General features: G+C 37.9%; 1 protein-coding gene and 2 pseudogenes across 4 annotated transcripts; all 3 read left to right on the forward strand.

Moving 5' to 3' along the window:
- Positions 1-21,028: 21,028 nt before the first annotated feature.
- On the forward strand, positions 21,029-112,507 carry ARMC3 (armadillo repeat containing 3). Of its 4 annotated transcripts, none has more exons than XM_088789181.1 (19): positions 21,029-21,110; positions 24,283-24,331; positions 38,280-38,397; positions 43,060-43,185; positions 48,144-48,212; positions 48,450-48,625; positions 51,570-51,764; positions 59,013-59,196; positions 70,130-70,282; positions 70,384-70,489; positions 84,131-84,380; positions 88,777-88,913; positions 89,760-89,928; positions 95,995-96,095; positions 96,781-96,882; positions 97,355-97,471; positions 103,310-103,510; positions 105,623-105,785; positions 111,432-112,507. In XM_088789181.1, exons 2-19 carry the CDS (start codon positions 24,284-24,286, stop codon positions 111,639-111,641), a joined length of 2,625 nt encoding a protein of 874 aa, XP_088645307.1. In that variant the 5' UTR covers positions 21,029-21,110; position 24,283; the 3' UTR covers positions 111,642-112,507. The 4 variants fall into 4 exon arrangements, with proteins under 4 accessions (XP_088645307.1, XP_088645311.1, XP_088645313.1 ...); XM_088789185.1 differs by having other exon boundaries at positions 97,364-97,471; XM_088789187.1 differs by having other exon boundaries at positions 97,376-97,471.
- LOC141568544 (large ribosomal subunit protein eL28 pseudogene) lies at positions 33,616-34,069 on the forward strand (annotated as a pseudogene).
- Positions 112,508-141,261: 28,754 nt separating the features above from the next.
- Positions 141,262-142,738, forward strand: LOC109452214 (E3 ubiquitin-protein ligase Mdm2 pseudogene; annotated as a pseudogene).
- The last annotated feature ends 1,441 nt before the right edge of the window (positions 142,739-144,179 follow it).

The following is a 144,179-nucleotide window of genomic DNA, read 5'->3' on the forward strand; positions in this document are numbered from 1 at the left end:
ATACAGTGGAATATGAAAAAATACTCAATCCAAAAAAGGTAAGAATGGGAAAAAACAAAACAGAACATGCGGGACAAGTAGAAACCAAAGCAAGATGGCAGATTTAAATTCAACTATAGGAGACCCAAGATAGCAGAGTAGATAAACACCATTTCTGCTTCCTTCTGTGAACACATTAAAATTATAACTAAATTATAGACTAATGAACCTGGAGAACCTTCTGAAGTCTAGCTGAACAGAAGTTTTATAACTAAAGGTATAAAGAAGAAGGTATGTTGAGACTGGTAGGAGGGATGGAGAAGAAAAACAGGCTGGTCCCAAACCCCTGTGTAGCGAATGGATGAAAATTGGGAGGGATACCTCAGCCACTAAGGTTCCTCTTGGAGGAGTGAAGGACCACAGCCCCACACCACGCTCCCCAGCCCAGAGTACTGGTTCCAGGCAAAGGAGCCCCCACAACATCTGGCTGTGAAAAACAGTGGGGATTCATACAATTTGGGTGGGATGGAAGGGTGCAGAAAACCCAAACATCCTCTTAAAAGGCCCATACACAAAATTCACTCACTCACAGGCACTCACCTTCAGCTCCAGGAGAGGGATGGTGACGCAGGAGGTGGGGCATCAAAGACAAATGGGGAGCAGACTAAGGTATATGGCTTTGCAGCCAGGGCTGGAGGACAGTCCCATTTTCCCTGTGAGCCATTCTCCTCCCAAGCAGACAACAGGTGACCACTATCTTTAATGTGTTGAACCCTCGCCTTATGCTTATGGCCAAATCTGAATCTGATTGGTCTGGTGAGCTCTGGGGCTCAACCTGTTGATTCACTGGGACCCAGCCCCACCCAACTTCCCCATGGACTCTCTCCATAAGCAGCCAGCACCCCCTTCCTAGCATTGCACTTTTTCTTGGAAAACTATCAGAGTCCATGGGCCCCAGAAGAGCAGCGATTAGCCTAGGTGTGCTCTGAGACTTTTGCTGAGTAGCACCAGGCTCACCAGTGGAATCAAACCATAGTCTACATTAACCTGGTGACAACAATGCTTCCCACTCTAGAGACTCCCTGAGATACTGCCTCATACAACTTGCATACTACAGGAGGCTTTATGAGCCACCAAACTTTAAGGGAGCCAGCAGGTGTCAGCAGGACTTGGAGTGTCCTAGCTTTTTGCAGAGCTACTCCAGTCTCGGTACTAGAGGCAGACATGCTGTTCATAGCGTGGCCTCTCCCACATGACTCCAGGTTTAGCACAAGCAGCAAAAAATCACGGGTTGCTTTGTAACTACTACCAGGTAGTCCCCAGCTGGTCACAGGCAGTGGGTAACCTGGGCCTGCACCAGAGCTGCTCCCAAGAGGCCCCAGAAGCAACATACTTGGAGGTTGGCTTCAGACCACAGCAGAGCACCGCCCAATTAGCCCCACAAGGGGCAGTCTCAACAAGCACCAGAGTCTACAGGGGCAAATCCCATGCAGTGGGGTAAGCCCCACACACAGCAGCCCATAAGCTGTGAATGGGGCCAAAACCTACAACCAGTCAGCCTAAGGGTCAATTCCACCCACTGATGTGCCAATAGCAATCAAGGCTCAACTATAACAGGAAGGCACACACAACCCACACAGGGGACACTCCTGGAACACCAGGTGCAGGTGACCAGGGAGAATATGCCACTGGGCCCCACTGGGCACCTACTACATAAGGCTACCTGGCCAAGACTAGGAGATGTAGCAGATCTACCTCATACATAGAAACAAACACAGAGAGGCAGCTAAAATGAAGAAACAAAGAAATGTGCCCCAAATGGGAGAACAGGAGAAAGCTCCAGAAACAGAACTAAATAAAATGGAGGCAAGCAAGCAACCAGAGACAGAGTTCAAAACAACAGTTATAAGGATGCTCAAGGAAGTTAGTAAGAATTTCAACAAAGAGATAGCAAGCATTAAAAAAAGACCTAGAAACCATTTTTTAAAAAAGTCAGAAATGAAGAATACAATAATTGAAATGAAGAATGCAATAGAAGGAATCACTAGATGAAGCAGAGGATCAAATCATTGATTTGGAAGACAAGGTAGCATAGTACACCCAATCAGAACAGCAAAAAGAAAAAAGAATCCAAAAAATGAGGATAGTTTAAGAATCCTCTGGGACAACATCAATTGTAACAACATTCTCATCATTGGGGTTCCAGAAGGAGAAGAGAGAAAGCAAGGGATTGAGAACCTATTTGAAGAAACAATGGCTGAAAGCTTTTCTAACCTGGCAAAGAAAATAGACATATAAGTCTAGGAAGTGCAGAGAGTCCCAAACAAGAACACCCAAACAGGACCACACCAACACACATTATAATTAGAATGGCATAGGTTAATAACAAAGAGAGAATCTTAAAAGCAGCAAGTGACAGGCAACTAGCAACTTATAAAGGAGCTCCCATAAGATTGCCAGCTGATTTCTCAACAGAAACTTTGCTGGCGGGAAGGGATTAGCACAAAATATTTAATGGGATGAAAAGCAAGGACCTACAACCAAGACTACTCTACTCAGCAAGGCTGTCATTTAGAATCAAAGGACAGATAAAGAGCTTCCCAGACAAGAAAAAGCTAAAGGAGTTTGTCACCACCAAACCAGTATTACAATGAATGTTAAACGGACTTCTTTAAGACGGGGGGCGGGGGAGGGAATCAAAATTATGAATAATAAAATGGTAATAACCACATATCTATCAACAATTACTTTAAATGTAAATGGATTAAATGCTCCATTCAAAAAATATAGAAGGGATGAATGGATAAGGAAACAAAACCCTTACATATGCTGCCTACAAGAGAATCACTTCAGATGTGAAGGCACACACACAGACGGAAAGTAAAGAGATGGAATATGGAATAAGATATTTCATGAAAATAGAAACAAACAAAGCTGGAATTACACCAGACAAAATAGGCTTTAAGAGAAAGGCTATAACAAGAGACAAAGAAGGACCCAGTATTCCCACTTCAGGGTATTTATCTGAAGAAACCCAAAATGCTACTTTGAGGGGATGTATGCATCCATATGTTCATTGCAGCCTTGGGGTTTTGGTGGTTTTTATTTTTAATTATTATTTAAATAATTTTTTTTAATTGGAGAATGTTGGGGAACAGTGTGTTTTTCCAGGGCCCATCAGCTCCAAGTCTAGTCATTGTCCTTAACCTAGTTGTGGAGGGTGCAGCTCAAATCCAAGTCCAGTCACCATTTTCAATCTTTAGTTGCAGGGGTCGCAGCCCACCATCCCATGTGGGAATCGAACCAGCAAGCTTGTCGTTAAGAGCTCACGCTCCAACCAACTGAGCCATCCGGCCGCCCTCATTGCAGCATCGTTTACAATGGCCAAGATGTGGAGGCAACCTGGGTGTCTTTCAATGGAAGAATGGGTAAAGATGAAGTGGTACATATACAGTGGAATGTTTCTTGGCCGTGGAAGGGAATGAGTTCTTAACATATGTGGTAACATGGATGGACCTGGAGGGTATTGTGGTGAGTGGAGAATGCAGACAGAGAAAGACAGATGTCATGTGATTTCACTTATATGTAGAATCTAAAGAACAAAATAAACAAACAAACAAATCAGAAACTAATTCATAGATACAGAAAACATTTTGATGGTTGTCAGATGGGAGGGGGTTAGAAGTATGGGTGAAAAAAAGGGGAAGGCATTAAGAAGTACAAATTTGTGGCTACACAGTAGTCATGAGGATATAGAGTATAGCACAAGGATTATGGTCAATAATTATGTATGGTGTCAGATGCATACTAGATTTGCTGAGATGATAGATGGGAGAGGGTTGGGGGGGCAAGGTGAAAAAGATGAAGGGATTAAGAAGTACAAATTGCTAGTTACAAACTAGTCATGGGATGTAAAGTAAAGCATAAGGAATATAGTTAATGATATGGCAATAACTATGTATAGCACCAGGTGAGTATTAGACCAGTCAGGGGGAATCACATCTTAAATTATATAAATGTCTAAACATTATGCTGTACCCCTGGCATTAATATAAAATATTGAATGTCAACTGTAATTGAAAAACTAAAAAGGTGGGGGAAAGGTGAACGGCAGTAAGTGACCCAAATTTCCAGGTATAAAACAAATAAGTCAGTGGGATATAATGTATAGCATAGGGAATATGTCAATAATATTATGATAGCATAGTACAGTGTCAAATGGTTGCTGGAATTATTATGGTAATCGCTTCTTTAGGTATATAAATGTTGAACAACTATGTTGTACCCCTGAAACTCATATAATATTGTATGTTAGATATATTTTTAATAAAAGTATTTTTAAAAATGAAAAAAATAAATCCAACTATATAAAAAGTTACATTAAATGTTAATAGTCTAAACACTCTAATTAAAAAACAAAGATGACCAGACAGAATATAAAGACAAAGCCAACCACATGCTTATTAAAAGATACATTTTAAATCTAAAGACATTGAAATGCTGAATGTTAATGAATAGAAATAGACAAACATACCATATCAAAAGAAAACTGGCACGGCTATATTAATATTGTCCTCTGGCTTGCATAGTTTCATACAAGAGGACTTGTCTATTGCCTTTTTAGATTTGTTTCTCTATACATGATATGCCTTTTTTATTTTTCTGGATACTTTTAGAGTTTTCTCTGTATCATAAGTTTTTGGCAATTTGATTATGATCTGCATTGGTGTATTTTTTCTTTGTTTTTATCCTGATTGGGATTTGTTAAGATTCTTGGATCTGTGGATTTACACCCGCCATCAAATTTTTTTTTAAATGGTGACCATTATTTCGTCAAATATTTTTCTGTTCTCTGTCTCCTTCTAGGACTCGAATTACACATATACAATCATGTCATATAGGTAATTAAAACTCATTATTTTCCCAGCCATTTTTCCCTCCATATTTCATATTAGAGACTTTCTATTTGCTATTTTCAAGTTCACTGATCTTTCTTCTGCAGAGTCTAATCAGCTGTTAAGTCTATCTGGTAAATTTTTATTTCAGCTTTTGTATTTTTCAGCAACAGATGTTGTTATTTTTATATAGTTTCATTTCTCTCCACATTATATTCAGGTATTACTTTCATTCCTTGGTATATTTTTAATACCAATTTCATAGTATTTTATTACTAACTTCATTATCACTATGATTCTGGGTCTATTTTATTAGATATTTTTTTCCTCTTGGACATGAATCACAGCCTTTTTCTTTTTATCATATCTAGTAATTTCTTATTGGATGCTGGACATTATGAATATTATGTTGTTGAGCATCTGAATTTTTTTTTAATTCCTTTAAAGAATGTTGAATTTTCTTATATGTAAATCAGCTTGATGCTTATTTATAAGCTTTGTTAAAGTGAGTCTACAGTAGCCTTTACTCTTGGCTACTTTAGCACTATTACTAAGTTGCAATGCTTCTGTGGTCTCTACTGAATGTTCCAGGTTTTTAATATTATCTCTCTATTCTAGTTAGTTAGAAAATCAAACATCTTCCAGCCTCTTGTTAGCTCTGATAATTTTTCAGGTTATAGCACCTTTGCAGGGCTTCATGGAGTTCTGCACTGCACTTAATTTTTAGCTAAAACCTCAACAGAACTTGGAGGAGATTTGCAGGTTTCTGGCTCTAGCTCTGCACAGTTTTGTTTTCCTCAGTATTCTGCCTTGCAAAATTCCATTCACCTCAGCATTCCCAAACTCCAATCCTTGTCTCTTCAGCTCAGTGAGACCACTGTGGTCTGCTTGGTTCCCCCTCTCTGTGTTACAATTTTAAAATTACCTCAAAGCAGAAATCAATAGTGATCATTAGTTTCACCTTATTTGCTTAATTTCTCTAAAGTATTACTGTCCTGACTATTTATAGTGTCTAAAAATTCTTGATTCAGATATTTTGTCCAATTTTCTAGTTGTTTATGGCTAGTTCAGGACCAGTTATTCTTTCATGGTGGAAAGAGGAAATCTTCTATATTTTCTCTTGCTTGATCATTGAGCCAAAAGATCACATGAAAAATGACCTACCTCTGTTTTTTTAGATACATGAGACAATTAATTTTCTTTTTAATTTAAGACAGCATGAGTTGGAATTTTCTGCTGCCTACAACCAAAATTTGTATCCTAAGTGATACACTATATACAGATTTGGATTCACAGCTAAAAACTGAAATATTTATATAGTAATCTATTATTTCTCTTAAGTTTTTCTCAAGTCAATCTTTTAGCAATGCAAGCATTCTAATTCAGTTCAGTTGCTTTCTGTATATATTTACTGAGTACCTAAATATAACTCAGATGCTATGCTAGACTCTAAGAGTGTAAAGATAAAGTTCTTGCTCTAAAGAACCTAATAGTTTACTAAGAGAAACTTACATAGAAGTAAATAGGGGCAACACAGTTTGTTGTGGATTGAATTGTGTCCCCCCAGTACTATGTGGAAGTCCTAATCTATGAATGTGATTTTATTTGGAATAGAATCTTTGAAGAGGTAATTAAGTTAAAATGAGGTCATACTGAATTGGGACACACTGAGTGGAACATAATCCAATGGTTGGTATCCTTATAAAACGATGGAGATTTGGACACATATGCACCATAAAGAGAATTCTATGTGAAGACAGAAACAGAGACACATAGGGGAGAAGGCCACTAAAAGATCAAAAGTAAAAAATAAATAAATAAAAGGTTGAAGTAAGATATACCATGCAATGATAAAAAAAACAATATTATGTATTAATAAAAGAAGTGAATTTGAGGAGGGATATTTCATAACAATAAAAGGATAAATGAGGCAGGAAAACATAAAAATCCTGTTTCTATGTACCTAATATCATAGTTTGAAAATACATAAAACAAAATTTGGAAATACTAATAGAATAAACAAAGCACCATCATAGTCAGAGATTTCACAGACCTTTCCCTCACTGAGAGGGAAAGTAGGCAAAACATCAGGAAGGATAAAGGACGTGAATAGTACAATTAACCAATTTTTCCTAGTTGATATATATAGAATAATGTATTCAAGAACTGCAGAATACACATTCGCTTTAAGGGTATTTAAGTGTATCTATTTACCAAAATAGAACATAACCTAGACCATAAAACAAGTATAATCAAATTTCAAAAGACTGAAATTATAAAGAGTATATTCTTTGATCAAAGTAAAAATAAACTAGAAATCAAAAATAATAATATACCTAAAAATGTTTGAAATGTTTGGAAACTAAGCAAGATGCTTTTAAGTAACCCATAGGTTAAAGAAGAAATTACAATGAAAATTGCAAAATATTTTTAATTAAATGATATATCAAAACTTGTAGGATACAGTTAGGAAAGTGTTCTCAATATGCATATATTACATATGTTAATTCATAATGGCCTCAAACTAGAAACTACCAAAATATTCATAACAGTAGAAGAAATACATAAAATGGAATAATCATATCAATGAAACAGATTGAGCTACTGCTATCAGCAACAACATAGATGAATCTCACAGACATAATGCTGAGTGAAAGTTACACATAAAACAGTATAGTGTATGATTCCATTTATATGAAGTTCAAAACCAGCCAAAATTATTCACGACATTATAGGCCAAAATAAGGGTTACCTTTGGAATGTGTTAATTGGGAGCCTTGTGCAGCACTGGAAATGTTCCATGTCTTGATCTGGGTAGTTGTTATACAGGCATATACATGTAAAAAAATCATCAAATTATACTTTGCTGTATGTAATTTGTGCTTCAAGAAATAAGTAAAGAAAATGTCTCTTAAGGTTAATCCCCCCTTCACTATTCTTTTTGGAATTCTCTGGGGTATTCTTGCTTCTTTGTTTTGTCATAGTTAGAAATTTAGAATCATTGTGGTGGCTGTGGAGATATACTGCTCAGATTTCCTTTCAAGAGAACATGCTGTGAGAAGGTAAGTGGCTGCTGCTCTCATGCTGTCCTTGGCTCCTCTTGGCCTATGACGAGGCATGATGGGGCTACTGAGCTAGGCCATCACTGCCCACATGGGGCTCTTCTGTCAGGCAATCTTTGCTTTGGGCATCCCCATCACCCTGCTGGAGACTTTCTCAGAGCTGCATTCCAGTCTGAGGCTCTTCCTACCCAATCCTCCTCTTCCATCTCTCCTTTTACAGGTTCAGTCTTGCATCATGGCCTGAGGGTTCTGTCCACCTATTCCTGTCTCCTCTCCACTTTATCACTCATAGGCATTTCCCCAATAGATCTCTTGCACATCTAATTCTGTTTTGACATCAACAAGATTCGAAGTTTGAAGGTTGTAGTCTTTTCTCCTAAATCACCAATACAGCCATCTTGTCTGGTTCTTACAGCTTCCTGTGGCACTGACAGAGAGGACAGCATGGGTCTTTGCACTTCTGAGATCCACAGACATCTCACCTTCCACTAGTCTGAAGGAGAGCCCTTCTCCCCTGGGAGAAGGCATGTGTTGCCTCAGAAATCTGTTACCATCTTTTTCTTTAAATTGAGGCATACTGTTTTCTCTTAAACCTCAAACTCTAGTAAACAAGTAGCTATCTCTATAGCACAATTACAGAAGCTGAGTGTAGAGTCAAAAGAATGTAAAAAACTAGACTGAGAATTAAATGACTGCTACTTATGGACCCACTCCACCAAGTTAAGCGGATTTTAAAGGCCTGGAGGCAAGTACACAATGAGCATCATTTACTTTGAAACTATCTTTCAGGCTTGTAAATGATCTTTTATATAGTGTGACTGCCTTTCATGTGAGGGGATCTTATTTTTCGCAGTGGGTGCTAAGTAGTATTACCCTCTTGAATAGTCTACAGGGCTCCCCACTGTTTCATGACCATTTGTAGAACAGTGTCAGTCTCTGGGGCCTTTAACTTTTTTCTTCCCCTGGTACAAGACAAATGCACTGAAATTATGCCAAGATTTCACTTCAACCATAGCATAAGATAAAGAGGATTTACAGGCAAAGAACTCTCTTGAACAGCAGCCAAAAAGCAGATAACTGTTAAATAACACAATGTGGTGCAAGAAAGTTCATTGTGGCAATCAACTGTTGAGAAAAAGAGCAACTATTTATAGTACATGTTAGCAAACTACCTATGCTTAAGCTCTAGAAAAGGTGAAAGGTTACCATGTGAATGTCACAAACAGAAGTCTTACATTTTTATTATTTATTTTCAACCAATTGCAATTGATTTATGACAATTCAACAACATGACTAATTCAATTTGAACAAAAATGAATTCAAAGAATATATTATAAAAAGGAACATATTATAAATTACCTAACATTATACAGATGCACCCCCTAACTTTAAGCAAATTTAGATTTATAAAGTAAATAAATAATAGATGTGTTTTCTTTTACTGAAGGGCTCTTTTGTTTTTCCATATAAAGTTATTTGTCCTCAGATTTCTACAGTGAATGCTCAATATTCTTAAAGGGTAATTAGATTTCAAAAATTCTTTTCAGAAACATATTTTCTGGAATACATCTACTGAATCAAATGAAGTTTGTTATGCTAAGACTCTCAGGTTGTTAACATGGGAGAGTAGATAATTTTATGAGGTTTAATTAGCTTCCAAAACCACAGTACTTCTGGGTCGTGCATGAGAATAACAGTACCACAGAGTCTGGGTGGTGCATTAGGGTGACAATACCACAGGCACATAATATGAGGAGATAACACATCTCCCAGCCATGGAAATAACTACATAGACTGTAACAGAGTCCAGGGGAGAAAGATTCTGAGTCTGAAGGTCAGTAATAATCCAGATGCTAAAGACGTATTGTCTGAGGTGGGGTAGAAAAATCCACCAGATTTCTTATCTCCCCTAGTCCTAGTTCATATTCACCCACAATTTTCTGACAGCTAATTTGCTGCTCAAGTACCTTAATACTAGGAAAGGAAGTGCAGTTATTTAGGGGAAGTGGGAATAACTCCCATTATAAATTTTATAATAGACACATTTGATGATCTCTCCATGTACAGATAATATCAAGTTATTGGACCAGGGTTGTTGGATCAAGTTGTTGGACAATGTCCTGTAGACCCAACACAGAACTTCTAGTGGTCAGCATGACTTTAGGTCAGCAGTTCTCAAACTTTTCCACAACATGGCATATTAGAAAATGATAATATTGGTAAGTCACACTGAGATGAACTGGAGATTTGGGGAACTCAATATGAGGCTTGGTGAGAAAAATTATTACATTTTATTTATTAAATATTTATGATAAAGAAGAAAAATTAGTAGATATTAAATATTGAGTTTGTAAAAAAAAATTACAAATCAAATAGCCTCACATTTTTAAATGAAAAGCTTGTGTTAGCTTCTGCGAATATTTTACACATGCACTCATGCATGCACACACGTGATTTACAGCTCAAAACAGCCACACGCAATTCCTAATCAAAACCTTTCATATTCTTCACAGTCACTTTGGTCAGAAATTATGTTTACACAAGTAGAGGTGACAAATAGCAAAGTATCACTTTTTCTTTAATGAATGAAAACTGTTTTCTTGCCTTTTATCAAATAATTTGATCTTTGATCGTTTAAAGTCTTACTTATTAGTAGTATGGCTGCCTTTGATATATATTTACTTAACCCCAAAATAAATGTATGGCTATTTCGGAATTGTCAAACTTTGCAAACTCCTGTGAGACACAAATTTACCAAGTAGAATACACTATTTATATACAGTTCTTTCATTTTCTGTCATATATTGATATGTCATTATCAGTCAATTTTCAAAGTAGTACCATCAGGAATGACAGAGGGAATATCAGTATAGATACTAAAGATATTAAAAAGATAATAAGAAATTATGAAAAAGTTACATTAATAAGTTTAGTAAGTTATTTATAGTGGACAAATTCCTTTCTTTATATATACCACCAAAGGTCACCTGAATAGCTATCTATCTGTTTTAAAAAGAGTTCATAATTAAAAATGTTTCCACAGAAAATATTCCTGGCTTGGATAGCTTCAGTGACAAATTCTAAGGGAGAAATCTTACCAATTTTATATAAACACTTTCAGAAAATTGAAAAAGAGGAAACATTTCCCAATTTATTTTAATGAAGCCAGCATTATCTAGATACCAAGACCAGACAAAGACATTACAAGCAAAGAAAACTACAGACCAATATCCCTCACAAATACAGACGCAAAATCCTTCAGGGAATATTACCAAATCAAATCCAGTTTTACATAAAATGACAATGCATAATGACCAAATAGAGCGTATACCAGGAATGCAAGGTTGATTTAACATTTGAAAATAATATCATGTAATGCCACAATATTAACTGACAAAAAACATATAAGATCATCTAAAAAGATGCTGACAAAAACATGACAGAATTAAACTTTTTTCAGAGAGAAAAACCCAGTGATAAACTAGGAGTAAAAGGAAACTTAGTCAGCCTAATAAAGGGCATTTATCAAAAACCCTACAGTTGATGATAAAGACTGAATGCTTTCCCCCTAAGATTTAGCACAAGGCAAGAATGTCAGCTTTTACCACTTCTAGTCAACATTGTACAGGAGATTTTACCTAGTGAAATGGAATTTAAAAAAAAAAGATACTCAGATTGGAAAGGATGAAATAAAAATGCCTTTATTTACAGAGCACACAAACATCTATATCGAAAGTCCTAAGGAATCTACAAAAAAAAAGAAAAAAACCTTACTAGAACTAATAAGTGAGCTAAACACGGTCACAGTATACAAGCTCAATATATATATAAAAGTATTTATAAATATAAATATATATAGTTGGAATTTAAAAATTATTTTTTATAATAACATCAAAACCCACAAAATACTGACACAGATTTTTTAAAAATACAGTGTAAGACCTATACATGCAGAGATAAAATTTTACATATCCAAAGAAATGGATACACCATATTCACAAATGGGAAGACTCAGTATTATTAAGTTGCCAATTATCCCCAAATTTATCTATAGATTCAATAAAATCCCAATTAAAATCACAGCAGATTTTTTTTAGTAGAAATTGACAAGCTAATTTAAAATCTATAGGAAAATGCAAAAGACTTAGAGTGGTCAAAACAATTTGGAAAAGAACAAAGTTAGAGGACTCATGTTACCTGATTTCAAGACTTACTATAAAGTTACAATAATCGAGAGAGAGGTATTAGTATAAGGAAAGATATATTAATCAAGGAAACACAATAGAGTCCAGAAATAGACCTTCATATACAGGGTATATTTATTTTTGACAAAGATTCCAAAATAATTCAATAGACAAAGAGCACAAAGAGCAATGTTTTCTTCAAGTGGTACTGGAACATTTGGACACCCATAGGCAAAATTGTTATCCTCAACCCCCATCTCATACCATATACAAAAATTAACTTGAAATAATAGATTGTAGATCTAAATTTAAGAGTAAAATTATAAGACTTATAAAACAAGACATAAGAGAAGCTCTTTATTTATTTATTATTTTTGGCAGGGAGATGGTAGGCAAAGATTTCTTAGCACAAAAATAAAACAAACAAACAAAAAACTCTTAGCTTTAAAAAAAAATGAATGAATTGGATTTTTAAAACTCGAAAGCTTCTGGTCTTTGAAAGACATTTTTAAGAAATGAAATGATAAGGCATGTACTGGCAGAAAATATTTCCAAATTATATATATGATAAATGACCTGTATCAAGAATATATAGAGAATTCTTACAACTCTATAGTAGTAAGACAACCAAATAAAAGTAGAAAAAATACTCAAACAGATACTTCACAAAAGAAGATGTAGAAATGGTTAACGTGTACAAAGAATAAGCTCATCATCATTAGCATGAAGGAAATGCAAATTTAAATAGATGAAGATAACCACTACAAACCCACTAGAATGGCTAAAATTAAAAGGACTGACAATATCAAGTGCTGTAGAGCATAGGAAGCAATTGCACCTCTCACTTATTGCTGGTGGGAACATAAATATACTACAGTTCTTTTGGAAAATAGATTGGCAAGTTCTCATAACATTAAATATACACATGGCATAAAACCCAGAATTCCACTCTTGGGTATTTTCCCAAGGAGGGAGAAACATATGTTAACACAAAAACCTGTGTATAAATGTTTACAGCAGATTTATTTACAACAGTCCAAAACTGGAAAGAACCCAAAAGTCCATCAACTATTGAATGGATGTTGTACATCCATTCAGTGCAGTACTACTCAACAGTTGAGAGAGACAAGTTACTTATACATGCAACACCATGGATAAATCTCACAAGCATTATGATAAATTAAAGAAACAGACACAAAAGGCAACATATTGTGTGGTTCCATATATAAGACATTCTGGAAAAGGCAAAATTAGGGGTAAAAATTAAATCAGTTGTTCCTAGGGAAGTGGGTGGAAGAAAAGGTTTGACTTCCAAGGGATGTGAAGGAAATTTGGGATGATGGAAATGTTCTATATCTCCATTGTGGTAGGAGATCCAAGGCAGTGGTATAACACTGTGCCTGCTTCCTTCCGTGAACAAATTAAAATTACAACTAAATTATAAAACAATCAACCTGGAGAACCATCTGAAGCTAGGCTGAACAGAAATTTTATAACTAAGGATATAAAGAAGCTACATCGAGACTGGTCGGAGGGGTAGGGACGCGGAACTGGCTAACCCAAACCTTCGTATGGCAGTTGAAAACTGGGAGGGATATCTCAGCCACAGAGGTTCCCCCAAGAGAAGTGAGAAATCCCAGCCCCACACCGGCCTTCCCAGCCCAGAGTACTGGTGCCAGAAAGAGGAGTCGCCATAACATCTGGCTGTGAAAACCAGTGGGGATTCCGACCATCCGGGTTAGACGGAAGGCTGCAGGAAACCCAGGCATCTTCTTAAAGGGCCTACGCATAGACTCACTTGTTCACAGGCACTCACCTTGGGCTCCAGCGGAGGGACAGTAACTCAGAGGGTGACGGAAACATACAGGTGGCAGACTGAATTGTGTTGCTTCTGGAGGACAGTCGCCATTTCCTTGTGAGGAGGTCCATCTCCCATGCAGCCGGCAAGCAGACGCCATCTTTCTTGTGTTGAGCCCGCCCCCACAGGCCAAATCTGAATCTGATTGGTCTGGTGAGCTCTGCTGTTCCAAACTGCTGACTCACTAGGATCCTGACCCACACAACTCCTCCAATGCCGGAAGCACTTTCTCAAAGAGCAGCCAGCCCCGCTCACATTGGAAAATTATCAAGAGTCTTTCTTGGAAAACTATCAGAGTCCAACAGACCCCAGGTGGTGGCAACTGGCATCTGTGTGCTCTGTGACTTTTGCTGAGTACCTTCATGTGCAGTACTAGCACCAAACCAGAGTATACATTAACCCGGTGACCACAACTCTTCCCACTCTGGTGATTCCCTCAGACCCTGCCTCACCCAACTTGCATACTGAATGAGGCTTTATCAGTGGCTGAACATTAAGGGAGCCAACAGGTGGCAGCAGGCTTCAGGGTGTCCCGGCACTGCAGAGCTACCCAAGACATGGTATTGGTGGCATACATCCTCAGTTCGCAGTGTGACCTCTCCCATGCACCTTCAGGGTTAGCAGAGGCAGTGAACCGCGGATCACTTTGTTGTAGCTCTTACCATGTAGTCCCCAGCCTGTCACAGAGGTGACCAGAGCCCCTCCCAAGAGACGCCAGAATCAACACACTTGGAGGGTGGCTTCAGACCACAGCAGAGCAATGCCCAATTAGTCCCACAAGTGGCACATAAAAAGGGTGATCTCAACAGGCACCACAGTTCACTGGGGTGAATCCCCCTCAGTGGGCTAAGCCCCCCACACAGTAGTCCGTAAGCTGTGAATGTGGCCAAACCCCACAGTCAGTCAGCCTAAAGGTCAATCCCACTGATGTGCCAATAGCAACCAAGGCTCAACTATAACAGGAGGGCATACACAAACCACACAAGGGACACTCCTGGAACACCAGGTGAGAGTATGCCACTGGGCCCCACTGGGCACCTACTACATAAGGCTACCTGGCCAAGACTGGGAGATGTAGCAGATCTACCTCATACATAGACACAAACACAGAGAGGCAGCCAAAATGAACAAACAAAGAAATGCATCCCAAATGGAAGAACAGGAGAAAGCTCCAGAAACAGAACTAAATAAAGTGGAGGCAAGCAACCAACCAGAGACAGAGTTCAAAACAATAGTTATAAGGATGCTCAAGGAAGTTAGTAAGAATTTCAACAAAGGGATAGCAAGCATAAAAAAGGACATAGAAGCCATAAAAAAGAACCAGTCAGAAGTGAAGCATACAATACCTGAAGTGAAGAATACACTAGTAGGAATCACCAGCACACTAGATGAAGCAGAGGATCAAATCAGAGACTTGGAAGACAAAGTAGCAGAAAATACTCAATTGGATCAGCAAAAAAAAGAAAAAAAGAAAAAAAAAAGGATAAAAAGGATAGTTTAAGAGACCTCTGGGACAACATGAAGCATAACAACACAGGGCTATGTAGAAGAGGGAAAGCAAGGGATTGAGAACCTATTTGAAGAAATAATGACTGAAAACTTTCCTAACCTGGTGAAGGAAACAGACATACAAGTCCAGGAAGTGCAGAGAGTGCCAAACAAGATGAACCCAAACGTGCCCACACCAACACATAATTAGAATGGCAACGATAAAGACAAAGAATCCTAAAAGCAGCAAGAGACAGGCAACTAGTAACTTATAAGAGAGTTCCCATAAGACTGTCAGCTGATTTCTCAATAGAAACTTTGCAGGCCAGAAGGGATTGGCACAAGATATTCAACATGATGAAAAGCAAGGACCTACAACCAAGGTTACTCTACCCAGCAAAGCTATCATTTAGAATCGAAGGACAGATAAAGAGCTTCCCAGACAAGAAAAAGTAAAGGAGTTCATCATCACCAAACCAGTATTACAAAGAATGTTAGGGGAACTTCTTTAAGATGGAAAAAAGAAGAAAAAGCAAAATTATGAAGAACAAATGGCAATAAAAATAATAGAATATATATTTATCAATAATTACTTTAAATGTAAATGGATTAAATGCTCCAGTCAAAAGATACAGGAGAACTGAATGGATAAGAAAACAAGACCCTTACATATGTTGCCTACAATAGACGCACAAATGCAAAGTAAAGGGATAGAATAAAATATTTCCTTAAAATGGAAACCAAAAAAAAAAAAAAAACAACCAAACAAACAAAAAGCTGGGGTAATCGTACTTATACCAGACAAAATAGACTTAAAAAAAAAGCTATAACAAGAAACAAAGAAGGACCCAGTAATCCCACTTCAGGGTGTTTATTTTAGGAAACCCAAACACTACTTCAAGAGGATGTGGGAATCCATATGTTCATTGCAGCAGTGTTTACAATGGCCAAGATGTGGAGGCAGTTTTGGTGTACGTTGATGGATGGATAGATAAAGAGGAGGCAGTACATACACATACAATGAAATATTGCTTGACTGTGGAAGGGAATGGGTTCTTGCCATCTACAGCAGATGTACCTGGGGAGTATTGTGCTGAATGGAATATCAGACAGAGAAAGACAGAAGCAATGAAATTTTGTTTATATGTGGAATCTAAAGAACAAAATAAACAAAACAGAAACAAACTCATAGATATAGAAAACATATTGATGGTTGCCAGATGGGAGCGGGGTTGGTCATGAGTGAAAAGGGAACGGATGAAGAAGCACAAATTGTTTTTTGCACAGTAATGATGGGGATGTAGGGTATAGCACAGGAATATAGTCAACAATATTGTAATAACTATGTATGGTGTCAGATGGGTACTCGATTTGTTGGGGTGATAGATGGGAGGAGGCTGGGGGGGCAGGGTGAAAAAGGTGAAGGGATTAAGAAGTATAAACTGATAGTTACAAACTAGTCATGGGGATGTAAAGTACAGCATAGGAATATAGTCAATAACATGGTAATGACTATGTATAGTGCCAGGCGGGTACTAGACTAGTCGGGGGTAATTTCTTAAATTACACAAATGTCTAACCACTATGCTGTACACCTAAAATTAATATAAAATAATACTGAATGTCAACTGTAATTGAAATTTTTTTAAATAGGGGAAAGGTGAAGGTGAATAAGTGGTCCAAATATTCAGGTATAAACAAGTAAGTCGTGGGGATATAACATACAGCATGGAAAATATAGTGAATAATATTGTGGTAGTGGGGTATGGTGACAGATTGTTGCTGGACTTATCATGGTGATCACGTCCTTAGGTATATAAATGTTGAATAACTATGGTGTACATCTGAAACTAATATAATATTGTATGTTAACAATATTTTAATAAAAATATTTTTAAAAATAAAATAAATTTTTAAAAAATGTGAAAAAAGTCATCCAACGGTGTGTCATAAAATAAATAGGACCAAAAAAGAAATTGACATTTGTAGTAAAGACTAAGTCTGTGAAAAAAAGATTATAATCATTAAAACAGCAATTTTAATGATTTTATTAAAACTTTAAAATTTGTTATAACACTACATTTTCAGGATGGGCTGGGATGGTGTATTGGTTCAGAACATGGCCCTAAGAGTCAAGCTGATCTCGGTTCAAGTCTTGTCTCTGCCATTTATTAGTAAAGTGACCTTATGCCGTGTATTTCACTTATCCCTTATACAGTTCTGGTGGGAATTTAATGATACACTTTAACCACTTCATAGTTGCCTGGCTCATAATGAACATTCAACAAATGCTAGTTATTTAAAGAATACTTAGAAACAGCTTAGCTGGGGAGATACACATATAAATAAATAAACTACAATATCATTTGAAAACAGCAGAAATAGAGCAAGTGTAAGGTACAGTGATGGCACAAAATGAGAAATATTTCACTATGTCTGGAGAAGACAAAGACTTTCTGGAGGAAATCGTGACTAAAATAAATTTTGAAAGACCAATAGATGGATTTCAGGCTGATTAGCAGCATGAAGGGCATAAAATGTCATGGCATATTTGGAGAATTATGAGCAGTTTGTTATTTCTTTTAGTGATTAGAGAAGCTATTGCAGTACAGAGGAGTCAGCCAGAACAAAGCTTCGAATGCCAATTTCAGAATCTTGTTGCATCTCATCATGTATGTGGTGGAATAATTGGGAGCCAGCACAGAGAGAGACGTATTATAAAGATAACTTTGATCATCACGGAGAAGATAGATTGAAGCATGGATGAAGCTAGAGGACATGAGACCTGTCAGAGGCTTGTTAAATGAATCCAGGTAAAGAATGGTGAAATTCTGTACATGGGCTATGGGAATAACAAGGTCAGAATAAATTCAAGAGCCATTTAGGGGAGTCCAATCACTGAAAATGAAGAATAATGATTGTAGGATGACTGTCAGACTTCATGTTTGGGTATCTAGGTGAATGGTGGTACCCCTTGATAAACAGAAAATTATGTTACATTGGGGAAATGATGAGTTTAGGTGGGTAGTGTTAATGTTTGAGATGCCTGTGGACCTCCAGGTGGAGGTGTCCAGTAAGCCTAGAGTTGAGTAATGGAGTCCGATTTGGAGCTATACAAGGTCAAACAATTAAGTTTGCGAACTCATCCTCGAAAAAGTGCTACATATCTCATTGCTGAGTTATTACTACAGTCACCTTCCAAGTATTCCCCTTGGGAAGCTATGCACCAATGCCAGTGCCTACTCCATTCTTCAAAGCAATTTTGGAACTCTTTTTCTGGAATGGCCATCAGAGAGGGCTGTCATTGTATTACCATTGATGTCCTGAATTTCATCAAAATGTCTTCCTTTCGATATTTCCTTTATCTTCGGGTAAAGAAAGAAGTCACTGGGGGCCAGATCAGGTGAGTAGGGAGGGGGTTCCAATACAGCTATTTGTTTACTGACTAAAAACTCCCTCACAGACAGTGCCTTGTGAGCTGGTGCATTGTCGTGATGCCAGAACCATGAATTGTTGGCGAAAAGTTCAGGTCATCTAACGTTTTCATGCAGCCTTTTCAGCACTTCCAAATAGTAAACTTGGACTGCCTGTCCAGTTGGTACAAATTCATAATGAGTAATCCCTCTGATATCAAACAAGGTTAGCAACATCATTGCAACAGGTTCGTGAGCTTAATTGTCAGACCTCATATATATGGCAGTGGAAGTCACAAATATACAAAAAGATCACCCTGGAAAAGCATATGGTGTGAGAAGACAGCCAGGGAGAGATTCCTGGGAAATATCAACATTTAAGGCTCTGTAGAAAAAGCATTAGAAAAATAATAGTCATGAAAGTAGCAGGAGGATGAAGAGCAAGTAGTATCAAGGAAGCTAAGGATAGTGTTTCAAAAATGAGGTATCATCCAGAGTGTTCCATGCAGCAGGGATGTCAAGGAAGATGAAGTCTAAGAAACAGCTAATGGATTTGTGTAGTTTTATGGGTGGGACCAAATCAGATCACTATAGTTTGAAGAGTGAATGAGGTTAAAAATGTGGAAATACAAAAACAGGCTACTTTAATTGAAAGTCATGGTCAAGAAGAGAAAGAGAAAAATAGAATGATAGCTAGAAGGAGATACAAGTCAACGGAGGGTTTGTTGTTTTTTTTGCATGAGGCCTAGGAAAGACCACATATACTGAAGGGAAAAAAGGCTGGAAGTGAGGGAGAAGCTAAAACTCCAGGAGTGTAATATTCCAGGTCCAATCAGGAGACAGAAATCACATGTTATTTGACAATAGAAAAAATAATACAAAAAACTGTTAAATGTGTATAAAGCTGTTTATCAGTAACTTAAAAGGTGAGAAGAGACATAAAGGGATACGAAAGAAGCAATAGTTAAGAAGCATCAAACACTCTTAGAGCTTGGGGACCAAGGGAAGCAGGTAGGAGATAGAGTTTGAAAAGTGTAAGGGGAATTCAGGAGAGGGAGACATTTTTTGCCAAAGTCAACCAAAGAGTATTTTATGAAGATGGCCATTGAGCTGGGCTTAATTAAGTAGAAATAAAAGAATATTCCAAGAGTTGCATATGACCTGGCAAATATAATCGCTTAATAAATATTTGTTGAATAGATAGTGAAGGAACAGAGTGAGCAAAAATCTAGAGGAGAAAAGTATGGAAAAATTGGGGGCAACAGTAAGTTTGGCTGGGGCTTGCATGGTGAGAGAGTGGTGGGAAATAGTCTGCACAGAGAGAACAGGGATAAGCAGACAGCTCTGAATATCAGGCTAGTGAATTTAGATTTTACTTAGGAAGCCAATGAAGTTTGAGCAGAGTCATCATTTCTGGAAGGTTAATCTGTCAGTGGCATGTAGAAAGAACTGGGAGGAGGGAGAAACGGAAGTGGTCAGTTAGAAGGCCAAAAATGATGCCCTGAATTGGGGTGACAGTAAGGATGTGAGAGAGAGGATGGAGGGAGGCGGGGCGGGAATGTAGAGGGCTAATTGACTAAACTGCTGATTGGAGTTGTGTGTTTATGGGGAGGAGGTGGAAGAGAAAAAGGGGAAACAGGTTCTAGACCATTGTGAGGAATGGCAGAAAGAGGAAAGGCGGTTTCGAAGGTATAAGTTCTGTGGGGAAAGACTGGACTCTATAGTGCGTGGAAAGTTGGCAATGCAGGCCTGCAGATTAGGGGAGTCCCAGCAGGAAGTGGCGATGTGATAGTCATCTGCACAGAGAATCTGACTGAGGCCTGTCGCTGAGAGGATACAGTAGCATCTCAGTGTATGTAAATCCATCGCTAGTCCTGTGGCCAGAATCTGAGGCGACGCTGCCTCCAAATTTCCCGTTTTCACCAGGACTGGACCTCAACAACTAGGAAGAGGAGGCATCCAGTGTCTGTCCTGTCTCAAAGCACCGGACTCAGGGAACTGAGGACTCACATGGTTCTTCAGGTACTGACCACTATGCAGGGGAGACTAGGAGGGTCTGGGACAGCCGAGCGCGAGCTTCCCCGGCTGAGGCACGCGTTCCCGCGGCGCGCGCAGGCGCGGCCTGGCGTCGCCTAGCAACCAGATCAACAGACGACTAGTCTCACTTACGCAGCGGCGGACGGAGTTCGCTAGGTCCGAGGTGCCTCTGCTCTGCGGGAATCTCCTGACAGGTAAAGGCAGGCGGGCTGCTGCACGGCTACCCGCGCGGTTTGGACAGGCCCAGGGCAGAGATCCCAGCAAAAGTTGGGGACTAAGAAAGTGTCGCGTGGGTGGGAACACCTGGGGCAAATGAGGGAACACTTTGTGAGGGGTTGTCGGTCCCTGTCCTACAGCCAGTGTTAGACCAGGGTCGGCGTGGGTTTCATGAGCATCCCCGCCACCTCCCGTTTAACAGGTGAGGCCCCAAGAAGGGATCTGAGGGATTCAGATTCCGTCACTTGACTCAAGAAGTGAGTCCCGACTTGCTCTAGCCTTTCTCCTCTCCTTTAGTCTTCTCAAAACAGATGTCCCCATTATAAAATAGTTAAGATCGCCCAGGCTGTAAGTTCACAAAGGAGAAATATAAATGATCAATAAATCCGTGAAACAAAAATGTGGCTCCTCTTCAACAATCAAGAAGATGCAAATATAAAGCTGACTTGTTTTCATACCCAATTCGGTTAGGGTCTTACCTTTCACCCAGTTGTTTGCTGCTAGGGATTTCTCCTAAAAAAACAGTTGAGAGTGTGGATGAAAATCTTATGCCTAAGGATTCACTCAATTATGTCTAGAACTCATTGCTACCGTCTCCATTTTCTGCCACAGAAAATTGGAAACAAGTGCTCAACAATAGGAGACTGGCTAGATACACAGTGGATTTAAAAATATTATTTTAAATGACATGATATGCTGATCCATTGGAGATGATTGGAGCAGTAAAAGAAGACTGAGATTTCAAAACTTGTTCATTCATTCAAGAATTTAGTAAGAAGATGGTCCCAGAAAGGGAAGTTGAGAATGAAGAATAGAAATCCAAGTAGGATGATAAAAATCACTATAGAAGCACATAAAAAGGAACTATATCAAATAGTGTTATCTCCCGGAGTTTATTTCTGAGTGATTTTTATTTTATGTGATTTTTATTTTTATTTTATTTTATTTTTTATTTTATGCCCTCTTGGTTTTACAAATTCTCTATAATGAAATGTATTACCTTTATAAGTGGACAGTGGACACAGAACTGTATACTTCAAAATGGTTAAAATGGTAAATTTTATGTATATGTTAGCACAATAAAAGAAATCAATGGACAGGTAAAATAGTCAAGGAGAACAGGTTTAGTTTGCTTCAAAAAGTCAAAGCGATTTATTTCCTTAATTCAACATCTCTGTAGCTTTAAAGGAAAATCTTTAAAGAATAAAATAATGTAAGGTAACTTGGTTGTATCATGTTGATTTTAAGTGAAATATTGAATTTACAGGGTTTAAAAAAAAAAAATACCTTAGGGTCATCTCTGAGGCTCATTGTCCCTGGCTTATGTCAGCTGTATATTTTCTCCCCCATTAACAATTATACTTAATATGATAACAAAAATATAAACTAAACATTTCCTACTTCACAGTAGTGCTAGAACCAGCTTCATCACTGCAATACTGTATGTTTAGGCTCTTCCAGCATCTGTACTCTTCAATACACAATTATTCAAAATCACTATCCTGAAATAGGAAAAATAAATTCCTGAGTGAAAATCAGATGACTTAAAGCAACTTTATGGAGGTGTAACTTAATCGCTTCTCAAATATTCATAAGGAATTCTTTTGTAAATCTAAGACTGCTATATTTCAGAATTGTTTTTTTTTTTAGATTAATCATAAGATAGATTTTCATTTGTTCATAATAGTTTCTGTCTGCTTGAAACATTATAGGCACAAAGTCTAGGGCCTATATGCTCTTCAGGCACCTATAAAAAATGTTTGAGATTTGAAAAAAATATATATTGGCTCTACAATATGAAAAGACAATGGGAAATTAATGTTAAATGTTTTTCATTACATTTGAAAATAACTTTCTCATTTTGCAAGAATTTCCAGGGGCACAAAATGCTAAGTGATTTCAAATGCAAAATTTTAAAACATTTTAAGATGAAAATTATATATAATGGGGGATGTGGGTACATTCTAACATTTTAACATATTGGATAATGTGTGAGGGAGTGCATCACAGAGGAAGCTTAACCAGCCCATCAAAGATCTTGAAATTTATGTAACCTGAAGTTAGGGACCTGGAGTAGATGTCTTTCGAAAGTCCCTATGAGTTTCTATGAACAAGTGGCTTTTTAACATATGTGATGAATTCTAGTCAGTTGTCTCTAATGCTAGGAGCTGCATTTCTCCCTTGACAAGCCATCTAAATTAACCCTGACATTGTAGATTCTCTCCAAGGATTTTCTACTTCCCAGTATGTCTCATGAGACTGTAGTAATTTCCTTGAGACTAGAATATACCATCTGAGACTGCCCAATGCCAAACATAACCCCACAAACTTTTGTTAGAGAAAACTTGAAAGATTTCTAGGGTTATTCTAATAGTCACTAACATCTTGGTAAGTTCTCTATGCCTAGGTGGAGTTACTCCTCTGTGGTATATTAACTATGTATACTATTATTTCAACTTTTTTTCAACGTAGGCATGGACATATGAGGGCAGGTAGAAAAGGATCTTGCAAGGATGCATTTCTTCAGATTGTCAGAATGCATTTTCCCCCAGAATGCATTTCTTCAGATTGCCAATTACGTTTTATTGAACTATGGATTATATTAGAGAAAACTTTGTTATCTGGGAAAAATGACATAAATGTTCATTTGGGATTGGTAGATCTTGGATACAATTCACAAAATCATTAGTCCCAGGAGAAACAGAGTTAATTATTTTTATAAATATTGAAAGCCTACTATGTACCAGACACTCTTCAATGCAAGAAAGCAGACAAAAATCTTTCTCTTTGTGGCAAAACATTCTTGCAGATCTTAAAGTTAATTTGAACTGAGTCTCCCAAATCCTACATAAGTGAGCTATCAAAATGGTAAACTATTTCCTGTTATGTAAGCAAAAGTTAGGTCATCCTCTTTTCCAAGCTGGAAGCCAGGACTATGACAAACAATCTTATCCATAAGTTCCTTGAAAATGATGGAGTTTGAAATAGACATGTAGGCAACATATTTGTACATGTGCAATAATTTCTACATGTCTCTTTTTAGGCAAAATTTAAAGGAGGAAATAAACCTTGTACGGACATAAGTAACTGAGAAATTTGTACATACATAATGCACAAAACACTTTAATCATTTATTACATCTTTTTCCAGAATGGGTAAAAAGATAAAGAAGGAAACAGAACCTCCTCCTAAGGATGTGGTAAGTTTCTGATTTGAAAAATTAGTAGCACGTTAACAACCAGTTTTAAAAATCAATTGTTGAAACAATTTGGCATGTACCAGTATATACATGAGTACATGGTGGCAGAAGTCCAAAGTCTAACTAATGATAAGATTAGTCAGAGAAATCTAATATTGTATAAACAAACATTTACAACATTCTCATTACATAATTAGCACAATTAGAGAGTCATTATTAGCTTTTCCAGTATGTGAATGACATGTTTGTAAGTCTAGTTAATGAATAGTTTTGGTTTGTTCTTTTAAATACTTTACATTTGCCAGTCTCTCATTAATGTTAGCTACCAAGTGAATTTTCAAAATTAACTGGAAGTTATGCTATAGCTATTAGAGATGTATATAAGATTGTCTGAAGATGACCCTTGGGACAGAAGTCCTGTATTTTCCAGTGCTGTGGAGAAAGAAGTCTGGGTTCATCATCATTTTCTTTTCCAAAAGCTTAAGTATTAAGTAAGTAATGCATTCCTTACAACACAAAGTCCTGTCTCTCTCTCTTTTCATCTTCTCTTTAAAATTTTTGAATTACTGAAAGATTGTATTTAAAATAGAAAATGACCTTGGACAATATTTAGTTTAGAAACTTATTTTGAAAGACACTGTGTGTGATTTTCTTCAAATAAAATATGAACGGAAAAAAATGAGTACAGTCGACTCACAGGATTTTATAGTTTGAAGGAAGTTGAGCTTCGTGCAGAATCACCCCGCCAGCACCGGAGCATTGTGGTTACAAATGTGAGCTTCATCCCAGCTCTGCCTGTCATGAACTGTGTTTTTTTTACCAAGTTGCCAAATTTGGCCAAGTTATTTCAGTTTCTCTTTATTTCTTCAATGGGAATTGTAATGTGCAATTCATTTTGGTTATTGTATGAATTAAAGTGAAATAAAACATATAAAGTTCTCAGTGCCTGACACAGTTAACACTCAGTAAGCAAGATTTAAATCATGGGAACCCTTTAGACTCTGTTACACACACACACATGCGCACACACACACACGTGTGCGTGCACACACACACACACACACACACACACACACCACTATGTAACTACTTATGTATGATCCTTCAATACAGTGAGAACAAAGGCTACGGAAGCACATATCTGCCCAGGTCTAGGAAAGCTTTGCAGAGATGGTCATTGTGGTCTCCTGACGTATTTTTATCAGTCTGGCTTCTCTCCTTTGGACATATTCTTAAAACATCCTAAATTCTCTTATTTTTTCATTGCATTCTAGGTTTTCATTACCGCTGTTTTTGCTGCAAAAGAGCGTTATTGACATCTTAATACTAGAAAGTGGATTCATGAACATAGTACTCGATGACAAACACTTTCTGATTAAAATTAGAATTAAGGGACTATTAAACAATAGATATACTTGTCTAATACACTTTCTGTAATTTTATAATGTCTTGTTGGTATTATCCTCTATACCCTAATCCTCGGTGGAATAATCAAGACTTGAGAAACAATTCCAATCCTAGCTTTAACAAAAATCAAGCTCTTGCTTCCTCAGTGCAGCAACAATCTTGGAGGCAGCCAAAGGCGGGTGTAACAATTACCAATGGTCCCTGCCATTCCATATTTCCCCTACTTTGACTTTATGTTTAAACAAACTGATAGAGTAGTACTAAAATATCTAACCTCTTTTCTGTCTTGTAAATTCTAATACTTCAAAACAGTACACTGCGATTTAAAGTATCTGAACTTGAAATTTGTTCCAATGTATACTTCAGAGTCTATGAAAGTTTTGATGTACAAAATTATAAATGAAAACCAGATTTAAAAGAGGAAGCATAACTGCTTGAGAAAATAAACTTTTCTGTGTCAACTAATGTCAACTTGCTTCTTATATATTTCCTAAAAAACATTGTTTCCAAAGATTTCTGTTTTTATTAATCTTTCATCTAGTGGTTTCAGTGGGTAATAGGGACAGAGAGAAGAGTGTTTGGTGATAGGGTTAAAACAAAAAGATCCCTTTGCTTTTCTTAATATTCTTCTTGTCAAAACATACATTAGTATGTGCGTGTATGGATTACCAATCTCCATTCCTTCACATAAAAGGGAACACTAGCTAAGAAGATACCTAAATGTGTAAAGATACGGCTTGAATAACCAATACAACTACTTTCTGCCTCCCCAAATTATTTCCATGTCTGCTGAAAGGTTGTTTGTGATGCTTTAATAAAAGGCAAACTTCCTGTGGAATGATTACATAAAAGAATTACTAACAGAAATTATCTTGGTAGGCAATATTTAAGATAAGGCAAGATATTCAACTAAGGATCTGGAGTAATACTGCCCGAGTCCTCACTCCATCAGCCACCACCCATGATCTGGGGCAAATTTCCTCACCTCTGTACACCCTAATGAGGCTGTAATGATATCCCCTTCACAGGATGTCCACTTTATATCCACTCGTAGACATGAGGAAGGGTTAGATAAATACAAGAGTCTTAAAACAACCTAAGAACTTAGTAAATGTTGTCATTGTTAATGACGCAGTTGAAGATGCTGTTCAGCATTCTGCAAAACTGTAGCAGTTAATGTGAACGTCACAGGAGGCAGGTGACCAGCTGTGGAGGACCAGCCGGCCACTAAATTTGCTGGAGGCCTGGCATGTGACCGCCATGATTCATGGTTAGATTTTTGAGTTTACGAGCATGGCCATTTGTTTCTCTTAATATTTCAGAGGCAAGTGAGCTTCAGCGGATAAATCCATGGTATCTAAGCTCACAACAAACTATGACCTGGCTCCAGAATCTCAACGATTAAGCATCAAGTTAACCGAACATTTTTGTTAATGTGTCAGCACCTTCTCTCCCTAGTTAAGTGCATCTGGGGAGCTAAGCGTGGTGAGTATTGAGTTAGAGCAGCGGACAATAGTAGAACCTGCTCCCTCAGCTGGGCAACCAAACCCAGTTCTTTGGAAGACAGGGATACCTCCTGGATTTGTTTTTCCTGAACCCTCTTGGTCAACCTCAGAACTCAATCTTTAACTCTTTGTCAGAGAATGCCAAAACTGCCATAGACTTTCTTCTAGAAATGAAGCACCATAGGGATTTATTGTCCCATTTTTCTCATTCATCACAGATAAATCACCATGAATTAATAAAATAATATAGCATAAATCAGTAAATAATACACACATACAAAACTGTATAAATAATTTTCAGCTTGCTCACCTTGTTGTGCTTGTTACCTTGTTTCAATTATAAAGCCAACTGGAGGCTAAACAAACCAGCTGTTTTCATTTTAACCTTCACAAATTTTAGCAGATTTTAACTGATATCTACATATTCTCTACTAAAAGTTCATATTAGAGTGGTGCAGTCTACTTCCTTCTGTTTATCTGTCTTCCTTTTCCTATGTAATCTGAGACCAGTGATGTAGTCAACACCTTCCAATAGATATCAAAAAGCCTTTAGTTGCACTTACCGGCACCATAAAAAATCACTTACCTGTCATGATTTATCTGTTTTCACTGAGTTCAACTTTGTAATTTTGTGTTCTTTTAGGCTTATGCTAATCCAGTAGCCACTAGCCACATGTGGTGATTTAAACTTAAATTCATCATACTAATTAAAATTAACAATAAAAAATTAAAAATTCAATTCCTCGCTTTCATTAGTTACACTTCAAGTACTCAAGCGTCACATGTGCCTGTGACTGCCATCTTAGAGAATGCAGAATAGCATTTCCAGCATTGAAGTTCTATTCGACAGAGTTACCCTAGACAGTCTTATTTCTTTCACAGAGATATAAAAGTATACCTATAAATAGATGGCTTCTCTAATTGACTGAACTTAAAATTCAAAGCTTTGCCAAAATGCTTCCCCTTTTTTTCATTCTTTTTGTAAATAACTTTGGTTCATCATTTATTTTGTGCAGAGCATGAAATTATAATTTCACAACCAGCTAGTTGATGAATAACTGTGAGTTCCTCATGGGAAAGCAGATGGGATATGTAATTACAGCACAGTATTATTTATTTAGTTGTATGGCGTTCTGTTATAGCCATCATTTTATTCTCAGCACCTTATTGAATAAAGAACTACCATAATGCTGTAGGCTCTGTAGGAGAAATAAATGTCATGCCAAGTTTCCCCACTCTCTGCCAAACATTGGTATTTCTCCTCCTTCAACAGCTCTTTATTGTAACTCTCACAGTCTCAATCTTCCCTTTAAGCTTCTTAGATTCCACATTACCTTTTTCTTTAGGATGACCGGAAGATATGGCAAAATACTGAAGTGTTTTCTAAACCATTGAAGAAGGATTAAAAGATACATACTATAGTCTTTGTTTAAATGTATTTTCATGTACTCTCCTGCTTTGAGAATTATAGCCATTCTGTGAAGATCATGACATATCTATGTTTCAACATAGTATATTCATCCATACGCTTATAAAATCAGCTTTAGAAATATTGAAACAGCAGAGGGCTCTGAAGTGAAAGTTCTAAAATGGAAGGGAAATCTATTCTGAGTGAGGGTTGGTGGAGAAGGCAAACAGCCAGAATGCTGGAGGAAATGTCTGAAGTGGTTAAGATGATCCAAGGCTGTGATTCTCAAGGGTTCGGTGTGGGGGGTCAGGGGCCTTATGAGGGTAGGGTGGTAACTGTGGATTCTCCCCCACAAAAATGCACACCAAAAGTTCTGCACACAAGTTCAGTGGGAGGACATGTCTCTGGAGCCCACTGATGGCACCATGAACCTCTGGTTTAGAACCTTCTCTCCTGATATCAACAGACAGTACATAGTTAAGGCACTTCAGGCCACAAGCATAAAAAAGTTTCCAGAGGCACGTTAGTACATTCCTTTATAGACATTTATTGAGTTGTCTTACCCCAGGTTTCTTCTAGGTAATGGAGCTAGAGAAATAACATAGTCCTTTGTCTGAACAAATTTATTCATTTATTGGACAAATATTGAGTGCAGAACATATGCAAGTATTCTTCTATATCCTGGGTATATATATGAGACTAAAACAAAGTCCAGGCCTCAAGGCAGCTTCCATTCTAGTGGGGGAAACAGTCAATTAAAAATAATAATGTAATTCAGGTAATGATAAGATCAATAAAGAAAAAAACAAAGTAGGATACGAGGATAGAGAGTGACGGGGTGCTTTAAATAGGCTCTAAATCAGGGCAACCCATCCCCGTGTGGTCACATTTAAGAAAGGCTTAAAGGGAATGAAGAAGTATGCCATGTAAATATCTGGGTGAAAGCACCCCAGGCAGGGAAAATAACTAAGGCCTTATCTAGTATATCTGAGGAATGCCAAGGTTGGTCTGACAAGATTAGTCATCAAGGAACAGGAGTTGGGTCACAAAGGTGGTGGGATGGTGGCTACGTTAAGGAGGGTAGATTGTTTTTCTTATGTACAGAAAGGGGAACCCATGAGAAGGTTAAAAGCAGAGGAATAGCAACATGTGATTTACATTTAAAACAAGCAAAGAAAAAAATGAGATCATTTAGCTATGATGTGAAAGAAGAGTGAAAACTGGAAGACGAATTTGAAGGCTAGGAGCAGGTGGTAACTATAGAGAAGGTGAGAAGTGGGCAGAGTGAGGACACATGTTGAAGGGAGAGTTGACAGGACTTGCTGATGGATTGTATGGAGGGTGTGAGAAGGAGAGGAGTTGAGAGGCTTTTGGCCTGATCAACTGAGTAAAGGATGGTATAACATGTTGAAGTAGACACGTGAAACAAAGAAACAGTGCAATGTGTGAAGTGATGTTATAGAGAAATTCAGAGGAATATAGTTGTGGGAAAGAAAAGAAAGCCCAAGGATATTTAACACCCAGACTCCCATGAACAAAAACAATAGAAAATGTATCCAGAAAGATGAAGACCTGACTATTAAATAAGACATAAGCTTCTATAGTTTCAAGTATTATTATTTTAATTCTCTAGAAATAAAACTATCAAGAGGTGGTAGGCAATATGGTGATCACCGATGATGGCCATAGTGAGAATTATTTTGGCGAGTTGATAGGGTGAAAGTCAGATTGGAGATGGACAACAGGAGGTAAGAGGGAGAAAATCAAGAAAAGTAAGTAGTCCATAAAAATTTTGACTGTGAATGGGAAGGAGAGAGAGTGTGGCACCTGGAAGATGATTAATATCTAGGGAAAGTTTGTTTTTGTTTTAAAATAAGAGAGTTTTGAGAAATCAGAGTTCAGGTTGGCTAAGATGGCTGGAATTTGAAGGAGAGAGTGCCAAAGATGAGGGAACTACACAGAGAAATAGTTCCAGAAATCTGGTTAATGGTCCCCTTGATTCTTTGAATTTAAGCACCAAAGGGTAAAACTCCACATGAAAAAGAAGAAGCATGAATAACTATCAGGGAGCTGTCAGCTGAATAATTTTTGAGCTTGCAGAGGTCTGGGAGACATTGTAATTTTGATCAGAAGAGTAGCAAGACCACATTGAATACCTCAGACATTAAGTAGAGTCTCCAGAAGGGTCATGCCTTGGTAGCAGGATGGCTAACCTAGTCCTAGAGTAAAGGCCTTCTTAAACCTGCCCTAATAAAGCTTTAAAACTGGCCTTAAAGAAATCAAGCTGATCCATAAGTAAGGCAACTGCCTAGCAGAACAAAATTCAACATCCTTTAAAAGCAGACCCCTCCCCCACAAGAATTCAGACACTCAACAACATAATTTTCAGTTTCCAGTATCCTATCAAAATTATTATATATACAAAGGAAAATGTGGCCTATAACTAGGAGAAAAATCAGTTGATAAGCCAATGGAATAGATAAAATTAGATACTAAAAAAAAAAATTCAGGGGCAGCTGGTTAGCTCAGTTGGTTAGAGCGCATTGCTCTTAATATCAAAGTTGTAGTTTCAATCCCCACATGGGCCACTGTGAGCTGTGGCCTCCACAACTAGATTGAAACAACTACTTGACTTGGATCTGCTGGGTTCTGAAAAAGCACACTTAAAAAAATTTCAATTATCCAAAATGAGACAGGAAAAAGGAAACGGAATAAATGGGGCAATGTAAAAACAAACAACAAGATGGTCAATTAAAATCCAACCATATCAACTACATAATTTAGTGTCAAATTGAATTTAAAAAGCAAGACCCAACTATAAGCTGTCTACAACAAATCTCCTTTAAATATAAAGATACAGATAGGTTAAAAGTAAAAATATGGAAGATATACCATGCAAACACTAATCATAAGAAAGTTGGAGTGCCTATTAATACTAGACAAAGTATCTTACAGGACAAAGAATGTTATCAGAGAAAAATATGTATGTATCATCATAATAAAAAAGTTTATTTTTAAGAGGAAAAAATGGTTCTGAATGGGTTTAAAATACATTAAGAAAAACAAGATATCATTTGCCATTGCATCAAACCCAAGGAAAAATTCATATTTAAGTTTAACAAAATAAATGTCTGCTAAAAACTATAAAACATTGCTGAAACAAATAAAGAAGATCTAAATAAGTAATGAGATATGTATGTTGGATACAGGTAACTTGCTAGTGGAACTGTAAAAATGGTTAAACTGCTTTGGAAAAAAATTGTATTTTCTTGTAAAGCTAAACATACACTTGCCAGACAAGCCAAAAATTCTACTCCCAGGTATTTACTCAAGAGAAATGAAAACATATATCTACATGAAGACTTATATAAAAATGTTCATTGTAGGTTTATTCATAATGATCCCAAACTGAAAAAAAATTAAAGGCCCACAATAATTGATTGTATAGATTCATACAATGCATCACAATTGGAACAAATTGTGATATATTCATACAATGAGATACAACTCAGCAGTGAAGAGGAATGAACTACTGGTACATTGAACAATATGGATGAATCTCTTAAACTTTCTACCAAATGAAAGAAACCATATATAAAGGGTACTTATGTAATAATTTCATTAATATGAAATTCTTAAACAATTGAACCCATCTGTAGTGAAAAAAAAGCAGATTAGTGGTTGCCTGGGACTGGACATGGGAAGAAGAATCACCTGCAAAGAGACAGGAGAGAATGTTTGGGGACAATAAAAAGTTACACACATTGTTTAGAGTAGTTGATTATACGGACGTATACATTTCTCAAAACTCATCAAACTTAGTACATTGTATTGAATCTAAATTGGCCCCCTGTAAAGTGGATTTAAAAGTAATAATGTGAATAATTCAATTGATAGGGAGGAGTTGATCAATCATGAGAGGGAAGGGATGATGGATTGTATCAGGTAATGGAGAATGTGTAAGTTCTATGAGAACAGGGGACTTCATTATCTTGTGTAGCTTGCGCTGAGGGTCTGGCACTCATTAGGGGTTGAATAAATGTTTATTGAATGAATGAGTGGATTACGTGAATAGGTTAAAAATCCAAAGCACATATTAGATACTGGGCTTAGATAGTAGGCAAAACATTTTCTGTAATGTAATAGAAGAAAATATGCAGATATAGATAGATTTGAACTTGGAAGTTAAAAGTTGATGGAGTTTCCATCTGATAACTTTATTTTCTTGGAGAATTTTGCTGGGGTGAGGAAGAGAAAAGTGAAAAGGAGAGGTGTTGAAAGTTCAAGAATAGTAGAAAGGTTTGAAATACTTTTTCAGGAGAGAGGGAAATCAAATTTACAAAAGAAATGTAGTAGGTTTGACAGGCAGTGAGGCCCTTCTGAAATTGCTGATCATGAATTTACAGTTATGCTGATTTTCCCTGTCATTTAATATTCTCTAAGAATGCTTTGTATACTTGGGTGCAAACGCAAAGAAAGCAAATGCTAATGTTCGTTCATGATCTGGGTTTTCTAAAGTTGATTTGATGAAAAGACAGAGGGACAAGGAGGTTTAGGGTTTGGCAAGAGTGTTGTTAAAATAACAGCTCATACAATCTAAGCAGGACGACAAGTGAAGAAATGAAAGAGCTGATGAAGTGAACGTAGAGGGAGTAAATAGACTGGGGATCCCCAGGAAATTGAAGAACAGCTGTAGTGGGAGTAGCTGCATAATGAAGCAGTATCTTTCACCACTAGCTGGTTGGCTACCAAGGAACCCTTAAAGTCTGAGCATTGTGGATGTTCAAGAAGCAAAGTGAGTAGGCAAAGAAAAATTGGTGGGATAGCAAGCATAATAGCAGAAGACAAAGCTGAGTGACAGATGGATGCTATTGACTCAGATTTGTAGAAGAAACAGAAGAGAACTTTAAAAAGTAATGAGAACTCTGTCTCTGGCCACCGCCTAAGCAAGAGGAGATGTCTCCATGTCCGCGCATCGGCAATGGATGGTCCTACACAACTACTCCAGCTTCCTGATCAAAAAGAACAGCATACATCCAGCACCCAACCCAATAATCTGAAGGCCTGTAACTCCTTCTGCTACAATGGGCTGATTCGCCGCAAGATGGTGGGCAGGGAGCCAGCGGCCCATGGCAAAGGCATGGTGGTTGTCATGAAGTGGAGATCCAGCCAGCGAAAGCCGGCCACCTTCTACATACGGGCTGCCACCAACAAGAACGCCAGGGCCACCCTCCACAGCACCAGGAAATGATCCGCAAGAACAAGTACTACCTGGACCTGCTCATGACCGCCATCTGCAGAGCCAGTGCCATCCTGCGCTGCCAGAAGCTGGTCAGGCTGAAGAGGAAGCAGTGGCCCCACCAAGAGCCCCGGAGCATCACCCCCAAAGCAATAAAAGTGTCAGCCAACTTTCTTTAAAAAAATAAATAAATAAAAAATAAGAGAGTAATGAGAACACTACTGTAGTAGTAGGTAGCAGTAGGGCATTTATCCCACTATAATAACTATAAAAAAAGCAGATGGATTTAAAAATATAAAATTTAATTTGCCTGTGGAAAGGCAAATTTAAAAGACTGATAATACCAAGTGTTGGTGAGGATGCGGAGCAACTGGAACTCTCACTCATCATTGGTGGGAATGTAAACTGGGAAAACAACTTTAGAAAAATGTTCAACATACCAGGGGTGCCAAAAAAATGTATGCAAGTGAACACTTTGGTCAACGTTGCTCAAGCAGTAGTTTGTCATAATCAGAAGTGTCTGGACACTGATGTTAACCATTCTGAGCACCTCTTGTAATTGCAGAAGTCAAATGTGACTTATATTCATCTTTTGTTATCAGTATATATTGAGTATTACAATTTTAATACAGTTTTCATTTCTTAAAATGTGTATACATTTTTTTGGTACCCTCTGTATATGTCTACCCTATGACTCATCAATTCCACCGCAAGAGAAATGAAGGCATGCATCCACAAAAAAGACATTAACAAGAATATCATTGCAATTTTATTCATGATAGCCTCAAACTGAAAAAAAACCCAAAATGGTATACGAGGTGTGACAATTAAGTTTGTGAACTGATTGCAACAATGTTGCTAACCTTTTTTTTTAATATCAGCGGGATTATTCATTATGAATTTGTACTGACTGGACAAACAGTTAACCAAGTTTACTACTTGAAAGTGCTGAAAAAGCTGCGTGAAAAAGTTAGACCACCTGAACTTTTCATGAACAATTCGTGACTCTTGCATCATGATAATGCACCAGCTCACACAGCACTGTCTGTGAAGTAGTTTTAGGCAGTAAACAAAAAACTGTATTGGAACACCCTCCCTACTCACCTGATCTGGCCCCCAATGAGTTCTTTCTTTACCCGAAGATAAAGGAAATATTGAAAGGAAGATATTTTGATAACATTCAGGACATCAAGGGTAATACGACAACAGCTATGATGGCCATTCCAGAAAAACAGTTCCAAAATTGCTTTGAAGGGTGGACTAGGCACTGGTGTGGGTGCATAACTTCCCAAGTGGAGCACTTCGAAGGTGACCGTAGTGATATTCAGCGATGAGGTATGTAGCACTTTTTCTAGGATGAGTTCCCGATTAATTGTCTGATCTTGTATCCATACAATGGAATACTACATAAAAAGCATGATTTAGTAATACAAAAATGTGAATGAATCTCAAAGACATTGTGCTGCAGTAAAGAAAATGGATATGAAAGAATGCATGTTGTATGGTTCTTCCATTTATGTGAAGTTCAAGAGCAGGAAAAGCTAAGTGATGCTTTTAAAAGTCAGAGTAATGGTTATCTTTCTGGGAGGGTTTTTCTGGAAGAAGTGTGAGGAAATAATCAGGGGTGATAAAAACGTTCTATATCTTAGTCAGAGAGGTCTGGGTTCATATTCTGGATGATCAAATGGAAGAAATATCTATCAATATACAAAAAACAGAGTAGATTTTGCTTTTTAATTCAATCTGACAATCGTATGAAATGAGGCTTACTTACCTTATTGATGATTGTTTATTTTGATCATTGATAATTTGATTTTATTCCTATCATTTTAAGCTTTTGTATTTTCTTTGCTATGTTTTCATGTATTTTTGTTTTGGTTTGGTTTTATTTGTTTGTTTGTTTTTTCTTTTTCCTGAATTGAGCAGCATTCCTTTGTTTACCTTTCTTTTTGGTTATTTGGAACTTCTACTACTTACTTGTGGCCTATTAAATACACGTTTGAACCTGTATTTTTCTATTAATGTAAAAAATAAGTAATAATAAGGCAACAATCTTGTTCTCTTTACCAAAAATTTTCTTTACCTGAGCTTAGTTGAAAAAAAAAAAAAAATCTAAACTCCAGCTTCTATTCTTATAATATGTCATCAATACTTCAGGAATCCTTTCTTAAGAACTGCATTATGAATCACAACACCATTGTTATTCAGTTTAACTATATATCTTACTGTATCAATCCACCGCTATTGTTCTTATATTTTGTCCTCCCCATTTTGGTTGGAGTATTTGCCAAGTAATTTGTTTGAGTATATAGTTGATACACTCGTTGAGTCTGTAAATGCCTGAATGTGTCTTTTTCACATATGAATGATCACTTAGCCAGATATAAATTTCTAGAGTCACAATTCTTTTCCCCCAAAACTTAGTTGATTATCCTCAATAAAGAGTTGGGTGAAGGGAGGGTCTAAGTCATTTGCTGAGGCCTCATCTTTTCTTATTATTCAATACTATTTCTGCTTCCTGTAATATATTTTCTATGTAGTCAAACTCCTATTTTATTATCATAAATACAACATTCATTCCTATTTTAAACCTTCCTCGTGTTGTTTTCCCCATTTTAATATCCTTCTTCCTTTTCTCAACCTACTCTATTTTATCCATTCTTCAAATCATATCTGAAATTTTACCACCTCCATGGACCTTTCTCCATTTAACCCAGTTCAAATTAATTTCCCCTTCCTCATCATCTTATCTCTGCCATATTTTTTTGTACTTCATAGAATTCTAGAATTTTATATCTGGAAGAGATCTAAGAGATATAATCCAACTCCTTAATTTTTCAGATTAAAAAAGAGGTGATCAGTAAGCCACATTTGCAACCCAGATGACCCTAAATCTTCTGGCATTCTGAGACTACCCTTTAATACTTAAATAAAATAGTTCTCAAGCTTCAATCCCCATATACTTTCAGAAGTGCTCCCTTAAACTTTTTGTGGATTTCCAGGTCCTCATGCTCTCCTGACCAGTGTTGTAGCCAGCGTCCTAGACATTGTTCTGGGCTCTGCTAGAGGTCATTTTTTCTTACTGTCATGTCACTAGAAATCCACAAGTGTCACAAGCCTGGAGCATATGGCAACATTTACAGAAGATTTATCTCTCCAAAAAGAGTCTAAGAGGCTTGAGAACAAACAACATCACTTTAAAAAAAAAAGAAAAACAAAACTCCTACAGCTTCTAGTATAGAGTTAGACATACACAAACAACAGCTTTAATTTGGATGTTTAAATTATGCTGTCCTGAAATCCAACATTCATTTCCCCTACAAGGGGAATGTTTATCCCAGCCATGTCCTTCAAGTGATTGCTCACTGTCTTCTCTGTTTTCTAGACTCTTCTAACCTCACACAATTATGTTTCCTTATTTAGAGTAATCTACCTCTCCACCCTCTACCTAGAACTGAACATCATTTTTTGTTATATCTCAAAACACAATAAGATGTCCATTTAGGAAGAGCCAACAGAGAGAATCAGTTAAACCTTTGAAATTCATTTTTTCTGTAACATAAGCAGAATTCCCTCCTCTACCAGTCTCTGGAAATGGAAGAAAAATAGTGTAATAATTTATTTTCTCCGGGACCAAAGAAAAGTCCATAGGGGTCATGAGTTCATTTCAGCTACACATAAATTCAGAAAAACTCATAGCAGGACACGTGTCTTAAGAGTCCTATACTTTTTCTTTATACCATACTACCATTTCCCTGTTCCAAATTTTATCCAATTGTACATTTTGTTATATGCTGTTTTATATTGCTTTTCAGTTGTTTCATACATGAACTTCTTGCTTTCCCAGAAAGAGTATAGTGATCCAAAAGTAGGTACTGGTTATTGAGACTATCAGGGCATTTAATAAATAGAGGTACGCAAGGATTCTTGTGTTTTGACTAAGAATTATACTAATATACGTTATTTAATGAGCATCTATTATGTGCCAGACAATATGCTAAGTGCTTTACATAGATGATCTCTAATTATCTCCTTAATCCTTTGAGAAATGTATTCTTATACCCATTACACAGAAAAAGAAACTGAAACCCTAGCAGCTTAAGTAACTTGCTTGATTCCATATGGCTAAATGTAGAGACTAAATCTGCCAGATTCCAAAAACACTTTGTTCTTTCCGCCACACCTCAGGAATTCCAAAGCCGCCAATGTTGAGAGCTGTCTCTGTGTCAGTAATGGTTTTTAAATAAAAACCTTACAATACACTTACTGGGCAGCAGCCACATCCTTTTTGTAAGATTGTGTTCTTTTTAAGTCTCAAGACACCATTCATTTTTTATGTGCTTTTTAAAACTCAAATGTGAACCTGCTATTTTTCTCTCTGCATTTCAGTTTGATCCATTAACAATTGAAAGCAAAAAAGCAGCAACCGTGGTGTTAATGCTTAATTCTCCAGAAGAAGAAATTTTAGCCAAAGCATGTGAAGCCATTTATAGATTTGCTTTAAAAGGTTTGGATTTTTTCCATTTACCTTTCTATTTTATTAGTTACTTAAAATATTTACTACATAAGGGGCACTTTTCTCCCTAGTCTTTAACTTACTTCCCATCAGATGAATTCTTTCAGACAATCAGAATATTATTTAATGCATTACCTGAAAGTAATGTATCTCCCTAAGTGCCCAACTTAATATTAAAAGTAACTTTGTCATTGGGTAGAAGAGTCGTTTTGAAATTTTTATTGTAGATTAAAAAATTGTAAATGTCACAGGAGCTGAAAGAGCTCCCAGTGGTCAAAGCTAGAACAATTTGAGCAACAAAATAAATAAAGTAGTATTGGATTATAACCCAAAATAGAAAATAAATATCCATGAGTCTATACGGAAATAAATGATTGAGTAAGTAAATAAATGGGAGTGAAAAGACATATCACCCATGCCAAAGAATTCCAAATAAGAGTGCAATATGGAAACAGGGGAAAAGAATAAGTTTATAATGGAGAAACCAACCAACAGAACTACTGCAGCCGGGTGATCAAAATCAATATCAACAGTGATAAGTCATGTTGATAATATGTGCCCTTGATATGATATACTGAAAATGGCACTTTACTTCTATGTTATTTTCCCCCAAAACCCATAACTTCAGTCTAATCATGATTTTTAAAAAGTCAAATTCCAATTCAGGGACATCCCACAAATACTTAGCCAGTACTCAGAACTGTCACAGCTACCAAGAACAAGGAAAGTATGGGAAACTCTCCCAGCCAAGAGGAGCTAAGGATACATGATGACTAAATGTCATGGGGGTCTTGGGTAGGATCCTGAAACAGAAAAAGAAAATAGGTGAAACTAAGGCAACCTGAATAAACTATTGATTTTCATTAATGATAATGTATTGACATTGGCTTATTAACTGCAACAAATGTACCTACTAATATAAAATATTAATAATGGGAAACTTGGTGCAGGATATGTGGGAACTTCCTGTACTATCTTTGCAAATTTTCTGTGAAAGTAAAAGTGTTATAATTTAATAAAACATTGTAAATGTTACAAATTAGATTCTATTGAAAGATTTATTCATAGAGGATGTACAAACATAAAGATGGTTATATTTTAGTTCATTCCAAATGGTGATAAAATTAGATTTTTATTATACTGTATAACATTTTAATTGGGACTATTTGAAGAGTTTAGTGTAACTTGGTATTTTTAACAAAGCCTTTTAAACTAAAGAGCAATTTTATTTTAAAGAAATTATTCTTCAGATATTGCTTTGGGACTTGCATGAGAGACAACAAATCACTCAATTAGCAAATGGTAATATACTCATCTTGCTATGTTACTCTAGTCATCATTGGGAATCCAGATAAAAGCCAGAGTGGCTCTAGCAGGTATGGTTCATTAGTAGATTATGTAAAATTCTAGATCAACTTTCAGGGAGACATTGGGTCATACATCTGTGGTAGCTAAGTCTCATTCAGCCTTATGGAGTCATCATATATCATCTGTCTGTCATGTGTACCTAATTACATATCATCTTTTAATATGACATGAGGTAAATAAATAGGTAGGCATGTATTATGTGAAATCAATACAGAAATTATCGTAAGTCTGGTATTTTATACTAGCAGTATTTCCTGAAATACTTTTTTAAGATGAATGATGGGACTTTGCCTTCTGGCCAAGATAGAGTAAGGGGCCATATTTAATCCCCTGACTAAAGCAACCAATAAAATAGACAAAATACATAAAGTAGCAATTGGCAAAACACTGACTATTAGACAGTGAAGGACAGTGATGATTGAGAGGCAGGAAACAAAGGAAACAAGCCCTATGACTGTCCCAGCTTATGGATTTCAGAGAGTTTCCAGGCCACAACACAGGGAGGCATATCCTGTGCAGAGCCTGGTAGATTCTCTGAGCTGAGAAGACACACCTGAGGGTCCAGGGGGACAAAGGCAGCAAGAGTTTTCAGGACAATGTAAAAGAGAGGAAAGAGTTGCATTGAGAATGAACTCAGGAGACCTGTGTAGGGTCCCATTCAAGTATTTGGCTGCGTATAGATCAGCATGTACATATAAAAGAACTATTTGAAGTCAGAGAAAGTACCAAATAGGATTAGCAGCAACAGGGTCTGATGCTCACAGAGGGCCAGAAGTAGTGCTTGGTGTCATCAGCCAAATTGAAAAAACCTCAAGACTCACGGACCATTGTGCAGAATACACAGAAGGGTCTTGCTTCAGTATTTAGAAATAATTGGCCCTAGATTGAGCACTGTTCTGGTACTACCTAACAAATATTAAAAGCAAGATCTGGAAGTATCAAACCATTTCCAGAAACTTAACTGTATCCCAGAACAAATTTCTAGAATACAGAAATATCCATTGCCCAAGTAGATAAAATTCACAATGTCTGATATCCAATAAAAAAAATATTACCAGGCATGAAAGAAGCAGAAAATACAATGCATAATCAGGATATAAATCAAAAGTAACCCAATATATGTGTGACTGAAGTCTCTGAAAAGGGAGGGAGGGACAGGAAAAGTTCTTCTAGAAATCATGGCCAAAAATTCCCCCAATTTGATGAAAACTCCAAGCCACAGATCCAAGAAGCTCATTAAAACCCAAGCACAATGAATGTGAAGAAAACTACACCCAGGAACATCATAATCAAATTGCCTGAAACCAGTGACAAAAACAAAATCTTAAAAATAGCCAGAAAAAAAAAGTTACCTTTAGTAGAACAATGATAAGAATGACAACAGATTTATCATAACAAATGATGCAGGCAAGAAGTCAGTGGAGTAACATCTTCAAAGCACTAAAAGAAAAAGAAAAACTTTCAACCTAGAAAAATGGAAACCTAGCAAAAATATTTTTCAAAAATATGTCTTTTTCAGACATTCGAAAACTGAAGCAGTTCATTGCAAGCAGACACACACCGCTAATTATGGTACAGTAGGTAGTTCAGGCAAAAGAAACATGATGCCAGACGGAAATAGGGATCTACACAAAAGAATAAAGATAGAATACTAGAAATGGTAACATATAAGATTCCTTCTTACTATTTAAATCACTTAAAAAGCAAATTGGTCATTTTCAAATAAAAATAATAATCATGTATTTGCAGTCTGAAACATATGTATAAGTAAGATATATGACAGCAACAGCACCAAGACAGAAAGGGGGAAATGGAAGCATACTATAAGAAGGTTCTTATGCTACAAGTGAAATGGTATACTACCACTTGAAAGTAGACCATGCTCAGTTAAGGATGTATATACTACAGACCTTAATACAACCAATAAAATAACAAAATAAATAATATCAAATAATCCAACAAAGGAAAAATATCCAGTTTATACAAAGGAGGCAAAAATAAAGAAAAAGGAAACAAAGAATAATGGGACATATAAAAACAAATGACAGGATGGTAGATTTAAACCTAATCACATCGATAATCAAATTAAATGTAAATGGTCTAAGTACCCCAATTAGTAGTGATAGAGTGTTATATTAGATAAAAAGCTAGACCAAACTACATGCCACCATCAAGTAGCACACTTAGAATAGAATGACACAAATTACTTGAAAGTAGAAATATGAAAAAAAAAATCCTATGATAGCACTAATCAAAAGAAAGATGGATTGGCTATATTAATATCAGAAAAGTGGAGAAAATAATAGTACCAGAGATAAAGAAAGTCAGTTTATAATGATAAAAGGATCAACTAACCAAGACACTATGAAAAATCCTAAACAGTTATATACTAAATGTCAGACCTTCAAAATACATAAAGTTAAAAATGCAAGGAAAAATAGATATCCACAATTACAGCTGAGGATTTTGATACCCTCCCCCTCAATAAATGAAAGACCAAGTAAATAGTAAATCTGTAAGGGTCAAAAAGATTTGAACAGCAATGTAAATTAATTTAACCTAATTGATATTTATAGAACACTCAAAAAACAGAAGAATATACATTCTTTTCAAGGGCATAGACAACATTTTTCAAAATAGATCATATTCCTGGGCCATAAAACAAGCCTTAATAAATTTAGAAGAATTCCAGTTACACAAAATACATGTCATACCACAATAGGAGTAAATTAAAAATCAATAACAGAGAACTCTGGACCATTATTAAATAGAAAGGAAATAACACACTCCTATCTATGCATGTTAATTAATTTCATGATTAATTATGTTGATTATGTCATTACATGCCTGGCACTGTGCTAGGCACTGAGGATATGAGAGAATAGAACAAAAAGATTGCCTGTCCTCTTGGTAAATTAAGTTACAGCAGAGTAGGCAAACAATGCACAGAGGTGGGTAAGCAGTATGAAAAAAATAACGGAGGATAAAGAAAGCTAAGGAAGATTTGGATGTGGTGACCACATTAGACAGAGTGGTCAGGACAACCCTCAGGAAGTGCAAGAAGAGCAAAGTGAATGACAAGAGGAAGCCAGCTTTGTAAACATGGGGGGGTGGGGAGCAGCAAACGTCCAGGATGCTATGCTCTGAAGTTTATTCTGGAAGAAATACGCGTGGAAGCAAAGAGAAATGTGAAAGGCAGATGGCAAATAAGATTGGAATGACACAGAAAAGTTTAAGTGAAATTGATTGTATCCATGCATGCTTTTATTTCATCTGTGATGTCAGGTGAGGAAAATAAAGCAACCCTCCTTGAACTTGGAGCTGTGGAACCTTTAACTAAACTGCTCACCCACGAAGACAAAACTGTAAGAAGAAATGCTACTATGATAGTTGGAATCCTGTCTTCTAATAGTAAGTATCAACTTTTAAAACTAATCAAATAATCTCATGTAATGCCTTATCTTTCTTTTACATTTAATGTTAATGGATTTGTTTTAATGTTATTTAAACCGACTTTAATGTTAATGAAAAAGTTAAGTCATACAACCCGTGCATGATTTCATATTTTAAGGGATTTTTTAAAACATAAAAATATGTACAAAAACTCTCAAAGTTGGTGATGTAGTATGTTCCAATCTTAAGAGTTAGGAGAGCAATCATTGTCTCAACATCAAAATAGTTTTTCTCTTGAGTTAGTATAATGTAATTTTCCTGCCTATATGTAAGTAACACTTCATATGTATTTCATCATAAAGGAAGCCAGGGTAGAGAGTTTAGATACATTTATTTTTTGAAGCTGCAAGCTATATTTTGCCAAAAATCAATTTAGACACATATTTACTCCTTAAATCAGACCTATTACTTGTTTGAATATTTTCATATATCGAATAGGGTGGAATAATAGTATTAGTTAAAATTGGCTGTTATGTCTATTAAAATATCAGTTTGAACAAAACTATGCCAATAAAGGATGTGTTTTCCATTTGTAAGTCACTTTCATGCTATAATGGTAGGATTTTGAGTTAGCCGACAAAAACTTTGTAATTTATAATAAAAAATTATATTCTTGGTGGATACTGAATTCTAAGATGAAACTCCAGCTGCTAGAAATAAACATGTCTGTATCATGGTACGTGGCTAAAATCATCATACTTTCTCCCTTTACCACAGTCTCAGCAAAAAGACAAGCACAGATTCCTCCCCCAGTGTTGCCTCCCCTTCACCTCACTTTCCCTGGACCCTGTGTGAAGTAGTCTCCTTACTCCGTGGTTTCCAGCAGGGACCGGGACTTGAGTGTCTTCGGAAACAGTTATGAGTGGAGGACGTGAAAGGGAGGGGCTGGGGCACTTCCAGCATCTGTGCCAGTACAAGCTCAGCTGCAGAGACGGCTCGGACAGCACTTGCAGTGTCAGGGAAGATGGGACTCTCTCAGGGTTGTTCGTGGAAAGGGTTCTGGTGGCAACTGCAGGAGCCCTAATGGTGGCTGTGCTGTAATACAGGGGCCCTGGGACTATTTCTGTGGATGACAGCGAGATGAGGACAGTTGTGACGGAGTGGTGGTTCCACAGTCTGCATTGTGGTAACATTAGTGAACACCTACATAACACTCAGGGTGTGCCAGGCACTGTTCTACACGCTGTTCATGTATGAAATCATTTAATGTGGTTGGTGCTGTTATTATTTCCTTTACATATGAGGCAGCTGAAGCACAGAGACATTACATAAGGTAGTAATCACTTGTGTTGTGGGGCCTTCATAAATGTATCTCAGGGGTTGCCTGTATACGAACTCTGATGTATTACTGAATGTGCTGTATTGAATGTATTTATAACCAAAAAAGGGAAAATTAAACATTTTCTTATGTTTTATTCTGTTTACACACTACAGAATTTGAGAACCAAAGGTGTTTTATAACACCTCTTTCACAACTTCTCATTTTAAAAATAGGAAAGATCCCTAAAGGATTAGGCTTCTTGCCCAAAATCATGCAAGGGATTCAGACCAGAACTGAGATTAGAGCTAGAATTGGAACTTCACCGTCCGACTTACAGTTTAGTAGACTTTCTATTCACCGAATCTTTTAGGATTCTGAACATTAGAGTGTATCTAAGTCAGGTTCTTCTAAATGATTTTGGGGGAGAATGCATCTCATTTGGAAAGGAGAGTTATAATTTCCCATTTACACTTACATTTTCTAATTTAATGTCTAGGTCTCTATGACTTTTTTTCTGTTTATTTTTGTTCTTAATTTCTATTATTCATTTTATTTCATATTCTCATCTAGCAGTATGTGTGGAGTTTCTAATCTGTGACCTGTATAACCTCCAAATAGTTTGCAAAATTCTTCTGAGTGGGTTTATAAATTGAATTTTATGAGTTTCTAAAAGAGTCTGTGGCCCCAAAATATTAAGAATCACTGTTCCATTTGGATGCTAAATGAGGTGGCTCTCTTAGGCCTGTCACACCACACTCTGTAAGCTGGCCAGCTGGGCTGGGCTGTGACTAGTGCTAGGACCTGTGCAGTCTGCAACTGCAAAGCTTAGCAATGGAAAGCATATGGCTGCCTTTGAGGTCTCCACTGAGTGCTTGAGTCTCAGGCATGCTGAGTGAACTTCTGAGAGCTTTCTTTTGATTCCATGAAGTGGGTGGGGGAAAAAACAAACCATTACTGGAATTAACTGAACTTATTTTCTGTTTGAATTATCTGATGACATGGGATAAAACACATGGCATCCTCCAATGCTTGTGAAGTTCTTTTTTTGTTAAAAGAACCAACCCATTAATAGCTATTGCTTCACTTTTCACACATGTCCATGGAAACTTGGAATAAAAAATGAGCAACTAGTCATTTGATCTAAATGAAAAATCATGTTTCCAAAATAATCTATAAATAAATGCATCTGTGAAGCTGCACAGTTAAATTGTCATCTTTGGGCAATCTCAAAATAACTGCTGCTTCTTCAGAAATTTGTATCTTCATATGGTTTTCATGCACTTGATAATACCATTACATTCATAGTGGATGAACCAACAGGATGTTCCAAGAGAATGCCGGGTGTTGAAAAATTGCTCTGGGAGCCATCTTTCCCTTTTGCAGTTGCAAGCAAATTATTACTGCTGCTTCTTCCTTTTGTTCTGGAGTAGTTGAACTATGGGCCTGTGCTAAGCCTACATCATTCAAGACAGGCACTTAAATTACTTTGTTAAACCTTTTTATCAAAATGAAGCTACTGTCTTCTTTGACCTGCCAGTTTGTATTTAGTTCAACGAGGCCATATAACAGAGACTTATTTAATGACATCAGTTAAAGAGAGAGTTCATCACGATACTTGTGAGAAGTAAGTAGCCTTCGAAGCCCAGACTTCACGTTACTTAAGGCAATCTGAATTGCATACCATCGTAGGAAAAGGTTGATGTAAAAACTATGCAAGGTCAAGAATAAATTAGATGGTCAAAAGTATACAACCAAAAATTGTGAATAAGTATGCAATAAAAACAGGTTTCAAGAAAGTACTCCAGGAAGTTAGGTGCTGGCAGTTCTGAAACAACCGAACATTGTAGGTGTCACACTATTTCACTAGAACACGTTCATGTGGCCCAACCATAGGTTGGCATTTCTATTCATTTGCCATGTCTGAGACTGTTCTCTGTTGAGAAAGGAGACAGAGATCAATATTGTGTTTAAAGTGGTGGAAGTAGCAGCTTATCCATCATTTCTGCTGATTTAACCTCAAAAGAACAAAGATTCTTTGAACAATCTGGTGTCAAAAAAGCACAATAACAAATGATCAACAGTGCCACCAATTTGTAAGAGCTGCCAGTGTTAGTGAGTCATCCACTGAGCCATAAGGAAATGCTTTAGTGGGTAGCGCTTCTAGATCTGTTGTTGAAAGGATTTAGGCTAAACTCATATCCAGAAGGGAATTTCATGGCACAGAGAATCCTCTGTGAAAACTTTTAACGTATTTGAGCAGACCAAGGCATGGTGTTACATACAGATGCAGCAAGGTGGCCTCTCCCTGGGGGAGCAAATCCTTCCTGCAGAGAAGGAAGAGGGGCAGAAGAGTACACAGAGCATGAATCTTCTTGACTTAACGGTCAGTATTGCTGCAGAATCTTTGAAGTATATGGAAGGTTACTGTGTATACTAAATGGAGAATGCACTTAGAGATCAATAAACCCAGGAATATTTTCCTTCAAGCACGTAGAAAGAGGAGACTTTGGTATGGCTTTCCAAGCAATACACACTGGACTCATAAGAGTGAGAAGAGACTACCAACACACTCTTCCAGAGGGTGCACATCTGAACAGTTCACCAGAACACTCGGAAGGATGGATCTAAATATTATGTCAAGGCTATGATTTCTTAACCTGTGGAGATAATGTATTTTTTAAAATGAGTTTCAACTATAAAATGATGTCCTCCACCATGGGATACAACACTTCCCAGAAGCTCAATTATTCTTTTGTACGTCAAGCCTATTCACACACATATAGCTGCTGTAATTTCGCTGACCCTCATTTAGCAATTTTAAACAGAAACAGGTTGACAAACAGCCACATCCCTGAATCCCACAGGAAAAGGTGTCCAGTACAAGGCAAGAACATTCAGCGATTAATGAGGAAGAATTCATCCAGCAAATTCTGCTTCGGCTGCTGCAAAATGAACTTTTTAAAAATTCTGGTAATGCTGATTTGGGATTACAGACAAAGATAATTGACCAAGAAGAGAAATTGCAAAACTAAAGTAGCATCTCTGCTTTATTTCTCAGAAGAAGGGAGTTAGGCTGGCAAAGAGGAAGTGGGGTCATACCTGTCTAGCCTTAATCACGCTCATATAAATAATACAAAAGTGAACTTTAAAAAAAAAAATCGATATACTTATCTCTAAGCATTTTTGATAATAAAATGGAAGGTAAACAAGATGCATTAATCCAAAAAAGGCTGAGGATAATTCTTTCTTGTGTTCGGTGTTGTAAGTTTTATTAAAATGCAAAAATACCTTCCCATCAAAACAGCCACAAAAAATAATTACTATTACAGAATAAACAAGTGCAGGGCACAGTAAGTCAACTTTACCGATATGTGTTCCAGGCACATTTTGCTCTTTCATGGTTATTTTTTCTAGTGTTTTGGAAGGTAGCATAATAGCTCAGTGACCAAGGAGCAGAGTCTAGAGTCTGTCTGGAATCAAGGGCTTGGGCGTGAAACCTGGCCCCACCATTCACTTGCTGTGTGGTTTTGAGCCTCAATTTCCTTATCTGTAAAATTAAATAACAATAGAACCTATCTCATAAGAGACTATTCAGTAGATATGGCCACTATTATTATTCCTGACAAACGTTAATATTCTGTTTCTTGTTTTGTAGATGATGTTAAAAAGTTGTTAAGAGAGTTAGATGTCATGAACTCTGTTATTGCTCTGCTCGCTCCAGAAGGTAACTTGGCATCCATGATGCATTTCAGAAGTGACGCTGCTTTATTTTTCACATTTGATTGTACTGCTTATTGAAAATAGTTTATGAAATACCAATTGTGAATTGTCATTAAAATCTCTCAAACCAAGATAAGCTCCACCAAGGTAAAATTTGTGGAGCCTGGTTTTCAAAACATGCTGTAAAGTAATGATTGAGTAGGCATTTAGCATACTTGTGTTATTTACTTTTGATATGCAGAAGAAGTAGTTATCCACGAGTTTGCTAGTCTTTGCCTGGCAAACATGTCTGCGGAGTACACCAGCAAAGTGCAAATATTTGAACATGGTGGATTAGAGCCTCTCATCAGACTGCTGAGCAGCCCAGACCCTGACGTGAAGAAGAATTCTATTGAGTGCATTTACAACTTGGTCCAGGTAAAATTAATTTCTAAAAACCTGTTTTGACCAAAGCTGATTACAGAGTTTCTTTTCCCATAAAAAAAAAAAAGGGCGGGGGGGAAGCTTAAAATGCTCCAGTTTTGATTCATCGGTTCTTCTTGGTACTATTTAATAGTTGTCATTCAGAGAAAACGTAATGGAAATTTAGTGTAGATTCCTTTCAGTTTTCACATTTTATAAGTAATTGTCTCCCATTAAAGGGCATTTTAGAAATGTATTTAAATTTTAAAAGAATGGAATGGTTTATAAATTAAGGCAGGAGTATGCTAGGTAAAATGCATTTCTTCTGAAATAGAAAATCTAATATTCGTGTTGAACTAGGTTAGACCTCGGCAGTTACCAAACAGTCTAGTGTTGGTGATCTAAGCACATTGGATGCAATATACGCCCTAGTCAGTGTACCAAGATTTTGGATTAAGCTTATTTATTGGTGAAAATCTAGTGAGTTGAGTATGCTGAACAGCACTCATTGTTCACAATCTCAAGATGGTACCTGTCTGTGCTGCTTTCCTTTGTGATGGAAAGAAACTGCCCCCCTTCTCCTCCACCACTTGTCTTGTCCCCTGCCCCCCACCAGCATCCCACCTCACAACACGACATTCACACTCTCACACCCACGGCAGGTCAGCTCCCTGACACTGTGGACACCCTTCTCTGCTTCTTTTCCTGCTCAGGTTTTTGAGCAGTTCCCAAGCACATTTGGTCAGCTTTAGATCAACTGAAAATACAAAAACACCAATTTAAGTAGCCAGCAGTAAGTGAAAGGACAAGATGGTGAAGCAAAGGGAGGGTTCATTGAGAGGCCAAGTATCTAGACAAATCCTATAGAAAAACGGAAACAAATGGATTCATGCCGAAGGCAGCAAAAGCATACATTCCTGGCCTGAGTCCTTGCCCCTTGGTGGACACTGACTGATGTTACCCTCACTCTCCCCAAAAGAGACATCCTGAAGGGAAGGCTCAGCTTTGTCTCCCTTCCGATGCCTTTAGGCTTTCCCTCATCCAGTGGGTCTAGATAATCCCGTAAATGTGTTTGTTTTCCATCCCAAGACTCCTTATAGCTCTATTTCCCTATATTTTTAATCAAATGGAAACAAAAAGATTCACCTCCACTATTATTCATAACAGAAGTGCTAGTTAATGATACTGTATTAAGGGGGAATATGAGGGGATTAGAAAACACAGTCAGTAACCATAAGATTGCCATGGGGATACAAAAGTCAATTTGGGGAATGTAATCAATAATGTTGTAAAGATTTTGTAGGGTGTCCAACGGACACTTGTCTCATTAGGGAGACCACCTCAGGGATGATGTAGATGCCTGACCACTGCACTGTACACCTGAAGCTAAAGCTGAACAATAATGAATGTCAACTACGATTTTATATATATATATGTACATATATATATGTACATATATATATATATATACACATATATATGTATATGTATATATATATGTATACTTACAAGCAGCGGAGTACAGCATTAGGAATAGAGACAGTGGAAATGTAATGGCTGTGTGCGATGTCAGAGGGGTAGTGGATGGGATGGGGGAGGGGGGTTGTCACTGTGTGAGGAATATAAATGATAAATGTCTCACTATTACATTGTTTTGTGCACCTGAAACTGATAGGAAAAAAATCAAATTCAAAGTTCAACTTCAAAAAAAAAAAAAGAAAGAATAATACTATATGAATTTCCTAGAACTGTTGTAACAAAGTACCACAAACCACTGGCTTCAAATAACAGGAATTTATTCCCTCACAGTTCTGGAGGCTGGAAGTCTAAAGTCACGGTGTCAGCAGGGCCATGGTCCCTCTGCGACTTTGAGTAGAATCTTTCCTGGCCTCTGCTCACTTCCTGCGGTGGCCGTAGAGCCTTGGTTTGCAGCTGCAGCACTGCAATCTCTCCCACTGTCATTTCTCTCTCCTATTTTTATAAAGACATCACTCTTATAAGGACACCGTTAAGTACCCATCCTACTCTACTATGATCTTAACTTAATTATATCTGCAATGACCCTGTCTCCAAATAAAGTCACATTTTGAGGTCCTGAAGATCCCGACTTCAACATATATTTGGGGGAGGGATTCAATTCAACCCCCAAAAAAACAGCCACCTACAATTTTTATGTTGGAAGGAAGCTGAGTATTAGAAAGTAGTTGAAGGATGGATAGAGGAAAGCTAAGCTATAGGTGGGGCCTTTTCCACTGTTAATACTATTTTCATTTAAAATGTCATGATGTAGCAGTCATAGTTCGGGGGATTTTCATGGCTTTTTGCCTTGCTTTCTCCATTTCTCACCCCAACCAACCCCTTCCTTCCCAGCTCACACACACAGAATTACAGATCTATAATGCAGAGTAACTTGTCTAGACTCCAATGACCGCTTGGTATTGTAAATGTCTTAAATAAAGGTCGTGGTCTGAACTAAACTGGATGTAAATTTGCATGCACAGGGCCACCAATGGCACTGTGTGCATATAAGAATTTCATACACAGTCCATTTGAATGAAGATAATAAGGAATTGATGCCATCATTTCATTTCATCAAATACTATTTAAAACAGGATATAGAATGTGAAAAGAATTTCATTATGCATAGATTTTTTTATAACATTGTTTACAGTAATAGGAATTTGCTGTATAATAAAAAACAATAGATATGTGGAAAATTGTAGATCAGGTCTATTTCCTGTTATTGACAATGTCTGCAGAGTGAAAAATGAATATTTTGGTGCTGTAAATTGAGGGTTTGCTTATTTGTGTTTGTACGTTATTTGGGAAGGGAATCTAGAATACAAGATTTGAAAATTATAATTTATAATGTTCTTTGTTAGGAAACAGAATCTCTCCATTCTTGAGACTGTGTTTTGCTTTAAAAATTACTTATTTGATTATTTGTATTTCATGGCAGGATTTTCAGTGTCGAGCTACATTTCCAGAACTAAATGCAATCCCTTCTATATTAGAGCTCTTGAAGTCAGAATATCCAATTATTCAATTGTTGGCTCTCAAAACCTTAGGTGTTATTACAAATGATAAGGAGTCACGAGCAATGCTAAGAGACAATCAAGGGATAGACCACCTTATTAAGATCCTGGAAACTAAGGTATTTATAATGTTCTTTCAACTGTCTACAACAAAGTGTATCTCTCCTAAATGTTGTTATAAAATACAAATTGTAGAGTATTTTTTGAAAATGAAAGTTTATTATATTTAAGCATGGTACTAAGTATAATGGACTAATTTGCTTCTCACTACATAGTTTATCAGCATGATTAAATCAGACTAATGATAAAGGCCATTATAAAACAATTTTTAAAATATTATGGGAGGTTTCTCAAAATATTAAAAATAGAACTACCATATGATTCAGTAATTCCACTTCTGGGTATCTACCTGGAGAAAACAAAAACACTAATTTGAAAAGATATATGCAACCCCATGTTCATTGCAGCATTATTTACAATAGCATCAATTACAAGATATGGAAACAACCTAAATGTCCATAGATGGATATACACACACGATGGAATATTATTCAGCCATAAAAAAGAATGAAATCTTGCCATTTGTAACAATGTGGATGGACACCAAGGATATTATGCTAACTGAAATAAGTCAGACAGAGAAAGACAGATACCAATGATCTCGTTTATATGTGAAATCTCAACAAAAACAAAAAAACAAGATCATAGATACAGAGAACAGACTAATGGTTGCCAAAGGCAGGGGTTGGGTGTGGGCGAAATGGGTGAAGGGGGTCAAAAGATACAAACCTCCAGTTATAAAATAACTCCTGGGACTATAATATACAGCATGGTAACTGTAGTTAATACTGTATTGCCTATTTGAAAGTGATTAAGAGAACAGATTTTAAAAATTATCATCATATGAAAAAGATTGTACTATGTATGTTGACTAGACTTATTGTGGTGATCATTTTGTAATATATACAAATATAGAATCATTATGTTGTATACTTAAAACTAATATGATGTTATATGTAAATTATACCTCAATTAAAATCTTTGGGTTTAGAAGATTTTTTTAAATTGTTGTTTATGACCATCATGACTTCCTGAAATGCCTAGAATTAGTCTTTTAAACTTTGTCTGTCATAGTTTGCTCTAGGGTAACGAAAAAAGAGTAATTTACCCCACATTATGGAGGGTAATCAGCTTTACTCAGCCTACTGATTTAAATATTAATTTCATTTAAAAAATTAATTTTTTAGATCTAGAATAATCCAAGTATCTGGACACCATGGTCTAGCCAAGTTAAAACATAAAAATTAACCATCACAAGGTGATCCCTTGTCAGTTTAGCACCCATACGCAGCTCCTTAAATCATACTTAATTTCCAAATAAAGACAATAACAAGGTCATATTTCTGCCTAACATGATACAACTATGCTGCTTACAAATGAAAATGCACTGACTCTTCTCCCAGAAGAGGATGTAAAGTCCTTGGATAATGTTTACTCTTGTCCTTGATATCTTGTAACTTAAATGCTATGATGTAAAATTAACAGCACTTAAATATTAGTTTATAAAGTCAATGCATCTTACGTTATGTAAGGGGATAAAAGAGGGAAGAAAACAAAGATGTTTCATATACACGTACATATTCATAAGAAAATAAGGAAGAAATCCTCGTTATAATTATAGCCTCTTTTCTGTAACTGGTGACATGGTCATAGTTGGTATTTGCAACTCCTTATTCCACTGCCCATTCCATATCCCTTTGCCCTCAGCAGATGCCTCTGCTCATCTTGGTTGTTTGCCTGGTGGAGTGACCCATCATCATTCCTGAGGGGTCTAGGCCATTAGTAGTCCTGCCTGGATTGGATCATTATAGTTTTCCATCGACTTTTATCTTAAGGCATGTAATACTAGGAGACACTTTAAGGGATCTGCTGTATTCCAGATATGCTCTTCCTCACTTCTGTTGTGGAGCAGCAGTCTGATTTCCCCTTGGTGGACAGGATCAATCACCCAGCCAGAACAGTAACTCCTTTCTTTGCCTGCTGATTTAGAGGCATGAGCAGCCCAAAGTGGCCGGGTGGCCGTCTTAATGGAATCACTCTCGTGTCTCCTCGGGGAAGCATTCCTTTGGAACTAAAACCTCTAGGTTAGCAGAGCATAAGGCCAAGGAGACAGGAAGCAAAAATTTTGCTAGGGGGTCACTAGAGGTAATAATGAGAGATGCCACTCCCATTTCCACCTCTTGATTCCTGGGCCCATGAACTCTGGCTATGGGAGAAGCAGCGCCATATATTGGACACTGATTCAGAACCTATACCGGAAAACCTTGAACTATACTGAAGCCTCCTGGAGAAACTTGTCCCCAGGTCTACGAGGTATTGCCACCTAGCTGGCCCTGTAACTGAGTCTTTAAAGGGCCATTCTATCAAGCTAGCTGCTTTAGGATGGTGGGAACCAGGGTAAGACCAGTGAATTCCATGAGCGTGGGCCCAGTGTCACACTTCTTTTGCTGCGGAGTGAGCTCCTTGCCCAGAAGCGATGCTGTGTGAAATACCATGACGGTGGTGCATCCTTGCTGTGTCTCGCTCACTTTAAGGATGTCTATCTTAAATTTCTAGCTGTTTAGGTAAGGCTGCAGTTTTCCACTTCTATGGGGATTTGGAAGATTCTTTAGGGAAGAAAGCCATCCACTCACAATACTTTCCTTATCAGTTGGAGATTTTAAGGATTATACTTCAGCTTCTGTCTGCTTTTTCAAAAAGTATTTTCTTCATAACTACAAAGAAAAAAATGGCAATAACTATGTACCTATCAATAATCACTTTAAATGTAAATGGATTAAATGCTCCAATCAAAAGACATAGGGTGGCTGAGTGGATAAGAAAGCAAGACCCTTGTAATGCTGTATACAAGAGACTCACCTCAGATCAAAAGACACACACAGGCTGAAAGTGAAGGGTTGGAGTAAGATATTCCACGCAAATGGAAATGAGAAAAAAGCTGGAGTTGCAATACTTATATCTGACAAAATAGACTTTAAAATGAAGAATATATTAAAAAACAAAGATGGGCACTACATAATAATAAAGGGATCGATCCTACAAGAGAACATAACCCTAGTAATCATCTATTCACCCAACATAGGAGCACCTAAATATATAAAACAGATATTGACTGACATAAAGACAGAGATCAACAGTAACACTATCATAGTAGGGGACTTCAACACACCTCTGACAAAAAGGGACAGGTTTTCCAGACAGAAAATCAATATGGAAACAATGGCCTTAAATGACACATTGGACCACTTGGATTTAATCGATATTTTCACAGCATTTCACCCCAAAGCTACAGAATACATGTTCTTCTCAAGCGCACATGGAACATTTTCCAAGACAGACCATATGTTAGGCCACAAAACAAGTCTTGATAAATTTAAGAAAATTGAAATCATACCAATTGTCTTCTCTGACCACAGTGCTATGAAATTAGAAATGAACTACAGGAAAAAAACTGGAAGACACACCAATTCATGGAGGCTGAATAATATGTTACTAAATAATGAATGGGTCAACCATGAGATGAAGGAAGAAATCAAAAGATATCTCAAGACAAACAAAAATGAAAACATAATGACCCAAAATCTATGGGATGCAGAGAAAGTCGTCCTAAGAGGGAAATTCATAGCACTGCAGGCCTACTAAAAGAACCAAGAAAAGTCACTAATCAACAGTTTATCTTCACATTTAAGGGATCTGGGAAAAGAACAGCAAAATAAACCCAAAGGGAGTACAAGGAAGGAGATAATAAAGATCAGAGTGGAAATAAATGAAATAGAAACCAGAAAAATAATACAACAATACAAAAGATCAATGAATCCAAGAGTTGGTTTTTAGAGAAGATAAACAAAATTGACTCATCAAAAAAGAGAGAACCCAAATTAATAAAATCAGAAATGAAAGAGGAGAAGTGATAACAGACACCACAGAACTACAAAAAGTTTTAAGAAATTACTATGAGCAACTATATGCCAACAAATTAGACAATCTGGAAGAAACAGACAACTTTCCAAAAGCATACAACCTTCCAATACTAACTCAAAAAGAAACAGAAAACCTGAATAGACTGATTACCACTAGGGAAATTGAATCAGTAATCAACAAGCTCCCAACGAACAAAAGCCCTGGACCAGATGGCTTTATAGGTGAAATTTACAAAGCATTCAAAAAAGAATTATCACCTATTCTCCTCAAGCTATTCCAAAAAATCCAGAAGGAGGGAAGGCTCCCAAATACTTTTTACAAGGCCACTATCACTCTGATCCCAAAATCAGACAAAGACATTACAAAAAAAGAAAACTATAGGCCAATATCCCTAATGAACATAATGCAAAAATCCTCAACAAAATATTAGCGAACAGAATTCAGCAATACATTAAAAAGATCATACACCATGATCAAGTGGAATTCATTCCTGGTATGCAAGGGTGGTTCAACATCTGCAAATCAATTATTGTGATATACCACATTAACAAAATGAAAAATAATACCAATAATAAAATGTCAGGAGTTGAAAATAAGAAAACAATTTCATTTGCAATTGCTTCATAGACTATAAAATACCTGGGAATAAATTTAACCAAAGAAGTAAAAGATCTGTACTCAGAAAATTATAAGACACTGAAGAGAGCAATTAAAGAAGATACAAATAGATAGAAACACATACTATGCTCATGGATAGGAAGAATTAATATAGTTAAAATGTCCATACTGCCTAAGGCAATATACGGATTCAACGCAATTCTTATTAAACTACCAAGGACATTTTTCACAGAAATAGAACATACAATCCTAAAATTTATATGGAACCATAAAAGACCCCGGATAGCCTCGGCAATCTTGAGAAATAAAACAAAGTGGGAGGTATAACGATACCTGACATCAAATTATACTACAAGGCTATAGTAATCAAAACAGCGTGGTACTGGCATAAAAACAGACACATAGATCAATGGAACAGAATAGAGAGTCCAGAAATAAATCCATGCCTACATGGTCATTTAATCTACGACAATGGAAGCAAGAACTTACAGTGGGGTAAAGACAGTCTATTCAATAAATGGTACTGGGAAACCTGGACAGACACATGCAAAAAAAAAAATGAAGCTGGACCACCTCCTTGCACCATATACCAGAATAAATTCAAAATGGATTAAAAACTTAAATGTAAGATCTGAAACCATAAAACTCCTAGAAGAAAATATAGGAAGAAACTTTACAGACATTACCCAGAGTAAGATTTTTACTGATATATCCCCTTGGGCAAGGGAAGTAAGACAGAAAATAAACATGTGGGATTACATCAAACTAAAAAGTTTTTTCACAGCAAAGGAAACCATCAAGAAAACAAAAAGGGATCCTACTGATTGGGAGACCATATTTGCCAATGATATATCTGATAAGGGGTTAATATCCAAAATTTATAAAAAACTCACCTCCAAAAAACAAACAACCCAATTAAAAAATGGGCAGAGGACATGAAGAGACATTTTCTAAAGAGGACATACAGATGGCAAACAGACATAAGAAAAAATGCTCAACCTCACAAATCTTTAGAGAAATGCAAATAAAAACCACAATGAGGTACCACTTCACCCCAGTCAAAATGGTTATCGTCAAAAATCAACAAACAACAAGTGCTGGAGAGGATGTGGAGAAAAGGGAACCCTTGTGCACTGTTGGTGGGATTGCAGATTGGTGCAGCCACTATGGAAAACAGTGGAGATATCTCAAAAAACTGAAAATGGAACTACCTTATGACCCAGCAATTCCACTCCTAGGTAGCTATCCAGAGAAATCCAAAACTCTAATTTGAAAAACTTTATGCACCCCAATGTTTATTGCAGCACTATATACAATAGCCAAGTCATGGAAACAACCGAAATGCCCATCAGTAGACGACTGGATTAAGAAATTGTGGTACAGGGGGCCGGCCCGGTGGCTCAGGCAGTTAGAGCTCCATGCTCCTAACTCTGAAGGCTGCCGGTTCGATTCCCACATGGGCCAGTGGGCTCTCAACCACAAGGTTGCCAGTTCGATTCCTCGACTCCCGCAAGGGATGGTGGGCAGCGCCCCCTGCAACTAAAATTGAACACGGCACCTTGAGCTGAGCTGCCGCTCAGGTTCAACTAGCAACGGCAACTGGACCTGGAGCTGAGCTGTGCCCTCCACAACCAAGACTGAAAGAACAACAACTTGAAGCTGAACAGCACCCTCCACAACTAAGATTGAAAGGACAACAACTTGACTTGGAAAAAAGGCCTGGAAGTACACACTGTTCCCCAGTAAAGTCCTGTTCCCCTTCCCCAATAAAAAAAAAAAAGAAAGAAATTGTGGTACATTTATACAATTGAATATTATGCAGCCATAAAGAATAATGAAATCTTACCATTTGCAACAATATGGATGGACCTAGAGAACATGCTAAGTGAAATAAATCAGACAGAGAAAGACAAACACCATATGATCTCATTTATATGTGGAATCTAAAGAAAAGAATAAATGAATGAACTAATTAGAAACAGTCTCAGAGATATAGAGGAAAAACTGAGGGTTGCTAGATGGGAGGGTGGGTGGGGATAAGGGGGAAGGAGAGGGGACTAGAAAGCACAATCAGTAACCACAAGATGGCCACGGGAATACAAAAGTCAATTTGGGGACTGTAATCAATAATGTTGTAAAGACTTTGTAGGGTATCCAATGGACACTTGTCCCATTAGGGAGACCACCTCAGGGATGATGTAGATGCCTGATCACTGCGCTGTACACCTGAAGCTGAAGCTGAACAATAATGAATGTCAACTACAATTTTATATGTTTATATAGTTACAAGAAGTGGAGTACAGCATTAGGAATAGAAACAGTGGAAATGTAATGGCTGTATGTGATGTCAGAGGGGTAGTAGGTGTGGGGAGCGGGGTTATCATTGTGTGAGGGATATAAATGATAAATGTCTATTACATTGTTTTGTACGCCTGAAACTAATGAAAACAAATATTTTCTTCAGATCTTAAAATTGTTGGTGGTGGAAGGTTGTATGAGCACCTTCACTTGGATACCATTACTGAAAGTTTCCAGTAATTATTTTTATCTATAAAACACTTTGGAGTAGGGGGAATGAGAAAAGATGGGGCAAAGGGTTAGGGAGAGTGATGTGATAGTAATAAATAGACCTGTTTCCTTGAGCCTCTGTCCCAACAAAATTAATTACATTATGTTCTGACTGACCTTAGTCCCTCTTACAGTAAATTTTGGAAAGTATACATTTTTTTAGTACAACTTTCTAAAGTTGTGTTTGCTTTTATTATTAGGAATTGAATGACTTGCATATAGAAGTGCTTTCAGTGGTAGCCAATTGCCTTGAAGATATGGATACGGTGGTACTGATTCAGCAGACAGGAGGTCTTAAGAAGCTCCTAACATTTGCAGAAAACTCTACAATTCCTGATATTCAGAAGAATGCAGCAAAAGCAATTACTATAGCAGCTTATAATCGTATGTCTCATTTTATATTAACTATACATCCATATTCTCTCTTGTATTTTTTCTTTTGATTAGTAGTACTAACAGACACTAGAGTATTTGTCTGCTTTTTAAATGACCACTTGAGAACAGTGCTATACATACTATTTAAGGCCAAAATTAACCTCAATGACAGCGAGTTCGAGGAGGGATTGCTTTGTTAAGGATATAATGAACTCAATACGATTTAATTGTAACCCTATCTTTTTTAAACGATTCAATCCTAAATTATGTTTTAAGCCTTTATTTCTCTTAATTTTGGATTTATGCAGAATGTATGCAATGCTTGTGATCCATAAAACAGTGTTTCAATAAATCCATTTGGAACGGTATCTATACAGTAATTTCAAGTTTGAGCTGGAGTCAGCGTCATGTTATAGAGTTGTGAAAAATAGTATGCTCATACTATATACATAACACAATTTTCATCTCAGTGGCAAGCTATGTTGACATAAATCTGTAAAATATGAGAGATTAATTATATCACAAGCACCAAAGATGAAATTATGGTTTTAATTTATGTATATTTGGAGTATTTTACTTAGCAAATGATGTGACTTTATTTTCCCCCATCCACATCACTCCTCACATAAATGATGACAACTTTGACTAGTTTTAAGTGATTTATACTCTAAACATATGTACTCATATTTGTGTATATATATATATATATATATATATATATATATATATATATATATACCTATGTGTATGTTATAGGAAACATTTCCTTTTCAACCCATATTGGATTTCTCAAGGCAAAGTTTCAAAACACGAAGCCAAATTTCATTGTCCAGTACATGGTAGATATAGAGTGGTCTTGTGAGTTATGCTGTAAAATTAAGGTTCTTAATATTGGCAAAAGTTGGTTGATTCAGCGTTCTGTGGAACTAGACCATATCATATCTGGTCAGTTCTTTTTCCATCTATCCCAGGCCTTCTTCGCTATTTGAGACCCAAAGAGACAGAGCAGTGGGAAGATAGGGACATTCTCACATCTAAGATTTTTGCATACATCAACTTCTTTTCGGATTAATGAAGTTTAGCCATTGGAAGATTGTTCCAGCCCCTCGTAAGTCTCATGAGTTTACCACCCATCATATGATGCAGTAGTGGAAATAGCACCGCAGGGAGAGTTCCTGGCGTTCTAGTTCTATCTCTAGTCCCATTACTGGCACTGCACTGACCTAAGTATGTGACTATAAATAAGTGAACTATAGAGTCTCTGGATCTATTTATTAATGATTTATTGAACCACCCACTTGGTGTCAATAAACCAAGAACAGGCAAGTAAACAGGCAATCACAATGCAGTGTTAAATGTGCTTGATGATGGAAAAACAGGGTCACCCAGGAGGGTTACCTAATGCAGACTTGGATCAGACAAGTCCTCCTGAAACAGGAAGGGACCTAGCCAGGCTAGGACCCAGAGGAAATAATAGAAATTGGCTGGTCAAATACAGTCCTAGTGGGATGGGGGAGTATCAGCAGTGCTCTCAGGGGAAGGAACAGTGTTGATACAGGCCAGGGAGGGAGAGAGCATGGTGAGTTCCAGAACTGAAGGTTTTCAGAATGCTTACTGAGTAGAATGTAGCAGAAAACTGAGAGTTAAGTGTGTAGAAGTGATGAGGAGGAGCCAAATGTTAATGGGCGTTCTAAGCCAAGTTAAGGATTTTGAATTTTACTTTGATGGTGACTAAGAGCCTTGAGTTGACGTATAGAGGGGAGGGTACATTACACATTTTCACTTTTTAAAGAAAGAGCACTCTTTCTTTCTGCAAAGTGGAGAAGAGATTGGAAGTATGCAGGACCGGGCAGAAGGGGGTTGCTGGGGTGTTCTAGATGACAGGTGAAGGGGTCTTGAAACAGAGATGTGGTGGTTGGGATGGACTCAGGGGCATTTACAAGGAGAACCACCAGCACAGCGCTTGCATGTTGGGAGGGTCCATAATTGTGGAATGGCTACGTGGGTTGGGGGAGGAAGAGGTGATGTCAAGGATGAGGCCAGCTTTCCGACTTGGACAGCTGGAAGTAGATTAATGCCACTTACAGAAATGGGGAACTCAAGAAGAGGAGCAGGTTTGGACTGAAGGAAATGAAATGTTTTATTTTTTAAATGGTGGTAAAATATACATTATAGAAAATTTACCATCTTAACCATTTAAGTAACTAATAAGTGAATTCACTTAACCATTAAGTAAATTCACATTGTTGTGCTCTCGTCGCCACCATTCATCCACGGAACTCTTCATCTTGCAAAAGTGACATTCTGTACCCATTAAGCACTAAGTACCCCCGGTCCACCCTCCCTGCAGTCCCTGGCAACCACCATTCTTTCTGCATCTCTGATTCTGACTATTCTAGGTACTTATGTAAGTGGAATTACACAATAATTGTCCTTTTATGACTGGCTTATTTCACTTAGCATGATGTCCGTAAGGTTTATCCATGTTGTGTCAAAATTTCCTTCCTTTTTAAGACTGAATAATATTCTATTGAATATATAAACCACATTTTTGTTGATCCATTCATCCACTGACGGACATCTGGGTTGCTTCCACCTGCAGGCTATGTGAAGAATGCTGCTAGGAACAAGGATGTATAAATATCTCTTTAAGTCCCTGCTTTCATTTCTTTGGGGTATATGCCCAGAAGTGGAATTGCTTGATCATATCGCAATTCTCTGTTTAATATTTTGAGGAACTGCCATAACGTTTTCCAAAGTGGCTACACCATGTTATATTCCCATCAGCAGGGCACATGGGTTCCAATTTCTCCTCTTCTCACCAACACTTGCTAGTTTTCATTTTTTACATCCTCATGGGTGTGAGGTGTTATCTCACTGTGTTTTGATTTGCATTTCCCGAATGATTAGTGATGTTAAGCATTTTCTTCGTGTGCTTATTGGCTGCTGTGTGTCTTCTTTGGAGAAATGTCTATTCAAATCCTTTGCCTATTTTTTAACAAGATTGTTTATTTTTTGTTGTTGTTGAATTGAGGAGTTCTTCATATATTCCGGATACTAACTCCTTATCAGATAATGATCTGCAAATAGTTTCTGCCATTCTGTGGGTTGCCCTTTCACTCTAGTGTGTCCTTTGATGCACAGTTTTTAATATTGATGTTGTCCTATTTATCTGTTTTTTTCTTTTTTGCCTCTGCTTTGGGTACCAAATCCAATAAATCCTTACTGACATTAAATCCAATGTCATGAAGCTTTTCCCCTATGTTTTCTTCCAACAGTGTTACAGTTTGGAAGAAACTGTACATTTAGGTCTTACATTTAGGTCTTTGATCTATTTTGAATTGTTTTTGTATATGGTATAAGGTAAGTATCTAACTTCATTCTTTTGCATGTAAATACCCAGTGTTCCCAGCACCATTTGTTGAAATCCATCCTTTATTTGTAACGCAAAGAATTTTGACCAGATAGTATCTGAGTCCCATCTGGCACTTAATGTTTTATGAATCTACTTCCGTATAGTTCTAAAATGACTACATTCCAGTTCCAAATTGTATTCCCTTGCCCTTTATTTTAGAATCTAATAACTAAATCTGTATTTATTTAATCTACACCCTTTGTGATTTTTTTTCACATTCCCTCAACCATCAGTTTTTCAGACTGAAGAATCCTTATCTTATTTAGTCTCTCCCCATAAATCACGTCCTCAGGCTATCCTGTAATCATTCTCTTACTTTTCTGGACTTTCTGTTGTTCGTGATACCCTCCTTGAAATGTGGTGATAAGTATGAACAGCATTTTTAAAACATGCACCATCATTTTATGAGTTCTTTTCATATTCAGTCTTATGAATCTAGTGTTTTAGTCAGCCTTTTGACCATATCAGCACATTGGGCTAATCCTTTGAGGGAAAGACCTCTAGTGAACCCCAGATCCCATTTCTTAGGACCAGAGCTAAAGTTCTTTCATTTTAAATACTAACATTTTTTATTTATAGTTTAAAAATGCAAAATTTGCTTCAAGGATAATATTGCATTTTCACTGATCAATGTGTACAGTGTTTTATGAAGTCTTGAAAAGGTATACTCTTTGCTTACTACTTAACAAATATTTATAGTATTCATGCTGCATGTAAGGCACTATTCTACAAGATAGGGATAAACAATGAATGAGGTAAATAAATAAATATTTGTTGAATAAGCAAAATATGTATTTCCTATGGAGTGCAGAGTTTGCTATTTATCTTTTAGTTCCACTTTATAAATTATATTGTACAGTCCTTTTTGTCTTTATTTTTAATTTACTTTGATCTGTCACAGATGAAGAGTGGTATGTTGTTTTCCACTATGTTATTTGTTTATTTTCTCTTGTAATTTTATTTTAACCAATTCTGATTTATTTAATACTGTTTTATCTCCACTACTGATTTTTTTTAAAACTTCACTTACTGCTTATCAACTTTAAATTCTAATTTAATATTAAGATTGCCATGTGTTACCAAACATGGTCTTGGCAGAAAACAGCTCTGTAAACTCCAGATGGTTAATTAAAGAGATAAATGAAGAAATTACTTTCAGAAGTACAGTTAGGGTTAAGGGAACAAACAAAGGATGGTGAGGTCCCTACAAATTAGCAAAATTGAGAAATCTTCACTACCACTAGATCCAAACACAGGGTGATGAAACATTGTTAGATTTATTTTTACAACTATTTTATTTGGCCTTATTTATGACATCATGTTTTATGCTTTCTGTTTTTTCTATGCTAGCTCCTTTGTTTTATTTCTTTCTCTTTTTCTTTCTTTCTTGTTTGTTACATAGATTATTAAAAAATAAATGGTTATTCTAAAAAGAAAGTTATGATATTTTACTTCCATAATTCTTCCCCTTCCTGATGTTTATAAGTTTCGTAGGGGGCTATAGATTCTCCTCACTAAAATCTATGTAAACCTCTTTTTTAAGAATTACTTTGCCATTACATTCAATTTCATCCACATTTACCATTTAGTTATTTACATATCAGATCTGTTTCAGTGTACATTATAAATTTGTCACAATAAAACATACCCATTCTTAAGATTTCATTTTGATTCATCTCTCAGTTAATTAGAGTATATTTATTCAAGAATAGTCAAGAGTAGTGTACTTTTCCAAGAGGATCTGTGAATGTTTGTTGCCATCATACTTATATGACCGTTCAGTTAGGTTTAGAATTCTTGCGTTGTAACATTATCTTAAATTTCTGTGAACCTTGCTTTTGTGGAGTCTGAATCTGATTTCCATTCTTTTGTATATAAGATGCTTTCTTTTTGTATTTGGGTAGAATCCTTTATCCTATGGTTCAAAAATTTTGCAAAAATGTGTCTGAGACTCTCTCTGTCTGCTTATAAAGCCTTTTGATCTCAGAATCATGTTTTATTTTTCCTAAGGAAACAATTTTATCTATTATACTTTTTATTATTGTTTTTGTTCAATTTAATATTTTGCCCCAGGACTATTTATTATCTTTAGACCATCTCTGTTCTCTTTCTTCCACACCTATCACACACTCTTTCATAATTTTGGTTTCTAATGTTTTATTCACCATGGAATGAGGAGTGCTCTGCCTAGGCCTGGTTTTGATAGATAAGGCTTATGTGGTGCCTTTTGCCTATTTCCCCATCAATTGAGAAAGCAACGGAATCCTTTAGCCCAGTTTTGGATGATGATAAGGGCTTCTCTCTAATGTGGCATTGCAGAACTAACATGCTATTTTCTCCTGGTCCCACTGGTTATATAGGAGGAAGTTGATAAAAGTTTGGAGCATTCTGAGGAGCCTATAATTGTTCATTGACCACATGTAGTTTATGGAAATTTGTTTCTTCCTCTTTTGTACCTGCTCAGGGCCTTCTTTTTCTCCTTTTCTTCTTCATCAACCTCTTTGAAAAACTAATCAATTTTAAATAACGCCACATCTTCATCTTATCTCCATCAGCCTCCTGCATGTGACTTCTGCTTCCACCATTCCACAAAAACAGTCCCTATAGAATTTGACCTTGACCTCCCAACTCCCAAAGCCTACAGATACATCTTCAGCCTTGTCCTTACTTGACCTCTTTGTGGCATTCCACACTGTTGATGGCCCCCTCCTCCAGAAGACTCTTTTACCCCTTAATCACCATAATACCCAGCTTCCCTGGTGACGATCCTGATCATCAGACCCACCTTTTGACTTTACCTCTCACTCACCTATCATGTCAGTATTAAACTTGCCTTCCCTATCTTCTGTCTTGTCTCCCTGAGAATCTCACTTGTGACTGACGTTTCAGCTGACTTCTTCTTTGCTTATGAATCCCAAATCTGTATCTAATGATGACCTGTCTTCTGACTTCTTGCCTATATTTCTGATGACTTCCAAGAACATCCAACTATATTACCCGAACTCAACTTTTGAGGAATCTTTAATTTCTTTGAAAATATGATGAAAAAGTTTTCCCCTCTCCCCCCACCAAATGCAGATATGCACAACATTCTGCATGTAATTTCAGGGAATTTGTGGACTGCTGGAACCCATCTATGCCTTCAGGATCCATGGGCTCCAAATCCCTAACTGTTGGACTAGAATAAACAGGATCAAGTCTAGATGCCTTAGCTTGGAATCAGAGATTCGTCCATACTATCATATGGCCATTGGTTATCAGTTTGTTCTTGCTCAGATCCATTGTGCTGTGGAGCATATAACTTATGTTAGGCCACAATTTTTATACATATTTGCTCTGGTTTAGGCCTTTAGTCTGGATGCTGATTTTGAAAATCCTATTTTGACCTATTGGTATCCACGTTCTTCAAATGGCTAGGCTCAAAGGGAAAATCAAATTTTCTAATTCTGTTGTTTTTTGAGGGTTCTATAAGATAACTGGTTTTTCCATCTTCCTGTAAGACATTTTAAAATGTACTTTCTCATGGTTTAACTTAGTATAGCCTATTCTGCTTTAAGTAAACTACTAGTTTCCTTAAAGCATAGCCTTCATCTATCCTTGGTATTGTAGGTTAAAGCAAAAAGCTGTACGTGAACTCAGGTAGTCTGACCTGCTACTTTAGAATATCAAGCAAACACAGAACAAAAGCTAATTTCCATTGCTTAGCAGAACCACCATTTTCCAGATGAGATGAGATTTACATCTACCCTAACGTCATTCGACCAACTGCCCATGTGTATGATAGTAGCAATCCTTCGCTATTGTCTTGCAGGTTTCATCTGTTCCTGTAAAAGCTTACATTTTATAACTCAGCTTGCTCAACTGGAAACTTTTCTCTACCCTTTCTGGCATAATCTACCTTCCTTCCTAAACTGTGTCCACTTTTGGTGACTGTACAAACAATAGGAAAGTGTGTTAAATGAATCTGCAAGTCTAAGGGGTGAAGAGATGGTTTCATTTTCTTACAGTCTAGGAGATACCTGGTCTGAAAGCTTGAGCCTTGGAGCCTCTAGAGACATAAATGATTCCACAAAGATTGAAGCTTTTTCTCTGTCCACATATCCCAATAAATCCTCAAGCATGAACCCTCTCCTGATTGGAAGGACAGGGTTTTGAAAACATGTCTCTATTCCAAGCTTCTCCAGAAGCAGTATCCCCCTAAGGACTTGGAACTGCCTTAGCCATGCGTTTTGGGTAGAGCTGCACACTCTGCCCAGAGCACAATACTAGCTCAGAACCAATATCATGTTCCCTAGGGCCAGTGCTAGAGGATAGATAGGCATCTTCCTCATTTACCTGATTATTCTCTTCTATTTTTGTGAATTTATTTACCTCTTAACGCTGTTGACCTGGCCAGATCCACAATAGCTACCTCTCCCTCCGTCTCAATTCTAGATTGGGCCTCCGTCTCAATTCTAGATTGTGCCTTCTTTTCAGGTCCTGTCTGTATTTCTTGTCTACCCTTTTTTATGTCAACTGTTACCTGCCTTGACCTCTCTCTGCCAGACCCAGCCAGATCTGGCGTGCCTTATTCTATTTTAGACATGCCTTATTTGATATTAGTAACAATTATAAACTCTAAAAATTCATCAGGTTTAACAAAGTTATCTCTTAATATTTCTGTGTTGAAAGTAAGTAATCATGAAGAAGTTTTAAAATAATGAAAATAATTAGAAAACTCCATTCATAATTAGGTTTTAAAAAATATTGCTCCTTCTACTGTTGTTAAGAACAATATAATCATCGATATTCATTTATAACATTTTTTTCTTTACTTTCCATAATCATCAAAGATTTTTGTGGCAACAACTATATACTTTTACAGTGCCAGGTGGGTACTAGACTAATCTGGGAGAATCACTGCATAAATTATCGAAATGTCTAACCACTATGCTGTACACCTGAAACTAATATGAAATAATATTGAATGTCAACTGTAACTAAAAAAATAAATAACTTAAACATTTTTTTGTGTGTAGGCTAGGTTATGCAATGCCATTGACATTGTATGTCAAAAATACAGCTGAAACACACAAACACATAATACATTCTTTAGATTTGGTGGTTGAATAGTTTTAACATGCATCACCACCATGAAAAGCCCAAGTCAGTATGCCTTTGACCTAGCACCAGAAGGAGGAAGGTGTTAATTACCACGTTGCCACAAGGTTTATGAACTGACATTAACATCTCAGCAGGAGCAGAAGTGACACAATAGCAATTTCTGAGAAGAGGTGAAGAAAAGCATCATTATATACAGATTTATTTTCAGTTACAAAACCTCGTGCTTTTTATTTTAGTGATATTGAACAAATACTATTTTTAAATGACATTCCTCTATTAGTAGCAGAATTGAGCTGTCATCTTTATTATCTGCATAATTAAAACATAAATACTTCTTGGTGTAGCAATTCAATGAGGGTACTTGGTTAATATGGTAATTCATCTTTTAAATCTATCATAGCCATACTGCCATCAGCATTTTTGAGGTTTGGTGAACACAGCTGGATTTCGAGAATACTATCAGCAGGGTTGAGAAGCTAATTACGCACAGTGTTTAAATTGCTTTAAAAATCTTTGCAATAATTGCATATACACTGTTTTTTGAATGCAACAATTATATACTCAAAAGTTAGTCTTTTCAAATTAATTCTTTTGGCTGATTTTCCTGATAGAACCTGTGCTTAGAATATTCTGTTTAGTAAAATTGATTTAGAGCCATTAGGGAATTGTTAATTATAAATCTAAGCATTTTAGGTCAGATACTGTAGAAAAGTTTCAGATCTTGTTTATTCAGAGAAAACTAATAAGGCCTACATATATTTTAAAACATCTTAGAAGCCACGTACTTCAGATTTAAATGTTAATCAAAGCTTTTTTAATGAAACCTGCTTGAATTCTAATTTTTAATGAAAGGAGCAGGGATTAAAATGACAGGATTACAGGACATGGTTCAAGATTGGTTTAAGATGAATGAACAAAACTGTTAGTAATTTAGCTTGTGCCAGATATGGCCAGATCGTTCAGCATACATCTAGGTATCAGATGAACAAAGGCTAAAAGTATTTGCAAATATGGTGGCATCTGAATGTGACACTGCTTCTGTGAAAGGGATGACTTAAAAAATTATGGTTGAAAGAAGACAGAAATATTTTAACTTTAAAATGCAAACCTAGTTGAGATAATTTCTGAAAAAATTTCTGAAAAAAAACCACAAGTTAATTAAAATATGTATAAGTAATGAATTAGTTCCACATGTAGATGTCGTAATCTAAATTAGTATGAACATTTTTTGCAGATTTTTATTTTAACAGAATATTGTTCTCTTATATATCAGCATCCTAATAGCACATATCACACATTCTGCTTTAATCATGTAAATTGACTTTATAAAGGTTAATTAATGGAGAATCAAACCAACGACAAAATTTTATGAAGGAACTGTAAATAAATTAGCAAGGAATTATTTGTAAGCTGTTTCTTTTCAAAGTAGTGTTACTTCTTAGGGAATTAAAACTGAGTTTGGTTTAACATATATTTTCTAGTACATGCTTTTTAATGAATAGTAACTTATTTAGAATTAACACTAGAACACAAAACAAAAAAATTAGGTTTTCATGTTCTAATTTAGTTTAATGCAATATTTGCTTTAGTATAGTAATGAGATTGTCATTTTTTTTTTTTTAAACTCAAACGAAATCAAGAACATTAGGGAACAAAAAGAACATTAAAAATACTTTGGTTTTTAATTTAGTGTTTTATAATGTGGTGAACATCATGGTATGCACTTTGAGTCATTACTATTTGTTTTCAAATAAACAAAACTATGCTAATATATGTTTAGATTAAGTTTCTGGTAACTTAGCAATTAAATCGCTATATTAATTTTTGCTGCATCAGCACGTATTGCAACTTAAGATAAAAGATGATTATGATTTTTATATGAAATTATAAATTCCTTAAGACTTGGAATTTATTATTTTATTTATTATTTATTAATTTTATTATTGTTTATATTATTATTATTTAAGACTCGGGATCATACTTCATTATTCATTTTTACTTTTTCCTCTTCTCTTGAGCATCCAGCTCATCAGTACATCTTAGGTATTTTTCAAATATTGTGTTTATATTTAGAATAAACATCAAATAAATAGGTTTTTATCCTTAGCGAGATGATAGGATGTGTGAACACAGCACCATGCCAGCCACACAGATTGGTGTTAAATAGTTCTTGCTAAATCTGAAACTTGCCATAGCATTGGTGTCATATAAGGGAATAGGAAAAAAGGCACTAACCATGATTCATTGTGCAGAATCCCTGTGCTCTAAAGGTTAAATAGGAATAGACTTCGTTTGGTTTAGACTCTGTGACTAAAGCTAGCAAACAGCTTGAATTCCTGTCATATTTTGGATGGGGAAGTAGTAATATTTGCACAGTTTTTGCAGAAAAATTCTGATTTTTTTCCCCCTTTTGGTTTATGAAAGCTGAAAACAGAAAACTTTTTCACGAACAAGAAGTTGAAAAGTGCCTTGTAGCCCTTCTGAGTTCTGAAAGTGATGGAACGAAAATTGCTGCTTCCCAAGCTATTTCAGCAATGTGTGAGAATTCGGGCAGCAAAGATTTTTTCAATCATCAGGGTAAGCAAACTGGAAGGAACCATTTTGTACATTTTTAGGTGACCATATTCTAGTTTACGTGGATGTTCGTAAAGTCACATTTTACATTTCTTTTGCTGCAGGGATTCCGCAGTTAATTCAGTTGCTAAAAAGTGACAATGAAGAGGTAAGGGAAGCTGCTGCCCTGGCCCTGGCCAATCTGACCACTTGCAATCCTGCAAATGCCAAGTAAGTACAAAAAGGTTCTGCCTTATGTGGGTGATCAGAGTCCAAGAAGTGCTCATTTTAATACTTTGGCTTTCCAGGCAATTTACCTATTCTTTCAAATGGTCCATCTTGGGAAAAAACCTTTATGAAAACCTCAGGAACCCTGATGAAAATAAGTCATCAGGTAGGCCTGTTTTGCAAAGGTCCGGTCATATGCTGCATAACGATGTTTTGGTCAATGACCAAGCACGTGTATAACGGCAGTCCCAGGAGATTATAATGGAGCTGAAAAATTGCTATTGCCTTGTGACGTTGTAACCATCGTCAAGTGGTAGGGCAACACATTACTCACGTGTTTGTGGTGACGCTGGGGTAAACAAACCTGCTGTGCTGATCAAAAGCACCATATACCATAGTTTTACTGTACCTTTTCTGTGTTTAGATAGGTTTAGGTACACAAATGCCATTTAGATACACAAATATTTATAGTATTCAGTACAGTAATATGCTGTACAGGCTTGTAGCCTAGGAGCATAAGCCATACCATACAGCCTCGGTGTGTGGTAAGCCAGACCATCCAGGTTTGTGTAAGTGCACTCTAGGGTGTTCATACAATGACAAAACCGCCAAAGGACATATTTCCAAGAATGTATCTCCATCATTAAGTGACACATGACTGTTATAAAATCTTGACTATTTCTGGGCTAGTTTGGAAAATGTGCAGGCAACTTGATTTAGGTCACAGGCTAACTCTCGTGGAAGGTTCTAGTACAAATAAAACTGGATAATGCTGTCTTAAAAACAACATTGTATAACGACATTTGATAAATCTAGAAAAAACTTAAAAGATCCATTTTAAAGCACCATAAACATTAAATAAATCTAGAAACATTTAAAAAGTCAATTTAAGACAACATATTATGGTAAATACTACAAAGAAAGGTTGGGAAGGAGCATCCTCTGTATTCTAAGCATGGTATGTGATTTATAGTCATTGAAAAATTTAATTATCAAGATAATCTATCAACTAATGAGGAAACTGAGGCTCTGCAAAATTACCTAATGTTCTTGGGTATAAATATTTATTATAATAGCTGAGCTAGAAATTAAACCCAGGTCTGTTGGACTCCAAAGTCTATATTCTTTTCTCTACAGAAGTTAAGACTGCCTTATAAAACAGTAAGAATTTCCTGACGGTAACTTTTATAAATAAAATAATTATATACTCTCCCTGTATCTCATCTTGTACATGTGCTAGGCTTCTCTAGAGAAATGGAACCAATAGGAAATAGAAAGATAGATAGATAGATAGATAGATAGATAGATAGATAGATAATAGATAGATAGATAGATAGATAGATAGATAGATAGATAGATAGATAGAGGTTTTATATATAGGAATTGGCTTACACAATTATAGAGGCTGAAAAGTCCCATGACCTGCTGTTTGCACTCTGGAGACTCGGGAAAGGTGGTGGTGTGATTCAGTCCAAGTCTAAAGTCCTGAGAACCAGGGAGTTGATGTCTGAAGACAGGAGAAGACGGTTGTCCCAACTCAAGCAGAAGAGCAAATTCATCCTTCCTCCTCCTTTTTTTTGTGCCATTCAGGCCCTCAATGATTAGATGATGCCCACCTACATTGGTGGCAGGGGGTGGGGGGAGTGGGGGAATAGAAGGGGTATATTTACTCAGTCTGCTGATTCAAATACTAATCTCTTCCTGAAACTCCCTCACATACACACTAAAAAATAATGTTTACCAGCTATCTGGGCATCCCTTAGCTCAGTCACGTTAACACATGAAATTAATCATCACAATACATTAGTTATTAACTTGCGCATATTATTGTTTTGTAGTATTGTGGCTAAAATTACCTTTTTCTAACTTGAAATAAATCCTCCACCACTGCCACCATATACTTAACCTATTTCTTACCCTTTCCTTCCCTTTCTTTACTCCCACACAAATATTTTAATGCAATGACGAAAAATCTAACAATGCCCGATAAAAACATAGCCAAAATGTATAAACATCAAAACAAAATTGTGTTCCTCTAATAGCTACAGTCTTTACACAGTAATTTCCTAAATTCAGGGTCATCATCATCCGTATGAAAGCACACAAATTTCTAGAATATTGAGTCATAATATGTAGCAATTTGAAAATAGCATATTGAGAGGGTTTTTTTTTTCCAGTATAATCATGCCAGTGCAAAAATCTTATCAGTGGCACTAAAATACTTCCATCTCCAGTGCATTTAGATTTATATATTATCGAGAATACTTTAATAGGCCTCCAGAGTATATAGATGTCTTGATTTGATGTGAGAATGTCTGGCTTTTACTGTTTCACAGTTTTATATAACATCATAGAAAATTAGGATGGTAAGTAGTTCTAAAAGAGGCTGCCAACAGACTTTCTCTTTCAATTACCTATTTCACAGATTTTTGTCATCTGACTGTACAGTTCCATTTTACCAACATAGAAAAGTCAATTAGGACAAAATGGTGCTTGATATCTATGATATCAACATTATTTTTGTAATTTGATTTAATTTTTAAATTAAAAAAATTTAATTACTGTTATTTCTTTAATCTATTATATACTGTCCATTCAGAGTTTTGTTTTGTTTTTTTTCAACTTGTGTTTGGTAAGGGATCTGAGACATGAATGAAAGTGGTTTTATGGATATTCTTTGAGGCCTACATAGTTTTACTTTGGACTTTGTAAAAGTAAATGTTTTTGAGGAGTAAATATTTTTGAGGAGGAAATGGAGTCAGAGTTGACATGTTTGTGCCAAATGCTGAAGACTGGAGCTGAAAAAAGCTTTTATAGTCAATCAAAAGGAATGAAAACAAATAAGCCATGTTCAATGATCCTTCCAACAAGCTTCCTAGAGTATTTAATTAACACAGAAGAGACAACAAAGATGACTGGTTACTTTGATAAAAAATGTTTTCTACTTAGATCGTCTTTAAAACATTATTAGCTTAAACTCAGCATTAGTGAGTGTTGCCACTGCGTTTCCTAGCAAAGCGCTATAGAACTGAGGCCCAGTCATGGTTCTCCATCCGGAGTGGCTGGACATGGGGGTTAGAAACAATGAGAAAGTCGCTTTTCCACTACACCTAAATAAGTGAAGGAGGAAAACACCCAGAGCTCATGTCTTTCAGGTGCATTGGGTAACCATTTGGATACCTGATAATTTGCTAGCCTCATTTTGTTAAATGCAGTTAAGAATTGAGAATTCTAATTTTGTTTGTTAAAATCTAACCCCTTCTCCAGTAAGTCTAGTATACGTCTGACATCATACAATTATTACAATATTATTGACTGTATTCCCTATGCTTTACTTTTATATCCCTGTGACTGTTTTTATATCTGACAAGGTGTACATCTTAATCCCTTCCCCTTTTTCATTCATCTCCCTAAACTCCCTCCCATCTGGCAACCATCAATTTGTTCTCTGTATCTATGAATTTGTTTTTGTTTTGGGATATTCACTTAATAAGTTATAAAATGTATAATCACTATGTCGTACACCTGAAACTAATATAATATTATATGTCACCTGTAAATGAAAATTTTGTTAAATTAAAAATAATAATAATAAAGACAGAAGATGAAATTTAAAAAAAAGTAACCCCTTCTCCTACACTCATATCTTGTGCCTAAAATGGATTTCTAATTGTTAAACTCAGGGTACCTTCTGGAGCTGGAGGCTCATTTCATGAATTGAGTAAACACTGGCATGTTATGATAACATAAAATACTTTTCATTCTGTATTATCTGCATAATACAGATTATTTAAAATGGATAAAAATATGAAAAGACAATGAATAAGAATAAAAAATAACTATTTAAAGGCATAGGAAAAGAAAACAAGAACAGCCAGATTTACGTAACGTGATAGAAGAAGAAAAGTAAAATTACTTTATAAGTGAATAAATAAAAAGTGAGAAGGCTAAAACAACCCCCATATGAAGAAATAGATGAAAATGCAACTCAAGAAGCATTAATGAATTTTATATAAAAATGTAATCCATTTAATTAATTTGAACACCATTATCCATTCTTTCTTGATTTACTGCTGATCTCTTTGACAATTCTTAATTTGTAGTCCTTTTTGGAAAGCAAAAAGTTAATCTTTGAAAGAGGTAATGTTATTTTCAGCTACATTTCGTGTTCTATTTACTTGTACTCTTCTATGCAATTAGTCATATCAAAGTTTTGCATTACTTATGCAAGTACCTGAGAGAATTCTTCTTGGTTGACATTCTTTTGAGGGGCACATCTTACATATTATAATAATATTTTCAACTATTAATTTATAACATCACTGCCATCTGTTGGGTCCAATCAGAATGAGAGTTTTTAAGTTATCCCAAGAATAAAAAGGGTTCAATGTTTTTCATTTCTTTCTGCTAACACTAACTAAATTTTGACTATTGGTAAATTATGAAAAAATTAGAAAATAGTGTGATTATTGACTAGATATTTTTTTCAAAAGGTACAATTATTTTAGGAAAACAATGAATAAAGTAAAAATATAAAAAGTAACAATCATAATTATTTTAATACTTATAGATAAGTAAGTAAAAACTGTGGTTTTGTTATAGAAAAGCCATACTCAAGTCTACAGTTTACATAAAGATCATATGAATTCTGATTCTTCATTCTTCTTCTGTACTATCTCCACAAAGAACTGGGTGATTTCCCTAAATCTTGAGACCCCTTTTATCTCCATTTCCTTGTTTTTTTTATTTTTTATTTTTTATACCCTTCCTTAACTTCCCACAACAAAGTTCAAATGGGAACAAAAATAGTGGTTACTTAAAAAAAAAAAAATTTGATTGATTGCTGGGCCACTGCTGGCCTCCACAATAGCAGAAACAAAGAGCTCCTCTCTAGGGACTGTCCTGCTATTGTGTGACGTCTGGTCAGGATTACAACAGAGGAAGTGAGGAAACAGTAAGGCGTACACCCCAAAAGAACTCCAGAAAGAGACAGAATGCCCCCAAACTATATGGATATACGTTTGAGTGCTTTGGGAACTTTTGAATGTCCTCATTATATATGGATGACCTGTCATTTTGTGTTATCAGTATTAATATTTCTCTTCACTAACATAAAAATAAAACATTGACTAAATAATTTTAATACCTAATAGAATTATTCATGGAGAACCATGCTTAAGAAAGCCAGGCAATTTGTAGAGAAAATGTTTAAAGGCTATGCCACATCCAGAACCTCACACAGTAAGTACATCAAGAAAAGGCAGTGGTTACTTCATTTATTCAGTGACTCAAACCCTATCAGTCAGGTCAGTATTGTCAGGGAAGGGCCTGACCTTAAGTGTCTTCTGGGAATGTGAAAGCTCTCTAGTGTGTATAGAAAGCACACTATAAAGTGTGTGTGTGCGTTGTTTGTTTTTCATTCACACCCCATTAAATAGAGTTGAGGGAAGGCCATGTATTTGTATATTTTTTACCATTTCTTTTCATTTCTTTTATTCTATAAATTTAAGTATAGACTAATGCTATTTCTTATAATTGTCAATATTTTATTGTTCATTTAAGGCTGTGGTGCAGTGAGTGATGATAGTCATTTAGAAGGGAAAAAACCTACCTCCCTTAAAATTGGCAAAATACCACAAGTTTCACTCCCCCTTCTCCATTCCACTAGAGGGATATCTACCTTTGAGATGGCTAGAGATGTGTACTATCACTCTTTGAAAATAAATTTTAACATCTGTTCCAGATCATACGTGTTGGCCAATATGCACAGATTCATTTAGAATAAGTAATCTTGTCACTTAGAATACTTTTTAATTAAAGAAACATTGACCATAGAAATAATCCACGGTGATATATAAAATTAAAATACAGTCCCATGAAAAATGCAAACTCCGGTTATAGATCTGACATATCACTTGGACTTAATAATGCTACAGTTGTGTAATTATTGTGTTTGCTGCATAGGGTTTTTCACAGGGAAATATTTTCAGTTCTATTTTCCCAACAGTGAAAGGAATTGTGTCTTCATACTGACCCCTAGTGGCAGTTTGGGAGGAAGTTGGGGGAGGGGCAAAAAAGGTACTGGAAGAATTGCTCTGCAGTTTAGTGAAACGCCCACTAATTTAATTTGAAACACTCTCCAGCGTGTCTAAAATAATATTTTAAAACAGTGTTAAAAGATTGTGATCTGGAAAGCATTTCATTATGATGCTTTTAAAGAGATAATATTCTACTGCTAAAAGTGTTGGCGACTTGAATGTGTAGCTGAAAATTGTGTGAAAACGAAAATTTCACACTCACATGCAAATTTGGAAGTATGATGATATTTTCCCATGATCTAAGAAATCTCGACAGGATATAGGGAAATGTCTGTCCTTGTGTCTCACTGAGTATGAGCAGATGACAATGATAGCTGGCATGTGTGGGCCAGGCATTGAGCTAAGTACTTGAAATGGAATGTATCATTTAATCTGCGGGGTAGGGGATATTATCTTTACGGCCACTTTGCAGATGAGGACACAGAAGCACGGTCTTTGTTCAAGGTCAAAGGTGGGGTGAACACTCAACACCGAGGCAGTCTGCTTGGTAGGTCCATAGGGAGCTTGCAGTAGTTGAAGCTCTTAGCTTCTACCCTTGCAACTTTCTCTCTCTGTCGCCTACTTACTGCCTCCTTGACTCTGAACTTCTCCAAATCTTCCCCACCGAAATGTTTCCCTTAGCTGTACTGATCTCTCTGAATTCCTCCAGACTAGAATGGCCAGGGTTCCTTGAATGCTAATAGGCACCTTTGGAAGAGTGAGTTTTCATCCCTTCCTTTCCTTTCTACCCTCCTTCCACCTTTTTCCCACGTATCTCTCCCCATTATCCCTCCTTTCTTCCTCCTCTTCCTCTTCTTCCTCTTCCCCTTCCTCCTATAAAGAGCAAGAAAAAGGGAAAACGTGTATCCAACGGCTGGTGAGAATTTCCCACTATGCTATAAATCCAAGTGTTCTCCCTCATTTCTCATTCCCTAAGGAATGATGAAGTGAATCAAATAGATTCTAGCTTATTTTTTTTTTCTAGAAAATGCTGTACTTTTTGAAGCTTAAGAGATTGATAATTGTAAAAATGGTAATGGACGAAAAGTCAGACCACCATGGTTTTGATCCTATCTATTGATTGAATTGCTTTGCGAGCAAGTTTTTAAGTCTTTCTAAATTTCACCTTTCTTAACTATAAAATAACAACAAAAAAGTGAATCTAGATTATCAACTGTATTTTATGCCTCTGAGTGATTCCCTTCTACCACTATCACAGAGAATCTGGAACACAACTTCCACTAGGGACTAGATGGGACCACGCTTTACTACTGTTATCATTTTATCCCCAAAGCTAAGGAAGCTATAATCTATAAATTTACTCGTAGTTTTCTTTTGTAATTATTTCACCATTATTTGGGTGTTTTTATGTGTTAGGCACCATTCTAGGCTGTAGGGCTACAGTAGGGAATACGACAAAGTTTCCATGAAACTGCTTTCACGAAACTAATATTTCAGTCAGGGAGACAGACAATATATGAAAAAATTTAAAAAGGTAATTTCAGAAGTGATAACAGTATAGATTAAATAAAACAACACAATGTCACAGAGAGGGACATGAATGACACCGGGGTTATGAAAGGGGTCATATGGAATGACACAGAGCTCATCAAAAAAGTCCGCTCTGAAGAAGTGTCATTAGAGCTGATGAGAATAAGCCAGTCCTGGCAAGTGCCTGGGGAGTTTTATTTGCTGTCACACTAGAGCATTCAGCATCTTTATTATTCAGTTAAGAAAATCAACAATATGTATCTCTAATTATTTTGGGATTGTGTCCCTTGTCATCTACAAATATGTAAATAGACTGATTTCCAGGCTAGAAACATTTGGTAACTGCAAAAGCCATTTATTATGAGTATTATAACACCTTGACCATTATTCCTATTGTAGCAGGAGACAAGTCAACCATGTAAAATGAAAACAGTTGTTCTTTCCTGACGGCAGCTGGTTAATTATTGGCAGGCATTCCAGCTTTTGAAACAGAAGGTGGCATGTATGGAAGTGAAGTATTATGGCTGAATAGATAGGTCAATAAGGATTCCATGTCACTTGTAAGAAAATTACATTTGATTTCCCTAGACTTTGATTGACAGCCTCATAATTGGTGACAAAAGCCTGCATGCTGTTTGTAGAGGTGCTGGGTTAGCATGCACTAGTATCTTTGCAACTAGCATTTCTCTCTTGAGAAACCATGATGTCACAGCAACTGTGGCAGAAAAGCACATTCTGAAAGTCTCAAAATCATGCACTAAGGCACATCAGTATAATAGAAACAATTTGGTTTCACATACTTAAAAAATTTTTTTGCATTATTCTTATTTTGCTATAAGTCTCAAAACTTCACACATTTGTGTCTCTGACTGGGTTTTACTTCAATAATTATGTTACTTAAAAACTCTTTGTGTTAAACATTTGCCTGCAACTAATTGTGATTTCTCCCTCACTACTGATAAGCTTCTTTAAATAAGATTTCTTAAAAAGGAGAAAATTCTCCTGGCAACTTTTGTCAATCCTGGAGTTCAGCCAGAGTTCGAGGGCACATATTGCAGTCTTCTGCAGCTGTGGGGCTGCAATAGGGTCATAGCTGTTTTGGTCAGAAATTGATCAATTTAACGAACACTCGACATCTTGGGTCATTACCTTCGTTGAAAAACTGGCTGCAACAAGAGTCAGGAATCCTGTTCACAGCATTCCATATCTGGCTGCAATAACCAGGGACCTGTTTCTCATAATGGCAAGTGTCCCACCCCCAAGCACCTGTATTGACTCACCCGGAGCCTGCAAGGCTTAGACACGCCAACCCAGAGTCACTGCGACATATGCACCTCTCCTGACCACTTGCAGTGTCTCTGCTGCCAATATGTCTTCCTTGGTATGACAAAACTCACAGAGACATATGAAATGTCATGCTGGTGGGAATGGTTGCAATCACTGTTAACAAACAAGGTTCTGATTGCCAATATTACCATCTGTTCCATCAGGTTCCTCATATTACCCTGTATGTGGGCTCTGTTAAACAGATTTTCGTACTGCCCAAGGTCACCCTTGATTCATGTAACTAGACTTTGCAGATGTGTTAAATGGGAAACTGCAGCAAGGATCAAATTCTGAGAGGTAGCAAATAATGTCATCTAATAACACAACCAATATAGAGTCAACGATGTCTGCAAAGACAAAATATAGACATCACTTGTTATATAAAATAGATAAATCCCAAAGAAGTTTTCTAAAGCGCAAGATAAACTCCATATAAAAATTATTTCACTATATAATTACAGAATCATTGGGGGTGGGGAGGAAATAACCTGATTTCAAGAGCAGCTATAAATGACACAAGTGGAGATCCCAGTTTTGTTGGGTCCTGTGCCTTCTTGCAAACTTAAAGCTGAGCTGAGTACTTTTCCCTCATCCCTTCTCGACACCCACAGAGGTTTTTTTCATCACTCCCTCTGAGTTGATTGCAGCCAATTAAAATACATTGATCTTGTCAGTACTGGGGATATAAATAAGATTCAAACACTGCCAGGTACAGACATAGCAAAGAGGAGGAGGGAGTGATCAACAAGGAGGGGCAGTGATGGTTACAGATGGCTTTGCAGAGAAAGAGATGGTTGAGCAGGTTTTGAAGGATGAGCTTGAGTTCCTCAGGCAGGGGTGCGGGAGGGATAGGGAATGGTGTTTTGGGCAAAGGGAACAGGTATGCAAAGGCAAGCAGACATGAAATCGCACAGTATTTTCAGTGAGCCGAAAATAGACACTATTTGTGTAATTGAATTTTCCCTTAATTATGTTCTTAGTGCCCATGCTTTTGCATTGTGGGGCTTGGACTTCCATGAAAAACTTTGTGCTGAATTCCTTTCCATAACAAGTGCTGGAAAATAATATTTCCAGATTGCTACTGTTCCCTGATTGTGAACATTTGTGCCAAACATCATTTTTTAAACAAAAAGAAGTGTAAATATGTTTAGCAAACAAATGCTCTGAGCTCGTGTAAAAAAGAGAACCTAGTTTGGGGATCAAGAAATGCTTTCTTGAGGAAGAGATATTTGTACTGACCCTTGAAAAATGAGTGGGATTATCCAGGGGGAAGAACAAGTTAGGAAGTGGGAACAACATATGGAAATTCCCTGAGTTGAGACAAAGCCTGCCATATTGCAGGTTGTCAGACAGGCCCAGTGCACAGGGCAGCCAGAAGGGGTGGTAGGGCAGGTGGGCGGGGGACAGAGAAGGCTCGGCTCCCACAGGGTCACAAGGCCATGTGAGAAATCTGAGGCCTCATCTAAGCAATGGGAAACCATCAAAGTTCTAACTAGTGGAGCGATATGATATTTATTATTTTAAAAGATCATTTTAGCTGTAAGATGGAGAAAAGATTGGAGGGGAAGAGGAGAGACCTGTCAGGAGAGTATTTATACCAACCCACAAGAGAGGATGCTGGACTAGATTCAGTGAGAGAGACTGAGATGGAGCAAAGGGAGAGAGTTGAGAAATATGGAGGAGGAAAATAGTCAGGATTGGTAATAGATTGGATACACATAACATGTCAAACTTCACTGATATAAACAGATGTTTTTATACATTTCCTTTGTTGGTGTTTATCTTGGTTCTTTTTTCAACTTACATTTTAAACTCTTACTTGATTAAACTCCAGTTGGATGGAGAGCAATGATAGTAAATATAAGAAAATATTTTCAGATTATTGTGATGACATATGGTCCTATAATTCTGGATTTTGTAACAAAGCAGTTTGACTTCCGTCCCATTCATTTGGATAATGCTGTACTATCTAGGAAACTGAAATGTGTTTTAAAAATATAACAGGCTTTAGCTTGTGTATATATAAGACAGGGAAAAAGAAAATAGAATGTCTTGGGTTTGAAAGGCATGAAATTAAGCAAGTTTTTTTAAGAAGTACAAGTCTGCATTCTTTTTATAATTGAAATTAGGTTTGTATTTTTTTAGGTAAGAATAATAGCTTGAGTTTTCACCATAATAATTTAAACTCAGTGATGCTTTTTACACTTAAACAGAGCTGCACATAAATTAGGGGCAGATATGTACATATCACGGAAGTGGTTCTCCCAGCTGTGCGTGTATGATTTGTCTTTCTGTGCTGGCAGTTATGTTCAATTTAGTAAAAGCTATATTCCACTGTGTCCTAGAATCTTTGTGTGTTTTTTTAAACAGCTAGGGTTTTATGTACTTCCCTTTACTGCTTCCATAAAGAGCAAAGAAAAGAGCAGAATGTGGAGTATAAATGAACCAAGGCCAAATATGATGTTGTACAGAGGAAAGGAAGAGACAAAGCTCAAACAGAAAGGCTGTGAGCAGAGGCATACCTGATGAAAATCATTGTAGCTCCATGACTACATTTTTTTTATAAATAAGAGAAACTAAAACGATGCAGCATGACCCTATGTACTCACTTAAATTTTCTAAAAGCTCCCTGACACACACAAAAGACAAGGTCTTTGAGAATTTATTGATATGCATTTACCTAATATACTTCTGGCTTCTGTCATGGATGCCACTGAAATATCTCCACTGTGTGCTCTTTCTTTACTCTACAAGATGTTTTAAAAAGTGAACATTGATTGTCAAAGGAAAAACCACTAAGTGACAAAAGATTCTTGCATTTTAGCCAAGGTATGTTTATAATGATTAAAAACTACAAAGTATTTGGTTTCAGGAATTGATTGCATTAAGTGCCTGAAAATAAATCAGAGGAAAAAATGATTTTTGAAAAAGTTAAAATATATATTAATTAAAGTACATGCATAAATTAAAATTCTTGCTTGCAGTTTTTTTCTTAGTTCAGTGTTTCAACTGTAAGTTGAATATGAGAAGTTTCTGATAAACAAATATATGAGAGCCCCAAATTTTCCCTTACTCATAAAATCAAATGACCACCATGTCAATTAATGATAGGAGAGAGAATTAAAAATGAAATTATGTTAGAAATGTTTATTTTATCCCCTAAGAAAGGAAATTAAATGCTGTCCCTTAGGTTATTATAGTGATGTGTAGGGCCTTCCTCTCAATATTTTTATATTAATAAATTTCTTTACATGTCGTCTAAGAGATGCCTTCCCAGAGGCACCACAAAAAAGTGTTAAGTATACACCAAGTATGGGAGAAATGGGACTAGGCGCTGACTTTGCCTTGGTATCAGTATGGTATTTTCTGGATGGATTTATATGAACCAGGGCTGGGAAGTACCTTGAACATTTACACCAACCATGCCCTTCATGCTCTATCGCTGCCACCTCCCGTCCTTTCATTCCCACCCAATCCCTGCTGTTCAGGCTCCTTCAGAGCTGGTTTGTGTCACAATCACAACTTCCTTTCACCTAGAGCTACCGTCTTCTTTCCAAGATTTTGTTTTCTCTCTTTGATGGACAATCGTGATAACTTCTCCTCTTGAAGTTGTCAATTCTCCTTCACCATCAGCAAATTTGACAGTACCAAATTAAATTTAACTCTGCAGAATACATGGTGATAGGCTAAATCATGTAGCCCACTCGTTTTTTGTTGTTGTTTTTCTCAATGTTGGTTATTAAAATCCTAAATGAAACAATGTGTCAAATATAAACTTAAAGAAGATGTCATTATTGGAGCCTCAAGTACGCTTTTATTCTTGATTACCTCTATTCCCATGATGATTTAAATGAATTTTTAACACACGATTTTGAGTTGTCCTTTAAAACAGGATGCTCTATATATCTTATGGTTTGGAACATCTCTTATTTGAAGCCATTCCAAACATTACAACACATAATTAAATCATCTTCCACTGATTAAAATGATCTGTTTTTTATTTTCACTATTGTATGAGCTTTTTAAGTATTTACAAGGCACGGACTATAGAAAGTATGTTATTCTTAAAAGGAGATTTAGGCATCCTAATTGTGAAAAATGTTAATATGTTAATGGATAATTATAGTCATTTTATACTAGAAATGGGAAATTTAATAACTGAATATGCCTACATTACTAAAATTATGTATTTAATGTCAAGATCATGACTTTGATTTTTAATGTCTAACTTGTAAAAGCAACATTCACATCAAAATTATTTGCTGCCTTCAAATGTGTTAAATTCTGCCTTCAATTGACAACATAATTTGAAAAAGGGGAAGATGGGTTAAAGAATTTTAACTTAACCAAGAGTTCCCATGTTCATTCATTCCTGCTATTTAAAGCTTTGTTTTTTTACTGGTTAGGAATATTATAATAGACTTTTTTTTTTAATAGAATTGTCTGATCTGATAAGTATCACTGATTTAAAAAATTTGGCCGTAGAAGTGTTTCTATGAAGCATCATACATTTTTCTATAACCAAAAGCTGTAGATGTAGGAAAAGAATTAAATTCATTCATACCTGACATTTCCCCAGACTCCATTTAAATCACTATAGTGCCTCTGTTCTGGGCTCATCGCATTGTAGATTATTTTATTTCTAAAACTGTATTTATGTACTCATTTATTTTATAGGCTCAGTTGTACGTTCCAAAGATCATTTCTTGAACTTGGATAAATGACACTCATTTCTCCTAAATTTACACAGTGCTGCTGCCGAGGCTGATGGTATTGATCCATTAATAAACATCCTGTCCAGTAAACGAGATGGAGCCATTGCCAACGCGGTCACGGTATTAACGAACATGGCGATGCAGGAGGCACTGCGTGTGAACATTCAGCATCATGACGTCATGCGCGCCCTCGTCAGCCCGCTGCGTTCCTCCAACACAGGGGTGCAGAGCAAAGCTGCCCTCACCATTGCTGCGACCGCGTGTGATGCTGAGGCCAGGACAGAGGTGAGAGTTTTAATGACATTTTGCTCTCATTTTTCTGGTCCGTATGTATGGGTGGATTCATGTGAAACATTTTCAAGTGTTTGAACCGACCCATCATTGAAGCCCCTCAAAACTGGTGCGACACTTTGGAAAACAAATGGGCATTATCTAGCAAAGAAGGTGAGCATACCCTGTAAATCAGCAGTTCTGCTTCTAAGATAATCTCATGCCTCTGCGCTCTAGGAAGCACTGTTTATAATATCTAAACAACTGGAAACAAACCAATTGTCCAGTTGTGAAGAGATAAATTATGGTATATTCATAAAATGGAATCTCACATCAGTGAAAATGAACGAACTATAGCTACAGACATCAGCAGAGATGAACCTCAACAAGCTTAATGCTGAGCAAAATCCAGTTGCAGAAGAAAGTATCTTATGATTCCATTTATGTAAACATTCAGATATATACAAAGCTAAGAAATATGTTGTTTGGGCATATATTTATATAAGTTAAAACTATAAAGAACACTGAGAGAATGATTAATGCCAAGTTCAAGAAAGTGGACTCCCTAATAAAAATAAAATAAATAAATAAAATAAATAAATAAATAAAGGTTAAATAGGCCTAGCCAAAAAAAAAGAAAGAAAGAAAGACACTCTATTACATGCTATGATTGCTGGTTATAGGAATTTCAGTTGATATAACTTCAGGGACCGTGCCAGGACCAGAAGACATTGAGAAGGTTAGGCACTAAATGTGAGATGACAAAGTCACAGACAGCCCTGTATAACACAATGAAAATGGTAAACTGGCAACCACATGAGAAGAAGGAACAGAGAGAGACAGGCAGGATACGGGGCGGGTGGGAGGTGGGGAATGGGCAGCAAATGAGCTCAGTATCCCAAATAGGAATAAAAATAGAACAGAGTTCAGCCTATCAGGCAGAACTACGTGGGGCATCTGACTGGGGGTCAAATACCAAAATGGACACATAACATTAGTGACATGAATCACTCTCATTAGACTTAGTTTCTGAAAGACCGTTTCTTTTTCTGCAATAGACATTACTATTAGCTTGCTTGTTTCATTGCCATTATTAACTAATCCTAATGAGACTCCCAGTTACAGTGCAAAAGGTTGCATTAATTTAATGTCCCCTAAGCTATTTTCTATGTTGCTCTCATTCAAAAACATACTGAGTATCAAGTTTACTTTGCCAGGAAATATCCTAAAACGATGAACCTCAGTTTCCTTATCTGTAAAATAATAGTATATCCCCATCAGGTTGTGTTGAAAATGAAATGAGACAGAGCTATAAAATACTTAACAGAATAATTGGCACCCAGCATACATGCAATAAAAGTTAGCTATTATTTCTGTTATTGATATTACTGTTACTGTAAGAACCAGATGACAATTGCCATTGTAACCTAAATTGAGCTATAAACCAATAAAATCTAATCTTTAAACCAAAGAAAGAAAGAAAGAAAGAGAAAGAAAGAAAGAAAGAAAGAAAGAAAGAAAGAAAGAAAGAAAGAAAGAAAGAAAGAAAGAAAGAAAGAAAGAAAGGTTTCCTCTTGAGAGATTAAGGATGTGGATATGACTCAGAGGCACACACGGGTTCACGGTCATTGGAATGTGCTATTTCTTAAGCTGGGTGGTAGACAAACAGGTGTGCGTTTTACTGTGATTCTTGAAATCATACATATGTGTTACACATATTCTTTTGTGTCTCTTATATTTCAAAATTTGAAAACATAGAATTGGATTTTTTATAAGACCATTACATAAAAGTGTTTGGTACTTGTGGTTGGTCTTATTAAGTCTTCACAATGATTTAAAATAACCCTACAAACATCACTTTATCTCTTGCTTTTCTCATATTCATTTGTCACCATGGCACTCATTCAAATGGCATAGGCCTTTGTTCCTCTCTCCTGAATAAAAGAGACAATCACTAACATTTATTGAGCACTTACTATGTGCCAGGCACTCTACTAAGCACTTTACATTCATTTAAGCCTCACTGGAAATAGGTATGTTTGTAATCCCCATTTAACCTATGAGGACAGTGAAGCTTAAAGAAATAATGTGCTCCAAGCCAAGTTGCTAAGTGGTAGATCAGAGCTATGAAAACACTTCTTTCTGAGTCCAGAGCCCATGCACTCAACCCTGTGCTATCTACTCAGACAACTACCAAATTGTTCCTTTTCTCTCTCTTAGATAGCTATTCTGGCTCAGTTCATTTGTATTCATCCATTAAGGTGGTAAGATAGTCACCAAAGATTTACTTATGTGATAGACACTATATGAAGCACTGAGAACACAGTGATAAACAAAAGTGTCTTAGTCATACCTCTATTCACCTTGCAGAGTAGTCCATCTATTTCCTGGAATATTGCCGCTGACTCCTTAATGCCTTCCCTAACCCTGCCACCTCCTATTTCCCACATTGCCTCCAGACTGATCTTTCAAATATGTGGCCTTCATCACATCATTGCAAGTTCCCGGTGGCATGCCATTGCCCATGATAAAGGTTAAGCTTCTCATGTAATATGCAAGGGCCTTCTGTGATCCACACCTGCCTATGTAAGCCTGAAGTCGCCTCCCAGGTGGAGCCCTATACTCTAGAAATATCATACTATTTGTAATTAGTTAGCAAGCTCTGTTCTCTTATTTATACTTCCTTGATTTCTCTGCTTTTGTCAACCTGATAAACTCCTGTTTCTCCTTCAAAACCCAGCTCAGCCACTCTGTCCTAAAACTTGGGTACATCCTCTTCTTGCTCCCATTACACCCATGCGGGCCTCCCTTGTCCTCCATTTCACATTCTATGGTTCTTGTATGAAAGGCTATAATAAGGTCCTTTAGGAAAAGGGACTGAGGGTTTCCTTCCCTGTGTCCAGGTCATTAACACACATCTGGCACACAGCATATGCTTAACAAACAACTGTTTGTTTAACTAAATGAATGAGTAAATGAAATGAATGACTGAATGGAGGAATGGAGGAATGAATGGAGGGATTAACAAATGAATTAGACCTTTGCCAAAAGAACCCATGGAGTTAGATTACTATCTTGTATTCTACTCAGAAATAAAGATGTTCAGAAATTTGTCTTGCTAAGCATAAGATGTCTCAGGAAATTTTTCTAAGGTGCCCAAGTTACATATGTTGACGTGCATGACCTGCCAGAGTCGGTATGTTTGAGAAGAAAATTATTGAAAGTGGATCATATCCCATAAGGACTTTTGTCTTCAGGTTCCATACATAGAGACTGGCAGACTATTCCTTTTGCTCTCCAGGCTCAGATAATGGAGTATTGCATTTCATAGAGTGACCCAAGAGCTCTATCAAATCTTTTTCTTCTGGTTGGAATAAATTTATACATGAGTCATTTCTTTTAATAATATAATTAATGTAATTCTGTTCAGTTCTCTTCTTTTTCTTCTCTTTTTCACTTTTTGGAGAAACAAAGAGAAGACACTGTGCAAGGATAACAAAAATAGCTCTCTTTCTATGGAACTGTTTCAGAATTGCTTTGTCCACACTGCTGCCTTGGTGGCAATGTCCAGTGACACAGGTGGCACATACCTGCATCGGTTCCTCCTGCCCAGCCTTAGGGACTATATTAGTTTCCTATTGCTGCCATAACAAATCACTGCAATTTAGTGATTTAAAGAAATGCAAATCCACTATCTTACAGTTTGGGAGATCAGAAATCTGAAAATGGATCTTATGGGCTAACATCAAGGTGTTGGCACAGCTGTGATCCTTCTGGAGACGTTAGGGGAAAACCCATTTCCTAGCCCTTTCTAGCTTTGACCAGTACCTGCATTCCTTGGCTGTGGCCCCTTCCTCTATCATTACAACTTCTGTTTCCACACATCTCTTTTCTCTGCTCCTGGCACTCTTGTCTCCCTTTTTTAAGGACCCTTGTGATTACCACCTGATAATCCTTGTGGGCCCATCTGATAAGCCAGGACAATATCCCCATCTCAACTCTTTAACTTAATCACAATGGCAAAATCCCTTCTAGGATCAAGAACATTCTTTGGTCCACCTCAGGGCCTAATGGACACTTGGTGTTAAGGGAGCTGAGCAAATAAACACAGGACATCTCACTTCTAGGCAGCAACAAGATGGTCTTTGCAAAATCACGATGACCCCCCTCAATTACTTTACTGTCACCTCTTCTTGACTGTGAACGGAAAGCTGGGCTCCCGTCTCTAAGGGTTTTCAATTGATTTCCCACCCCCCTGAATTTAATAAATCTAAATATGGACACATTGTAAAACGTTTTTACATAGGTACAACCTTTCTTTAAACAACTAAATAACGAGATTTTTTTTTTTTAAAGCACAATATTTATATTCTGTACTCCTAATGTGCAAAATGTTGGTTTCTACTTTTAGTTAAGAAATGCAGGTGGATTGGAGCCCCTTGTACAGCTTCTGCGCTCAAAGAATGATGAAGTCAGAAGAAATGCCAGCTGGGCTGTCATGGTCTGTGCCAGTGATGAGCTGACGGCCACTGAATTATGCAAGTTCGGGTGAGTGGATGTGTCTCAAGTTTCTGGCTCATATGAAGAGCGGAAGACAAAGCAGCACACTCTTTAGGCCCACGGAGGGTCAAGCAGAGTCTATCCCCTCCCCTCCCTCAGTCTGCAGAGCGCTCAGTGGCTCTGCATGTCATAACATGGGCCTTACCTCTGAAGGGACTGCCTAGTGGAAGCAGGGTCCTTCCCCGGTCCTGCCTACCTAAGGATCTCCTTCATCACCTTTACAAATCATCTTCAACATTTCCACTTTTTCATCTTGAGAAATGCATCCTTTTCGTTTTCATCTGCTTTGTAACACAATCCCACTTCTCTCTCAACTTTCAAGGCTAAAATAAAATGGGTGAGCCATGACAACCATCTCCATTCTTCTCCCTCCCGATCCAAACCTTTTCATCAGAATGACATACTTGGCCAACCTTGCCAAGTCAGTTCTTACCCACAGCAGATGAGTTAGTTGCCTTTAGCATATCAGCAAATAGGGTTTTTAGGTACCACAGACAAGTTTACCCTATTTCTAACCATTTTTATTCTTTGTATATATTGCCCAGTTATCTGCAAAACTTGGGGTCCAATACTAATTTTGCTTTAAATGAAGAATTTTCTTTTAAAGTGTCCTTTTCAACTTTTTGAAGATGAGTTACCATAAGGCATATACATTCTTAAAAAGGCCTGCTTTGTCTTTATAACTCTGTCAGTATTACTTTCTCTAAAAAGGTGGAATAACTTTAACCTTTCCATCTCAGTCTTTTATTCAGGATCTCAGCTAGTTATATAAATGAGATCTTAATGTTGGATTGCGTACATAAAGCAAATAATTACTTTTGCTTTTATTGACAGGGCTTTAGATATCCTTGAAGAAGTTAATCTATCAGTAAGTCGAAAAAATAAATTCAGTGAAGCAGCTTATAACAAATTGCTCAATAACCACCTCCCTCTGAAATATAGCCAGACAGGCTACTTGTCATCAAGTAACATAATTAGTGATGGATTCTATGATTACGGTCGGGTAAGTAGGAGCACTAATTTGTATTTTAGTACGTATGATAATAACTTCTTCTTTAATCATGATGCCATTACAATGCAATTTTATAACCATCTAACATAATTTATATTTTTTATAGACAGAAACTTGGGGATCTGAACTTCATCCTTAACTTTATTTTTGTCTGGCCATACGATTTTGCATTTGTGTAACTAGAATCTGATTACTTTTACTTAAATGAACTTGCTATGCTAGATTAAGTTTCAGAGAAGATATGAAAGAAGCAACATTTTCAGTTTTGGGATTCTGTTACTTCTAGGGCTCAGTGTTAGTGATGAGGACACAAGTATAAGTTTTTAATTTTATTAATTATAATTTAATTGACATTAACCAAACTGTAATGCTGGATTTAAAAATGTATGTAGAATTACATTTATTTAACTACATTTCTAATTATGATATTTAAAACAATATACCAGGGATGCCAAAAAATGTACAAATTATAAGAGATGTTATCTATGTATTGCTTTTTAAAGTTGAATTGAATTACAGTAGCAATGTATAGTATGACGTTCGCTCAAAAGATGGCGTTAATCAAATGAATGCTAGCATCATTCGTTGTATTACAATTTTAATACAGATTTCTCCTTTCTTAAAATGTGTGTACATTTTTTTGGCACCCTCTGTAGAGTGTAATTCAGTGTTAATGTTGACAGCTGCTAAACATTGGTATCTTGAGGACTTTTTAACATTGCTGCTTATGCCAGTATTTTCTACTTCTTGTGGAAGTCAAAAGCAATAAGAAGAATGAGGAAAAATTTTAAACCCACAAAATCCCTTTTAGGCAAAACTAGGGAACAGATATGATCCACAGACTTCAAAAATTTTAGGAGTTACTAAAAGTCTCTGAGATCAGGTAGAAGGTGCTAAGGAGGAAGAATGAATAGTGGTAACAGATCACAGAAAACATCATTAAAAATATATACTTCCTGAGGTGATAGGAGAACTCAGAAGTACAAAAACCAAACTCTCTCTTTGCCAGTCACATGCAGGACCTCAGAAACTGGGGTGAGCAAGGCTGATAGCAGAAGCCCTCTTGGACCAATTTGGTTCCAAGAAACAGAGTAGACAGGGCCATTAAAAAAAAAAAAAAAAAAAAGAATCACAGAGCTTAGCCATGCTTACAGGAAACACTCTATCATGGTAACAATTTTAAATCATGAAAAAACAGCTAGCCTAAAACTTTACTCTAGCTTTTCCTTCTGCTTCTCCCGGCCACCATCACCACTGTACCCCCAAACACATGCACAAACCCCCATAACACATGCACAAACCCCCATAACATATGCATAAAACACACACAAACTTGCATAACACACACACAAACCCTCATAATATACACACAAACCACTGAGAAATCACTGCTCTGAGAAATCCCATCTCATTCAATGATGAATAAGTTAAAAAGAACTGGCACAACATTAGTACAAAAGTCTTTAACAAGGATGAGGAAAAGAGCAGAAAAACCAACAAAGAATATATCAGAAAAATGTTCATGGATCAGAAATTGAGATGAAATGTATTTGTTCATGAGTTTTTTAAAAAGGAGATAATATCCTTTATAAATGAGAATACTGATTCATTCTTTCAGTAAATATTAAGTTTCTCGTATTGTCAGCTTTGAATATGTCAGTGAACAAGAGATGGATCTCTACTGCCATGGCACCAGTAGGAAGAGACACACAATAAATATCACAACTAAATAAATTATATCACATGGAGTTCCAGTCAACATGGCAGAGTAGGTAAATGCTGTGCTTACCTTCTCTCACAACCTTAAAATTATAACTAAACTACAAAACAACCATTAGTAAGAACTGCCTGAAATCTGCTGAACCAAAGCCCTACAAATAAGGACATACAGAAAAAGCCACCTCAAGACTAGGAGGGGCAGAGATGCAGAACAGACTGTCCCACACCTGTATAAGGGATATTTCAGCTGTGGAGGTCTCCCCCTGAGGAGCGAAGGGTCCCTGCCCCTCCCCAGCTCAGGGTTTCAGTGACAGGGAGAGAAGTCCTCATCATTTCTGGTCATAAAAACCGGCAGAGATTGTGGCTGAATGAGATGGTGGGCGGCTACACTCCCAGGCACTCCTCTTAACGGGAACATGCACAGACTTACTCACCAACAGAGTCACTGGCTCTGAGCTCCAGTGCTGGGGCAGCAACTGGAGAGGTGACAGAGACACGGTGAGAGGACTGAGTTGTCTGGCTTCAGGACAAGGGCTGAATGGGGCAGCTTTTTCCCAGAAGGAGGAGCTGGCAGAAGCCATTGTTTCTTTGTTGAGCCCTCCCCGTTCCCAGCATACAGATGCAAGTGGCCACTATAGCTAAGTCTCCATTAAGCTGGCTGATACCGTTAGTTTGCCACACCCTGGTGATTCTGAGACCCCACCCCACCCAACTATCGGGCATACCCAAATCGAAACCAGTGGCTTTTTCCTACAAACTGCCTGCCTTGGCTCATGCTACAGAATTTCCTAGGGTCTCTCAAAGGTTTGCAGAACCCAGAGAAGCAGCATCTGGCTTGAGCATGTTTCCTACCTCTGGCTGAGCAGCCCTAAGCCCCGCACTAGTGGTTTCCAGCCTTGGTTTGTGGCTTGGCCTCTCAAGGCACTTCCAAGCATAGTGTGGGCAGCAACCATATGCAGATTTCTTTGTGGCTCATGCTGGGTGGCCCTGGGTGGGGAATGGATTGCAGCTGAACTTGACCTGCAGCAGGTCCCCTCCCAGGTGGCCCTGGGGTTGGCACCCCCAGTGACTAGCTTTGAAACAAGCAGGAGTATCACCCAGCCACCTCCAAGGACAACACACCCCTGGGGCAGATTGGGTACCAGAGGAGGCACCAGAGTCCTGCTGAGGCAGATCCTGCTCTGTAGGGTCAGACCCTATACCACAACTCCTCCACTGTAATCATGGCCAGTTCTCACCACCAATGAACCTGAGGGTCAATCCCTCCCACTGACATGCAAACAGCAACCAAGTCTCAACTATAAGAGGAGCGCACACAAAACCCACACAAGGGACACACCTGGAGTGCATGGCTCAGGAAGACTGCACCACAGCCCTACAACACACTTACTGCATAAGACCACTCTATTAAGACCAGGAGACAAAGCAGCCCTGCCTATTACATAGAAACAAACACAGGGAGGCAGCCAAAATGGGGAGACAAAGAAACATGTCCCAAATAAAAGAACAGAACAAAGCTCCAGAAAAGAAAGCTAAACAAAATGGAGACAAGCAATCCACCAGACACAGAGTTCCAAACACTGGTTATAAGGATGCTCAATGATTTCAGGAAGAACTTCACCAAAGAGATAGGAAACATAAAAATGGAGCTAGAAAACATTTTTTTAAAAATTCAGAAATAAAGAATACAATAACTGAAATAAAGACTACATTACAGAGAATCAATAGCAGTAAATCAACTCAGCATAAGGTAACAGCAAAAAGAAAAAAAAATCCAAAAAATTAAGGAGACTTTAAGGAACCTCTGGGACAACATCAAGCATACCAACATTTGCATTATAGGTGTACCAGAAGGAAGACAGAGAGAGCAAGGAATTGAAAACCTATTTGAAGAAATAATGACAGAAAACTTCCCTAACCTTGTGAAGGAAATAGATGTACAAGCCCAGGAAGTGCAGAGAGTCCCAAACAAGATGAATCCAAACAGGCCCACACCAAGACAAATCATGATTAAAATGCCAAGTGTTAAAGACAGAGGGAGAATCTTAAAAGCAGCAAGAGAAAAGCAGTACTGTTGAATAGCTATGACATACACCTGAAGCTAATATAATATTGTATGTTTTCTACAAGGGAGCGCCTATAAAACTGTCAGTTGATTTCTCAATAGAAACTTTGCAGGCCAGAAAAGATTGGCAGGAAATATTCAAAGTGATGAAAAGCAACGACATACAACCAAGATTACTCTACTCAGCAAAGCTATCATTTAGAATTGATGGACAGATAGAGAGCTTCCCTGACAAGATAAAGCTAAAGAAGTTCATCACCACCAAAGGGGTATTACAAGGAATCTTAGAGGGACTTCTTTAAGACATATATATATACACATATATACATATATATGTATATATATACATATATATGAATAATAAAATGACAATAACTATATATCTATCAATAATTACTTTCAATGTAAATGGATTAAATGGCTCCAATTAAAAGATTGGGTGGGCTGAATTGTTAAGAAAACAAGACACTTACATATGCTGTCTACAAGAGACTCACTTCAGATTGAAAGACACACACCGACAGAAAGTAAAGGGATAGCAAAAAGATATTTCATGAAAATAGAAACAAACGAAAAATCTGGAGTAGCAAACAAACAAAAAATACTTATACCCAACAAAACAGACTTTAAAAGAAATGCCGTGACAAGAGACAAAGAAGGACCTAGTAATCCCACTTCTGGATATTTATCCAAAAAACCCAAAACACTACTTCAAGAGGACATGCACATCCATATATTCATTGCAGCATTGTTTACAATGGCCAAGAGAAGAAGGCAACCTGGGTATCCCTGAATGGATGAATGGATAAAGAAGAGGTGACACACATATACAATGGAATATTACCCAGCCATAAAAAAAAAATGAAATTTTACCACCTGTTGCAATGTGGGTGGACCTAGAGGATATTGTGCTGAGTGTAGTAAGTCAGACAGCAAAAGACAAATGTATGATTTCACTTATAAGTGGAATCTAAAGAACAAAATAGACAAACGAAACAAAAACAAACTCATAGATACAGAGAACGTTTTGATGATTGCCAGATGGGATGGGGTTAGGTGTGAGTAAAAAAACTGAAAGGGGTTAAGAAGTACAAATTGGTTGTTGCAAAGTAGTCATGGGGATGTAGGGATGTAAGGAATATAGTCAATAATATTGCAATAAGTAGGCATGGTGTCAGATGGGTTCTGTTGAATAACTATGATGTACATCTGAAACTAATATAATATTGTATGTTAGCCATCTTTTAATGAAAATATTTTTAAAAAATAAGATAAAAGTCCTTAAAAATAAATTGTCTCACATGATTGAAATGTTAAGAGGTATAGGATGGGGGGAGCAGAGCAGAGGCAGGATAAGGGGGCTCTGTAATGCCAGGGAGGACTAAGACTGATGGTTGTAATTTTTGAAAGTGTGATCAGGGAGGCCTCACTGAGAGGTAATACCCGAGCAAAACCATGAAGAAGGTACAGGACTTAGCCATGGGGATATCTGGGGGAAGAGCTTTCTAGGCAGAGGAATCAGTACAGAAGCCATGGGGTGTAAACGTGCTCTGCATATTTAAGAAACAGCAAAGTCAGTATAGCTAGAGCTGAGTGAACCCAGGGGCAGAATAGTGGACACTAAATCAGAGAGGTAAAGAGAGACCAGATCATGTGAGTCTTGTAGATTTGGGCCTTTACTCAATGAAGTGGAAAACCTTGGCAGTTTCTGGGCCAAATAATGATATGATCCATCTTATTTTTAAAAGATCATGAAACTTATCTTGGATATGAGAGAGATCTAACTATAATGTGGTTGGAGAAAGACCTCAGAAGGTCATCTGGTCTAAACATCTTCATCAGGCTGGTAAAATTGCTAGTAGTATAGGGCTTTGTCTAGCCTATTGTCAGATGTGCTCACAATATTTTTAGTGATCTGTTTAGTAATTAGTTCCTCTTACAGACAGTAAATTCTCCCTATGTGTATAGATAGATTTGTAAACTCAAATACTTTCAGGGGCCAAACTAGTAATTATGGTGTGAAACAGCTGAGTATAATGCCAACAGAGATGAACAGGAGCGATATATCCTGCCCAAAGGCACGATGTCCTCAAGCTCCAGGTTCCTATTGCTAAGTGTGAGTGTGTGTGTGTGTGTGTGTGTGTGTGTGTGTGTGTGTGTGTGTGTGTGTGAAATTAAACACGTCAAACAGCTGAGATCATATTCTTTCAGTACTCATATTAAAAAATATAACCCATGCAGATATTACTTTTCAATCTTTAAATTATCTACAGATAAATCCTGGCACCAAACTTTTGCCTTTGAAGGATCTCTGCTTACAAGAACCAAGTGATCTACGTGCTGTAATCTTAGTTAACAGTAAATCCTCTGATGTGTGAGTTTTGGGGGGAAGAAGGGGTGCAGGGAAGTGCATACTGTTTTTGTTTGTCATCATCATATGACTATGTAAAGATGCACAGTATGGTATCTTTCCTTCCCCCTGTATATCTAGCACCACCATGAAAATAAACACTGGTACATAAACTCAGAGCCTGACATAGTAAAGACCATAGAATAACTGACACCATGGTTTTTCCTTTGACTCCATGTTATGGTCAATTCCATATGTATTTTAACAGTCAGGGCTCTGGTAAAATGAACTAAGTGAAGAAAGTATAAATAGATAAGAGCAAACCAAGACGAATTATGTTTACAACTTCCCAGAATTGTATGCAAGTGTACAGCTACTGCCCAATGTTTTTATATAATAAACAGTAGAGCTAAAAATTAAAGCTTCAATAATCTTCTTTAAAATAGTCACATATATTTATATATGTGTATAATACATTTTATGTGACACACTTTATAAAATATTTCCTATTTAGCTCATGAAAAGCTTTATAATACTTTTTGTCTTATTTTAACCTCTTCTTTATGTTTTTAAATGAATATGTCACTGTTAAAAGTTAGCTCCAAATATGATTTTCAGGGGGGAAAAAAATTTGTTTTGTAGGACAAAGCTAATATTGATAAATAAATTATTTTAGTTTGTCTATAACTTCAAATACATAAAATTCTAGTTCTCCACCTCCATCTACGGAAGATAAATCCTCAGACGTTGGTTGTGGACGAAGTATTTCTTCTTCATCTTCTTTAAGAAGAACAAGTAAAGAAAAGGCCAGGTGAAAAAAAATAATCTTTTATCTATACTCAAATAATTTTCCTCTTAATTTCGGAGTAAAAAAAAAAATTTAGAGTTTAGCTTTTGGCAACTTTATTCTTCTTATAGTAATATAATTTCATAATTGCTGTTTTAAATTGCTGTGGAAAAGGTCTCTGGAAAAGTAATATAATTTCATAATTGCTTGTTTAAATTGCCATGGAAAAGATCTCTGGAAAGGGAGCCAGGAAACCTCATTTGACATTTTGTCTGCTGTGAACTTACAACGAGACCATGAGCACATGACTTAGTGTCTGTGAGCAAACTTATCTGTAGATGGAATAATGCCTGATGCCTGCTTTGTAACGGTGAAAGGCATCAAAGCATATAAAGGAAGTGAAAATGCCTTATAAATTATAAAATGCCTTGCAAATGTAATGCATTGTTATTTCCCATGTGATTTAAATTGGTTGTGGTTTTTTTCAAATGACAAGAAAATATAGTTATCATTTTAGTGCTGGATTTGGATCTCCCACAGAAGAGAAGTCAGAACCTAGTTCTGGACGAAATACTGCTCTTAGCAAGAGTGCCACTAAAGAAAAAGGGTCAAGGTAGGAAATGAGGTATTTATTTTTCTCCTGATTGTAATCAGGTAAAGTTTTAATTACCCAACAAATCTGGTGAAAGGTGGGAGGTGGTGGCTTTTAAATAGGAAACTTTTCTTATGAAGTCAGTATGTTGAACTAGGTAGGACTCATGAAATGTTACTATAACTAACTTTATTTTTGTCTCTCGCTGTCTCTAAAACTTACCCAGAGGGAATTTCTTCTCCTGCCTCTAGAAGAGAACTCAGGTCATTTCCATCACTATAAAGTCCTACAGTCACTTTAATTCAAAAATGACAACAGAAACAGGTCTCTAGTTAGTCATTTAAAAATCCAACCCTGTGCAGTAATCCACTTAAAATGAACTTTTGTGTCCTCCTCCAGTGGCTGCCTTTGCAGGTGGTGACCCATTCCGGCTGCAGTGCAGTCCTCTCTTTTCCTGCGTTATGCTTTCACACCCCCACCTCACCTTGCTCACTGAAAGCCCTGACTCTTTCGGAGGCCATAAGAGAGAGAGAAGGGTAACAGGACCAAGTTTTTACTTGATTGGAACAATTACAATGTGGTTTCATGCTTTTTTGACCTGGCCTATTTTAAACATGCTTTCTACTTGTTTACATAGTTTTAAACATATTATCTCTCTTGTGAGTACTCTCCTGGATTCTTCAAAAGACCATCTGGACATCCTGTGACATGCCATGACTGACCCTTTAATTATTGTTGACTTCAGCCCTTCAGAACCACTGTGGTATTGGAGACTATTTGACCCATATATCGAACATTTCCTTTCTAAACTGAGACTGTCCCCTAAGGTCTCTTAAGGTGTGGGAAGTGGTTTGTTCTCCTTCTCAAATCTCAGAGCTGTTTATTTTCTATTTCCGACTTTATTTTCTATTGTTGGTCTCTGCTGCTCATTATTCTGATCTCTGCTTCTGATCTATTGCTATTGTTCAGCGCTGACACTTCCTGCTCTTCCCTGCTTCCACTCCCTTTTCCTCCTCACCCCTTCTTTTTCTCATGTGGCCTCTCGGTGCTTCTCCTTTACCAGACTCCGAACTCCTGGAGGATAAAAACATGTGGATTGGAATTTCATCTCCAGTATTTAGTACGATGCTTGGTTGACACACATAGGCATTAGCCGTCATTCAAGACAACAGAAATCTGAGTTTTGCAGGAAATGGTCGTTTTGGACAAGGCCCACACTTATAAACTGTGTCTTGAGCAAATAGGTTACCTTCTCTTTGACCGAGTTTCCCCATCAGTAAAATGGAAAAAGCAAATACTAGGTTTCAGGAATTGTTCCAGTGTGGGAGATATAGCCGTGAACAAATACTTCTGCCCTCATGGAACTAGCGGAGAGACAGACAACAAAAAAAATAAACTACATACACACACACACACACACACACACACACAAACACACACAAACACACACAAAATATACCCTCCTAAGCCCACAATAAATTGTATCTCCACTTCATACAATACTCCTTTCTCATCCTTTTGGAATAGATTGGATAGACTAGGACACCCAATGGAATAGATTTCTTTTGACATTGAACTCCTGGAATTTCTTATTTTTATCACTCGTGGAATTTATTGCATGCTACCTGGTATTGTGATTATTTTTCATATACCAAACTTTTCCCTCCTAAAATGAAACCCCAAGTGGGTTGGATTCATGACTTATATTTCTCCCTCCAGCCTTGCCCTATAATTTAAATATTCAAATAGTTGGTGATATCAAAAAGGAGCAGGTGATTCAACTTTGAAAATGTCAATACACAATTTGGGACCAGACAAATCGCTCTCTGTACTTGCCTACCTACCTACTCATTCTCCTATGAACATAGAAAATATCCCCATTGTTTTGGATTCACACAGTAAATCTGTGTTTTCTGAGGTAGTTTTGCTAAAGTCTGCAAGAAAGGTAAAAATTCTGCTATCTTTAATCATAAATTGATATTTTTCTGAGGATTAATTTTACAAGAGTTAATTTTGTATTTTCCAAGTGCTTGTTTCCATATTTATTTAAAAATGAAATTCATGTGAGTGTTGAAGCCCTCATTAACACAACTTGGCAGCCTTCATGGGAAAGGAGCCCAAATGAAATACTTGTATTTATAGCAGCAGGAAACTACTATTCAGGAGTTCCAGTAAATTATCTTTTTTCAATCACTCACTAAGATTGCCCTCCCTGATGTGCTTAGCCCAGTGTACTGGATAGCATCTTCTGCGTGCCAAATGATTCTTCTTACTTCAGGCAGTGAGAAATATACCTGCTTTGTTTTAGATTTATAGGTGGCTCTGCGTAATCAGAGGGTTAAACTCTCCAATCATATAAAGTTACCCTGTAAATACAGAAAATAGGTAAACCTATCTATGCTTTCTGCCATTCTAATTGACTTTCTAGTGTTGGTTTTTAATTTACAAAAATGTTACTATGCATGTGAATATGTTCAGTTTATTTATCTTTCAAAAAAGGAGAGGTTAAGATGATGTAGCTGGGAAACATTTATTTTTGCTTATAGATTTTAAATTAGATTGTATCTTAGATTGATACAATCCGATGATTTTATTCAGGTACTCCCAGTTTTACTTCTGCGTGTGTGTATATTTAGTTCTATACAATTTTATCACATCTGTAGGGTCACGTATCTATGACTACAATTATGATAATGAACAGTTCTGTCACCACAAGGATCATTCACGTCTAATTGCTCTCGCTCCATTTGTTGAAAAGGCTATACTTCTTCCATTGAATTGCTTTTATATGTTTGTCAAAAATCAGTTGAGCATATTAGTGGGTCTATTTCTGGGTCTTCTGTTCTGTTGCATTCATCTGTGTGTCTGTCCCTCCACCAGTATCACTGTGTTTGGATTACTGTAGCTATCTAGTAAGACTTGATATCATGTAGCATGACTCTTCCCACTTTATTCTTCTTTGTCAAGACTGATTTAACTATTTAGGGCCTGTGCCTTTCCATATACATTTTATAATAAGTTTTTTTATGTCTACAAAAATCCCCACTTGGATTTTGATGGGAGTTACATGAGATCACTTGGGGGAGAATTGACATCTCTAATATGTTGCATCTTTATAATCTATGAACAAAATATATCTCATCATTTATTTAGGTCTTCTTTGATTGCGTTCAATAGCATGTTTAATATTCAGGGCACAGAACTTCTACTTATTTTATAAAGATTATACCTAAGCATTTAATTTTCTTGGAGCAATTCTAAGTGCTCCAAAATTCTTTTGGTTTCCACATATTTGTTGTTACTATATAGAAGCACAATTAATTTTGTGGGTTGAAACCTTGCTGAACTCACCTGTTAGTTCTAGGAGGGTTTTTGTTGTTGTTGTTTTGTTTTGTTTTTTGGTAGATTCCTTGAGATTTTCTAGACAGACAATCCTGTCATCTGTTTTATCTTTCATTTTCGATAATTTGATTTTGATGCATCTGGGAGTCGAATTCTTTGGGTTTACCTTCTTGACGTTTACTAAAATTCTTGACTATGTAGATTTATGTCTTGAACCAAATTGAGGAAACCATCTCAGCCCTAATTTAGTCAATTTTTTTTTCTTTACTTCATCCTTTCTCCCCTTCTTCTGATCTTTGATGACATCAATATTAGATCTTTTTTTAATTGCATCACAAGTCCCTGAGATTCTGTCAATTGCTTTTTCAATCTGTTATTCTTTATGTTGTTCAGATTGGATAATTTTATTGATCTATCTTCAAGTTCATGGATTCGTTCTTCTGTTATCTCCATTCTGCTATTAAACTTTTCAGGGAGTTGTTTTTCTTCTATTTTGGTGTTTGTATTTTTAGCTCCAAAATTCTATTTTTATTTCTATTTCTTTCTAAGATTTTCCAACTCTGTATTCATTTCAAGAGTGTTTGGCCTTACTTGTTGGATCATTTTACATCTGTGTCATCTTGGCATTGATGTCTACTGATTGTCTTCTCCTGTGAGTTAAGATTTTCCTGGCTCTTTGTATGCTGAGTAATTAGATTGTAATATCATTTTATGAGTCCTACAGTTCTTATTTATGGGTCTTTTATACATTCTGAAAAGAATGTTCGTGTGTGTGTGTGTGTGTGTGTGTGTGTGTGTCCTAGCAGTTAATTGGTCCAGTTGCTTTCAATCATCAAATTCTAACCACTGTTCTGTGGGTTGTCATTCCACTGTCAATCCTGTTTTCAAAGGTTTTGCAGTGCTATTTGGATCATTCCTCCATGTGTGCCAACAACTGTTTGTATAGAGGTCTATCTCATAGTTCCATCCTCAAAATCTATGTATATGCTATTTAGGGTCAGCACACACAGCTTGGAAGTAAGCCTATGAATTTATAAACAAATTTAAAGGATTGGTTTCCTGAGTTCCTTCCTCTCCATGATCTCCCTTGTCTTTTCTGTTTCCTTCAGACTTCCCTTTTGGTCCTCAAGTCAAAAACTTTATTTACCCTGCCCTGTTACACTCTCACCATGACTGCATCCATATCTACAGCCAAATAGCAGGAGGATTGAGCAACTATAATAAGGCAGTTTTAGGCTCTTAGGGACCCCAATGTCACCACTGCCTCACTGTCACAGGATTCCTTAGGGGCTGGGTCATAAGAGAATGGAGGAAATTAAGGGGGCGAGGGTACTGGGCTTTTATCCACTCTGCCTCTTTCCTGTTTCTCTAGAGGGCTTCTCCTTGAGCTTTGTCTGTCTGCGCTGATGCTTACTTCCAAATTTGGGGCTATTTTGAGTTCAGCTTGGGGAATAGTGGACAAAAATAAAAAGTTAAACTCACCAGAAGTTCAGTAGTAATTCAATATCTTCTCTGATATTCCTGCTACTAATTACTTTTCAGAATCTTCAAATAGCTGTTGTATGCATCCTGTCCAGGTTTTATGACTGTATTTAGTGGCAGAGACGGTAAAATGTGCTTACTCCATGTCACCTGGAAAAAGAACCCATGCCATTGCTTTTGTTCAACTCATTAATTAATGAGCAAATCAGTAAGATGTTAATACTGGTTCAAAGAACATTTGGAAAGCTAAGTATTTAATTAAAGAATATTAGGAAAACACTGCCAAGTTACATTTGTAAAAAAATCCTGTAGATGGTTAACATCCTACAGGACAATAAACTATAACCTTTGGGAGTAACTTTTCCACTGAACAGAAATAATTTGCACCTCTACTAAACAAAAATCTACATGCTAGCTAATAATTTCTCTAAGTCTGGAACTTATAATACTATCCTTTAATTAAATAGTATCTTTATTGTTTACTAAAATGCATTCCATTTTTCCTAAGTGCAGAGCTAAGTACATTTCTCTAGATAAACTTTTGGTGATCTTTGTCCTTGCATGACATAGAAATCCCATACCATCCTTGTTTTGTTTTGCTTTTTTCTATGTTTTAGAGAATTTTTCTTAAAAATTGTGATCCAAATTCTTTCTGCAGCAGGTCTCAACTGAAGCAAGAGGTGATATTAGATTGGCATAGACTTCCCTGAGGAGGCAACCTATTTTTTTCCAATTTAATAAATATTTATTACATATCTACGATGGGCCAGACATCTTACTAAGAAATTGTGCAGAAGATCAATATATGATTTTCATAATAGATATAAATCATGTAGTGTTTTCTTGAAAATTAATTTCTCCTGAAAAATATACAGACTCTAAAACTTTATCATTGTCATTGAAAATTTGAAAACTATATATGGTATGATTGTTGCAGTATAAACACTGTATTTCTGGGATGTTCTTCAGATTAACTCAGAGCACTGTTAGTGCTTATTCATTTTGTGATTTTGATTGATTTGTTTATTCTTAAAGGAAAGTCAGAGGAAAAAAAGAAGAGGAAAAAGTGAAGGAGGAGGAAGAGGTTACCACAGTATCAAAAAACATTGGAGAAGGAAGCCCTGATAAAGAATGGTACCCTCCCTCTGATCCTGACTTCTGTGTTTATGAGTATGAAGTGACTAAATCAATACTTCCCATAACCAATATAAAGGAACAGATTGAAGCTCTTGCAGAGTAAGTTGTCTATATATACATACACAATTGTAATTCCTGAAAAATATTTTTTATTTTAGTGGTTTGCATTTTTTAGCCACTTTTCATACAACTGCACCATAATAAAATTGAACTTTATAGCTTCCTACCTCTGACTCTGAAGCAGAAACACAGTGAACTGAAAAAAATTCTCAATTTTATTTTAAATCATATTGCTGCCAAGAATCAGAACTAGGCACTGAAAATTGCTTAAAGAAAAATGCCGGTCAAATATATGGTGATGGAAGGAGAACTGACTCTAGGTGGTGAACACATAATGAAGTAAATAGATGATTTATTATAGAACTGGATGCTTGAAACCTGTATAGTTTTGTTGACTGTTGTCACCCCAATAAATTTTAATTTAAAAATAAAATAAAATAAAGAAAAATGCCTATGCATATGCCAATTATACTTTACTAAAAAGATAAATTAAATAAATTTTAAAAATAAAAACAGGCAAAATTGCCTGTATCATTTTCTCCAGCTAAACCATGAAAATCATCTTTCAATGTGATTCTGGAGATGTTATGAATGAATCAAAAGTTTGAAAATTAAATCATTCCTTGGGTATACGGGTTGCTCACAATTTACAGAAATCTTATTGTGAATTATTTGTAAACTCACAAGTTATTTTCTAATACAAATAACCATCCCCTATTTTTATGTTGTGTGTTTCACACTACTCTAAAGTGGGAGCATGAGTATTCTAAGGCAGGCTCTGTATAAACTGTGAAGCTGCCTTCTTAATTAGAGGGTTTATTGTGATTCCACTAAAAGAAGCTGAGAACCTGATTTGGTAGCTGTAAGGGATTAGGCATCCATAGGAATGGAGGCCTTCATGACTGACACCAACCGGTAGTTGAGCTACTGGCTTATGCAGCAGCTGTGGTCTCTGTGGGAGCTCGTATCTACTCCAAATAGAAGTAAGCTGCAGTCATCAAACCTGGATGTGACAACCACAAGAAACATAGCCACCAGATCATTGACTTCTTGTCAGCCAGAATTGGAAGAGAACATTTTTGGCTACCAAAGTTTTCCTGATGTCCTTGAGAACTGATGCCTCAAGCAGAGCTCTGATAGCTCATTTCAACATTTGTCAAATTTCTTTGTGCTTTGTTCCTATCAGAAATACTTTTCATCATTCCCAAATAATTGTTGTTGTTTTTTAACCTGAGCCCACACCAAGATAGAGATACAGAGATTTGTCCCCATGCCTTTGGTTGCCACCATTCATTACACTTGACCAAGTGCAACTGCGGGTCAGGTCGGTAGCTTTCTCCCCAACCCTTTCTCTTGGTTTTCCCTTTATTCTTCGCTTGGTTCCACACACAGCTAGAGGAAATTCTTTCTTTCAAATTTGCAATTCTGCCTTTACTCCAAGTTGTAGTAGCCTTAGTCTACAGAGGATTTTTACAGGTGCATTTACTGACTTCTTCAGTGAGATCCTAGTATTAGAAGAAACCCACAGGCAAAGTATACTGCCTCCATCCTACCTCCTCACCTAACTGTTACTCATTTTTTTTCTTTTTGCCTCTTCCTCTCTCCTCTAACTTCAGTGTTATGTACACGCCATGTCTTTCTCTAAATTAAAAAAGTAAATAAAATTTAAAAGAAAAAAATTATAAAACTTGAAAATATTTGTGAATCTAATGAGAAATATTCTTGTGTCTGTCTTGTCTCTGAGTTGAAATTTCTTAAAAGAAGGAGCATATGTTAGTACAATGCCTTGGATTTCAGATTGAAACATTTAAAAACACTTTTCAAGAGTAAGATAACATTTTAAAACTGCATTTAAAACTGCACTACAAATTTAGTGTGATATTTATTTGTATCTTGTTATAAACATTGGGAAAATTAGCATTCATGTCTTTCCTTGTATTGAATGCTATTGTTGGAATTTCAGTTTATGATACTTTGAATACACTAAGCATAATGTTAACCTACTTACAGTAAGTGCATTCTTAAAAGTAAAACAATAAAAATCTGAGAGAATATAGTTTTTACACATATAATTATACACAGAGTTACACTCAAAGCATCCAAAGTGAGACATTAACCTTGATTGATTTGATCTCAATGTAATTGACACAGGTATGTGGCCGAAAAAATGGGTGGTGCAATTCCAAAAGAGAAACTACAAGATTTCAGCTGGGAACTTCATATAAGTGAACTAAAATTTCAACTTAAATCCAATGTTGTACCAATTGGACAGATCAAAAAAGGAATCTTCTACCATCGAGCCTTGCTTTTCAAGGTATTTAAGATGTTTGCCTCATTTGCCATTAGGTAAAATGTATTCTCTTTATCATAATGGAGTGAGCTAGCTCTAATATTTCACTGTATAACATTAATCCTATCACTTAGATTTACTTATATTTGAGATATATATGCACGTGTGTATATATATATATATATATATATATATATATATATATATATATATATGTGTGTGTGTGATCATTCTATATATATACGCCAGACTATTGAAAGCATATTCATTCAACATTTACATATTATACACTGACTATAGGCCAGGGCCTATTCTAGGGTCTGGAATATAGAGATACTAAAGTGACAGTCCTGTGTGCACGGGGTACCTAAGCCAGACTTGTGGGTTCTAAGGTGACGTCAAGGAAAGTTTCAGGAGAGAACGTGATACATAGCCTGAGTATTAGAGGCTACATGGGATTTCAACAGGTAAGGAAGGAAGAGAAGAGTATTTTAAACAAAGCAAACATTTTATACAAAATAGCAGGTATGAGAGTCAATGGGCCATTTGGGAAACATAGAAGAGTTTGTCTGGATGAAGAAAGAGGAAGTGTTGGAAGAGACCAAAGGACCAGATCATAAAGCACCACGTGAGTGGCCACTGAACGTTGTTCAGGGGAAATAGGTAACATGATTTTGAAAGACCATTCAGACAACAGAATGGGAAATGGATTAGAGCTGGGGCAAGACTAGAGACAGGAAGACTGGAGCAAGAAGTATGGTTGACCTATACTGAAGCCAAAGTAGAGGATGTGAAAGGGGGAGCACATTTTAGAGGAAGATTTAGAAGATAAAGCTGAAAGCAGTTTGTGGCTGCCTAGGTGTGGTGTGAGCGAGAGCATGAAAAGAAAAAAAATGATTTCCAGGTTTAGGGCAAGGCAACCAGTGAGGATGGCATTACTTACTGAGACAGGGGCCACTAGAGAAGGATCAGGTTTAAGAGAGGTTTTCTCCATTGTACCCAGTGTCTAGAATATAATAGGAGTTAAGAAAATGGTTTCTGAACTATAGACAGAATGTATAAAATTTTGTCCTCTCCCAAATACCCATAAGCCTTATTGCATCCATATGTACCTAGCCTCCAGTTCCAAGCTAATTCTATTTGTAATCCAAATGCGTTTTCCTGTTTCCTTGGATTTCTTACTCTATTCATTCTTCTCTCCTGTCTTAAAACTCTTTCTCTATTATGAGCTGTTTCTCCTTTAAAATCAAAACTTGAGTCTACAATATTTAAAGAGAAAATATATTATCTTTTCTCATAATATCTACAACTACTACTATAGATCCTATTACCATGACCACCATCATTTTGAGCTGAGTTCCAGGTAGTTGATAAACATAATTGTGAAGTCTCAAAAATGCCAAAGGTTGAAATGACTACCCTTATGTTAAAGACAAGAAAACAATTACTTAAAGAAGGAATTTACCCAAGGTCAACCAAAGGTACAGCTGGAATTTGAATCCATGACTATCTTAATCAAAACCTACCATACTGCTCCTTCTATCTGCAAATAATTCTCTCATCAAAATTCTAAATCATCTTAACTCCTTGATCCTCCTCAGCATACCTCTCATTTTTCTTCTCAACTCACTTCAGTCTGGCCTTTGCTCCCTCTCAATAAGTATTATAGTGGTCTGTGTTACTTGATATGTCAAAGAATTTATCATTGGTCATTCTTTCTTTGACACCATTCTCTTTAGCAACTTATCCTGTGTCACATCCCATGCGACGAAAGTTGTGGGGAGCGAGGAGGGTGGCACAGAGTTAAGAAAAGACATTAGCCAATAGTAGATTTTAAGCAGGGCCAAGAGACCCCCAGTCTCAAGAACTGGATGCCCAGAATCGGGCCTATGCATTAGCTTTTATTAGTTAGGTGGGGAAGTAAAAGAGATAAATTTTGTCAATCTCAAAATCTGTGAATCCCACACATCATAATAGGAAACTGATTCAAGCCAATCACCCTTGGCTGCAGGGAGCAGAACCCTAAGAGTCAGGATGTCTGTACTTCCCCAAGGGACAAAACCTATATGCATATGAATAGATGGAGAGCACGTCACTGAATCTCTTCCCTTGCAGGTTTTGGGAAGGAATGCAGCCGCAGAGGCTTTCCTTAGCCTGGGGAAGGTGGGGGGCTGTGTCCACCTCTATGAACCCCATGGGTTCTCCTGTTGGTCCCCACTCGACTGTGCCTGGCTTGAGTTGTGCCCCCCCCCCCCATGGGGAATCTTACTTGTCATTGGCTGAGCAGCCATCTTTTTGAAGCCAAACAGGGAGACATAAAGTGCAAGCACAAAGGTGAAGCAAAGTTCCTGAAAGGATCCGTCTCACAGACTCTCCTTTCTTTGGGGGTGGGTACAAGGAGACAGACGGGTAGGCTGCTGCCTGGCAACACTCCTGTCTTGCCATTTCATCTCAACCTTCAGAGACCTCTTTTACTCCACCCTTCTCTTAAATCTTGGGGTCCCTCAAGATTCCGATGCAGACTTTTCTCTTTTCTCCCCTTATGTACTTCACACAGTGAGGTCATCCTCTCATGTGGCCTTAAATACCACCTACATGACTAAATTTCCAGATCCTGTTCTCTGTCCCACGAACCTCTCCTGATTCCAGATCTGTGTATCTCTTTACTGTCTTTCTAGCTGCATTTAAGTGTTTCATAGGCACTATATTAGTCTGCTTGGGCTTCTTTAACAAAATATAGACTGGGTGCCTTAAACAATAAATGTTTATTTCTCATAGTTCTGGAGGCTGAGAACTCCAAGATCAAGGTGCCAGGAGATTCAATGTCTAGAAAGGCCCACTTCCTGATTTGTAGTGCCACTTTCTCACTGTATCCTCACATGGCAGAAAGAAAGAGAGTACAGGCTGGCCTCTTCCTCCTCTTATAAGGGCACTAATCCCATCATGAGGGCTCCACCCCATGACTTCACCTAAACCTAATTACCTCCTGAAGGCCACGCCTCCAAATGCTATCACATAGGGGCTTAGAGGTTTCAACGTATATATTTAGGGGGGGTGGGGGGGTACGTACACATTCAGTCTGTAACACTATGCCAAACTGCATTCTTTACCCTCACAGCTCAACCAAGTTATACAATTAATTTCTCAGGTCTTGCCCACCACCAAAATCCCTAACACTAATACTCATTGATAAAATCTCTTATCCTTCTGTCCCTCCTAAATCTTTTCTTCCTCCTACATACACATTTTCTCTCCTCCATTTTCTTCCAGTTTGTTGACTCTTTTTTGGTTTAAGTTTTCCCCCTTGGCAGTCTTGATGAATTGTCCACAGACTTTATAATGTGCTCACTAATTTCCCTCATTTTATTACTTCCCGTCTTGCCACCCCTCTGCCTTACCAGCCCACCCTGGACCAATCCAATTGCCTGCCTTTTCCACGATGACACTCAAGCTGCAGAATATGACAGTGAGGAGTGCCACAGTCAATTGAGAGTGTCCAACATGGGTACACATACGTGTTGCCTGGCCACCCTGTTCCAGCTCCTAGTCATAGGCTTCTATTTTCCTCAGCAGCTGTGCCCTACATCTGCCCTTCTTCTTCAGTCTTTTCATCTCCACCTTTTCCTCTAGGTAGATTACCTTGTTTCCTACTTCACAAAAAAAAAATAAAGATTTGCAGATTCAACTCAGCTGGAGGCAGTATCACCCTGAGGTTAAGAACTCAGACTTGGGAGACAGATTCCCTGACTCTCACATCAGGTCACCACCTACTATGACCTTGGGAAAATTATCTGACCTCAGTTTTACTTTTTATAAAATGGGAAGTACGATAGTATCTACTTCACAGGGTTGTTTGGATGATTTAAAGTATCTTGACATGGAGTAAGGGATCAGTAAATATTATTTTAGAAAAGTTAATTACATGTTTATATTTTTGTCTCTTTACCCCACTAGACTATGAGTATAAAATGATTCTAGTACTAATTCCAACATGGGAGGGGGTGTGTTCCACACATCAAAACAATTCTCTGACCCCAGTTTGGTGTCCTACAATTCAACTCAATTCTGACACTACCTACCTGGAGATGGCATCAGATCCCACAGGTGGAGGCCTCAGTCCTACAAGACTACCCCCACCGCACTCCTGATGCCAGTCTCAAACCCAGGTTATCACCTGTGCTTCTGACTGAGCAGCTATAGAGTAGAGGTTCCAACAACCTCATCCCTGAGTTCGGTTAAATTGCAAGAGCTGCTCACAGAACTCAGGGAAACATTTTACTTATTACCTCACCATTTTATTGTAAAAGAACTTAGGATCCTGGATGGAAAGGATGCATAGGGTAAGGTGTGGGGAAAGGGCCTGGAGCTTCACTGCCCTGTCCAGGCAGGCCACTACCCCAAATTTCTACCTGTTCATCAACCCAGAAGGTCTCTGAACCCTCTGCTTTGTGTTTTTATGGAGGCTTCATTACATAGGCATGGTTGATTAAATCATTGGCCATTGATGATTGATTCAATTTCCAGCCTCCTCTTCCCAGAGGTCACGGGGATGGGACTAAACGTTCCACACCTCTAATCACATGGCTGATTTCTCTTGGCAACTAGCCCCTATCCTCAGGTGTGGTCCAAAAGTCATCATTAACGTAACAAAAGACATCTTGATGGCTCTCTATACATATGAAATTCCAAGGATTTTAGGAGCTCTGTGCCAGAAACCCTGAGGAAGACCAAAATATTTCTCATTAGAAATCACAATATAACAGAGCGCTCTACATTCAGATAAATTACATTAACAAATGCATATAGAGATTATTAAAACAACACAAATCTTGCCTTCTAGTACTAGGAACATTTACTGAGATTCTGTGCTACATTCATGGCTCTAGGCTCTGACATGTATTCATTCACTTCATCTTTACAACCACACCATAAGGAAGGCGGCTATACTATTGTTAGCCTCATTTCACAGATGAAGAAATGGGAGCACAGAGAGGCTGATGCATTTGTTTGAGGTGACAGCAACTATAAGTGAATGAGCTGAAATTCAAACCCAGGCAGTCTGAGCCAGCTCTTATCCACTATCATGTGGCTAAGAAGTTTCCAGATTATTTTAAGGGTATTTTTTAATAACCTCAAAATCAAAACAAATTGAAGAGCCAAACTTCAAGAAACATAAGCAACACCCAAGGAGGTGGCAGCAGGCAACCCAAGAAGGACCACTTACAATTTTCTTCCTGCTCCACAATACCCATCTATATCGCACCATAAATCAGTTAGAAACAGGTCCCTACCAGGTGGGTCCCTCCCACTGTGTATCACACCCAAAAAGCAGCCTAGAAGCACGGAAAGATTGATAGATGCACTAGTGCTGACAGCTCACAGAATAGCTTTTTTCCAATGACATTATCAATCTTGTGCTGATATGCTTGAAAAATGTCACTTCCCAGAAGGACCTACATGGGGATTTTGAATCTACAGAATCCTGAGGAACAAGGGAACTTACCACATTTTATTGGCCCCTATCACAATATTCCACATTTTCTTCTGCCTCCTTTCTAAGCACCAGTTTGCAAGAGTTGTATATTTTACGTTCAACTAAGGTGAGTCTTACAACTCAGGATTTTTCTCCACTCCTCTCCCTCCTTACTCTCAGTTGATCTTCTCCTACAGGCTCTGGCTGATAAAATTGGCATTGGCTGCTCTCTGGTTCGAGGGGAGTACAGCAGAGCTTGGAATGAAGTCAAGCTGATGAATGAATCTCTAAAGGGAGTGACTGGGGGTCTCCCTCCTCCTGAAGTATACATCGTGGACCTCATGTTCCAGCCAGGCAGACTGATCAAGCTAAGAAGTAGAGAAGCAGATCTTTACAGATTTCTCTAAACTATCAAATGAACACAAAAGAAGTTCAAACAAGAAATTTATTCTATACCTTTCCTGTGAAGGTCACCCATTAATTTTATTTCTTTAAATAAAAGTATTAGAAATGTTTTCTCTGTGTCAAAATGAGGACACTTGGATCGACTTGGTTGTGCTTCTGACTTCAGTCTTTTGGCAAAAGCTTGGTCTGATTAGATCATATTCCGTGATAAGACAGGGGGGATTGTCATGGTGGCACTAAATCTTCTATTTTGAGATTTGGACCCCTGGAATAATTTGATTTAACAAGTGTAATTTAGCTTGGGACGTTTTGAAAGCTTTCTTTTCTGTGTCTCCTTTCTGCCAAAACTTAATGACTCTGTTTACTATATATTTACTATGCATACCAGTTATAATGTTTCTATTTACTTTGGCCTGACATGCCAAGTCCATGTCTTGGGAGGGGTTTCTGCATCTGTACAGGATCTACTCCTGGCTCCAACTTAAATTTACGTAACATTGCAAAGGTTGTGATAACCAGTTTGACCTGCACCTTCCCCCACCGCAATGACAAAGCCAAAACACAGTAGAAGATTCCACTACAGGCTGAAGCAATTTACATTCTGGTTAGAAAATACAAAACTTCAGATGAAACAAAGATTGGGGCAGTAGTCTCCAGCAGACTCATTGATCCTCATGAGAGGCTTATCATTGTCAGAATTAATCCACCCCACTGTTTCCTAAGGAGCATCTCTGCCCTTTAGGACTCTTGTGTAAAAACACCTAGCTGCTGTTCCCAGATAATTCCGTGACCTCATGACTGTCATTCTTCATGTCTAGAACACTTCAGGAAAAAACGTAGTTAAATAAATTCAATGGTTTTTAATGTCTTCAGTCACCTTTTCTCACTTGCATGAAGTAATGATGTAGGAATATTTCTGTGAGTGCCGGGATCATGTCTCGCAAAACTGAAGAGTGGAAGCACGGACCAAGGCAAGGAGTTGTAAAAGAGGATAGTTTATTAAAAGTAAAGAGTCACAGCTCCCAAGCGGGTGGGGGTTTCCGAATCGGATGCCCGCCCTGCCTGTTTATCATAATATGCTAGGAACTAATCATCTCCAAACTTTTCGGCAGCTTGTAGGGCTGTTTGTTTCTCAGAATTAGTGAGAATCTGATTTAAGATTAACATGGCATCTTTCCAAGAGAGGTCAAAGACTTGGGTTAAGTTTTGGAAAGCTTCTATATATTTATCAGGGTCATCTGAAAACTTCCCTAGATCTCCTTTTATTTGTTTGAGATCTTGTAGGGAGAAAGGGACTTGAACCCTGACAGGCCCAATTTCTCATGGCATCTCCTGTAAGGGAAGGAGATTTGCTTCCAGCTGGGTGTGCTATTGTACAGGAGGTCCTGGATAAGGAGGGAAACAGGAGGGAGTCAGGGCAAAGGCCAGCTCAAGAGGAAGATTAGGGTATAGAGGTTTGGGATGTTCTTCTGACTGGGTACCTCCTGTGGGGGCCTCCCCCTCGGGGGAGGAAAGTCCCATTGGAGGTTTCTTTGAGTGGGTCTCTTTTGAAGGGGTCTCCCTTAGAGGAGGGAGACTAGAAATTATAGCCAAAAAAGCCGGATCCACTTTACATTTCTCACAGAGGTCTGGGTTGTCCCTCAGAGGGAAGAAAGCTTGAATATATGGAACTTCTGACCATTTGCCTTCCCATCTGCAAAACAGATCTAGCTGCATAACAGTATTATAATTAATACTTCCCTCTGAAAGCCAAGTCTCCCCATCTTGTAATTTGTATTTAAGCCAAGCATCGGAACAAAAGAAGACCAGGCGCCGTTTCTTTTTTAGAGTCTGGGGGTCAAATTTGTCCCAATGTTTCAAGATGCAATGGGGGGGGAGGCGTGTGAGGGCTGATTGCCCATGTGGAAGGGAGAAAAGAAAGGCATCCCTTTACTGTTCGTCTCCCAACAACTGTGACTAGAGCGTCCTTTAGCTCAAGCCACGGAGACCATACGACTGGTTCTGAGGCATGTGTGGAGACACAGCACGCCAGGGTTAGTAGAGCTTACCTGGACTGCCCAGCCCGTGTCCTGGGAGTGCGCCTGCCCATATGCGTGTGTGTACCCGCCTGGATGTCTGGTGCCGGCCACCCACAGACCGACAAAGGCCATGGCCAAAGATGGGGTGTTTTAAAGTGAAAGGGTATATGGCCCGACTCTGGGCACCTGGAAAATTGATGATGCAATTGATATAATAGCGGCCTTCTGAATAGAGGTGTTTAAGGAGGGAGTATATACTCAAAGCTTGAGAGGGAGTGGAAGGAGGCTCTGAAGCCCAATATATGAGGTGGGGGACAGAAAGAGACATCTAAAGCCCCAAAAGGCTTCCAAAAAGGCTTCAGATAAGGCTGCTTCCTTAAGGAAAAGTGAATCTGGAATATCTTGGTCCTCCTTAAAAACTTTGCCCGATGGTTGGCAACAACAAAGGTGTAAAAGGAAGGCGGCGAGATACTTGGGACCCCAGGGACAGCATCATAGATGAACTTGAACCACTAAACAATTATTGGAAAGTCAGCAACAGGTGGGAAGGGCACAAAAACAACAGAGATGTTGGGTGGGAATTGCAGGACACCTCCATCTGTGCTTTAAAACTAAGAGGAGTCCTCAATAGGATCATACGAGAGGGTATGCTATATGCCAGTAAATTTTATCCTGAGTAACCAGAGATGTCCTATAGAGGCAGAGGTCCATGTTCTTACCTTAAGATGTCTTGAGGCTGGTGGAGAGTGCTGAGGAGGTCTCATGGGGAAGGGGCTCCAGACCAACATCTCAAGAGCTGAGGAGAGAAAGTGGCAGGATGAAAAGAGCAGCATGGTTGGAGGAGATGTTCAGCCAGCACCCTTATAGGCGGTTGGGCTGTGAGCCCTTTGGAAACTCCCCGCAGAGTAGCCATGGCCAGAGCTCCTCAGTTGCCTGCAAAGGCCTGCAACCCAGTCGCACGCCAGTGTTCAGTCTCCTCGTGGAAAGGAAGAACAGCAGTGGAAGAATAGGAGAAAATATCAGGGATCGGGAGGGAGCATTCAAATGGCACCCTACTACTGGACAGTCAAGTCAGAAGAAGACCCAGGGAGCGTTTGGAACTCACCGCAGAGTAGCCGCAGCCAGAGCTCCTCAGTTGCTACCAAGGATTGTTCACCCCAACCTCGCACCATTCTTGGGCTTCCCTCCTCACAAGAGAAAGCAACTAAGGGCAACATTCCCCCTGCTCGGTGCTGGGGGGGATTAACCAGAGCCCTTGCACAAAGCCTTTACATTGCACTAGTCACTTTTAAATGGCTGACAGAGGCCCAATATTTGTGTGACAGGAGAAAGAGACAAAAAATGATGAAGACCCATAAGTGGGCAAGTAGAAAGACACAGATAATATATTCCTCTCCTTCAATCTCGGACGAGCCCCCAAATGTCGTAGGAAATTTTTCTGTGAGTACCAGGATTGTGTCTCGTGAAACTGAAGAATGGAAGCACGGACCAAGGAGAGGTGAGGAGTTGTAAAAGAGGATAGTTTATTAAAAGTAAAGAATCACAGCTCTCTGAACGAGAGGGGTTCCCGACAGGATTGCCCAACATGGGGCAAAGGCTCTGGTTTTTATATGTTCCCTTGCCTACTTGGAGAAAGGAGTGCCAGCTGCCTTCTAATGGAATTCGTCCATCAGGTTTGTCCTGTTTGCCCATCCCAAAGGGATTAATGAACCTATTCCTATCTATGAGATCTGTTCCTTTTGTCTAAAAGGGATTTACGAGAGGATTTATTAACCTCAAGGCACATTCTTATATTTTTGTCCTGGAGTGAAAGAGCCATTCCAGAACCTGGAGTTTCAGGATATGGCTGCCTTTTGTTTATTCTACCAGGAACCTTCCTGTCTACCTCGCAGCATGCTAACTAACCTGTCTCAGGCAGATTATTAGTAGTTTAAATATTTATAGATCTATTTTATAGATCCATTTTAGTATTACAAATTCTAAAAAAAAATTTGCTCATATTTTTAAAAGCTTATTCAGAACACTTTAATATATTTCACTGAATGATAAATATTTCTAAAAACTATTTTTATAAATTGTATATGTCCTGTCTATGTTGACTTGGAAATATACCTTCAGTTAAAAACAATTGTTTTGCATCTACACATTGTAATGCTGGGTGACAAAAATATTATTTTAAATTTATGTAACTTAAAAATTCTTCTCTTGGAAATTTTGAAATATAGAAATAGAATAAGTCTTTGCTGAGGAATTGTGTTTTCAGTATTAAGCACAAAATAGAGAGCAAATATACATTTCAAATGGTAAGAGAGATAAAAATAAGTAATATGATCTCATGAAGTGTATATTTCCCAGTCAGGCATTAAGTCTAAAATTTACTTGTGTAATCATCTTACTATAAGTTCTTTAAAAGTGAGTTTGATTCTAGAAATTAAGGCAAAATTATTATGTATTAACCAATCTGTAATTTCAAAAAATGTCTAATTCTTTGTTTCCAAATAAAGTTAAGATCAAATTTATCATGCAATTTCATGAACTAGAGCATGCATTATAGGACATAAACCTGTCTAAGCATTTTCAAGTCTATTTTGATCCAGGAGGCATTTAAAGTAGATTACAAAGATATATAAGATGTAATGAAATAAAAATAAATGCAAAACAAGTATGAGTGTAGAAAAGAACGTTCAACAAAGCCAGAAAGAAGTTTAGAATTCAAATGCACCCATGAAAATCTTATGCATTTGTTAGAGGTGAGTGAAAATTTGACGCTAAGCTCTCTAGCAGCCAGTGCAGAGGGAAAAGCTATCAGTTACATGATTTATAATCGAGGCCACTAGATAAAAGCACAAAACAGTTTCTCAGAAGCAAAGACCAGGGAATTCCTCTTTGAGAACTTCCTACATATGACAAATGTAATATAGAAAACAACATCTTTGAAAAATAACCTTTTAGTAAGTTCTGGAAAGAGTTTTCATAGAGTAATGGGCTAACATCAAAATGGAATGAGGGAGAGTTCCATGCATATCCACTATGATGTGGTCCAAGTAAACACCACATTTTTCAGTCCGGTATAAGCCAAAGACACATTTTTACTTTTCATCTTTGAGACAATTATGTATATCATTTCTCTCAATTAGGTTCTAGGTAATCACTGAACCGGAATGAGTTTAAACCATATTCTCTGACAAGTCTTTGACATTTATCTATTCTGTGTTATCAGTTAAGTAGAGAGCTGTAAGATTTAATAATAAGCCAATCTAGTATAAAAAAAAACCACATACACAACAGTAACCAAAATTATAAAATACCTAAAAATAGATTTAACAAGAAATATACAAGAAAAACTATAGAATTTTAATGAGATCTGAATAAATGAAGATACACATCATTTTCTTTGATTGAAAACTCAGCAATATACTGGTGGCAAAAGGTGAAGGTATTAAGAAATGCAAATTATTAGTTATAAAATAGTCATAGGGATGTAAAGTACAGCATATGGAATATAGTCAATAATATTGTAATAACTAATATGTACATTTAGTATAATTTCATATAGAACCTCAACATATTTTCTTTTCTGGAACTTGACAAATTGTAAGAATGAATGCTTATGAATGCCAATAATATTTTGAAATAAAAAAATAAATAGGAATTGGCTCCATTATATATCAAAACATATATTAAAAAGCAGTAATAAATCAATTAGTTTGGAACAAGCACAAACACAGAAAAATATTAAGTCCAGGACGTAGCTTTTCTGCCTTGTGGGGAAATGATAGCCTATTCAGTAAATGACAATGGGAAAATTATGATCTTGGCAAGGGGAGATCCTTTCTATTTATGACAGAAAAACTAGAAGCCATTAAAGAACACAGTTGACAAGTTTGGCTACACAAAACTTTTAAATTCCTGTTCATAAAAATACAGCATAAGCAAAAATATTTCTGTTCAACTAAATAAAATGTAAGCAAAATTATAGGCAGGGAGAAAAAAAATTACCGCATATGTAACAGACAAAATATTCATATGCTTCATAAACAAAGAGCTTTTATAAATTAGTGAGAAAAAGATGATCCATTTGGAGAACAGGCAGAGAACTGTATTTGAATAGACATCTATACAGTGGTAATAAATAATCCCCAGATCTCAGTTATTTAACATAGTCTTTCATCACAATACATGTCAAGAATAGGCTGGTAGAGGGGCCTCAGGTCCACACAGTCACTCAAGGACCCAGGATGGCAGCAGCCCCTCCTTATGTAACTGCACTGTCTGGAATACACGACCTTCTCAGTCACTACAGTGGGAAGAGAAAGTGCTAATGATTTCCTCGAGGAATTACATGCTTTGGGCTGAAACAACATGTTATTTAGTCGGAACTAGATCCAGAAAATATGGGGCAATGTCTAGAACCAAGGAGATCTGAGTTAGAATCCTGACTGCTACTTAAAAATTGTGGAAAAAAAAAATTGTGGAAATTCTGGCAACTCTTCTGGTTGTGAGATTTCAAAATAATTTATATAAAGTAATGTATTATTTTGTCACAATCAAAAGCTACAGCTTCTCTTCTGGAGATCAAACTATTTCATTAAAATTAATATCTAAATTCCAAAAACAGTTATTAATTAAATGGAGAAACAGACATTTAAATAGAATCCTTTTCACAGGCTTTTAGCCTTTGAGCAAATATCATAAATGAGGATTCCAGTTTGCAATGTACTTTGCAGTGTACCCTGATCTGAGTACACATCAGATTTCAAAAGTATCATTTCCTTGTCAAAGAAGCAGCATTGTCATCCTTGAAAAACACGTTTCTAGAAACTCAAAATAAAATATAAAATCAAATGGATATTCACTTTTTCTTTTTATTGACACAGAATTCTTTAAATAGTAACTTGTTTCTCAGGAAGATATTCCTATAGTATTCCTATGCCAAAGGCAGTAATCTGGAGGTAAGATACAGGAGTTTCAGGAGACATGCATTTTCCCTTAGAGCCATTCACAGAAAGGCTGTAATCCACATACTGATGGTACTTGTTTGTTTTAATTCAGCTGAATATGAAGGGAGGATAAACTCATTCTCTGAAAACTATAATGAAAAATATCACTGTTTTTGGTATACTTTTAGAGCAATACAATAAGCACCAAATTAATTATTTAGAGTTTAGTATTTAAAAGTACTATTTTTTATTTAAAATTACCTGAATATTATTATATAGATCACCAGAAAAAACTTTGCTTAGGCTTACGCTTTTAAAGCCATGAACATAAATATTTTAATAATATAAGTGGACATGACTTGAAAAGACAGCCGTTGAAGAATTAGGTGTGAATATATTCATATATTGAATTCAAATAAGGCTCTTGCAGAACTCACACAGTACAAGAGAGCCATAGGATCTGCCAATATATAAAACACAAATCACAATTTTAAAAATAAAAAGAATTGTTGGAAAAGGTAAAGAAATTGTATTGCAGTGATTTTACTTATAAATTCCATAAGCCTTTAATATTAAGAAGCAATATAACAGTGGTAAAAAGCCAAGGTTTGGAGTCAGAACTGAGATTAAGTTCTACATCTACCTGTGTGACGTTGACAAAATTATTTAACCTCCCTATCCCTCAGTTTACTCTTCTTGAAAATGGGGGTAAATAATAACTATTTACATATTGTATACTATGTGCCAGAGGCTAGTCTATCCCTTCAGTTAATCCTTCCAGTGACCCTATGATATATAGGTAGTATTATTCATGTTTAGCAAGGAAAGCACAGAGAAGGTAAGTAACTTACCCAAAAATCGCTCAGCTAGTAAGCGGCAAAGCTTTCAATTTGAAACTACTTTGTCTCCGGAGGCTCATAATCTGTGTGCCTGATAAAGCTGCTGTGAGGAAGAAATAAGGCCATACATGTAAATGAGAGATGTGTGTGTGCAAGGGGACAGGAAAGGTGCACGAGCATGTTTATGTGCTGGTGTGTTTATAGCTTTCCAAATAATGCTCACATGTATTCTGTTCATACCTCTGCCCTTAGCATGTTTTGAGGGAATTGTTTATTCTTCATCTATCTCTCCTTTTAGATCAGAGGTCAGCAAGAATGTTTTCCTTAAAGGGCCAGACAGTCAATACTTTAGGCTTTTCAGGCCATACAGTCTCTACTGCAACCATTCAACTCTGCTATAGTAGCACAAAAGTAGCCATAGATAATACCTAGAAAATAAACTTTATTTAGCAAAACAGAAGTGGGCCAGATTTGCTTTTGATGATGAGTACTTTGTGGGTATGGACATGGAAAGGGCTGTGCTTTGCTTATCCTTGCCCCTGGGTACCTTAGGACATTCAGGGGAGACTCTCAACACTGGCATTCATCTTCCTTGGTTTCTCTGGGCACTAAGATGGAGCTATTTGAAATCACTCCAATGGATGCCAAAGCAGATGCCTTATTTTTCAATAAGGATGAGAATAGACTTGACCCATCTAAAAAAGAAAATAAATTTTTCTATCTTCTAAAGTGTCAAGGGTCTGAGGTTTTGCTACGTGTAAGCTAACTGCCACAGTTTCATGGTTGACAGAAGACAAGAATTCCTGGGTCAGAGGCAGAGCACTTTATTACTCATGGTATAGTAAGCAGCATGGGACAGCATATTGAGTCAATTCTCCTTGCTCCCAAGTCTAACGTGGGCAATGTGGATAGGCCTAGATAGACGCCTACAAATGCAGTGGCTTGTGTTACAGGAGAGGAGCCCTGACCTTAGAGAACCCAATCTTTTATAATGGACAGCAAGCATCCCTGCCCTTTTCACCATAGGGGAGACATTGTATCTTCCAAGGCTGTTTGCTAACAACCTTGAAAAAACATTTCAAAACAAAGGGCCACCACAAAATCTCTGTTTGTAAGACATGCAGAAACAAGGGAGATCCATGGAGACTTGTCTCCCAATAGCTTCATCAATTCTTACAGTATACAAGGCTTTATGGAATTTCTTATCTATAAAATAGAGATGATTAACCCATGGTCATGTGAACTTACCCTAGCCAGTACCTCAGTAATTATATATGTATATTTTAAATACACATTTATATAAATTTTTAAAATGTTATATACATATATAAAAATTATACATAAGAAAGGTCACAGTAAATCAGCTTAATGATTCATGAGGCCAATTTTCTTTCTCTGGCAGCACCAAAGGAACATTTGTGAGAAAGTATAGTAGTTTTCCTCAATATCATCCTACTAACCTTTTGTCTACAATTTCAAATCCAAATTCAAATCATGTCTCACCTTCTACCTAGGTTTCTCTAGATGCTTTTTGCTCTTCTGACGACCTTCTATAACACCATCTTTGGCACTTATTTTGGCATTTTCCTTTCAGCTTACTGCCTTACTTCCTAATGTACATGAATATTGTGTAGTAGTTAAGATCATGCGTGGTCCTTGGAGTCAAAGAGACTTGGGTTTGAGTTCTGCTTTTGCCAAGAATTCTTAACAGTGGGATGTTGAAAAAAAGTCTTTGTTTCCTTGTCTCTAAAATGAGGATATAATAATAGTAGCCACCTCATAAGAGTGCCCTGAGGGATAAAAAAGATAGTGAGTATAACGTGCTCTGTACAGTGCTAAACTTTCGCAGTGGTTGACGACTGTTAGCTATTATGCTTTGATCTCCCCCGATGAGACAGAAAGCTATTTCGGATCTGGCATACACCTTACTGGCAGTTACTAGCACAGGGTAGTTTGAGAAGTATTTGTTGACTGTTTTTATGCCTTAAACTAACTGACCTTAAAGACGACAATGAGATTTTCATTAGTTTTCATTTTCATTTGGATACTTTTGAAAAGTAGTTGTGTGATAAAGGAAAACACTCCCATCTCTTTCACGGCTACTTCTGAACTTGTGCACCAGGAAGTGAAAATGCAGAAAGGCGTAATATCTCTAGAGCTTATGTCTGAAATCATCCCCCATCACTAACACCTTGCCTGTCCACAGGGCATAACCTGTGGTGGCTGCTCCATTACAAAAGGACACAGCGTTACTTCCATGGTGTGATGATTTCGTATTGCTGCTTGGCCCAGCTTGTCTGTGATTTCAAATGACTCATCACGTATATTTTCCTTTAAAAGTACTATTAATTTGTGTCTTAAGACTACTTAGGTTCTTGTTAACTTGCTAACAATGCATAAGGCTCCATATCAGCTAAGATTTTCTTCCATCAACCAGAACCTGCAAAGGAGCAGGCCCTTGTTTTTACAAGCCCTAGAAATCAGTATCTGCTTTAAGTAATCAGTATCTGCTTTGATCCTTGAACAACACGGGGTTTGAGGCGGTAGGGTGATCTCTTGTGCAGTCGAAAATCTGCATCCAAGATTTAACTCCCCCAAAACTTAACTATTAATAACCTACTGTTGACTGGAAGCCTTACCAATAACATAAACAGTCAATCAGCACATGTATTATATACTATATTCTTACAATAAAGCTAATTAGAAAAAAAATGTTATTAAGAAAATCATAAGAAAGACAAAATACATTTACAGTATTTATTGAAAAACATCCACATAAAAATGGACCCACACAATTCAAACCCATTTTATTCAAGGTCAACTGTATTTCAGTCACGAGTGTCAGTCTGACCTCAGAGCAATGAGCTAAGAGCCATCAGTTTCCTTTTCCAGCTCATAGGTATCAGCCCCCAAATCCTGCACACAGTCCAACTCTTATCTTGAGAAAGTCCCAGTTTGTTTTACATGAGAACAGCTGGCATACAAATGGAATCAAGTACTTTTAAGTAGTCATTAATCATATTGATAAGAACAGCTGAAACAAACAGTGTTCTCTCTAAGCACTTACATATCTGACATACAAATCAAGTGATAGTCCAATTAGTTTATTTATAGGTTCCTTTCTTTGAAAAATCTGAGTTAGTGTCTGCCTTTTCTTTTGATTCCATAGAGTTTGCTTTTAGAAAACTGAAAAACCCAGATGAATGCATTTATATCTGTATTATTAAGTCATTTTTCTGCTAAATTATTGATAGTCATTATCATGCATACACAATATTCTAGCTGTGTGACATTTGTTTAGCTTTCCAGAAAAAAATTTTACTCTCGTTTTATTAATACAAATGAGAGAGAGAGAAAGAGAGATAAAGATAAATATGCTGGTTCCTTAGACTCTTACAGAATAGAAAACTTGACTTGTATCCTTTGTATGCAATTATTCACTCCTTTGAGAATTAGGATGAGAGGAAAAAAATTAACTGCTGAATGCGGAGATTTTCCTTATGCAGTTGTTATGTTTCCCTAGCTAATAAGACTATAGTAAAATACAAAATAATAAAAAGGAAACTAAGAATTGTCAGGATGGACTTCAGAGCCCCACTCAGAAGTAATAATATCAAACCCACCCTGGCTGGTTTTAAGGAGTAGCACCAAATTTAGCAACAGGAAAGCCCTCCCCACGCCCAGAGCCATGACTGCTACCTACACAAACATAATTGGTGAGTGAAAACCATTTACAGGATAAATCAAATGCTCTCTCTTGTGCATGTTATTTACTAAGTGAGTGCCGTGAGAATCAGGATTGCAGTGTCTGATGCTGCCACACAATCGCAATCAGAGAACACACCCACAAATATGGAATCCCACAGACAGGAAATGAAGAAATGAGGAAGGCCTTGGTAAACCTCTTAATACTGGACTGTCTGATTCTCTTTAGGCTTAGTTTTAGAGTCACCATCACATTATTGGCATAGTCCTCAAGGCCTACACTGGGCGGGGGGCAGGACAATGACATCTGCCTGGGAACCTAGTGCAGAGCCTTAAAGTAAATCACTCAGGAAAGAAGCCAAATCTGACCTTTAGCCTGTCCCTGGCCAAGTTTCAGAGCCCTCAGTCAGAAGCCTGGGAGAGGACCCCTGGAGAGTGGCTCCCTCAAGGACACATTCTATTATCATTTTTCATGTACAGTTGGCATCTCTGTCAAAGATACCATGTAGAAAGGATGCAAAAACCCATAGAGTTCAGCTATGAACTAGAAACTTCCAGAAAGAAAGTCAGAGTGGATCTTTGACAAGTGTTTCAAAGTGCTCCCTTAGCTCAGGTCTCCATGTCCAAGGTTAAGTGTGACTAAAACATTAATCCAAGGAGAGGTTGGCAAATTACTGTTCTTCAAAGTTAAACAAAATTGGAACCACACTTGTTTTTAATGAGTGTATTCATTTCTATAAAAAGACAAAAAAATATATATGAAATAAATCATCTGGGAAATTTGAGACCCATGTTGTACTGAAAGTCTTGATTGCAAGATACCATCAGCTTTAAAGTTTTGTTATTGGGTTTTGTTGTTTTCTGATGATGGGATTCAGAATACACTACTCCAAAATATGGCAACTTGGCATAGTGAATATTTCTAGTTGAAGGAATGTGAGAAACAGCAGGTGTAGGACGGACTTTCTGACCTCCCTTGTCTCCCCTGAAAGCAGGTCACGAGACCCTCGTCTGAGAGGTGACCTCCCTACACCCAGAGGAAAGGAGCATCCTCACCTCCAAAGACAGCGGGACCATGAGAGGAATTTGAACAAACAGCCTTGCTAGGCTTCCCCCAGTTCACGACCTTTAGCTCAATACCCTATTGTTCTATCATGTTTTTTCCACAACTTTGCATTCTTCTTCAAACCTAATATAAAAATGCTCAGATCTCACCTTTCTTGGGGGTCATCATTTCCTTATGAAGGCTCCCGTGTCACGTAAAACTTACGTTAAGTAAATTTGTATGCTTTTTTCATGTTAATCTGAACTCTGTCAGTCCAATTTCCAAGGCCCCATCCAGAGAACCTAGGAGGGTAGTAAGAAAGACGTTTTCCTCCCCTTCACTGAAGTTGTTTGGCCCACCTTCTTGTCTTTATAGATTCATGCCCTGGAGATATTTAATCACTAAAATTCTTGGGTCTTGAAAATATTTAGATGATGGGCTTCCATTGGGCACCAGTACCTACTGATATGCTATTTTTATTCTTAGGACATGGGTATGCGGTTTGCACAAGGAGAACTATTAGTATCCTCACTTTTCAAGCAACAGAAACACTCACTCCCCAGTCTCCAAATTACAGATGTGACCTGTTAGCACATTATAATTACCATAATGTCTGGAAAGTTATTTCATTTTAATTACTTTTTAAAACGTCTACACAGACGTAAGCAAAATTTGAAATATCCACCTGTACACAGACGTGTGTCGTGGTTTTTAGCTGAAGGCAAGTGACTCCCTGGCCCTCAGTTTTTTTGCCCAGAAAATGGCAATGACAATAGCTCCCTTCTCATAGGGTTGTAAGAATTAAATAGCTGAATAAACATAAAGAAGTTAAAACCTTGCCTGGCACAGAGGAAGCACGAAATGACTGTTCGCCCTCCTCAACCCATTTAGGCAGTGCCTTGGGACCCAGACTTTCAGACATAATCAACATAAAGGGAACTCAGCGGATAGAGACAATTCACAGCCTCCTTCCATTCAGTGAGGGGCACGCTGGGTGTAACAGAACAGTCAGTCAAACCACATCCCTGACCAAACGAGAAATCGTCCTCTCTCTTCTCACCTTGGATTTTAAGGGTGAATTGGAGTGAGGACAGGTATGCCCTCTCACTTTTGCATGTGCAAACAAGACTAGGAAAATCTGTCCAAACGGCTTCTGACAGTCCTAGGAGTATGATAAAAGGCTTTTTTCTTAAAAGAAAAATCACTTTGAATCTCTCAATGTCAGGAGCTGGGACTTTCTGTTGGGAAACACCTGAAGACTGTGGCTTCCTTTTCTCTCCCCCCACAGAGAGGGCCTCTGGACAGAGCCCTTGAAACTCAAGGGCAAAGGGAAGGGCCCGGAAAGTCCAATGTTTCCTGATCGCTAGGGCTCCAGACAACACTGAGCTTTCCAGGAATTCAGCATTGCAAAGTGGCGAGGGTCCTCATGTCTGTACTGAGATCCCTAGTGTGCCAGGTCTCCAGATATACCCCTGGCAAACCCTGTGGTGAGCAAAGCTGGTTTCGCAGCCCACCTTCCACACTTTTCTCCCAGCCCCTGCCCATCACCCCCCACACACCCTCAGGCTCAGCAGAGCCTGCTCTCTGGGGGCCCATCAGTTCCAAAGCCTTCTTTCTAGAAGGATGAACTCCTCAGCTGGAAACTGTAAAACCACGCTCAAAAAGAATCTGCATTTTAAAAGCATACAAACCTTGAAGCTGAATAATTGACTCTTTCGTTGTGGCATTTCAAGTGTCAGTGAACATAGACAAAATGTATTATTTTCTGTTTAAAAGATATGTGCTCATTATAGACAATATGGAAAATATAGCAAAGACGAAATAAGTTTTCTATGAGCTACAGAGTATTTGTGTTTTGATATTGTGGACGAAAAAAGAGGGGCCACATACCAAACCTGATGAGCTCAGGAGAGGCCCGGCCTGGCCAGCCCTGCAAACTCAAAGACTGAAATTAACCTTGTACAGCAGGATGGTCTGAACATAAAAATTCCTAACTAAAAGCAGGTCTTGATAGGTAGTCACACCCTTGCTCTGTAGCTTCCTTGACAAAGATCAATCTTTACCTTAAGTGAGCCTGTCTATTGTCTTTTTTGCATCTAAGACAACCTACACTTGGAATGTTGGAGTAATCCCTTTTTCTGGACCCCTCAGGACACAACCCTCCACACTGAGCAGGAAAGTACAGAATCCCTCATTGTTGTTGTCCTCTGATTACCATTTCTATGTGCTGTGAAATGCTAACTATTAACTATCCTGTACGCACCAATATAAAAGAAGTATCTGTCTCTCCAATTCACTTTTTATCCAATCCCAGAGATTCCGCGCACCACCGCCCGCTTTGCTTTCTCCCACCCCCTTAATCTACCACCAATGGATTTCATGTAACCCTCTTCCTTTGATTCTAATGCATAAAATAAGTTGCAAAACCACCATTTTCCCAAGCATTTTCTCAATCCATTGAGATATTGCTTCCCGACAATTGTCATCAGTTCGGCTCAAACAAACTCTTACATGCTTTCTCTTAGGCTGGATGTTTTTTCGTCAGCAATGTATTTCATTCCAGTCTATAAATTTGGACATTTTTAAAAAGTTTAATGACTTACTGAATATCCAGATTTTTGTTCCTATCCCCAACATAGAACACTTTTATTTAGGAAGCGTATTGGGGAAGAAGGGTTGGTACAAGAGGGAGCCTTCCTGGCGTCCAGAAGTCCTGTGCATGGCGCTGGGTACATGCCATGTCCCTTCCCTTGTTCATGGAAAAGCCTGGCAGTAAGAAGTGAATTTGGAGAAAAGAACTTGGACACATTGCATTTCCTACATCCTCTTCCTGTGTTCAGAGTCACTGGCTCTTTCTCAAAAGCCTTGGCTGTGTGAAATAGCAGCCACAACTGTGACAAGCTGGGTGATAAATAGGATATTGATGGGCAATTACTTGACACCAAATAGCTCCATAAATCAATGTGTTAGAAGCTGGTACTACAGTCCAGGGCAGTGCTAAGAAAATGCAGGTCCCAAAGCCCTGGGAGGTGAGGATGGGGAGCAGAGGCGGCCTCCTGAACACCTTGCATAGAATAGATTTCTTTTATGCGGAGCAGACACCCCACCCTCATCATACTGTGGCCTGGACACACGCTACAGAAGGCAGGAGGCCCAACAGTGTCAGTCAGGGTTTGGGGAGCCTTGGGTGGGGTTCTAAATGGGGCTCTGCTCCTGCCTCAGTGCCTTCCTGTGACTACCAGCTCCATCGTACCTCCTGACTTCCAGAATGGGGAGCTTTAAAAAGCATTAATGTTTTAGGATTCTAAAAGTAATACAGTTTCATTGTAAAGAATTTTAAAAATGTAGACAAATATATAAGGAAGCAGCTGTCACCCACAGTCCCATGACCAGAGGTAACTAATCAGTTAACATTTCAACCCCTTATAGGCTTTTAAACGATAAGGTACCCATAATCCTGGATGCTAAGAAGTGGTGGTGCATTTTCTTCTTCTCCCCACACCACCACCCACTCAAGGACAAAGCTCCCCTCCCCTCCACCCACAACAGGGCCAGTTCGGCTTTCTCTGGCTCAAAAGGCAAGGAGCTCAAATTTCAGCTCAACCACTTTCTAGCCAAAAATGTCCCTAGAAGCCTTCTCACCGTCTTGATACCTGAAATGCTAAATCCTCCCTGCTCAGTTTCTTCAGATACTACAAGATATGTCTGTCATCCCAGCCATGAAATAACGACCCAGACAGGAAACATATTTTACCACCAAAAACAAAAACCCAAAAAACTCGAAACCCAAAGAAATCTAGTATCAAAGATAGACATTTTAGGTGCTGCAAGCAGAACCGTTTACAGACGAGAAGGAAGCCTCTGAATATCGCCAGACAAAACTTTTACAGACCCCTCCCAGGTGGGCCTCCTTCATGGGAGGAAAAGAAGATGGAACAAAAGCCCTATTTCCTCACTCCTATGGGAGTCATATTTAGAAATAATTAATGAAGTGAAATTGTATGACTTAAAGTCCTCTAATTGTTATTTTGCAAATAATCACTGGAGCTTTTTTAAAAATTCCTTTACAACAACATTTTAAATACATAAAAAGCAGGAATTGTTCAAAATGAACATTTCTTGACACATCCTCATTTTACAGCCAGTATATGCAGACCAACATAGGGCACGGATATTTTTCCTTGCTATGAGGATAGATCTCATTTCTAATAAGGCTCCTTATCAATTACTGCCTAGATGGAATTTACCCTCTGTGCTCACAGTCACACAACCATGTCTAAATGAAAAACACACCTTCTAGGGCTCGCTAACATAATCAACCCCTCAGCAGGGGAATGAAAAGCTTGTCTATGCTCCTGCATTGTAATGCACATTTGCATGCTAATTACTCAGAATGTTCCTCCAGTTCACGGAGGTGTGACAGAATGCCAGGTCCTAATTCTAGGAGCCCAGTGCTGCCCATAGTGGAAGAATGGGAACTGACAATGGTTTAGATGGAAGCAATTGGGAAACAATTTATTTTTAAAGTCATCTCTGAAACCCACTTTAGCTGCATTAGTCATGCCCAGATTAACCAGACAGTGCTCTTGGAGTTGCTCTGATAGTGGATCAGAGCAAAGAGCTTATTTTGGGTGCGTGTCATTTACGAATTAGGGAGGCCTTTTCACTCAAGTTCTGAAGTCTACACACCTGAACACAAGAAAAGACAAACTTCAAGTCTAACAGACTGCTTCAAAGAACCCCTTGATCACAGTCCCAAAAGATCTGCTCAATGGCTACAAACACAGTTTTCAAGTAGGGTTATAATGGAAAAAGAATTTTGGGGGAGATTGAATGAAATGAAGTTACATCTGTTCAGCCAAGTCAGTCTGTGAATACAATTTGGAAACTGCTTACTTCCACTGAAAACAACAAGGTAAAGATGGGGGACTTACTTTTACTAATGCATACAAGTGAAAAGCAAAAAGCTCTTTGGTTTTCTTAATTTTCTCTATTCTCTATGTCTGATGGTGAGTGCGCAACATTTTTTCCTTTCCCCCTTTTTAGAAAGATACCATTTCTTTCATTTTGCCATTTTTCTGTTTTGCTTCTGGTAGGTATTGAAAGTTTGAGAAAGACAAGTAGAAGCGGACATTTTTCTTCCTGTTTCTTAGCCTTTGGTGACGTTTTATACTATGACTTCTTTTTGCATTTGTGTCATCCTTCCCTCTGTTCTGAATGTTCTCTTTGTGGTCCCAGTGATTCTGAGCACCTCAGAGCATTGTTCCCAAGTTAACCAGAAACTCCTGGAAGCCAGGGTCAGTGTATCTGCCTTCTCATCCTCAGCGAGTCTAAACCAGCCCTACCCAAATCCCTACAGCCAGAGACTGGATGGAGGGCACAGGTAATAACAGATACCCCTTTGTTGTCCTCTTAGTTCAAAATCTCTCTTTCAAAACTGTTTGCACTTTCAAATCTTAAATTAAAATAGTGGTTTAGGGCCCAAGAAAACATGTTCTCCTTTTTCAACTGTTCTATAGACAGTGCTATTGAATTGCCAAAACCCAAGCATACATGGAGACGGAGAGGTAATGAAGAGAGTAGGAAGTAGAAGCATGCAGTGTAGACAATGTGATGTGTCTATACTGTGATATTCACTTAGTACATTCTGAACTCTAGTCAATAGTACAGAGGGTTATTAAAACTTTTTTCCTGTGCAAAATGATGGATCTGTGAGAAATGCAAGAAACATTCTAGCAATTACCTTTTCATAGTAAATGTTGTGTCATGGCAGCTATGTTTCATAGAAGCCTTCAGCCTAGTCTAGGTGGTTGACTCAGACATAATTTCACCCCATATCATGTAATCCAAGATTCCAAGCTCCCTAACAAGCATGAGTGCTTACCAGGCGTGATCTGAGGAATGCGTCTCACTAACCAAAGCGGAACTTATCCTTCCACTATATCCCCCTCCCCTCCTCCATTGTTTAATATACTTGTAAAACAACTATGAACAACTAATTATCCAATAATTACAAAAAAATTCACCTAAAAAGAAATTTCCCCTCACTGACAAAGATTCTTTCCTTGATTGAGCTTTAGACAGGCTCCTTTGAGCCCGCTTTTCAACTAGACCTTGTCCTTGGGCCTTGTCCTTGGCCTGCCTAGTCTAGTTGTCACAAAATTCCTACTAAGTCAGTTTAGTGAGAATCCCTTCCACCACTGATATCTGATTACCCTTAAAATCGGATCAAATTCCTTATCCCCTATACTTGATTTCTGGTCACTCCAGCCTGCCTCCAGCAAGAATCCTGTTAAATGGAGCTAGCAAGAGTCCCCCTACCCTTGATGTTTCCTCTTAGTTAGTGATTTTCCATCTATTGACCCTCTCACTCTGCTCCTTGGCTAAAAATCCCATGCTGCCTTTACTATATTTGGAGTTGAGCCCAATTTCTCTCCCCTACTGCAATAGTCCTGAATAAAGTCTTCCTTACCGTTTTAAGAAATGTCAGAATATTTTTTTCGTAGTACTACACAAATAACCCAAATAATCTACTACTTAAAGCTTATTTAGAGCTCACCTCTATGAATTGTCCATTGGTATTTTGTTTTCATTTTTCAGAAAGAATTTTATGTATTATCTTTTATTGCACATATAAGATCATTGAAGATGGAAATGGCAAGTCATAATACGTTTAAGGCAACCAAAGAATGCCAGAGCAAATGAGTATTTCAAATCTACAGTTAATAAAACAAAAGTTGTTGCCTGATTAGATTCAATAATATTATAACGGTGAGTTCTTGAAGTTGAAATTCCTAGAGCTTATCTTTTCAACCTTCTTATTTTACAGCAGGGAAAAATGAAGGCCCAGAAAAAGTAATGATTTGCCAAAGGTTTTTTTTCTGTTTTTGTTTGTTTGTTTGTTTAGTTTAGTTTTGTTTTGTTTTTCGCCAAAGGTTTTAATAAGTTCTTGGCAATACTGATTCTAAGTGCAGGTCTTTGCACTCTTGGGGAAATTGTCTTTTCACTTCTTAGGGAGGTGTGAAACTGAACTGATTAGTTCCTCAAAAACAAACAAAATGTCTTCTTTATATGTGGACTGCACCAGAGCTTATGCTCTTCCCCAAGCCCTCCCCCAGTAACCAGCACAGTTCTGGGTGCCATGAAAGTGGCCAATACATCCAGGGTAAAGAGGTGAGTGCTGGGGTCAGGCTCTCATCTGAGCACTCTAGGGGCCTCATTTCCTCACCTATGAAATGAAAGAGAACACACACTCCCACAAGTGCTCTCTGATTTATAAGGCACTGTCCCTTCAGGATCCACATGACCTGGAAAACAGAGCAGGTATCTCTCATCCCCATCCACCCCTAAGAAAAGTAAGTCTCAGGGAGGCTGTCACCTACCCTGTGTTTATATAACCACTGGGTGCTGGCATCATGACAGGAATCTAGAAGCAGCCTGACTCCAAACCATTCACTCCTTCCTTAATCCCATGCTGCTGATACTCCAGGTGATTTCTAGGGTCTTCCACAGTTAGAGACAGAAGATGGAGGAGAATGAGGGACAAGGGAAGGAGGAGGAGAGGTAGTAAAGGCAGTTAAACCTATGGCTTTGTATGTGTACATACCGTTCTACGTCCCCTTACTAAGATGATTCATGATACAGTGTCCTTATTTTATCACTGGCACAGCTGAAAAGAAAATAACTTATAGTGATTATAGAGTCATAGTACTCTGAGTCTATGTACTCTGAGTATATATTTCCCAGAGGACTGCGAATAATCCAGAAATCATGGCAGACTACTGGTTTTGGGCAGTAACCCCAGTGGCTGGCCCCCTCTCCTGGGCAGAATCACATGCGGAGTGCCTTGTCCTTGAGGCTAGCTCCTCCTCCTTCACAACCTCACAGGAATTCTCCCATAGTCCAGCCAAGTCAGAAACTGTCTGATGTGAGGGAACTCTGTTAACACAGGGAGAGAGCAATTTCTCTCTGTCTGGAGTGTGTACAACATGGAAAACATAGCATAGATTAGCTCTTAAATCCCTTCTATTTTCCCTTTTGTGACAAGATTGCAAATGATCTATTTTTTGCATTTGTAATTAGAGGTTAGAACAGAGGGGGAGGCCGTAATTCCGGGAGATCAATTGGCAGGAGTGGAGTGGCTGCTCAGTATCTCCCTGCTGTAAGTCTCCCAAATGCCTCCCAGGAAGCTAAGGCACCAGGACCTAGGCCTCGCCCAACCCCATTAACTTCTTTCCCATTGGGAGAGACTCCTGCTTGCCACTTAGAATTCCTTCCCAATTACCAAGGGGAAGCCTCAAAAGTAGAAGCGACATTTCTTGTCATTCCCGTCAGCCCTCAACTTTATTTGGAACAAATCATAAGAATCCTATCCATCATACATAACCCCTGGGCATGCATGTAAAAGTCATAAGCACTTGCAACAAGAGCTTGTGGTAAGTCAAGAAGCACTGCACAGAGAAGTAAGGATTGCTAATCATCCACATCTCATTTTGTCTGGAAAACAAATTCCAAGGAAATAGTGACAAATTATTGAGTACTGAGCAAGGTGTCTGCACATGGGCGGTGCTTAATAAATACTTGGGAAAGGATTCTTGGCTGGGAAGATATTATAAAATGTATAGGAGCCAAAAGGTAATTTTGTTGTATGAGTTTCTTCCTGGAGAATCCAATCAGCCCACGGTTCTTCTGTCTTTGGCTAAGTCCCTGGGCCCAGAGAGATGCCCCCAGAGCTGGGAGCCGGGCAGAGGCACACCCTCTCAGAAAGGCTCCAGCTCCCACTGCCCCAGGCTGGGCTGAGTGATGGGACATCTTTTTGCTTTCCCAGGGTATCTCCTCTGCTCTGAGAGCATGTCCAGCTGCAACCAAGAAATTGGAAGGCCTCAGAAAATGAAAGGTAAACTTTCCAAAAGGCTCAGCTCCTTTTCCAACCCTGCAGGAAACGGTTTATGTGTTGGGTATTGGATAGCAGTTTGGGCCCAGTTAACACATCTCTCCCACCACAAATCAGCCCATTGCATTCTCGATGACATTGGCCAAATAAACTCCGGGATTGCAAGGGGCTGCCTTTTGCTGAAATGTAAAACGAAGATGGGGAAACTGGATATAGGACATTGGCCTGAGAACCAGGAATTGATCTGAAATCCACTTGGAATCCTGCTTCTGTTCTCTCTGCCGTGAAAATACAATTTTGGTTACATAGCATATGGATAATACCACACAGCCGTCTCTTACAGTCATTCCTGTCCAACTTAAACCAGCTTGCAAAGAGTTGCTGACAGCCAACAGCTGAAGAAAGACATTTTCACTGGTCATGGTGACCAGATGTTTCTGTGCTGAAGTCTTACATGGGTTACGGCATTTTAGGCTCTCTTTGCAAACTAAAACCGAACATTTGTTGCCAGTTGGAGAAAACAGAGAAACATTATACAAAATGAGGTTCTAAGAAAATATAAGCTCCTCTTGGGAATTGCTTTACATTTCTTAAGAACACGTGCCATGATACCCAGAGTAGCAAGGAAAAAACTCAGATGTGCCACTTGTCATTTGATATTACTTTTGAGAGGATCCAGCATCTTTCAGGTAAATGTTTGACGTGGCAGATTTCTCCCCTAGATTGCCTCCCACCCCACTTCTCCTCAAGATGACATCTGGGTGGTCACTGATCTGCACTATCACTGGGCCCTGTGAGGAGACCACTGGTGGAGAACTGTGGGCATTTGGCCTCTTTCTAAGGAGGAAGGGAATATTATGCTGGCACCATAGCCCCAGCCATTTGTCTCTGACCATCATTTCCATGTGTTCTCTGGCTTCTATGTTCTGACCCCCAGGTTTCTGTCTGTCCATACCTCCCCCCTTCAGCTCCTCTTGCTGGGTCATTCAGTGAGTTGTAGATGGCAACAAACTCTGTGAAGACTGAGGAGAATCAGGAGCACCAAGTGCCGTGGCCACTGGCCCAGACACCTCCCTCTGCCAAAGCTGTATGACAGCTCCCTGGCTTAGCAACTGCAGGTGTTTCCTGGAGGTTCACAACCTCCTCCGTGCTATACCCAGGAAAATGAGCCACTGGTTCCTGATGTCTTCAGGTTTTCCAAAGTCTACAGCATGTTTCTCGCCTTACCAACTCTTCATAGTCAAGAGCACAGAGAGAATAAGAAGCTCAGCATTTGCCCTCTCCATCTTACTTCTTCTCCAACTCCCCACATACTACCAGTGAAGGGAATGGACTTTTGTTTTATATTATATCTGCCTTCTTTACTCCAGACTTATGATGGGCCTAGGTATCAGTTAGCTATTGCTGTGTAATAAATAACTATAATACCAGAGGAGCATAGAACTTGTGAGCATTTAGTTAGTTCACATGTTTGTAGGTACACTGGAGGTTGGCTGCTTGAGGCTGGGTATCATTGGGGTGGCTCTGTTCTATGTGTCTCTCATCCTACCTCTCGTACCAGAGGGCCTGCTTGAGCCATAGCCTTTTTGTGTGGCTGAATCACAAGTGAGCAAGTGAAAACACACAAGGCTTCTGAAGACCTAGGTTCAGAACTTGCACTATCACTTGCCCCTCGTTCAAGTCAAGGCAAGTCACATGGCCAAACACAGCGTCAAAGGGGTGGGAAGTACACTCTGCTCTTTGGGTAGGAGCAACTACAAAGTCACAGGGCAAAGGAATGAATTCAGAGAGGGGGAAAGATTTGGGGGAAATGATAGGATCTACCACAGTGTAGGGTGGCATTTGGGGAGTTCTTTAAAAAATACTAGATCCACTACATTCATCTAATCCCTGGAGCCAGAAATGCATGGCTACTTGACCTAGTGGTAGATGAAGGGATTTTTTAGGGAACATGTTTGTCCTTTCCTCGTCTTATTGAAGGATAAAAACAGAAATCTTCACCAGCCTGCCAAAGTGTACAGATTATTTATGAAAGCTGCTCCCCTCCCCCACGCTGTCCACGTTACATGAATGCTTTACAAAGAGAAGACAGCTTTTCTCCAGAGGGTCCTCCCGGCCTCTGCCTCCTGCATCCCACTCTTAGAGGATTTCCAGCACCAGATTGTGAAGGAACCTGCTCATTAAGCTATAGACTAGACTGAACTCCATTAACTTGTCCATTTAATGGGTGTGCTTTGCCAACCAAGTGCCAGCCCCTTCCTTTACACAGAGATTACAAGTTATATTCTCACCTACGTATAATAGACTAATAATAAGAAGAATACAGATTTATTTTTGCTGCCTAACGTGAGGATGCACAACACCTAGGTCTTTATCAGAAACTCTTGGTATGGGAAGAAAACCGCAAACGGTAATACTCAGAACAGACATCATGATCTTCTTGGATTGAACACGGTAGTAGGATTATCTCTGTCTCCAGAATTGCCTGATTATTTAAGATTAAACATACCAAAATACTATCGATAGTAAAGCCAGAGGGAGCATATGATTTAACAGGGAATATAAAGGGTGCCAGGAATCATTTTAGATAATAATACTAACTAATACTAATCATTTTAAGTAATAATGCTAACATTTTGAGTACTTACATTTCAGGTACTGTTCTAAGCATTTACATACATTAGTCATTTCTCTATAATCTTTCTAAGGTACTATAATTATCTCCCCTTTAGAGATGAAACAAACGTTAGATAACTTGCACAAGCCCAAGGTTACTCAGACGGGGCCTTGATTCCAATCCATATATCTAGAAATAGGTGGTCGCCATTCACTTTACCCCCCAGTGAAAGATAAATTATGGAGGTTGCAGGTGGACACAGGTGCCTGGGTGGACCCTGGGAAGATTCAGGCCCACAGGATGGCTAAGACCTTCTAGATTCTAGAAACATCCTGGTGCTAATTAAGCTTAAACCACTCTGTCCCCCCGCCACACCATGCTGTCCACGGAAACACCATATTCCAATGTGTCTGGAGTGCCCTAGTCTTACAAAAAGCAGCTCCTCTTCCCTTTGCATTCATCTTTTCCCCCTCCCCCCAGTCCTCTTCTCCTCTCTTCCTTCCTTCCGTCCTCCCTCCCTCCTTTCACCAGTGTTCTGAATCCTGTATCTCTTCCTTGATCCCCCTCCTCACTCTCCCATCTGGGGGTTGGCAGTGCTCTTCTCTGTCAAACCCATTAGTAGACAGATGAAGCCTTTCCAGGAACAGTTCCAGAGCCTCCCCAGCGAGAGGCCTCCCAACACCAGAGCTGGCAGCCTGCCTCGTGTCTGCTCAGAGGTGAGCTATTCTGAGGTGCTCAGCGCCCCCTAGTGGGCCCTTCATTATGCCAGATCCCACAGACACCATAACCTTTTTATCTACAAAGGAAGATGCCTTTAGTTAGGAGAAAAAAGGTTGACAAAATAATGATTCTGTTCTAATAATACAACAAAACCACAGAAACCTTCTCTGCTCCCTCACGTCCTAAAATATTTTTCGAAGAAGGTAGACAGAGTAAAAACAAAAAAGTTGTTAAGCAAAGAGCCACTGCATATCACAGCAATGTTCAATTTGTCTAGAGCTCCTAGTAAGATTCCATGACATAAACACAGAGTGAAACAGGCTATGGAGTAAATATTGATGCAGAGATGTGACTGGAGAAAGAAAAGTGCAGGAGAAATGTGGATCTGGCAACAGCTGTGGCTCGACCCAGCTGTGGCACTTTGAGCCTGATTTATACTTGAACATAAGTTCCAATATATGTAAGTTCAAAAGCAACAAGTGTAAGTTCAGGAGTATCAAGAATGATTTTTTGGGGGATATGCAAGCAAGACAGTCAGTATTTGCTTCACAAGCTGCTTCTCTACTGTCACCCTCCCCAGGCAGTAAAGCTATAAACGCAAAACTTGGAGAGAAAATTTTTTTTATCTTGCGCATAGTACCCTTCCTCTGAAGAGCTACAGTCTGCCAAGCTACACAACTGCCTTTGGATACTCTGAAGGAGTCCCAGCAGCAGATTCTGGCTCCCTCCACCTCATTCTCTTAAAATAGCAGATTGTTCCAAATGAAAATGTCTCCTATACAGTCAGCCTGAGATGCAAGCAGATTGCTTTAATTTTTAACTTTGAAAGTCAGGTCGTCACAACCTAGAACTCTGGGAAACATCATCATGAAATCTTAAAAGCTAAAAGCTTGTGCATGGACAAAGTAATATGTTCCTGTATCAATCACTCATGCAATCCTGTACAAATGCAATTTTTAACAGATGTTAGTGCATACATGAGCTGGTAGGGCATCTCCATTAATAACTGTCTGCTTGTTCTGGGAGACTGGGGAGACCTCACCTCAGTTACAAGTTCAAGTTCAGGGTAGGGTGGGAATAGTATTTCCATTTAGACATTTTTAAGGTAACATTAGTAGAGGCTTAAAAATTCCTGACAAGTGGTAGGACATATATATGTGACCAGTGTGACAGTGTTCATGTGGCAGCAATTACTCTTTGGTGTGATTTGATACATGCTAATTCCTACCTTGGTCAAATGGATTTGATTTGAGGTCTCTGGGTCTCATAGTGACAACAGGGAAACTAAGAGGTATGGTGACATTTCCCAAGAAAGCACAATTCCCACACCTGTCCCAGAGGAAGAACAGGCCATCACTGGGGCAGGGTGGTGGTGGCTGCTCCAGGCACAGGGAGAAACTGAGGGCACCTAGGTAGGCAGGGGCCGCAATAGCCTGGCGCCAACCTTTTTCTTGGCAGTTGCCCATCTCATTAACAGAAGGAAGCTCAAGGAGAGGGAAAGACTCTTTTCTGGTCAGGGTGGGTATACACGCTCTTGTGGCTATTCCTGGAGGACAAGGCCCAAAAACAGCTACTGAGAATGCTGATACCAACACTCACTCTTAGGTGAAGTTCTTGTCACAGTTTTATAGGAACCATTTGAATTCAGACATGAACATATATTTAAAATGCGGGTCACGGAAGCTGTGTTTAAAGCACATGGAAAATAGAAAGGAGATAGGGATTGGGTGATTCAGGGGCTAAAATACTTCTGTGTGCAGTATTGAGTTTACTGCAGTTCAAGAAATAATATGCACAAGTTCTGGTTGTTTGTTTCCAATGTGCCCTTGGTCATAGTTGGGTAATAAGCTGTGGGCTGTGCCCATGTTCAAGCAACTCTCCAGAAGACTGGCTACTAACCACCCAATTTATTGACATCATTGTCCAATTGTAGACAGTTAAGTAATTACTGACATCATTAACTAAGGCCAAGGAGTTGTGACCCTCAAACCACCAGCCACTTTAAAAGTAATTCCTAATGTTCCATCCATTAACTCTACCTTGCATTAGCTAAAGCTGGATATACTCTGTTACAAGAAGCTAAAGTGTGTTTGTTCACTGCTGTCATCGCGTGATTCAGACAAGGTGCTTGTCCTCACACTAGACTCACAGAGCAGCAGTTCTCCAAGAGCAATGGGCATCAGAATCACCTGTATTCTGGTAATGACTGGGCGCCACTCTCAGAGTTGTTGATTCAATAAATTTGTGGCAAGACCGGAGTATCTGCATTTGTAATAAGTTCCCAGGTTATATTGACTCTGCTGACTGGGTCTACCCTTTGAGGACGACTAACCTAGAATCTGAAGTAATCGCCCACTTAGCCTAGCCAGATTCTTTCTTTCCCAATATTTGTGCACCAAGAAACAGCAGAGACTACACTCTCCTGAAAAATTAACTTCCACCTTGACTTACAACTGAAGGAAACACGCAGTTTTGAGAATTTCTAAATTAAAATCTTTTCATCAATAACCCCTGAAATTTCCACTTTAGCGTTCTTCGTGCACGGGAGAGATAATCAGCAAAAAACAAGGAAACACTAAATTCAGAAAGGGGTTACCTTCCAATGGCAACTGCCACCACATTGAGGGCATATGAGCCAAATACAGTTATGCTCAACTGTTTTTTCTCTTGTCCTGTACACTGAATATACTCAAAGTCAGCAGAATCTCTAAGATGTCTGGGGCAAAGAACAGAAATAAAGAGTTATGATCTAAATGCAACAATTCAAAAGCAAGGAAAGAGATTCAGAAGCACATGCTAGCCTTATTATACTAAATTGCCCATTTTAGCACAGGATATTTAAATTGAAAAAGAGATAGCAAATTCTATCTGTATCTATATCAAAATGATTCTCCATTTACTCACTGGCCTCCAGCCCCGTGGATTTGAAGACTGATGATACAAAAGGACTAATGTGTAATTAATGTACAATTATATGCTCAGGGTGCACCTTTAGCTGAGTCCTTTGTGTCAGGAAGATGCCCTCAACCATGAGCTTGGCTGTTGTGTCTTGAAGGTTTCACACTTGGCAAAGAGCTTAGTCCCATCTGCGGAGAATGATCCAAGATGGCAGAGTAGATAAATACTGTGCCTACTTCCTTCCATGAACACATTACAATTACAACTAAATTATAGAACAATCAACTTGAAGAACCATCTGAAGTCTAGCTGAACAGAAGTTTTATAACTAAGGCTATAAAGATGCTACATCGAGACTGGCAGGAGGGACAGAGATGCAAAATGGGCCGGCCCCAAACCTCTGTGTGGTGGATGAAAAATTGTGAGGGATATCTCGGCCAAGGAGGTTCCCCACGGAGGAGTGAGGGACCCCAGCTTCACACCACTCTCTCCAGTCAGGAGTACTAGTTCCACGAAGAGGAGCCCCCACAATACCTGGTTGCGAAAAACAATGGGGATTTCTACCATTTGTGTGGGAGGAAAGGGAAACCCAGCCATCTCTTAAAGGGCCCATGCACAGATTTATTTCCTCGCAGGCACTCACCCGAGGCTCCAATGGAGGGACGGTGACTCGAGAGGCATCTGAAACATACGGGGAGCAGACTGAGGTATGTGGTCTGGGGAGCCAGGGACGGCCTGGAGAACAATCAGCATTTTCCCTGTTTGATTCCTCCTTCCTTGCAGCCAACAGGCAGATGCCATCTTTCCCGTGTTGAACCCACCCCCTACGCTTACAGCCAAATCTGAATCTGATTGGCTTGGTGAGCTTTGAAGCTCTGCCCTGCTGACTCACTGAGACCCCGCCACACCCATCTCCCTACCACAGGAGGCTTTATCAGCGGCTGAACCTTACTGGAGTTGGCAACCGGCAGAAGGCAGCAGCAGGCCTCATTGTATCCTAGCTTTTTGTAGAGCTACTGCAGGCCCGGTACTGGTGGCAGCCATCCTCAGTTCTCAGCGTGGCCTCTCCCACAGACCCCCCAGAGCCAACACAGGTAGTGACCAACTGTGGATTACTTTGTAGCTCCCACCAGGTAGTCCCAGCCAGTCACAGGCAGTGGGTGACCTGGGTCTGCACTAGAGCCCCTCCCAAGAGACCCTAGAACCAACATACTTGAAGGTTGGCTTCAGACCACAGCAGAACACCACCCAATTAGCCCCATAAGTCGCACACCCACAGGGCAGTCTCAACAGGCACCAGAGCCCACTGGGGAGAATCCCACTCTGTGTGATAAGCCCCCCCCCCCCAGCAGAGCAGCCTGTAAGCTATGAACATGGCCAAATCCCACAGCCAATCAGCCTGAGCGTCAATCCCACCCACTGACATGCCAATAGCAATCAAGGCTTAAATATAACAGGAGGGTACACACAACCCATACAAGGGACACTTCTGGAGCACCCAGAGTAGGTGACCAAGGAAACTGTGCCACTGGGCCCCACAGGGCACTTATTACTACATAAGGCAACCTGGCAAGAGACATAGCAGATCTACCTAATACATATAGACAAACAAAAAAAGGCATGCAAAATGAGGAAACAAAAAAGTACATCCAAAATGAAAGAATAAGAGAAAACTCCAGAAAAAGAACTAAATGAAATGGAGGCAAGCAACCTACCAGAGGCAGAGTTCAAAACAATGGTTATAAGAATGCTCCAGGAACTTAGTGAGAACTGCAACAAAGAGATAACAAGCATAAAAAAGACTTTAGGCCGCTCGGCCCGCTCTGCTCCTGTTGGGGCATGTGCAGGCCTGTGTGTATAGGGAAATGGAGCAAGTGCTGCCTGATGGGCAGCCCTAAGCCCTCTGGCCAAGGTCCCGCCACTTCCGCCGCCAGCAGCCTCCTTCTCTGGACCTAGCAAATGTGCAATACCAACATGTCTGTGTCTGCTGATGATGCTGAAGCACCTCACAGATTCCAGCTTTGGAACAAGAGACCCTGGTTAGACCAAAGCCATTGCTTTTGAAGTTGTTAAAATCTGTTGGTGCACAACAAGACACGTATACTATGAAAGAAGTTATATTTTATCTTGGCCGGTATATTATGAATAAACAATTATATGATGAGAAGCAAGAGCATATTGTGTATTGTTCAAATGATCTTCTAGGAGATTTGTTTGGCGTGCCAAGCTTCTCTGTAAAAGAACACAGGAAAATATATGCAATGATCTACAGGAACTTAGTAATAGTCAATCAGCAGGAACCATCAGGTTCAGCTACATCTGTGAGTGAAAGTAGGTATCACCTTGAAGGTGGGAGTGATCAAAAGGACCCTGTACAAGAGCTACAGGAAGAGAAACCTTCATCTTCACATTCGGTTTCCAGACCATCTACCTCATCTAGAAGGAGAACAATTAGTGAGACAGAAGAAAATTCAGATGAATTACCTGGTGAACGACAAAGAAAGCGCCACAAATCTGATAGTATTTCCTTTTTCTTTGATGAAAGCCTTGCTGTATGTGAAATAAAGGAGGTACGTTGTCAAAGAAGCAGTAGCAGTGAATCAACAGGGACTCCATCAAATCCGGATCTTGATGCTGGTGTAAGTGAACATGCAGGTGATTGGTTGGATCAGGATTCAGTTTCAGATCAATTCAGTGTAGAATTTGAGGTTGAGTCTTTCAATTCAGAGGATTATAACCTTAGTGAAGAAGGACAGGAACTCTCAGGTGAAGATGATGAGATGTATCAAGTTACTGTGTATCAGGCTGGGGAGAGTGATACAGATTCATTTGAAGATGATCCTGAAATTTCCTTAGCTGACTATTGGAAGTGTACTTCATGCAGTGAATTAAATCCTCCCCTTCCACCACATTGCACTTTGTGAGAATTGGCTTCCTGAAGACCAAGGGAAAGACAAAGGGAAAATGCCTGAGAAAACCGAACTAGAAAACTCAACACAAATAGAAGAGGGCTTTGATGTCCCTGATTGTAAAAAAAAAAAAAATACAGTGAATGATTCCCAAGAATCATGTGTTGAGGAAAATGATGAAAAGATCACACAAACCTCCCAATCCCAAGAAGTAAGGACTACTCTCAGCCATCAACTTCTGGTAGCATCATTTATAGCAGCAAAGATGATGTCAAAGAGTTTGAGAGGGAAGAAACACAAGACAAAGAAGAAAGTGTGGAATCTACTTTTCCCCTTAATGCCACTGAACCTTGTGTGATTTGCCAAGGGCGACCTAAAAATGGCTGCATTGTCCATGGCAAAACAGGACATCTTATGGCATGCTTTACCTGTGCAAAGCAGCTAAAGGAAAGGAATAAGCCCTGCCCATATGTAGACAGCCAATTCAAATGATTGTGCTAACTTATTTCTCCTAGTCTATAAAAGTAGAATTATATATTTCTAACTATATAACCCTAAACATTTAGACATGAAATTTTATTTTTCACATGTATCAAAGCAAGATGGAGCCTTAGTACATGTAGATTTGTTTTCTGTAGTGTAATAGTCCCTACTTTGTAAAAGGGAATAGTTAATATTTATTTTCTTTAGCGAAAACTTCACTTCTGTTTATATTTTATATTTAGGTTTTAATGTAATTTGAATTGGATATATAGCTCACCCTTTACTCCTGCCCCTCATAGTTTAAATAATTTCCACCTTCTTAAAAGATCCCAGTCGGATCTTTGTTTTTTAAATGTTGTCAATAAAACATTTAAATGTAACTTGTTTAGTTCCTGGCCTTTGCTTAAAGCCAGTATTAGAAGCCAATGAATTCACAAAGACTAATTGAGAAATTTAATGAACAGAAGGACTGTTTATTTTTAAACTAGCTGGAAATGTCAGAACTTCTAAGTTGTCTAGAAATAACATCACTTTTTTTAAAGAATGATAGGGTCAGAACACAGGATTCTAAAATATCAAATGCATAGATTAATATCTTGATTTTGCACAGCTAGTTTGTGTGTCAGTTACTATGGTACATAAAAACAAAACCTACACACACATATATGACTTACCCATATACATGTAAATAGGAAAGAAATGGCTGAAGCAATCAGTACCTTAGCCAAAGAGTGGACTTCCAATACAGTAAAACTTTATTAATTTGGGGTTTGCAATACTTCAAGTATAGAAATAGAATTGATTCTTTCTGAGCAGAGTTAGTATTAAAAATGAGATTATAAACATTTAGGATATACAATAATTATGTTATTTAGAAAACATTCACATCTGCAACATTTACGATGCATTAATGTTGTCTTGAATGTCTAAATTTTGGGGTTAGTATACATAAATTTATTGATTTATGAATAAATAATTATTAAATGACAAAGAAAAAGACTTAAAAACCATAAAAAAAACAACCCAGTGAGAAGTGGAGAATACAATCACTAAAATGAAGAACACACTAGAAGGAATCACCAGCAGACTAGATGAAGCAGAGGACTGAATCAACAATTTGGAATACAACATAGCAGAGAACACCCACTTGAAACAGCCAAAGGAAAAAAGAAATTTTTTTTTAAATGAGGATAGTTTAAGAGACCTCTAGGACAACATCAAGTGTAACAACATTCTCATCATCGGGGACCAGAAGAAGAGAGAAAGCAAGGAATTGAGAAACTATTTGAAGAAATAATGACTGAAAACTTTCCTAACCTGGTGAAGGAAATAGACATACAAGTCCAGGAAGCACAAAGAGTCCCAAACAAGATGAACCCAAACAGGCCCATACCAAGACACATTATAAGTAAAATGGCAAAGGTTAAAGACGAGACAATCCTAAAATCAGCAAGAGAAAGGCAACTAGTAACT

Source organism: Rhinolophus sinicus, chromosome 1, assembly GCF_057876585.1.
Source record: "Rhinolophus sinicus isolate RSI-liver-muscle chromosome 1, RSI-T2T, whole genome shotgun sequence".
NCBI lineage: Eukaryota > Metazoa > Chordata > Mammalia > Chiroptera > Rhinolophidae > Rhinolophus > Rhinolophus sinicus.

Excerpts from the sequence above, each read along its gene's own strand:
- ARMC3 (XM_088789181.1), top strand. The coding sequence starts at position 24,284 with ATGGGTAAAAAGATAAAGAAGGAAACAGAACCTCCTCCTAAGGATGTG. Across the intron at positions 48,213-48,449 it reads TGCTCTGCTCGCTCCAGAAG|AAGAAGTAGTTATCCACGAG; the intron begins GTAACTTGGCAT and ends TTTGATATGCAG. Across the intron at positions 96,883-97,354 it reads ACAAGTAAAGAAAAGGCCAG|AAAATATAGTTATCATTTTA; the intron begins GTGAAAAAAAAT and ends TCAAATGACAAG.